This window comes from Corythoichthys intestinalis, chromosome 21, assembly GCF_030265065.1.
Source record: "Corythoichthys intestinalis isolate RoL2023-P3 chromosome 21, ASM3026506v1, whole genome shotgun sequence".
Lineage (NCBI taxonomy): Eukaryota > Metazoa > Chordata > Actinopteri > Syngnathiformes > Syngnathidae > Corythoichthys > Corythoichthys intestinalis.
In genome coordinates, this window is record NC_080415.1 from 31,400,131 (window position 1) to 31,542,678 (window position 142,548).

The 142,548-nt window shown below is 38.2% G+C and overlaps 9 protein-coding genes across 14 annotated transcripts; 3 read left to right on the plus strand and 6 right to left on the minus strand.

Annotated features, from left to right (window-relative positions):
• Window positions 1–1,263: 1,263 nt before the first annotated feature.
• Window positions 1,264–18,684, minus strand: LOC130909654 (serine/threonine-protein phosphatase alpha-2 isoform-like). The gene is made up of 7 exons (XM_057826386.1): window positions 18,257–18,684; window positions 15,526–15,657; window positions 9,963–10,193; window positions 9,763–9,867; window positions 6,736–6,959; window positions 6,507–6,641; window positions 1,264–1,912 (listed from the first exon to the last, which is right to left on the minus strand). Exons 1-7 carry the CDS (start codon window positions 18,309–18,311, stop codon window positions 1,817–1,819), a joined length of 978 nt encoding a protein of 325 aa, XP_057682369.1. The 5' UTR covers window positions 18,312–18,684; the 3' UTR covers window positions 1,264–1,816.
• Window positions 18,685–18,876: 192 nt separating this feature from the next.
• pelo (pelota mRNA surveillance and ribosome rescue factor) lies at window positions 18,877–28,348 on the plus strand. The gene is made up of 13 exons (XM_057826385.1): window positions 18,877–19,654; window positions 22,031–22,123; window positions 22,801–22,951; window positions 25,706–25,796; window positions 25,864–26,027; window positions 26,083–26,143; window positions 26,216–26,377; window positions 27,433–27,479; window positions 27,637–27,710; window positions 27,773–27,844; window positions 27,926–28,000; window positions 28,072–28,103; window positions 28,170–28,348. The coding sequence occupies exons 1-13, from the start codon at window positions 19,614–19,616 to the stop codon at window positions 28,262–28,264; spliced, it is 1,158 nt and encodes a 385-aa protein (XP_057682368.1). The 5' UTR covers window positions 18,877–19,613; the 3' UTR covers window positions 28,265–28,348.
• Window positions 28,349–30,571: 2,223 nt separating this feature from the next.
• On the minus strand, window positions 30,572–37,101 carry paqr4b (progestin and adipoQ receptor family member IVb). The gene is made up of 3 exons (XM_057825342.1): window positions 36,860–37,101; window positions 34,079–34,297; window positions 30,572–34,018 (listed from the first exon to the last, which is right to left on the minus strand). Exons 1-3 carry the CDS (start codon window positions 37,011–37,013, stop codon window positions 33,585–33,587), a joined length of 807 nt encoding a protein of 268 aa, XP_057681325.1. The 5' UTR covers window positions 37,014–37,101; the 3' UTR covers window positions 30,572–33,584.
• Window positions 37,102–40,085: 2,984 nt separating this feature from the next.
• Window positions 40,086–69,759, minus strand: cmn (calymmin). Its single transcript, XM_057826888.1, has 46 exons — window positions 69,653–69,759; window positions 68,106–68,228; window positions 67,918–67,969; window positions 66,031–66,252; window positions 65,102–65,155; window positions 59,961–60,011; window positions 59,874–59,895; window positions 59,718–59,771; window positions 59,591–59,641; window positions 59,455–59,505; window positions 59,321–59,356; window positions 57,776–57,820; window positions 57,649–57,702; window positions 57,520–57,582; window positions 55,878–55,916; window positions 55,721–55,801; window positions 55,593–55,646; window positions 55,424–55,468; window positions 55,301–55,342; window positions 55,210–55,230; window positions 55,080–55,127; window positions 54,960–55,010; window positions 54,848–54,895; window positions 54,700–54,777; window positions 54,598–54,642; window positions 52,126–52,182; window positions 51,999–52,049; window positions 51,864–51,905; window positions 50,617–50,664; window positions 48,533–48,571; window positions 48,414–48,473; window positions 48,157–48,195; window positions 48,035–48,082; window positions 46,336–46,404; window positions 46,198–46,263; window positions 42,015–42,062; window positions 41,906–41,953; window positions 41,791–41,826; window positions 41,651–41,725; window positions 41,510–41,587; window positions 41,390–41,449; window positions 41,240–41,314; window positions 40,671–40,715; window positions 40,508–40,549; window positions 40,238–40,414; window positions 40,086–40,171 (listed from the first exon to the last, which is right to left on the minus strand). The coding sequence occupies exons 1-46, from the start codon at window positions 69,757–69,759 to the stop codon at window positions 40,098–40,100; spliced, it is 2,814 nt and encodes a 937-aa protein (XP_057682871.1). The 3' UTR covers window positions 40,086–40,097.
• Window positions 69,760–74,077: 4,318 nt separating this feature from the next.
• Window positions 74,078–87,749, minus strand: patl2 (PAT1 homolog 2). 2 transcript variants are annotated; one of them, XM_057826682.1, is made up of 18 exons: window positions 87,595–87,749; window positions 86,819–86,978; window positions 83,929–84,167; window positions 83,810–83,869; window positions 83,699–83,752; window positions 82,752–82,985; window positions 82,547–82,680; window positions 82,401–82,475; window positions 82,213–82,336; window positions 82,026–82,143; window positions 78,942–79,048; window positions 78,820–78,879; window positions 78,617–78,759; window positions 78,390–78,546; window positions 78,179–78,319; window positions 78,016–78,113; window positions 74,466–74,606; window positions 74,078–74,404 (listed from the first exon to the last, which is right to left on the minus strand). In XM_057826682.1, the coding sequence occupies exons 1-18, from the start codon at window positions 87,616–87,618 to the stop codon at window positions 74,371–74,373; spliced, it is 2,103 nt and encodes a 700-aa protein (XP_057682665.1). In that variant the 5' UTR covers window positions 87,619–87,749; the 3' UTR covers window positions 74,078–74,370. The 2 variants fall into 2 exon arrangements, with proteins under 2 accessions (XP_057682665.1, XP_057682666.1); XM_057826683.1 differs by lacking the exon at window positions 83,699–83,752.
• A 145-nt stretch (window positions 87,750–87,894) lies between these two features.
• LOC130909814 (transforming growth factor beta-1-induced transcript 1 protein-like) lies at window positions 87,895–108,007 on the minus strand. Of its 2 annotated transcripts, XM_057826684.1 has the most exons (11): window positions 102,318–108,007; window positions 98,362–98,412; window positions 98,078–98,223; window positions 97,948–98,003; window positions 97,686–97,840; window positions 97,472–97,614; window positions 95,261–95,479; window positions 93,991–94,164; window positions 93,832–93,913; window positions 90,815–90,963; window positions 87,895–90,755 (listed from the first exon to the last, which is right to left on the minus strand). In XM_057826684.1, exons 1-11 carry the CDS (start codon window positions 102,328–102,330, stop codon window positions 90,489–90,491), a joined length of 1,455 nt encoding a protein of 484 aa, XP_057682667.1. In that variant the 5' UTR covers window positions 102,331–108,007; the 3' UTR covers window positions 87,895–90,488. The 2 variants fall into 2 exon arrangements, with proteins under 2 accessions (XP_057682667.1, XP_057682669.1); XM_057826686.1 differs by lacking the exon at window positions 98,362–98,412 and having other exon boundaries at window positions 102,318–108,005.
• Window positions 108,008–108,924: 917 nt separating this feature from the next.
• Window positions 108,925–117,717, minus strand: LOC130909918 (elongin-B-like). The gene is made up of 4 exons (XM_057826868.1): window positions 117,566–117,717; window positions 116,639–116,773; window positions 109,743–109,851; window positions 108,925–109,661 (listed from the first exon to the last, which is right to left on the minus strand). The coding sequence occupies exons 1-4, from the start codon at window positions 117,566–117,568 to the stop codon at window positions 109,549–109,551; spliced, it is 360 nt and encodes a 119-aa protein (XP_057682851.1). The 5' UTR covers window positions 117,569–117,717; the 3' UTR covers window positions 108,925–109,548.
• On the plus strand, window positions 117,717–131,757 carry pkmyt1 (protein kinase, membrane associated tyrosine/threonine 1). Of its 3 annotated transcripts, XM_057826866.1 has the most exons (10): window positions 117,717–117,995; window positions 118,421–118,500; window positions 118,585–118,649; window positions 120,503–120,898; window positions 122,909–123,146; window positions 123,782–124,049; window positions 124,145–124,248; window positions 125,556–125,728; window positions 125,798–125,970; window positions 130,500–131,757. In XM_057826866.1, the coding sequence occupies exons 4-10, from the start codon at window positions 120,551–120,553 to the stop codon at window positions 130,792–130,794; spliced, it is 1,599 nt and encodes a 532-aa protein (XP_057682849.1). In that variant the 5' UTR covers window positions 117,717–117,995; window positions 118,421–118,500; window positions 118,585–118,649; window positions 120,503–120,550; the 3' UTR covers window positions 130,795–131,757. The 3 variants fall into 3 exon arrangements, with proteins under 3 accessions (XP_057682849.1, XP_057682847.1, XP_057682850.1); XM_057826864.1 differs by lacking the exons at window positions 118,421–118,500; window positions 118,585–118,649 and having other exon boundaries at window positions 130,500–131,756; XM_057826867.1 differs by lacking the exons at window positions 117,717–117,995; window positions 118,421–118,500; window positions 118,585–118,649 and adding an exon at window positions 118,023–118,317.
• Window positions 131,758–132,434: 677 nt separating this feature from the next.
• LOC130909657 (zinc finger protein 492-like) lies at window positions 132,435–139,834 on the plus strand. 2 transcript variants are annotated; one of them, XM_057826393.1, is made up of 3 exons: window positions 132,435–132,533; window positions 132,931–133,115; window positions 136,880–139,834. In XM_057826393.1, the coding sequence occupies exons 2-3, from the start codon at window positions 132,932–132,934 to the stop codon at window positions 137,485–137,487; spliced, it is 792 nt and encodes a 263-aa protein (XP_057682376.1). In that variant the 5' UTR covers window positions 132,435–132,533; window position 132,931; the 3' UTR covers window positions 137,488–139,834. The 2 variants fall into 2 exon arrangements, with proteins under 2 accessions (XP_057682376.1, XP_057682377.1); XM_057826394.1 differs by having other exon boundaries at window positions 136,910–139,834.
• The last annotated feature ends 2,714 nt before the right edge of the window (window positions 139,835–142,548 follow it).

A 142,548-nucleotide genomic window follows, 5' to 3' on the forward strand; every position in this document is an offset into this window, starting at 1 on the left:
CATTTCCATTTCAATTTAGTTATGTAAATTTGATTTATTGACATCTTTATGGCCATTTCTATTTTAATGTATTATTTTAACATTTTTGAATTTTTATTACATTTGCAATATTCATTTTCATTTGAACACAAAGTCAAAACTTTAAATTCTAAAGCATTAGTGCCATTTCGAGATATTTTTATTATTTCAACATTTTTCACTTTATATTCATCCATTTTATCATATATTTCCATTTCAATGTTTTTTAACGCCAACCCATAACATTTGATATACTGTATTTCCATGTTTATTTAGCCATTTTTATCATATTTTTACTTCCATTATAATTAACACCAACCCTTAACGTTTAGAATATTTCCGTTTTTTATGTTTATATATTAATTATATTCATATTGTAATTGCTCATTTATTTAAACCAGTCTTTAACATGTATTAATTTCTTGTTTAATTTATTGTAATCCAATTTTTATCATACATTTTAACGTATTTATTTCAATTTTACAAGAAGACATAACATGAAATCTTTAAAAAATTCTGCTGTTGTAAGCAAATTTAGTAATTACAATGCTGCCACCTACTGGACCACATTGGAATTACAGCACGAAATTCATGTTTGTTTACTATTCAAGTTGGCCAATTGTTCTTTTGTTGTACTCAGAACTCATTTTTTCAGCTCCCTGTTAACACCAACAGAAGCTAATATGTATTTTGTTATGCATTAGTAATTTAGTTTATAGGTATATTTATCTGTTTTTTGTTGGAACATGTTAGTACAATTTGTTAAGAGTATTTTTTTTTTTTAAATGTTAGCATTTTATAGCATTTAAGCTAGCGGATTTTACAATGCAAACTAGCAAATTGTTCTTTTGTTGTACTAAGAACCTCATTTGTAATGTTTTTTGCTCCCTATTAAGACCAAAATAAGCTAATGTGTATTTTTTATGCATTTGTAAAAAATATAAATATATATATGAATAATATTTGTAAATGTTTTACAATGCTGCTTGCTACTGGACCACAGTGGAATTACAGCACCAAATTCATGTTTGTCAGAAAAATACTTGACCCAAAAAAAAAAAAAAAAATTGCTTCCTATTATGTGGTTTACTGAAATGAGTTTATTACGAGTAGACTTTCAATCCATCCCACTTCAAATGGATTGGACGTCCAGTGCCGTCAATGTCAGTCAATGAGTTAATATATAATGAAAATAAACTTGATTTCCCATCTTTATTCCGTGGTCAAACAAAAAAGCCGACACAATTTTAACTCTGTATCTCAGATTCTCGCTTTATTGGTCAACTTGATGAAAGACTACAAAACGAATTCACAAAAAAATCTTTCAAGTAATCAAATCTGTACAAACCTAAACTGTCCGGCTTTTTTTTTTTTTTCTTCATTTTTTCTTTTTTACAGCTCTGGCTCATATGAATCTGAAGAGTTGAACGCGTGAGATTTTACAGTACGCCGGAAACGGGGGGGGGAAACAAAATACTCGCCCGCACGCACAATTTCCCGACCTGCTTTTTCAGTCAAATTGCTTTCGACGCGCACGTTCCATGGTTTGGACATCGCCGCGGTAAATAGTGGCAGGAGACAAAGGGAAAAGTAGAAATCTGAAAATCCTCTCGCGCATTCGCTCTTGACAATTCATAAACATTGAACAAGTACAGATTTAAAAAAAAAAGGGGTGGAAAAAAAGCCCTGGGTAAAAGGTTGGATTTCTGGCTGTTTACTGAAAGAAAGGAGAAGAGAGGTAGACAGGAAAGGAAGGAGCGAAGGGGACCAAAGGTGGAGGTCGGCCGCCCTACTGGTGTCATTTCTTAGCTTTCCTTGGTGGGGTGACAGGGCGGCCCGACCCCATGCCGCCTCCGCCGGTGTAGAAGAGCTTCTTGTCGGCAGGTTTCAGGATCTAAAGAAACACAAAAATATAAGATACAGTAGAGCAGTGCTGTTTTTGTCAACGTTGACGACAACGAAAATATTTTGTCAACAAACACTTTTCATGACGCGACAATTAGCTAAAAATGTGTTATGGGAGATTTTATGTGTAGTTAGCAAGCATTGTAGCAGTGTCTGTTCTGTCACTCGTGATAGTCAACCTCTGCCGCCACCTGCTGTCAACACTGTTGTCGTCCCACATCAGGGTCCCCCCAGAATTGATAAATCTAAATTCAAGGCTTTTAAGACCTTTTTTAATGCCATTTCAACTGAAAATTAATACTTTTCTCGCCCCCATTATTTAGACAATATTGAATCATATTTAAAAAATAAAGCACTGAACATCAAATTTAACCTCAATTACTAAGTCTGTTTGACAAAAGAATGCACATTTATTGAAGATACAATTAAAACAAAAAGTTTCGTGCCACAGACTGGCCCTCTTTATGTCATGACCTACCTTATTAAAATGTTGTAATAATAATCGTACTGTCAAGCGATTAATTTTTTAAAATCGCGACTAATAGCATGCTGTCAACAGTAAACTTGCACTTTTTTGAAATGCATAAATTATGTATTTCAATTTTTAAATACACTTGTTAGCACAGGAGTTCATCAAATTTAAGCCTCATTAGAAACAAGAAAAGTTTTCCTTTACACTTGTAAAGATGAATCAAATATGAATTTTCCACAAATAACTTGTAAAAAGGGAGGCACAGAAGAAGAGCATGTCTACTGTCTGACAGTTCTGAGATCAAGGGCTCAAGCGCGGGTTCTGTGTGAAGTTACCATTTTATTTTTGGGGTACCAGCTATAATTTTATCTTACATTAGACTGACTTTTTAAAGAATGAGCAACCTTTTGCAGGTGTTTTGAATTACACATCTGGCAAGTGTGTACAAAACTGAAGCTTTTCATCATATTCATTTTTTTTGGGGGGGGGGGGGGGGGGGTACATGCAAATTGACATACTCAATTTTGTTGGTTTAATCTACCAAAATAAAACAACTTTTACTTGATATTCAGAATTTTGGGGGCATACTGTATATAGTTTAAATAAATAAAAAATTAATATATCATTACTTCTGAGTGTTTTCATATTATTCATGACATAAAATTACCGCAATTAAATGTGAAAGATTGAATGATTGATTGAAAGAATAATTGAACTCACCAAAACGGCTGTCTCCCAACGCACTTATACAGTTCAGACACCTGAGTATTTCAGGGTAGTTCACGCTCATCAATCCACCTCAGAGAGCAATGTTTTGGGTTAAAATGCCCAACTTATGTTTTGCCTGAGAACGTGGATTTCACCCCAATCCTCAGTCTTTGTGCCCAAAAATAGTGCCTGGAGCCTCCATGGTGGAAGTTTTAGTGGTGCTCTCATTAAAATTATTTCATTCTGCATGTTCATTTACGGTTTATCGCTGTACTTTTATCAAAACATGCTCAAAAACAACGATAATGGGTCGCGCCAACAGCCAGACGGGTTCACGCTCGTCATGCTGCCTCAACATGCCCCATTTCGGCCATTAAAACCCAAAATTAAGTTTTTCCAGAATCAAGTCAACAGGATGATATCATGATACTCTTTCCCAGAGCCAGAGCTGGCGGCATTTGAGAATGAGCGAGCCTCGAATTTCAAACTACGGAATGCTAGAAGGGCCACAATTTATCGCGCAAAGTGGGTGATGCCGTTAGTAAATAGTTTAATTGAAAAATTCGTTAGAAATGTGTTTTACGGCCGGCCCAAACATCAGGCCGGCCCACCGGGAACTGTCCCGTTTCTCCCGATTAATCACTCCGGGCCTGGTACTGTGCGATTGCCTGCTGTTATGACGTTGATGCTAATGATGCTAACGGCGCGCATGCACGAGGTGCAGTGCATCGTAAAAATTCTACGCGTCATCTTCGTTATAGGTTTAAAAAAAAAAAAAAAAACATTGTCACGGATATAATTTAGGTTGCACTGAGATGTTCTTGAAAATTAAAACCGCGGTGAAAAAATTCCAGACTTACGACAGCTAATTTAATACTTTTAATACCTTTATGATGGAAAACTAAATTCAATGCCTTTTTATTACTTTTAATAACCCGCGGGTACCCTGCACATGCCTCCTAACATGCATTGCAGCGCTACAGATGTAAATAACAATCTAAATTCATGTTCTGTGCTAATTATTTCTTCAGTTACTGTTCCAGTTATTTCATTTATTGCTAGTTATAGTATTTGGTAACACTTTATTTGACAGTGGCACCATAAGACTGTCTTAAGACCATCATAATTGGTCATAATCATAAAAAAAAAAAAAAAAGAAGTGCACTACGTTTCATCACCAATGACAATTTCTACACTCATCATTGTACCCTTTATCAAAACGTTGGTATGTCCTCATTACAGTCAAGAAGAAATATCCATATCATGTTATTCATCTATAAGGATTTACTGTGCAAACTTCCGAACTACCTCACATCTCTCCTGTCATTAAAATCCAGTAATTACAAAACACGATCATCCAACTACTTAACCGTAAACATTCCATCCACTCGCACTAATGTTGGCAGAACTGGCTTTAGCTACTATGCTCCTCTTAAATGGAAAGACTTGCAAACCACTCTCAAACTACAATCAATCATTCATCTTGGTGATTTTAAATCTCTTTTGTCTGATGTTTTTACTGATTATTGTAACTGTTTTCGTTAGTGTATTTTGTGTTGTTTGATATTTGGGAATGTTTCTTTGTGCTCAGGCCTCTCTTGTAAAAGAGATTAATCTCAACGAGACTGCCTGATAAAATAAAGATAAAAATATATATATATTATGACATGACACTGCAGTTGTTAATATTGCTATTTAGATTTCTTCATTATTTTTGTTAGGTCAAAGTAGGGCATGAACAAAAAATCTGCTTTTACTCTGGAAAACAACAATTCACATTTTTGCCAATTTTCAGACATCATACTGTCTTAACAGGCTACTTAACCCTTTAACTCCGAACGTGTCGGATGCGACACGTTTACGCATATCATCTTTGAAGCCTCGTAACGCTGTAATTACGTCACCCACCTGCCCCTGGTTGTTCTCGTTTGAAAGTACGGAAGTTGATGTCCGCACCAGTTTTTATTTTAAGTCAATCGACCAAGAAAAACGGGAGATAATGTCATTTGAGTTTTATAGTTTTATTGCACTCATAAATATGCATTAAGACGCTGCATGGACCATGTATCTATCTCCATATTTCCATCATTTCTTGTCCTTTTTCAAAACCGAAAGCAGCACAAAAGACTACATATCCCAAGAGCCGTTCTGATGTCAATAAGGGCGAACCGAATGTGATCATTTTTAATAAATTTCCGAACGAGGCGCCAACTAATGATGCCAACTAATCTTATTTTTTTCTACTGAATGTTTATCCTAGCAAGTTAAATAAATATTATCAAGCTTCAAAACGGTTGGTCGAGCACGTTTGGTTGTCAGTGGGACTTCAATATTACAAATTTTGAAAAACGATTTGGGGATTTTTTTGTCTTTTTGGGTCCAAAATGTGGATTAAAGTTGGTCAGTGAAAAAAACAGTTTGGACATGAAGTTCAAGGTATCCTGAAAAAAGGGACCCAACTTGGCCATTGTGAAGTTTTTTCTTAAATATAAAGGCAACATCAAAGGCATGCAGCAAATTCGGCCAAAATAGGCTTAGGTGTTAAAGGGTTAATGAGGCTGCAACGACTAATCGATTAATAGATTAGTTGTCAACGAATTTGATCATCGATACAGTTGAAGGAAATAGTCATCCATACTTACAGCATCCCGAAAACAACTTTCAAGGTAAATTGTGAAGGTAATTGAAAGAAGTGACATTTATCGGATTAATCATTTTAATCAATGGATTATGAAGATAATCCTAAATTGCTGCCCTAATAAGTATTACAGTCCAAAAGACTAGGACAAAAATTAAAAGAGCTGCCAAAAACAACACTGGTCTGACGAGACGAGAATGAGATGAAAATTTGCCATAGTTTCCATCATAAGTTCACAAAGTATAACATTTCCCTATCGTATGTGCAATTAGCACGCATCGTAGCAGTGTTTGGTTGTGTCACTTGTGTGACGTGCTACAGAGCAAAATTTGTCATCGAAGTAATGTTGTAAAACGTAAAATTCATATTTTGTGATCATTATTTCTTCAGTTACTGTACAAGTTGTTTCATTACCTGCTAGCTATACTACATTATGCCACAACAATGTCACATGCGTTTCACTAAGTAATATGTTCTCAGAAATCTGTCTCAATCTGGGTACTGTATATGCAATATTTACACAGTTATGTTGTAGATTAGTAATAAAAATTAAAAAAAAAAAATAAAACACCAATCAGCACGCAAAGGAAGGCGAGTAGTAGCTTGAAGGAAAGTTTCTAAATTGGACGCCGTGCCAATGACGGTGGCAAAAGTCCCATCCAATTGAACCTGGAAGGGCTGGCAGTGATCCAATCAGTTCAAATGGATGGAACGTTGACCGCTACCAATGGCAGCGAACGTGGCATACAGGAATTCTCGGCTCACCTGGAAGGAGCACATGAGGGTCTCGTCCACGCTCATCATGGCGCCGGCGTTATCGAACTCGCCACAATAGTTGGGGGCGGAGAAGAGCGTCACCAGCTGCCGCTTGGCGAAAAACTCATACCCGTCCTCCACCACCTGAAATAGAGACCATGCTCAGTATTGGACAAAGAGAAGGAGTTCTTTGCTGCCATCTGCTGACAGAAGCAATCCATCGTTGACTACGTCAAACCTGATGGGCTCGGCAGATGAGGTCCATGTCGTGCTTGTGGAGGAACTTGGTGACCACGTCGGCGCCGAAGGTGAAAGAGACACCGCGGTCGTTCTCACCCCAGCCCAGCACGTCCTTGTCGGGGTCGGCCCAGAGCAGGTCGCACAGCAAACCCTGATCCGGCACGTCGGTGGGCCGCATCACCCGCCGTACCTGCTCCATGGACTGCAGGTCCGGAGACAGCCCTGCCACAAACCCACGTGACGTCTTTGTTGATATATTCACTAATGCCAATGTTGATGGTTGAGACAGTTATGAAACACGTCAAACCAAACAATTACTGTTACTCATAGACAAAAATAGACTTTCATTCCATTTGGATCGTTTTTCTCTAGGTCGCGGTGAATCATTTCAAAATCATTCTATTTTTTTTTATTTAACAAATTATTTGACTTTTTACTAAACTTTCAGAGGATGTTTAAGGTCACCCTCTTCAAGGATTGATAAAAATTCACCAATTTTAATTCTACAATCAAAGTTTCAAGATTCTTGCCAATTTTTCTAGCCTGCCTGTTTGAAGATTCCCGCCAAATTTTAAAGCTAACAGTTTCAAGACTCCCACCAATTACTTGAGGTTAACAGTTTCAAGACTCCCACCTCTAATATAGCTGAATAAGCAGCTAAGCACTTTATGTACAGTAATTTTCGGACTATAAGCCACCACCCACCAAATATGACACAAAAATGGCATTTGTTCATAGATAAACCCCACTGGACAATAAGCCGCAGCTGTCCTCACAGCATTATGGGATATTTACACTAAAAGGTATAAACCGGTAACAGTTTATTTGACAGCGGTATCATAAGACTGTCATAAGACCAAATGAACCACCATGAAACTATGAACCAATTAGCAACAACGCTTCATTGCTTCAAGAAACTTTATTTGGCCATCACTGCTCCCTTGGGGGAGAGTCAACATCTTGCTGTCAACACTGTTATCGCCAATATGCCTCCTAGCATGCATTGCAGCGCTACAGATGTAAACAATCAGAGTTTATATTCTGTGCCAATTATTTCTTCAATTACTGTTCCAGCTGTTTAATTAATTACTAGTTAATGGTATTTGGTAACACTATTTGACAGTGGCGCCATAACACAATCATAATTATGACATGATGACACTGTCACGAGCATTAATGAATTCTTCTAACAGATGCCATTTCGTGTTATCTGGCAAATTATCTCACTTTTGAACGGATGTAAAAGATCCTACCTGGACATAAATGGAGGGACATAATTTGCTGATAACACTGAATGACATCTGTCATAAGCATTCACTAATGCCCATGAAAGTGTCATGTCATAATTATGACGGTCTTATGACAGTCTTATGACGCCTATTAACCCAAATAAATCAACAAATAAGCCGCATTTGACCATAAGGCGCAGGATGCAAAATGAGGGCAAAAAAGTAGGGGCTTATAGTATGAAAATTACGGTACATGCATCTTAGCTGGGAACTACCACAAAGCATTAGTATAAATCCTCTTATTGATTATAATTTGATGTATATGAGCCCAAAAGATTAAGGATTTCCTTATTTATGAAGCAGCTTCGAAAATATAGACTCAGGAGATGAACAATACTATTCCAATTCATTAATATGTCACCTATGTAAAACTATGCAAAGGTACTACGTAGCACAGAGCTAAGACAAAGGTATTACTATAAATCATTAGTGCTGCAACGATTAATCAACTCAAGTATTCGATTAGAAAACAACATTCGAATTCAATTTTGTTGCTTCGAGTATTCGTTTAATTATAGTGGCGTTGTAATTGTTTATTTTGAAAGTATGTGAATTTAATTTTATTGATTTCATACACAGCCCTCTGGTCTGCCTCTTTTCACATGGCTGAATCCAACTGCTCCCTGTTAAGACCAATGTAAGCTAAGTTTTTGTTTGTGCGCATGTCTTTTAATGCATTCATAATTTAGTTTATAGGTATATTTGGGGGGGAATATGTGTCTGAACTATTTGTTAAGAGCATTGTTAAAAAAATAAAATAAAAAAAAAACTTTAGCATTTTATAGCATTTAAGCTAGCGGATTTTTTCTATGTAAATTAGCCAATTGTTCTTTTGTTGTATTTAGATCATTTAAAAGACAAAAAAAATTATACCGTTTGAGGATCAGCTCAGGTATTTTAATTTTTCATGTTCCTTATCCGATTACTCGATTATTCGATCTAACTAGTCCATCGATTAATCGACTAAAATATTCGATAGCTGCAGCCCTATAAATCATTCTATTGATATCAATAATTTGATGTAGATGAGCCAAAATATGAAGTTTCTTATTTGTAAAACCAATTTCGATAACACAAAATGCTTATATAATAATGATAACTTTGATATTAACAGAGGTGGCAACGCGCTACGTAAAGTACGTAGCGGCTCATTTAGCAACATTAGCCCTACGTAATACTACGACTTTTATTCTCGTGGTAATAGTATGAGAAACAGACTTGTACAGTTACTTCGAGATACAAAGTTGCACCGTTACTACGAGATTAAAAAAAAAAAAGTTAATGAATAGTACAAGAATAAAAATCGTATTATTATGTAGGGGTAATGTAGCTTAATTACGTAGCTTCCAGTTACATAGTGGGTTATTCAGCTACATAACTCCTTGTAATAACACAACTTTTATTCTCGTAGTAATAGTGCGACTTTAATCTCGTCGTCCTATTTTTTTTCTTCTTATCTGGTTATACTCATATTTTCAAGCTCAAAATCTAATACTTCGATAAACCTACCACATAACTGCATATTTTGCATTCAAACTAACCGTGACATTTTTTTTGTAATGTTAATGATTAAAAAAATATATAATTAAAAACTCTTTCCAAATACTAAGTAAAACAAGTGTGACTTCACAACTCAACCAGAACCGAAGACGGTCTTAAAGTTGGCGAGACATGGCTGTTGACAGTCAACACCGAGCTAGCGACGACCCGCTGTTTGTTATTCTTATGTCACCAACCTCCGTGGCAGCAGAAAATCTTCTCGTCAACAATGGCGGCGACTGGCAAACAGTTGAAACAGTCGGTGAATGTCTTCCACAGCTTTATGTTGTACCGCCTCTTACCTGTTGACCCAAAAAAATATCATTGCTATCTTATCTGAATGCTAATAAAGCTCTTTAGCGGTAACGTGTTGCGTCACACTATGCACGAAACATACACTCGTCGTAGAAGCCGTATATCCTGTTTATGGAGGCACACTCGTGGTTTCCCCTCAGCAGGAAGAAGTTCTCTGGGTATTTGATCTTGTAGGCCAGCAAGAGGCAGATGGTCTCCAGTGACTGCTTGCCTCGGTCCACGTAGTCGCCCAGGAACAAGTAGTTGCTCTCCGGCGGGAAGCCCCCGTATTCGAACAGCCTCATTAGGTCGTAGTATTGTCCGTGAACATCCCCTGGTGACATGTTCAAAGAGTTTTTCAATTTAATGCTCAGAGCTGCAGTCTCCACCATTGACGGGGATAGACATCCGATCATGTGGCTCTTTTTTCAACCAAACTATTTGAACTGGGGCTCCCACTTCAAACGGATTGGACGTCTAGCGCAGTCAATGGCAGCCCAACGATTTCTGTGCCAATTGCTAACATGTAGAAGATCATATTCCATGACGGACTATCATTGTGAAATTAATCTCATAATGGTCTAAAAAAAATGTTTTAGCCTATTTGGCTAATAGTCTTATTAAGGGATGTCCCGATCCAGCCATTTTTCAAAGGATCAGAAGCAGATTAGTCATTAATGCTATGTGTAATTTTAAAAAAAAACGTATTGTGCTGGCTAGAGTCGCCAGTGTTTAGAGCCAGTTAACATTTTACAGTACATTACTGCCACCTTGTGTTCATAATAATTCACTGCATCCATCATGTGATGCAGTTTTGAACATGCTCATTCACTTTCACAGTACACAGTAGGGGTGGGAATCTCTTCCTACCTCACGATACAATACGATTTGTGATACAAAACTCACGATAAAGATGATCTCACGATATGACGATTAAGAGTGTGACAATATCTCGATACAGCGATATATCGCGATATTTTGCAACCTGATCGGTTATCGATATGCTCCCGCCAAGTATCGATACTTTTATTTGACATATTGGCCATACAATGCAGTATGGATGCTGTAAACTGCTGTTTGTTGAGCAATTCCTTGGCGGTCCACTAGGGGCGCTCAACAGTGGCGGTGAAGGTAAAGTGCGAACACGTCGCCTAGAGAAGAAGAGCGGCCCCAAGTGGGTTGAAAAAAATTAAAAAGCTTCGTGAGAACGGTGGAGGAAAAGTGAGAAAAATATTGCTGAAAATAACACATGTGGACACACTTTGGAATTTACACCAATAATAATGGAAGTAAGGTGAACAAGGACTTTGCTGTATGCAAGAAATGCCTCATAAAATAAGGTTCACTGGCAGCTGGTGACTAATTAGACACCGGATTTCAATGGAGCATCACTTGAGGTAAGAAAGTTTTGCAATGTACTAGTAATTGATTTTTTAATTTACATGTATTATTTTGATGACATTTGGTTTTGAATGATAAAAAAATGAACCAGGACCCTAAACTGGATGAAAATGAATAGCGAACAAGCCTACATGAATTTACTGATTTATTTGATATTACTTGACAACCACTTTCCATCTAGTTTACTACACAAACTGTTATCACTGCCATTTTGATACAATAAGCTATAAAAACGGTTTGAATAGCTTCCAAGATATATAAGGTGACGTGGATGATAATTAATGTAGCCTACATATTAAAGATAGGTAATTATTGATTTTTTAATTTCTATACATTCAATTAATATTTTTTTAATTCACTCAATACTTCAAATACACACAAAAACCAGGATTTCATTTTTTTAAAATTTATTTTGTTGTTTTTAAGGTGAGGAAGAATGTAACTGACTGAGTCTGACATCTCAAATGCTGAAGCAGATGGTGGAAGTGCTCAAACCAATGCTTTTGACAACAAAGGTCATATACAAAGAAAAGACCCACCAATTTTATCCTTGCCCCACTCCAAGCTCAACTGCTGACTGACACCTGCAGCACTGTTAAAAATTTTCAAAAGATTTAAAACTTAAGAAATTAAGGGTGTCATTCATCATGAGTTCTCCAAGAAATATCAGTGGTTGTGGTTTGTTTCCTCTATATGTTCAGGTACACAATTATCAGTAGATTTATATTTTACAGCAATGTTGCACTGAAAAGGTGTCACTGTTTAATAAATGACTTAAACAGTATTTTTTCTATTTTGAAATATATATTTTTTTTTCGTTTCAACAGTTGTAACATAGAAAATCATGTATCAAATTTCTGGCCAATGTATCGATATTTGCTGTATCGTGATATCGTGAGATAATCGTTATCGTGAGCCTTGTATCGCGAATCGTATCGTATCGTGAGGTGCCTTGAGGTTCCCACTCCTAATGGCGATACAACGATTATTGATACATTGGTCAGGAAATCATTCTAGGATATTCTAGAAAACAACTAATAAACAGAAAAATAAGCTATCTTCATCTTTCTGCAATTTGAACTGGGAGGGTGGCAGCAAATGAACCCCTCCCACTTCAAACGGGCCCCAGCCACTTTTATGGCCGTCAGTGGCAGCCAATGCCAGACAACGAGGACATTTTGGGCCATTTCAGGTCCTGTTGATTTTCTGTGGGGCATTTTATGGGTCACTTCCTGTTGATTTTGGGGCATATTATGGGTCACTTCCTGTTGATTTTGAGTTACAGAAAAGGCAGTTACCCAGGAATGAACAGGTAGTGACTCAAACTCAACAGGAATTGACCTGTAAATGCTCAAAAATGATAGGAAAGTGACATGTAAATGCCCCAAAAATCGGAAAGAGTGACTGTGAGTGCTCTGGTATCAAATATTCGCCCTTCCAGTCTTAATGGATTGGGCGTTGAGCGCCGTCAATGGCAGCCACCGAGTTAACTGAGACAACATTATAGTGGAATATTTTGGTAGCACCTTGTTGGTTTTTTTTCTTTATAAAACTTTTTAAAACAATATTTCAAATATTGGCATGAGCATATCGATAACCTTTTGGGATGAAAAGTATCACATCATCATTTCGATATTTTGTCACACCCCTAGTACACAGCCTGTCGGTCGCATTGACGCTGTTGAGTGCTTTCTGTTACGTTTCTGCCTTGGAAACTATATGCAAGTATTTTACAGCTATATAGTGCTGCAACGATTAATCGGTTAACTCGAGTAATTTGATTAGAAAAAAAGCTTAAAATTAAATTTTGCTGCTTCGAGTATTTGTTTAATTAAAATGCCGTCGAAATGGTATGTTTTGAAAGTATTTGCATTTATATTTATTGATTTGGGTGGATACACTGCCCTCTAGTGGCAACAATGAATATGACATACAGTGGGGAGAACAAGTATTTGATACACTGCCAATGGGTTTTCCCCATTGTGAGTGTATCAAATACTTGTTCCCCCCACTGTAACTCATTTTACATGGCTGAATCCAGCTGCTCCCTGTTAAAACCAACATAAGGTAAGTTTTTGTTTGAGCAAATATTTTCTTTAATGCATTCATAATTTAGATTGAGGACGTATTTCGCCGTTTGTTGTGGGAATATGTGTTTGAACGATTTGCTAAGCGCATTGTAAAAAAAAAAAAAAAAAAAAAAAAAAGGCATTTTATAGCATTTAAGCTAGCAGACGTTTGCTATGCAAGTAAGCCATTTGTTCTTTTGTTGTACTTAGAGCCTCATTTTTTATTTTTATTTTTATATACAATTTGAGGCTGGACACGGTATTTTAATTTGTTATATTACTAATCCGATTACTCGATTATTCACAGATTAATCGACTACTAAAATAATCGATAGCTGCAGCCCTACATCCACACCAACCTGTTAATATTCAGTATAAAGTGTATCACAAAAGAGTACACCCCTCTCATTTTCTGCAGATATTCTAATTATCTTTTCATGGGACAACACTGACAAAATGACAATGAAAAGTAGTCTGTGTGCAGCTTGTATAATAGAGTTCATTTATTTTCCCCTCAAAATAACTCAAAATATAGCCATTAATATCTAAACCCCTGGTAACAAAAGTGAGTACACCCCTTAGAAACTACGTACATCCGTAATTGTCCAAATTGAGTACTGCTTGTCATTTTCCCTCTAAAATGTTATGTGACTCGTTACAGGAGAGATTGAAGAGATGGGGGGGGGGGGTCAGCCTGTTAGTCCTCAGACCACACGGGGCACTCTACATCAGATTGGTGTGCATGGCTGTCACCCCAGGAGGAAGCCTCTTCTCATGACGGTACACAAGAAAGGTTTGCTGAAGACATGTCAAAAAAGCACATGGATTACAGGACCCATGTCCTATGGTCTGCTGAGACGGGCGGGCTTTCTGCGAGGGGTGCACTCACTTTTGTGATACACTGTATGTGTGTTTATGGGGAAAAGCTATATGAACAAAATTTGTTTACAAGTGCTGCTGTATGAAAGCTAACCTATACTTATAGCTTGTTGCTCAAGTTTAGTGTGGCGTCTACATGGTATTTGTATACCAGCGTGTATTGTGCAGTTGTGTTGAATGAATGCATGTTGCTTTGTTTCTTTTACTAACTTCAATTACTTCATATAAAAACAAGAAAAGACCAAGCCTAGTGTATTATTTGAGGGCGTACAATGTTAGCTGGCTGTTATTGCGCAAGGAAACGCACTGTTTTGGGCATGTTTAAGAGCTAAAATGTAACAAAATAATCCAGAAATACAATGGCGTTGCCAATAAAAATTTTTTTTTTTTAAAACCTCAACACTCCCAGAAAAAAAGAGGAGGCCCAAGTACCGTAAATAGTACAGTACTGTAACATGTTCAGAACTTTTGCTCAAATTAATAAAAAATTTTTTTTTTTTGTATTGGATCAGGACTCTGCATCGGCAGATTCTCAAAATCAGGTGACTCGGGACGCAAAAATAATATGCGATCGGGACATCCAAAGTCTTATTTATTTATAGTTTTTTTTTTTTTTTTTTAAAGTAAAAAAGGCTAAAAAAAAATAATAATAAGAGCGTATTTTTCCTTATTTTTTTAAACTCATTAGAATATCTAAAATTAAAGGGAAAGAACTGTAAATACTCTAAATTATTTCATTTGATTAAAAAACATTTTAAATATATATATACACACACACACACACACACACACACACAGTGTTTTTTACTTGTATTCATTCATATTATATTTTAAATAGAAAAAAACAGTAAATGTTCTATTTTTTTGTTTAAACTAAAAATGGCATTTTAAATACTGTATATAGAATATACAGTATGTTGTCTTATTTTGTTTTTTTTTTCCAACAAAAAAATTAAAAACGGTATCGACTTTATGAACTTATTTTTCGATAAAAAAATAATTTTAAAAAAATTATATATATACTGTATATATACAGTATATATATGATAAACATCCCCATTTCTGTAGTCTACAATGAAAGCTCTTAATTTCGTAATCAATAAAAATCAAAAACTTGCATCTGCTTTGCTTTGGAAAGCAATGATTCAGTTGCACAGTTACATAATCTTCACACATTTCTCAAAATTCTGACATATCAACAATGAAAATAATCATTTGCGGCAGCCGCTCTTTATATGACAATGTGGGTCTGCAGTGCAGTACGGCGACAATAAGCATTTTGGAAAAGTTCCCAAAATGCCCAAACGCAAGTCTCACCACAAATCTTAAGAGGCGCCTCCAGTTCCAGCAGGATTGGCTGGCTGAGGAAGATCTCCCTGGATTTCAGGCAAAGACCCCGGATCTCGTTTTCTGTCAACTGGACGTTCTTGCCAGGTCTGGAGCCTTTCACTGCAACCGGGCAAACAGAGCGGCAATGAGAAAACAACAAGAAACCACTCAGACATATCAACTCATAGAAATCCAGTTGGACTGGGAGTCAGTGGTGGAATGTAATGACTTAGAAGTACTTTATTACTCTACTTAAGTACACTTTTGTGTATCCGTACTTTACTTGAGTACAAATATGAAGTAGTACGTTTTCACTTTTAAAGCATGTATCTGTACTTTTTACTCCGCTAGTTTTCAAATTGTCGCCTGTGTTACACGTCACTTTTGTTTATTTTCCTTTTTTTCCCTCATTGTCAATTGATAGTTTTATTTTAATGCCTCCGTCGCAACCGCTAAGCCCCGTGCAACTATACCGTAACTGAGCACTAGAGGCAGCAACACGAGTAAAAGCAAGATTATGCAGGTGAACAAGATATTGATCAATGAAACCAACAGTGAGCGCAGCCCGCCTTTAGATGGGTGTTGCACATTCTTGTACAGTAGGTGGCGGTGTGCACCTTATAATTGCTTGCAATCTGCCATTAAGATAAATTTTTGAGTTTTTCAGCTTGTTAAGCTTCTATTTAAAGTGACGTCAATTTTATTGTTTTTCCATTATATAGTTTTCAATAAAACTGAGCAGTCAATGATTTTTATCGTTATTTCTTTGATTATTGACTTAGATCTCTATTAGTGCTGCAACGATTAATCGATTAACTCGAGTATTCGATTAGAAAAAAAGATTTAAATTAAAATTTGCTGCTTTGAGTATTCGTTAAATTAAAGTGGTATTGTAATGGGGCGTATGAAGAGGACGCTGTGATACATACACAGACAGTAGAGGTCCCTCTTAGCCAACTGGATGCCAGGAATGCAAGGCAATAGCCAATGCAGGAGCAGCTACAAGTATGTTACATTCAGTAAACTCTGGGAGCTGCGCGTACCAGCCATACTGTGTTTTTGCCTTTCTTATCCTGAAATTTCTTCCTTAACAAGAGGCAATGTTTTCCCGTTGAAGCATGTCTTAACCTGAAAATTCTGTATGTAGAGCATCTGTAAGTAAAGGTACCAATGTGTATACAGTGGTACATCTACATACAGAGTTCATTCGTTCCAGGACCTTGTTTTTAAGTCGAAATGGTTATATGTCGAGCGGGATTTTCCCATAGGAACACATTATAATTCCATTAATTCGTTCCACAGCCCAAAAACCTACACTAAATCCTTAATACTGCTGGTACTATTACAAATGGCAATTACACATAGCAAAACAAATAAATTATAAAATCGGAATGATAAAATAATAAAAATAATAATTCCTGTAATAATGTAACGAATCGGGTTCTAATTTGGCGGACGTTATTTGCTGTACCTGAACGCACCACCCCCGAGAGCGGTGAGCTTGAGTGTTTCACCTTCACTTTCAATGTTTTCTTGAGAACACAGTCAACTTTGGCGGTCAGGAGGTGTTTTGTGTTGAATAAGTTGTGAAATAAATGATAAAAACGTGACGAGGCTGGTGATTTCTTTGGCGATATTACCACTATTATAATTGTAAGCTTAACTTATCAAGACTGGCAAACGGTGGTCGGAGGAGGACCGTGGAGATGCATAGTTGAGCCAGTTCACAGATGCGCACCCCACGCTCATATTTTTCTATAATTTGCATCTTCATTTAGAAGTGTCAGCTTTTTCCTTGTTTCACCACCTGTACCAACCTTTTTGAAACCTGTGTTGATTTCTCGCACAAGAAAATCCGCCGTGCGTTCGTCTGCGGTGCTGTCATGTCGTCGTATTTCGTCGGATGTATAAACAAATGGCGAGTCAATTTTTACATTGGATGTCGAAAAGATCGTGTGTCAAAGCAATCGTATGTCGAGGTACCACTGTATAACATTTTTGCATCGAGAGAAAATACTTTTTTTTTTCTTGTAAATTTGAAAGAAAGTACTTATGTACTTTTACTTGTGTCTTTTTTTTTTTGTTTGTTAGATACCTGTACATTCACTTAATTTTTGCACCTGTACCTGTAACAGTCTACTCAGCAATTCAAATTTATAGCACCAGTTTATAACTTTACAACCTTTTATGATATTTGTCTGTGTTTTACAGCCAGACAAAAATGATTCAATTCACTTCTTTGCAAAAATTGTTTTTAATTATGTGGTACGTTGACCACAATTTAGTCATTTTATGCAGTTATTACTCTGAAATGTGTCTGGAGCATGCTAGCATGTGTGAGTTTAGTTATGAAAATGTTTTGAAATTACATTTTCTTAGTTAAATTATTGTTTTTAATCGTCTCCAAAGTGGGTTGCGACCAATTTTATAAATAAAAAAAACATTTGCGCGCGTATTTTATAACATTTTGGCGATACTATTTAAATCGAATAAAATATTTTCAATTCAAGGACACACAAACTAAGCGAAATTAATCCAAAAAACGCATTATGATATTTTCCCTTATTAAAAATGTATATTAAGTGACTTTTAATTCGTCAATGTGAATGCAAAAAGAGAAAAATTACGAAAATACATACATACAGCACCGATTAGTGGTCTAACAAACTTGGTTAAAATGGCTACCGCGGTAGAAGACCGAAATGATCGAAGTCTTTACCTTCCAGCAGACGCTGAATGATGGAATCAATGTTCAGTTTGTCGGCCTCCGCCATGTTTGCCGTCGAATCCGAATATTTTTCTTCAGAAACACCAACAAGCCAAAAGCGTAGTAGTGAGTGACAGAGGGCTCCTGAGTAATTTTTTTTTTTTTTTTTCCTCAACTAGTTCAGCGGTAATCGGCTATCGTTAGCCAGCGAGCTAGCTAACCTTGGGAAAGAATGAGCAAGCCAAACGGCAGTCTACCGGGCTCGCTCAATGCGAAATAGACGACATATACTTCCAAAACTTAAGCGAGTCAACTAGTTCCCCTGAGATATTCGAATTTAAAGGGGTTGGTCGATGGATTTCGTTGTTCTTGCCGTGGCAGCTTAGCACCATGCCATCGACAAAAAAAGAAGACTGAATGAGCGTTAGCGTGAAAGGTTGGGCGGAAGTGACGACAACGAATACAGAGCTCCCATTGGTCCGTTTACTGCAAAGGCGGGGTTAGCGGGATTCAATGTTCGTACGCATCGGTCGTTTCTTGTGTCTGTCAGCAATGCATTTACTCACGCGAAAGAAATCAATCATATAAATGGCAACCATTACCAGAACGAATGCAAATTTAGTCGTACACGAGTGCGGTGGTATTTAAAGCATTCATATTTGTCGTATTTATTCTAACCCGGTCATGTTTTAAGCGCTTTTTTGTTTGTTGTGCTGAGGAAGGACACTCGGGGGAGCGGCAAGAACGGAAGGAATTTACGACGTACGACTGTCAATGACGCACTGACCAAGCCTTTCTCACCGTGTGTGTATTGTACTTGTCCATACTTGTGGATGAGTGTGACGTCAGCCAGGAGCTGAGGCCGTGTAAAATATGCAAATGTCAATAAAGTAAATTGATGTTAAAAACAAATTAACCTCTTGGAAATGAAATATCTGAATGCTTTTTGGTTGCATCCATAGATTTACATACAACGCCAATTCGTTGTCGAGCAGTGCTGCACCTAAATGAACTGACTAAACTTCATTAAGCTTCTTTTTAAAAAGTCCTATATCTTAATAGGCTATGTATTGCCTCCGTTAATAAATTATTTATCCTTCCAAATTTCACATGATCGAGAAAAGGCGCACAGTTGCACCTTCGCCACATTCAAAATGGCATTTGACGTACGAAGTTCCCGGATGTAAAGTAGCCAACGCTATCTTATGACGTCACTTACGCGACCAATTTCATTTGTTTCTCTTTTCCCTGTCCCAACTTGATTCAGCATTCACGCTGACAGGTTAATATTAAGATCGCCATGAGGACAATCGCTAATACACATTCGTGAATCATTTACTTTTAACAACCCGGCGACCCAAAAGCGATCATGAAGCTGCTTCACAGAGACATTGAAAAAGACAACGCCGGGTGAGTGAGCTATCTATTGAGCTAACCATATTAGCCACCGAAGCTAACCTGCTTGCTCACCTAATTGTTGTCCACGTGCCACGTCGCTGCAATTTTGTTGACATTCTGTAACAACAATATATTTAATATTCATATGCATAAAATCAGGATGTCACACTTTTCACCGGCGTAGCTGAAGTGTATACAAGCCAAGTAATACTTAATTAATGCTTCGTAAGTGTTTCCCAAATCACATTAGTGCTGCAGCTACCAATTATTTTATTTGTCGATTAATCCATCAAGTAGTTAGTTCGAATAATCGAGTAATCGGACTAGGAACATTAATAAAATTCCCGAGCATTTCTTGAAACAATGCAGGATTGCACATTCATTTAAAAATAAAATACCTGAGTTTAGCCTTAAACGGTATTTAGGAATAAAATCAGGGCTGCAGCTATTGATTATTTTAGTAATTGATTTATCAATGAAATGGTTAGTTCGAATCATCAAGTAATCGGATGAGGATCATAAGTACAACAAAAGAACAATTGGCTAATTTACATTGCAAAAGTCCGCTAGCCTACATGCTATAAACGCTAACTTTTACAATGCAACAAATGGTTGAAACTAAATTTCGAATGCATTAAAAAAAACATTAGCTCAAACAAAATCTTGGCTTCTGTTGATCTTAACAGGGAGCAGTTGGATTCAGCTATGTTCAGTGAGTTATATCATATTCACTGTTGCCACGAGAGGGCAGTGTATGCACCAAAATGAATAAAACCAAATGCAAACACTTTCAAAACCAACAATTACAATGCCACTCATTTAAACGAATACTTGAAGTGGCAAAATTTAATTTGAATCTTTTTTCTAATTGAATTACTTGAATTAATTAATTAATCGTTGCAGCACTAAATAAAATAAATGGGGATCTAAGTACAACTCAAGGATTATTGGCTAACTGTATAGCAAAAGTCCGGTAGCTTAAATGCTATAAAATGCTAACGTTTATTTTTCTAAAATATGCATAACAAACCATTCAAACACATATTCCCACAAAAAACAGCTAAATATACCTATGAACTAAATTACGAATGCATAAAAAACATATTAGCTTATGTTGTTTTTAACAGGGAGCAGCTGGATTCCACTTTGTTAAATGAGTTATGTCATATTCACTGTTGATGAGGATTTATCTAAGTACAACAAAAGTACAATTGGCTAACTTACATAGTGAAAGTCAGTTAGCTTAAACACTATAAAATGCAATTTTTTTTACAATGCTGTTAACAAATTGTTCAAACACATATTCCCACAAAAAATGATTAAATATACATTTAAAATAATTACGAATGCATGAAAAAACATTAGCTCAAAAAAAAAACTTGGCTTATGTTGGTCTTAACAGGGAGCAGCAGGATTCAGCCATGTGAAATGAGTTATGTCATATTCACTGTTGCCACTAGAGGTCAATTTATCCACCTAAATCAATAAAACTAAATACAAACACTTAAAAAAAAAAACATTACAACGCCACTCTAATTAAATGAATAGTCGAAGCAGCAAAATTGATTCGAAGCTTTTTCTAATCAAATCACTCGAGTTAATCGATTAAACATTGCAGCACTAAAGCACATATCTTAACTGTGAACGTTATAACTAGGGCTGTCAAACGATTAAAATTTTTAACCGAGTTAATGACAGCTTTAAAAATTAATTAATCGTGATTAATCGCAATTCAAACTATAAAATATGCCATATTTTTCTGTAGATTATTGTTGGAATGGAAAGATAAAACACAAGACGGATATATACATTCAACATACTGTACATAAGTACTGTATTTGTTTATTATAACAATAAATCAACAAGATGGCATTAACATTATTAACTTTCTCTTAAAGCGACCCATGGATAGAAAGACTTGTAGTTCTTAAAAGATAAATGTTAGTACAAGTTATAGAAATGTTACATTAAAACCCCTCTTAATGTTTTCGTTTTATTAAAATTTGTAAAATTTTCAATCAAAAAATAAACTAATAGCTCGCCATTGTTGATGTCAACAATTACACCATGCTCACTCATGGTACTAACCAATAAAATCAGTTGGACCCAAACGCCAGCAGAGGGCGCCAAACACCAAAAAACAAGTAACAAGCGGACATTACTCTGTACTGTCATTTTAGTCTGTTTGAGCGGGGCATGTGCGTTAATTGCGTGAAATATTTTCACGTGATTAATTTAAAAAATTAATTACCGCCCGTTAATGCGATAATTTTGACAGCCCTAGTTATAACATGTAAAGTGACAAAAACATAACTTGCCATCTGTGGTTTTTTTTTTTGTTTTTTTTGTTTTGTTTTTTTTTTCATTTGTTTGGGGTGTTTTTCGCAGTCAGGTGACGCTCATTCCAGAGGAAGCAGAGGACATGTGGCACACCTACAACCTACTTCAACAGGGAGACAGTCTGAGAGCTTCTACCATAAGGTAATCATAATATTACTCAAGTAAAAGTAGTTGTCTAAAAATGTACTCAAGTACAAGTAAAAAAGTATTCGTTGAAAAGAATACTCAAGTAATGAGTGAAATTGTGAGTCACTGCTTACAATGTCTGATTTTTTAAAAATAATGGTATTTTTTTTCCTTCAGTACAACTTCATCTTTATGAACTGTTATTATTATACTGTACTCAAACCTATTACATGACCTTATTAGACCAAAAAGATGACACAAAAATAATCGAATTCAGACCACAACAAAACTATGAAAAATCACCGTCCAAAAAGCATGAGTGCTTTCTAGTGGAGAAAAAAACATTGTTACCTCTGATTGTTGTAATGGAGTTATGTGGTTATTGGTGCGACGTCTCATTGGTGAAACTGAGACCACTTTTGTCATTTTCTGGCAGAAATAAAGTCACTATGTAGAAAGAGGAAAACTGTAACGACTCTAGCTTAGTCCAAAGTAGCGGAGTAAGAGTAGTGTTTCTTCTTCACAAATCTACTCAAGTAAAAAGTATTGAGTGGTAAAACTACTCTAAGAAGTACATTTTTCTCAAAAAGTTACTCAAGTAAATGTAACTGAGGAAATGTAACGCACCTAAGTACCCACCTCAATTATTGGTACACGTTGGGCTTCAATAAACACTTTTTAAATCCCTTTAGAAAAGTACAGACAGAATCCACTACTGGGAGCGTGGGCAGCTCCAGAGTTCGGACCACCTTGACGTTATGCGTGGAGACCATTGACTTTGACACGCAGGCCTGCCAGCTGAGAGTAAAGGGCACCAATATCGAGGAGAACCAGTATGTGAAGGTTAGTCATTGACGGCGATAGATGTCTGGTGCATTTGAACTGGGAGGGGCTGGCAGCAATTGAATGAAAACATGAGTATTTACTGATTTAAAAAAAAAAATTCTAAAAAAATACATCACCCACCAAATTTCACACGAAAATGACATTTGTTCTTAGATAAGCCACACTAGACTCACTGTATTATGGGATATTTCCAAGATAAAAGATATTAAACAATAAAAATGTATTAGACAGTGGCATTATGAGACTGTCTAAGACCAAATCAACCACCATGAAGCTTTGAACCAACTGGCTGCGAAGCTTCATTGCTTCAAGAAGCTTCATTTGGCCATCACTGCTCCCTTGGGGGAGACAGTCAACCTCTGCTGCCACCTGCTGTCAACACTGTTGTTATTCAACATGCCTCTGAGCATGCATTGCAGCACTGCAGATGTAAATAACAATTTAAAATTCATGTTCTGATATTTCTTCAGTTACTGTTCCAGTTGTTTCATTATTTGCTAGTTATGGTATGGTCAAAATTTATGTTCTGTGCTAGTTATTTCTTATTCTTTTTTTTTCTGTTTTTAATTATTATTATTTTAATTTTCTGTTCTATAATTTAATTATTCTAATTAAAAATGTTTTCTTCTAAATCTTCAACAACAACAAAAAGTGATATTTTTAAATAATAAAATTCCAGTTCCGGTAGTTTAATTTAAAAAAAAAAAAATTCATTTCTAAATTTTGTGCTTATTTGCAAGATGGAATATTTACCTTTTTTTTTTTTTTTTAATTAAATCTTGAAAAAAAAACATTTTGCTTCCGCATTTTAAATCTATATTAAATATACTGTTCTACTTTATATATTTGTTTTTAAAAATTATATCATTTAATAATCTTGCTATTTTGTAAGATTTTTTTTTTTTTTTGCCATTTTGTGACCAAATCTTTTTACTAAAACGTTTTAAACAATATTAAATATCCTGTGCTATTTTCTAAGGTTGCATTTTTATCATTTTAATGACTCTAAAGCAAAAACCTTTGACAATTTTTAAAAATTTAAATCTATTAATAATGGAAATAAAATATTTTTTCCTGAAATGAAAATAAATATAACTAGAAATATTTTTAGTGCTGCGACGATTCATCGAATAACTCAAGTAATTTGGCTAGAGTATTGAGTATTTGTTTAGTAAGAGTGGTGTTAAAATGATTTGTTTTGAAAGTGTTTGCGTTTAATTTGAATGATTTGGGTGGATACACTGACCTCTAGTGGCAACAGTGAACAGGACAAAACTCATTTAACGTGGCTGAATCCAGCGGCTCCCTGTTAAGACCAACTTAAGTTAATGTTTTTTGTATGATTATAGTGTTGACAGATGGCAGCAGAGGTTGACTGTCTCCCCCAAGGGAGCAGTGATGGCCAAATGAAGCTTCTTGAAGCAATGGATGGATCAGTTCATGGTGGTTCACTTGGTCTTATGATGCCGCTGTCAAATAAAGTGTTACCGGTTAATATCTTTTAGTGGAAATACCCCATAATACAGTGAGGGCAGCTGCTGCTTATAGTCCAGTGCAGCTTTTCTATGAACAAATGTCGTTTTCGTGTCACATTTGGTGGGTAGCGGCTTATAGTCAGTTGCGCCTTATAGTGCGAAAATTACAGTAATCATTAAATATTAGAGCTGGAACGGGTACTCGAGCAACTCGAGTTTAAAAACTGATCCGTTTAATTTTGCCAGCTCTAAGCATCACGTTTTGCCCGGATTACTTTTAATGCGGGACGACGCGCTGACGTCACGTGCGTAGAGGAAGAAGCAATTACATTTTTTTTTAAAAACTTACCACAGCCGCTACAAAATACACCGACGTTGCTAAAAACTATGCCCGCAGGATGCTAGTGTGGTAGCAGGTAGTGTCTGATGAGTCTCATAGATATCGCATGCATTTAGGACTAGATGCGAAATGACAGACTCGGCCGCGTATGGGCAGCGTTAGTAAACAGCCGTCATCTTTAAGCAGCAGACTTCTCATCGCTAATAAATATAATGTTACTGTCACTCGCTAACGTAACGTTAGCCCTTCGGAGGGCTTGGTTTCTATTGATTATGACCACTGTCGATGCGTGGCTAACGTGTCTTACATACAGGCTCTATTTAATCTGTAAAAACACAGCGCTGTAGAGTGATGAGGGTGTAAAATTAATACATTGTAAAGCTAACTGTCAATTTTAGCTCAGTAGTCATTGTTGATTAAAACACCAAGTAGCACTGGTCCCTAATGTCCTCCAATACAGCAGGTGTCATACATTTATTTTGAACACTGCAAAAACTCAAAATCCTATCAGTACTTACAGTTTAGACTAACTTAAAATTAGCTTGACTCAAATGGAAATTCAATTGAAACACGTAGCTTTCAAGTGATGTGTGTTATCAAGCGTAATTACATTTTTAGTTAAGGAATATGTTGGGTTTTTTTTTATAAGATATGGACGTTTTTTGAGTGAAAGCAGTGAATTTTTTTTCTAGTCACATCTTAGATGCAATTGTTGGCTGTTTTCAACAATGTACATCGAAAATAAAGACATTGATTGACTGAAAATGGTTCAATATCGGATTAAATGTCTTTTTTTCTCAATTATATTCGTAGTTGCTCTTTACCTAAAAAAAAAAAAAGTTTTATCCGATTACTCGATAGAATTTTCAGTCGATTACTCGATTACTAAAATATTCGATAGCTGCAGCCCTATTAAATATATTCATTTAAAATCAGATGGGGGCTTACCACACCATCGAGCTGGAGCTCAACCGAAAATTCACCCTGGCCAAAAAGAGTTGGGACAGCGTGGTCTTGGCCCGAATCGGTAAACTCAACCGTCCGCCGAACCCTCGATGCCAGAAACGCAACTTTTTAACACCCTCCGTTCTCAGACGAGGCATGCGACGCCACGCAGAAGGCCGACGTGGCGGCGGTGGTGATGCAGGAGGGCCTGGCCAACCTGGTGCTGGTGACTCCCGCCATGACGCTTCTCCGCGCCAAAGTGGAGCTCACCATTCCCCGCAAGCGGAGGGGGAGCTGCACGCAACACGAAAAGGTTCGGCGCCGTCATTTTAGATAAATGGCGCGAGATTAATCCCGATCAATCGCAGGCTCTCGAGAGGTTCTACGAAGCCGTCATGCAGGCCATACTTCGCCACATTAATTTTGACGGTAATATTCGCAAACTGTTAAACGAAATTTGGTCAGATTTGTCATTCTGTGGCGTTTTTCGTCCTCCAACAGTGGTCAAGTGCATCCTGGTGGCCAGCCCGGGCTTCGTGAAGGATCAGTTCATGACGTATCTCTTCAAAGAGGCCGTGCGGCAAGACAACAAGCTGCTGCTGGAGAACAGACCCAAGTTTATGATGGTCCATTCGTCGTCGGGTCATAAGTACTCGCTTAAAGGTTGGCGAGAAAAGATTTGAAAATGTAAAAATTAGGGTTGTTCCGATCATGTTTTTTTGCTCCCGATCCGATCGTTTTAGTTTGAGTATCTGCCGATCCCGATATTTCCTAATCCGATTGTTTTGGGGGTTTTTTTCAAATCATTCCCGATCATTTTTCCCGATCATATACATTTTGGCAATGCATTAAGAAAAAAATGCATAAAACTCGGACGAATATATACATTCAACATACAGTACATGAGTACTGTATTTGTTTATTATGACAATAAATCCTCAAGATGGCATTTACATTATTAACATTCTTTCTGTGAGAGGGATCCACGAACAGAAAGACTTGTTATTCTTAAAGGATAAATGTGACTTTGTATATTGTGACTAAATATTGCCATCTAGTGTATTTGTTGAGCTTTCAGTAAATGATACTGTAGCCATTTAAATGTTCTGCCCAAATGCATGATGGGAAGTGCAACCATGACCGTGCGTAGTGGCACCAATTGATATATCTTCTCTGCGTTGGGAAGTAACATAGGGTGTTAAGGAAAAGATCAACCACTCATTCTCCCCACATTGCTTCCCACGATATTTCTAATTGTTGAGAGAGGGGGCTTTAGCCAATTAAATAGAGGCTCCAAAGACTGCCAAAATTCTCTCTACTCATTTTACACTGCTTGTTAGCTCTTTATATAGGTAAAACGGCACCATTATAGATTGAATGCGTGAGTGGGTCGTGCAGCGCATGCGTTAATTGCATTAAATATTTTAACATGATTAATTTTTAAAAAATTAATTACTGCCGTTTACGCAATAAATTTGATAGCCCTACTTTAAGCCAAAGTTAAAGACTGGATGAATGTAAGACATTTTGTCTGTAATGTTAAATACAATTAGAAAACGATTTAATTAAAAAAAATATATATATATTAAAAATAGGCATGTCCGATATTTTTTTGCTGATTCCGATACTTTGAAAATGACGTGATCGGACCCGATCAATCGGGACATCTTTAGTAAAAATCATATTTTACAATGTTTACTACTTGTTTTTTTGGTTAGAAATCCTCTCCGATCCTACTGTGACGAACAGGCTGTCCGATACGAAGGTGATGAACGATCATATTTCAGTGTTTGACAAGGATAGACGTCTAATCCATTTCGACTGGGAGGGCCGGCAGCGATTATCACTGCCGGCCCTCCTAGTCAAAATGGATTAGACGTCTATCACTGTCAATGGTAGCTAACAAAGTGTCGTCACTTCAGGCTGCAGGAGAAGTGAAAGCCTTAGAGGATTTCTACAAAATGCTGCAACACGAGCCCGATAGAGCTTTTTACGGGTGAGTCATTATTTTATTCCCGACAATAATTCCGGAATTGACGGATTTCCGATTCCCGGCAGACTGGCTCACGTGGAGAGAGCGGCAGAAGCCCTCGCCGTCGACACTTTGTTGGTCAGCGATAAGCTCTTCAGGTAAGAAATCATTCCCAATCTTTAAATATAAAATACTGAAAGTATGATCATTTTGATTTCAATGTTTTCACGTCCGCGCAGGCATCAAGACGTGCCCACAAGGGCGCGCTACGTTCGCTTGGTGGACAAAGTGAGAGACAGCGGTGGAAATGTCAGGTAAGCGGGGAAAGTCACTTTTCTATTTTCCATTTATTTTTTCACAAAACACGATTTTCTTCTTCACACAGAATATTTTCAAGTCTTCACGTATCAGGGGAACGTAAGTAACAACAAAAATGGACTTATGGTCACAATGTCGTCACTTTACCTGATTTTTTTCTTTTAGAACTGACTCAACTGAGCGGAGTGGCGGCCATCTTGAGGTTTCCAATTGCCGACGTTTCCGAAGGCGAAGATGACAGTAGCTCGGATGACGACTGAATAATGAAATATGGCGGATTAAAAAAAAAAGTTGTAAATATAACGTGTTTTACGCTTCGTTTTTCATGTTTTTGTCAGACGGATGAATATTCTATAGAGTTGTCTGATAATATCGATATCACTTTTTCATTTTTGGTTTTGGGCAAATATGCATATTGAAAGCTGGTCACAGCTTGGCACACCAGTTATGCTTACGGACCACTAGATGTTTTTAAACTAAGTCTGCTCACATAACATCCCAAGCATCATGGTGCAAAAATTGAACAGTAAATGATTGAAAAATGAGTTATGAACTCACTACATAGCACTACTGCGTCACCAGAAAGAAATAGTCACTAAGAAAACTAGAAAATAAAATACAATTCCTGGGAACTGTCATTGCATTGGCATGTTTGCCTGCCTGTATTTCTAATGCTTTGGTCAAAAAAAAAAAACAGACTAAAGTTACGGGTTTTTTTGTTTGTTGTTTTAACACTTTGGGGGATGATGGAACACTGCTCTGATGACTGGTTCTGCAACGGAGAAAACATTCACTGGGCAGGCTCTCTAGCAACACGTTACAGGCGGCGCCATACCGTAGTATTATGTGCAAAGCGTAAGTCAATTTCAACACACGCTAATTGGTCCCGTGAAATGATGAAAATCAGACATCTTCATGAATTTATAAAACCCCACCGGACACCCCGGACAGGATGTAAAAAGTGGACATGTCCGGGCAAAAGAGGACTTTTGGTCAACCTACCCTGGGGGCTCTTTGGGGGTAACTATTGTAAACATGATTTGTGAATTATTTAATTATGGACATTTATTTATATGGTACATTTATTCTCTATAACAGTTGAAATTCTATTTTTTTGCAGAACGTTTATTTGGAAATCGTTGAGGTTGTTACATTTATCATTATTAAAGCATCCAGTGGGGGCATCACAATACAATTAGCAATAACACGTTAAGTGCACGACCGCATATATCGGTATCGGTTTTTGGTGTTTGACAACATCAGGATATCTGTTAAAAAGTCAGTTATCGGACAACTAGTAAATATTTGGCTGCATTAAGTATAAAAAAACAACACAGGAATAAGATGCAAAAATATATACTTTATGCCCTTTTTAAAAATAAGTTTTGCTACTGTACAGATCAAGTAAGCAGGATTTTTGTGAATGAATTCCGCAGAGTATTCTTGCATGCACAATAGAAGTGAAACTAGTCTAGCGCCACCAGGGCTAAAGTGCAATAAAAGTACCCTTACATACTGTTCTGTTCACTTCTGACAAAGATTATAATCATAGTTGACTATCAAAATATGAATTACAGCACCCTGACATTAAATAAGCTCAGTTTTTGTATAAACTAGTGAAAAACTGATCTTGAAGTTTCAAACTCTCTTGTAATCCGTCCAACAAAAAAATACATATGCAAGACCTGGACTCAAAGGCCTTGTTCAGACTGGCAGCCAAAATCTGAATTTTATCCCACTCAGATTGAAACTTGATGCCTCTTTAGCAGTTTGAACAGCAGCAATGCATGGAAATCTGCTTTTTGTGAGACTGATTGAAACCACATACAGGAAATGGTTTCATATCAAGACGATTTTCAAGTCTGAACAGCCCAGATTTTGACTGTCCATAACATCCCTCTATGCAGCCTGACGCCTTCGTTGCCCCAGCAACATTTCAGGTGTGTCAAATATGTGGCCCAGTCTGAACAGGCCCAGATCAGATTTGGACCCTTGCTAAAAAATATGTCAACAATCAGCCCTGAAAATCAGACTTGAGGAATCAGATTGGAATCAGATACGCCTGCAGTCTGAACGCAGCCTAACAGTTTCAAAAAACCCTCTTTAATGTTGTCCTATGATAAAATACATCCATGACATTAAAAACCTTTAAGATTCCTTCCAATTCCCTTGATTTAACCATTTCAAGATTCCTGCAGTTTCTATGGTATAACAGTTAAGATTCCCACATTTAACTGATTAGCTGCCATTAATGGCGCTAGACGTCCAATCCATTTGAAGTGGGGGGCCGGGGCATGGTAGCGGACAGGCAAGTCAGGCAGTTGCTTGGGGCCCCGGCCAATAAAGGGGCCCCTTATGGCTGCCAAACAATGTACTCCAGGACATCTAAAATGACACTGCAGTAGCAAACCTCTCTTGTATTTATATTGTTTTTATTTTGTCTGAGGAGAAGTATTAGCACCCCTTGTGATTTTGCAAGTTCACCCACTTAGAAAATAGGTAGAGGTCTGAAATTTTCATCATAGATGCATTTCCACTTATAAAGACATAATGGGGGGGGGGGGGGGGGGGTTAATCCGGGAATCACATTGTATGATTTTTCAACAATTTATTTGTAATTTCCTGGAGTTCATAAGTATTTGTAACCCTGAGAAAATCAGTGCAGAAGCCTTTGTTTGCAATTACAAGGTCAGACGCTTTCTGTAGATCTTCACCAGGTTTTCACATATGGAAATGGCGATTTTGGCCCATTCCTCCACACTAATCTTCTCTAGATCTGTCGGCTTTCAGGGCTGTCTTTGAGAAACATGAAGTTTCAGCTCCATCCAAAGATTTTCTGTTGGATTGTGATCTGGAGACTAGCTAGGCCACTCCAGAACCTTGATATGCTTTTTACGCAGCCACTCCGTGGTCAGCTTGGCTGTGTGCTTCGGATCATTGTCATATTGGAAGATCCAGCCACAACTCATCTACAAGTTGTGGCTCAAAGTCTGACGATACATTTCACCATTCCTCCTCTGCCTTATACAGTACAGTCGTCCTGTTCCCTTTGCCGAAAAGCAGCCCCAAAGCATGAGGTTTCCACCCCCATACTTCACAGTTGGGATGGTGTTCCTGGAATTGTACTCATCCTTTTTTCTCCACGCACAACAAGTTTGCACCAAACTAGTTGTACTTTGGTCTCAGCCGACCTCATGACTTTCTCCCATGACCCCTTTGCATCATTCAGATGGTCCCTGGCAAACTTCACATGTCGTGTACTGGCTTCAACGGGGGAACCTTCTGAGGAATGCATGATTTCAAACCATTGCACCGTAGCGTTCTACTTACTGTAGCCTTTGAAACTGTGCATCCAGCTCTCTTCAGGTCATTGACCAGCTCCTGTCGTGTAGTTCTAGGCTGAGCCTTCACTTTTCTCCTCATGAGTGATGCCCCACGAGGGGAGATTTTACATGGAGCCCCAGACCGAGGTAGATTATCAGTCATGTTTAGCCTTTCATTTTCTAACAACTGCTGCAACTGTTGATTTATTGTCACCAAGCTGCTTTTCAATTGTCCCATAGATTTTTAAAGCTTTGTGGAGCTCAACAAGTTTTCTCTGGTGTCTTTTGAAAGCTCTCTAGTCTTGCCCATGGTAGCAGTTGGATCATGACTGACTGGGGTGCAGAGGTTAGGGGTAATGGTGGACTTTTACAGTGGGGCAAATAAGTATTTAGTCAACCACTAATTGTGCAAATTCTCCCACTTGAAAATATTAGAGAGGCCTGTAATTGTCAACATGGATGAACCTCAACCACGAGAGACAATGTGGAAAAAAACAGAAAATCACATTGTTTGATTTTTAAAGAATTTATTTGCAAATCATGGTGGAAAATAAGTATTTGGTCAATACCAAAAGTTCATCTCAATACTTTGTTATGTACCCTTTGTTGGCAATAACGGAGCCCAAACGTTTTCTGTAACTCTTCACAAACTTTTCACACACACAGTTGCTGGTGTTTTGGCCCATTCCTCCTTGCAGATCTCCTCTAGAGCAGTGATGTTTTGGGGCTGTCGTTGGGCAACACGGACTTTCAACTCCCTCCACAGATTTTCTATGGAGTTGAGATCTGGAGACTGGCTAGGCCACTCCAGGACCTTGAAATGCTTCTTACGAAGCCATTCCTTTGTTGCCCTGGCTGTGTGTGTCATGCTGAAAGACCCAGCCACGTCTCATCTTCAATGCCCTTGCTGATGGTAGATTTTCACTCAAAATCTCTCGATACATGGCCCTATTCATTCTTTCCTTTACACAAATGAGTCGTCCTGGTCCCTTTGCAGAAAAACAGCCCCAAATCATGATGTTTCCACACCCATGCTTCACAGTGGGTATGGTGTTCTTCGGATGCAATTCAGTATTCTTCCTCTCCAAACACGAGAACCTGTGTTTCTACCAAAGTTCTATTTTGGTTTCATCTGACCATAACACATTCTCCCAGTCATCTTCTGGATCATCCAAATGCTCTCTAGCGAACCGCAGGGGGACACATCTGGCAGTGCAGGATTTGAGTCATTGGCGGCGCATTGTGTTACTGATAGTAGCCTTTGTTACTGTGGTCCCAGCTCTCTGTAGGTCATTCTCTAGGTCCCCCCGTGTGGTTCTGGGATTTTTGTTCACCGTTCTTGTTATCATTTTGACGCCACGGGGTGAGATCTTGCATGGAGCCCCAGATCGAGGGAAATTATCAGTGGTCTTGTGGTCTTCCATTTTCTAATAATTGCTTCCACAGTTGATTTCTTTACACCAAGCGTTTTACCTATTGCAGATTCAGTCTTCCCAGCCTGGTGCAGGTCTACAATTTTGTCTCTGGTGTCCTTCGACAGCTCTTTGGTGTTGGCCATAGTGGAGATTGGAGTGTGACTGACTGAGATTGTGGACAGGTGTCTTTGATACAGATGATGAGTTAAAACATGTGCCATTAATACAGGTAACGAGTGGAGCCTCGTTAGAAGACCTTTGACAGCCAGAAATCTTGCTTTTTTTGTAGGTGACCAAATACTTATTTTCCACTCTAATTTGGAAATAAATTCTTTAAAAATCAAACAATGTGATTTTCTTTCTTTTTTTCCACATTCTCTCTCTCATGGCTGAGGTTTACCCATGTTGACAATTACAGGCCTCTCAAATCTTTTCAAGTAGGAAAACTTGCATAATTGGTGGTTGACTAAATACTTATTTGCCCCACTGTATACTTATGAACCCCAGTAAATTACAAATGAATTATTTTTAAAAATCATACAATGTGAGTTCCGGATTTTTTTTAAAGATTATGCCTCTAAGTGGAAATGCATCTATGCAGATCTTTACCTATTTTCTAAGTGGGTGAATTTGCACAAAAATCACAAGAGTTGCAAATACTTCTGCCCCTCACTGTATATTGTGTGCCAACTTTTGATGTGGCACAGGTGGGTTGGTAGGCCAAATGGACCACTTGCTTGGAGCCCCAAGAGACACCAGCAACGCCATTGAGTGGGAGGCTGGCAGCCCTTCCAGTTCAAATGACTTGGACGTCTACTCAGTTGCTACCATTGACATCAACTTCATTCTGCAGGACACTGATAATTCTTAACCCAAGTCAAATCCTCCAAGGTCCCCCAGTGAAGATAAATAATAGAGCAAACGACCATCACGTGCATAATCTGGTGACTGTTACCCCAATTGTCAAAGCGGCCCGGGCCGAATCGCTCGGGAATCTGGACCACGTTGACCAGCCCGCCTAGCACGGCCAGCGAGTCCATGATGACGAAATGGCGCAGCGAGTCGGGGCTACCCGCCCCGCGCCCATAGACGCGAAACAGGAATAGGCCGAAGCGGAACGCGGCCTGCCACACGAAGGCCCGCAGGCGCAGGACGTTGGTTCGCGCCGTGGTGGCCTGGTAGATACCGTACGCCGACAGGAAGACGTAAGCTAGCAACGCTGCCCGCCGCGCGCTCGGGAAGCAAAGCAGCGTGATGTGGATGATGGGTAGCGCACCTGAGCGGAAGAAACTTTGTGAGAATTGACATTTTTACGCGTTACCTGAGTAGAACTCACCTAGCGTGTTGACCAAGCACACGCCGAACATGTCAAGGGACAGCAACGTGTCGTAGACGTGCTCGCCGCCCACGTGGTTCATGAAGACGTGGTAGAGAACTGAGCCCACCGTGGGGCTGAGGCAAGCCAGGTAGTGGACCACGCCGATCCAGACGCTGTCCACTTCGTGCCAAGGGATGCTGAATGGAAGCAGGACCAGGAACACGAAGAAAGGGATGCCTGAGGAGACAACGGGAAGATGTTTTGTTGGAGGTCCGCCAGGCTTTTAAAACTTGAACCTCTAATTTTAGGAAAAAGCACTTGTTAAAACAAGAAATAAAAATTATATTTAAAAAATACAAATAAATCTTTTACAATTTTAATTATATGCATAATAATTGCTAAACGATTTTTTTGCTAATTTCTTAAATGACCCCAATTTTACTTAATAATTATTAATCATTTATCCATTAAATTATTGTACATTAATCTTAAATTTTTTTTTAAAAATGCACTCTGGTTATGGCCTCCAATAACTTAAAATATTAACGTACCGTAACTTTCGGACAACAAACCCCTACTTTTTCCCCCTCATTTTGAATCCTGTGGCTTATAGTGCAGTGCAGCTTATTTGTTGATTTATTTGGGCTAATAGGTAACACTTGCCAGCCTTTGATGGCGCCGTCATGAGAATCATAATTATGACATGACACTATCATCGGCGTTATTGAATGCTTTTGACGGACGTCATTAAGTGTCATCCAACAAATTATGTCACTAAATCCAATTATGTCCTGCTCGGGTCTTTTACATCCATTCAAAAGTGACGTAATTTGCCAAATCACACCAAATGACAACTGTCATAAGCATTCATTAAAGCTCATGGCAGTGTCATTTCATAATTATGATTGTCTTATGACAGTCTTATGGCGCCACTGTCAAATAAAGTGTTAACAAATACCATAACTAGCATTTAATGAAACAACTTCAATAGTATCAATAGATATAATAAGCACAGAACATGAATTTGCATCGTTATTTATCTGTAGCACTGCATTGCATGCTAGGAGGCATGTTGGACAACAACAGTGGTGGCAGCAGAGGTTAACTCTCTCTCCAAGGGGAGCAGTAATAGCCAAATGAAGCTTTGCAGCCAATTGGTTCAAAGCTTCATGGTGGTTCATTTGGTCTTATGACAGTCTTATGATGCAACTGTCAAATGTGTTTCTGCTTAGTATCTTTTGGTGTAAATATCCTATAATACAGTGAGGACAGCTGTGGCTCATAGTCTGGTGCAGTTTGCCATTGAACAAATGCAGTTTTCTTGTCAAAATTGGTGGGTGGCGTCTTACAGTCCAAAAATTACGGTATCATTCATAATTTTCTTTAAAAAATTGGCAATTTATTTTACTTTAAGCCAGTACTTCTCAAATAGTGGGGCGGGCGCCCCCGGGGGGGGGGGGGACGCGATGCTAGGGGTGGCGCAAGTGACCTTGGGGAACATACTTTTTTGTCGTACTAGAATAAAGTGTCATTTCACATCCACTGAGTGGGTGGCAGTGGCGCTCTCATTTTCAGCATGTGCGCAGTATTTTTGAACCAAACAAGAACACACAGCAAAGACCACTGGAGATATGAAAAGCTTAGACTAAGAAATATGACGAAGCGTTTGTAGCATTTTGCTTTTGGCTTTGACCTTTAGTACGGTGGAAAACGAGGAAAGACCAGTCTGTTTACTTTTTCTAAAAATGTTTGCAGCGGACTTCTTCAGCGGAATTGTTTTTTTTCCCCAGGAAGAAACGTGCCGAATATTGCCAACAATCGTCCCGCTTTGTCAGTATTACATCAGTAAACCAGCTAACACTGTCAGCATCACATTAGGAGGCATACTAGGTTGCTCAATGAAAAATAACCCAACACCACAGCAAAGGAGCTGATACTGCCTGCAGCAAAAAAAAAAAAAACTGTCTCTCTGTTCAATGACACTGTTGTTTTTGTTGTATTAATTCTTTTTTTCTTCAGTATAATAGTTTGACATTTTGTCCTCTCGAGTTCAAATTCATGATTATTTATTGATTTTATTTATTTTTTTCAGTGTCAAACGGCCCAAAAAAGTATTTTTACAGTATGGATGTTTTTTTTTTTTTTTTGCTTAATATTAAAAAGGACACAATGTTATGTCGAGGTGTACTTCTTATAATAAGAATTTTATAGACAAATGATACTACAGTATATTTACAGTGGCGGCAGAGAGTTTACGTCTTCATAGGGGGCATAACAGAAAATAATTGAGAGGCACTGCTTTAAGCCTTTTAAAAATATATATATTTCCCTTTTTTTATTTAAAAAAAAAAAAAGTTTTTTTTTTTTTTGTTAACTCACTTCCATCCATTGCCAATAATAGATATCAAATTCAATTAAACTGGGAGTATTGGCTGTGAGTAAGTAACAGTTCGTTATGGATCACGTTCTTTTCAACTATTAAGGGTTCAAACTGAAGACCTACCACACAAAAATCAGAACCTTTTCCCACTCCAACCTGAGTTTTTCTTACCACCTACGTGTGAATATCCACGCTCGTCTGAAAAACCCCCCACTCAGTTAGCCGCGGGATATTTCCAGTGCTGGGATTCTCAGGGCCGATTACAGCTAATCCCATATCCTCATTACACGCCCCTGTCAAGTGCGCTCGGAAAAACGGACACAAGTGAGAGTTTAGCGGACATCTGTCATCACCCTGCAAGAACTTGACATTTAAAGCATGGCCATTGTTAGTAGAAATTCGTGAAAAACAAGACTCACCATGACTGTAGATGTTCCCCAACTCGTTGTGCATGTAAAATAGACTCCGCACGCACTCGTGGGCGGTCGACACCGGCCGGTAACCGGTCAGCACGTATTTGTTAAACTGGAGGTGCGAAGGAGTTTTAGTGAAGTCCAACAGCCGCGGCCCCATGGTGACCAGCGCCGCTCCGGCATCCTACGGCAGGTCACCGAGGGCCGCCGCCATCGCGCCCCTCCGTTGACTGTATCGAATGCCGGCTTCTTATTCTTCTTAAGGATAAAGCTGCGCTAATCCGCACCTGAAAGGCCATGCGCGCGATCCAGGTTGCCTCTAGGCTTAGAAAATGAGTCCATCTCACCTTAAGTCATTGGAAAGAGAGATTATTTGCTTTGGGGAAAGGTTGCAAATGACAAGAATGGAATTTGGGCCAGTCCTATAGAGTAAAAAATCTCCTGCCATATTCATAGTTGAACAGTTTCAAAAGCCAGCGCTCTTCCCAGTTGAGCAGTTTTAAGATTCCCATTATTTCCTAGGTTATCAGAAGCAATATTCTCTCCCATTCAACAGGATTCCCGCCATTTTTCCCAAGTAAAGGGTTTCACGATTCCAATCATTTTCCTAGTTTAACAAATGAAATATTCCCCGCTAATTTCCTAGTAAACCTGATTCGATATTGTCGCCATTTTCCTTGATTTATCTGTTTCAAGATTCCAACCAGTTCCTAAATTGAGCAGTTTCAAGATTCCCACCATTTACCTAATTGGTTTCAAATTCCTGCCATTTTCCTTGCTTCCTGACATTTTTCTAATTGAACAGTGGCTAGATTCCCGCCAATTTTCCGAGTTGAACTTGATCAAGATTCCCTCCAATTTCCTTGAATTTTAAATTTCGATTTTCCTGACAATTTTTCAGGTTTAACAGTTTCAACATTCTCATCAATTTCCTAGCTTACCAGATGCAATATTTCCATTTTCCCAGGTAACATTCATTATTACCGCCATTTTCCTTTATTCGTTTCAAGATTCCCACCATTTTCCTAATTGAACAGTTTCAAATTCCTGCCATTTCCCTAAATTGAACAGTTTCAAGATTCCCACCATTTACCTAATTATAGTTTTAAATTCCTGCCATTTTCCCAGTTGAACATGATCAAGATGCCCTCCAATTTCCTTGAACTTTTAATATTCCGGACAATTTTTAAGGTTTAACAGTTTAAAGATTCCCTCCAATTTCCTTGAATTTTAAGTTTCACTATCCCTAACAATTTCCCCAATTGAAGAGTTTCAAGATTCCGTTTATTTCCCCAATTGAACAGTTGCAAGAGTCCTACCATTTTCCTATGCTCAAAATTCCCGCCATTTCCCCAATTGAAGTTTCCAGAGTCCTACCATTTTCCTAGCTTAAATGCTCAAAATTCCTGCAATTCCCCTCGTTAAACAGCTTTTAAATTCCCACCATTTTTCAAATTTAACAGTTTCAAGATTCCCACAATATTCATAATTTGAAGTTTCAAATTGCTCCCATGTCCCTAATTGAAGTTTTAAGATTCACACTTTTAAAAGATGCAATATTGCCACCATTTTAATTCATCAGTTTGAAGATTCCAAACATTTACCTAAATGATGTTTCAAGATTTCCACCATTTTCCCAATTGAACAGTTTCAAATTCCTGCCATTTTCCTAGGTTAACATTCATTCCTGCCATTTTTCTAATTGAACAATTTTCAGATTCCCACCAATTTTCTCAGCTAAACATGATCAAGATTCCCTCCAATTCGCTTTAATATTGAGTTTCAATATTCCTGACAATTTTTCATGTTTCAAGATTCTCATATTATTTTCCCATCTTAATAAATGCAATATTTCCATTTTCCTTGTTAACAGATTCATTATTGCCATCATTTTCCTTGATTTATCAGTTTCAAGATTCCCACCATTTTCCTAATTGAACAGTTTCAAATTCCTGCCATTTCCCTAATTGAACCGTTTAAAGAGTCCAATCATTTTCCAAACTTAACATTCTCAAAATTCCTGCCATTTCCCCTTGTCGAACAGTTTTAAAATTCCCACCATTTTCCCAATTGAACAGTTTCAACATTCCCACCATTTTCCCAATTGAAGTTTCAAATTGCTTCCATTTCCCTAATTGAAGTTTCAAGATTCTCACCATTTTCCTAGCTTAACAGATGCAAGATTGCCACCATTTTTAATTGATTTATCACTTAGAGGACTCCAAACATTTACCTAACTGAACAGTTTCAAGATTCCCACTGTTTCCCTAATTGAACAGTTTCAAGATTCCCATCATTTTCCTAGAGTTACATTCTCAATATTCCTGCCGTTCTGCTAACTGAACAAGATTCCCATCAATTTTCCCAGTTGAAAATTATCAATATTTCCTCAAATTTCCTTGAATTTTAAGTTAACATGCCCACAGTTTTCCTTGTTTTATCCACACAAAAAGTATCCCATTGAATTTAAAGTGGTACCTCTACTTACGAACATCTCAACATACAGAATTTTCAGGTTAAGACATGCCTCAATGGGAAAATATTGCCTCGTTTCATATCCTGAAATTTCTTTCGAAAGGCAAAAATACAGTATGGCTAGTACTCACAGTTACCAGAGTTTATTGAATGTAACATACTGCTCCGCCATTGGCTATTGCCTAGCATTCCTGCCATCCAATTGGCTAAGAGCGACCACTACTGTATGCATATCCCAGCGTCCTCTTCATTCACCCGTGTTCTGTTTTGATGCATTATACAAGATTTATGTCAATTTTGATATATTCAGTAAATTCTTAGCTTGCCAAGTGCACCCCCAAGCTTTTAGTTACAAAGTGTAGTCTTTCACACACAACGCTCAAGTGTGTCTTTGATTTTAATCGCTCAAATACTGTACAACAAGACCACATTCTTACCACAAATCATTAAAAACAAAAATCATGCAAAATAAATTAGAGCGCATTTGTTTTTTTATATAGAAATATCATTCAAAAACACTGACGACAACCAGAGGGTAAAACTGTTTGCCATGAACAAGTGCAGGACACAAGAGGTATATATTGGTATGATAAACAGTTACCATAGCAAATCAATGAACGTTTGACAAAAAGACTACACAAAAGAGTAAATAAAACTCAATTTACAATCAGGAATTGATGATAACTATCATACAATAACACAGGAAAGGATAACTGTGGTGTTAACCTGCGGGAGGAAACGTCCATTAAACATTTGTCCACTGTTTTCCTCAAAATGAGTCGTTACCTTGGTAGCCGCTGTTCCCAAAGAAGCCGTTCAAGTTATACTTTGAGTTCTTCGACCCTAAAGACCAGAAAAAAAGTTAAGCAGCTAGCAAAATTCGAGCTGAATCTGGTTTCGGCATCTTGCCTTGAGGGTTAAAATGCAGTTTGAGATGCTGCGGAAGGTGGAGCTGGCGCGCAGTCCGCTCCGGTGCAGGAGACGTGTCGGAATCTGAGGCCGCGTCGGACTGGAGTTGGTCTGCTCCTGGCGGCGTGAAGGCGGGATCCATTGGCGCGGGGGTGGGCGCCGAAGGGAGTGAAATCACTAACAGAAAATTATCGTGTTTGATGGCGATAAAAGTCCAATTTATTTGTCCGGGCAGTGAGTGTGGACCCTTTCAAAAATGAGAGATTTTACCTTCTGGCTGCAGTTTGCTTCCACTTATATAACCCACATTGTCTAAAAAAAAAAGGCACAAAAATGGTAAATAAGTGCATTGGAGTAGGATTGGACGTCTATTGTTGTCAAACACAGAATTGTGTTTAAAAAAGTTGTCTTTCTGGAGGCGGTCGTACAGTACCGTTAGCATTCTGAGCCACATCTGGTCGCGATTCATATGGCGAATCTGTTCAAAATGAACACAAATCCTGTTTAAAGTTCTCATGCAACAGCTAAACCCTAATCCTAAACCTCAAAAAATGCCCGACTTTGGTACCCCGCCCAGGTCAGGCCTGTGAATGAAAACTCACCATTTTGATAACATCTCATATATCTCAAAGAGTCTCACCAATTTTGAGGAGGATCCAACTAACTTCCTCAGCGCAATGGTCTCAAACGTGCACGTTGGTTTTTGACTAAAATGGCATGTTTTTCAACATTCAATCCAAAATACCCGATTTCCTGTTGGGTTTGGAATATGGGTGCAAGAGACTTTTTGAAGCAGTTTTGCACAACGTATCGACTACCCAAATTTCATCGCTCTGCTTTGAAAAAAACCTAAGTGGAGAGGCCTTTTTTTTTTTTTTTTATTCAAGGGGGCGCCACTGAGCCATTTTGTTGCAAGATTGCAAAATTATCGAAATTTACGAAAAGCCGCATGTATGTGCAAATTTTGGTGAGTGAATCACTATGATCAATTTTGCGCTCTACCTGCTCGACTTTCTGAAGAAGACTGAAGTTTCCCTTCATCTCCAGGGCTTTGTGGTCCATAGGAACCATCGGCACCTTAGAAACCACAAAGATAATCCACTAAAAAACCACCAAAAAGTGGTGCTACAGTCATAATTTTAACGTTCTCACCATAGTTCGCATTGGGTCCAAATCCAAGAGGACCTTGTTGGTATGGTAAAGCCACTGGACCTGAAAAGGTAGTCACCATTTCATCATTTGCTAACATAATTTGTTGCCAAAGATGTTTACCATATGGGCCTGCACCAGGAGACTTGAGTTGTGGGACAAATCCAACAGGTTGAACTTCATGGGGCATTCTACCGTAACCTGCAACATAAATAGCAAATTCAGGACATTAAGACCGAATCTTTTTTTAGAGGAGTGACTCACCATATTTGCCAGCCATGAGTCCATTGCTGCCAAGACCAAGAAGGTGGCCAATATTGGGGTAACCGCCACCATAACCTGACCGCAAGGATGAACTGTAGTTATGAGGTGACCAGTACTAGCTTCTCAACATCCATATTTACCGTATTGTCCAGGAACACCACCTGGATTAGCTCCACCTGCAATTGCATACATTTTTTTGTCTCAATGAAACAGAAAAAATTTTTTAAAAGACAAAATGGCCACTTCAGTGCCTACCATATTTTCCAGCTTTGCCATCAGCAGTTGGTCCATAAGCGCCGTAGCCTGCATTAGAAAAGAACTAAGGCTGATGTTTTCTTGTCATACAAGTTTAAATTCTATATACCATAATTTCCTGTTTGAGGGTTACCGCCAAACTGCAAGCCACCAATACCTGATGCAACACAAAAAAAGGTGAATAACCATTTATAAAGCATTCATTTAACTTATTGGCTATGGAATATTAACCCTTGAGAGTCGAAGGACGCGCCGGCGCGTCCTCAGCGCACGTCGTCTTTGAAGCGCCCTCGCGTTTTAATTACGTCACCCACATGCCGTTGGTTGGTCTCGTTTTAAAGTGCGGAAGTTGCGGTTTACTCTCGTTGTTATTTGAAGTCAATCGACCAACTAAAACGTGAGATATTGTCATTTAAGTTTTATAGTTTTATTGTCCTCTCAAAAAAACATTAAAACGCTGCATGGATAATTTGTTTATGTCTATATTTCCATCATTTCTTTTCCTTTTTCAAAACGGAAGCTCCATGAAAAAAACACAAATCAAACGAACCCTTTCGAAGTCACAGTGGAAGCACAACATGCGTTTTTTTTTTTTTTTAAATAAATATAACTGCCGTGCGAGGTTCCACCGAACGAGAGGGAGGAGTGTTCTGAAGCAGCGAGGTGGCGACCGACGGCCGTTTGAATCGAGCGAGCGAGCGACTTTGTGTGACTTTGAGAATGAACGGATAACTAAATTTAGCGCAAGCAATTGTGCTTTTTGATCAACGTGAGGAAGAGGATGGTCCAAATTCGTCATCATCGTCTTCTTCGGAAGAGTCCTCGAGTGAAGATAGTGACGGATTTGAACACGTGGGTGACGCCATCGACGAGCAGAGGTAAGCCAACCCATTTTTTTTTTTTTTTTATGCTGCTGAAAAAGTTTCTTTTGAAAGTTTCTTTTGATATTGCAAGACAAAGTTAATTTTCATGCAATATAAGTGTGTGTTTGTGTACATAATAATAAAATGTGCATATCGGATCAAAGTATAATTTGTGGTCTTCCTTCTATATGAAGATTAGGGATGTAGCACATATTCAGCTATGGTATTCTTTCTATTGTCATACATATAGATTTCCATTATTATTTATTTCTGTATATATTTTTATTTTATACTTTATTATTTTCATAAATACTGACTTTTTTTCATGTACATTTATAGTGACAATGAAAGTAAAGTGAAATGAAAATGGAAGGGTGGAAAGAGGACCGACACCCCATGGAAGTGTGAGCTGTGTGATGTAGCCGTGTCTAATTCCAGGACGAAACTGCTTTTCGGAGTGGCATGACTGAAAAAAATTTAACTTGTTTATTGTAAATATTTTTGAAAATGCTTTTCCCCCCCAATGTTATATATATATTTTTTTCCCACATCAATCTTCTCAATTTGTGTATATAAATGTGTGTTCAAGAAGCTTGATTGTGTGTACATAGTTTTCATCAGGCGATGGGCCGCAATACCTAAACTCATAAAGAGATGGCCTCTAAACACTTTTTGTGTTAGATGGTATATATTTTTTCACTGTTCTTCACTGTTAGGTCTGCTGTATATAACCTGTTTTGACTGGAGCATGTATAAAGGCAAAAAACGCCTATGGCTATACCTGTTGTTTATGTTGAATTGTCAAATATAAGACTATTTATTCTAAGTTTTTTTGGTTGAATGTTCATCCTAACATGTTGAATAAATATTATATAGTTTCAAAACGGTTCGTTACGCATGTTTGGTTGTCAATTGGACATCAATATTAAAAATTTTGACAAAACGATTTTGGAATTTTTGGTCTTTTTGGGCCCAAAATGATGATTTATAATTGGTCAGTGAAGGAAACAACAGTTTGGACATGAAGTTCAAGGTGTCACAAAAAAAGGGACCAAACCAGGCCATCGTAAACAATTCTTTCTTTGAAATATAAAGGCAACTTCAAAGGCATGCAAAATAAGACAAAATAGGCCCAGACCTTAAAGGGTTAATAGTAAATAGACAGTACTTATATAGCGTATTCATCTACATGGTTACCGTGCCCAAAGTGCTTTACATTAGCACACATTTACCCTTTCACACACACATTCAAACACCAAAGGTGCTGCTGCCAAATTAGGGTTCAGTGCCTTGCCCAAGGACACTTCGGCAGTGGGCAGTCTTAGCCGGGAATTGAACCACAGCTACCAACTGCGCCAAGGCCACCCCATTAAAAACATTAAAAGGGTCAAAATTAAAGAAAAACATTTGATAAATGATAAATTGTGTAATATGGCCCTTAAAATGTAAAATAAGGTAATGATATTTTGATAAAGATTTAACAAGATGAAAAGCATTTTTCACATAGTATTTTTTCTGTTTTTCCATAATGCCTTTTTCCACAATAGTCCTTATTTCATAATGTTGTTTTTCAGCACAATTAGATTTTACAAGATAAAAAGTGTTTTTTCACAAAGTAATTTTTTTCATAATGTATTTTTTAACAATGGCTTTTGTATTTTATAATGTCGTTTTTCAGCACAATAATTTGCCTTCTGTCAATGAAATACATAAGGTGGCGTCAGTTCAGTGACTGGCTGGATCGTGGAGTCTGGTCGTTAGCATTTGGTAGCGCGATGAACTGTTTGGTAAACTTCCAGAAAGCATCTCATCAAAAACACACCTGAACTTCCTCTTTAAAATAAAGACCCGGCCGCTCAAATGTTGTCTATAAAAGTTGCAAAGCAAATAAACAAAAATGAACGAAATGAACAACAATCCTTCAAAGTATTTCATAATCGGCCAAAAAATTATTTTTCGAACAGATCATGTGACTAGCACCTTAGAGGCGGTCCTTTGCTTTGCTTAGCTGAAACTACAACTGAGGAGGCAGTATGGATTTTTAGAATTTCTTTAAACCTAAGCTTCCAAAAGCTTCAACAACAACTGAGATTGAACCAACAATTAAAGACAAACAATGTCAAGATGTATATGGCGGAAAACACAGACGACTGAAAAAGCAGTTTCTGTTCTTGCACTCCTCTTTAAAATAAACTGCTGTATTTTAAGTCAAAAGAACTGTTGTGTTCGATAGAACAATATGTCTATATGCTGCCATAGCAGTTTCATGGCGCATTAAGCCCCTGAACTATTTTTAATTTGTCCGTTTTACCCTGGAGACCCCCGCTTACACACACCGCGCAACCGCTTTTGTTTCAACCCAGCCATGAAAAGGTAAGTAATTATATTTATTATTTGAAATGTCTATCATTTTTAATTTAGGATTATTAATTGAAGTCTAATATTTAGTTTAAAAAAGAAAAAACGACTTCAAAAAATTATTCCCTCGCATATTTTAAACTTTTAAACAAAATTACGTCACAATGAAAAAAATAGTGTCCAACATGGTCACAGATGTCTACCTCATAACTATCGCTTAATTGTATTTTTTTTTTTTTTTTACTGTCACATTTTCCCCCAATACATATTAGAAGATAGACAATTGAGCCGAACAAATAATAAAAAATAAATAAAAGTTTAAAAGGGTAAATATTTGAAAAACAAAATCTCGACCTCTCCTTGATTTCTGCAATTTCTACATCGTGACCCTTGTTATATTACCGTGTTTCACCCATAAAATTCCCAAAAAGTCCAGCTGTGGCTATTCACGGCTGTGTCTTGACACTCATTGATACATGTTACGCGGAGTTTTTGGATCGAAATAAGGTAAGTACGCGATAATATCTCGTTAAAATCATTGTGTGTTTAATTATGCTGTCTCATGCTATCACCTCAATTTAGGGTTTAGGGTTGCAGTCTCATACTCTCAACTTGATTTAGGGTTTAGGGGTTTATTATTATTATTATTTTTTTTTTTTTAAATGTCCTCCAGTTCATAATTTTTCTTACCCCAGAAAATAAAGATTTTAAGCTTTCCAATGATGTATCACACATGCATAGAGGACAATTTTGAAATTTGGCCAAATTGGGGTTCTCGGAGCGGAACTTCAAATCACCTGAGGGTTTTCCACCACACACACACACACATATATATACACATATAAAATTTTGATTAAAAAGTTATTTATATATAATGGAAACCTGTGCAGGCATCACAATTTGGGGTCATGTAAACCACAGCAAATTTTAATATTGTGTCCTACATGGCCCAAAATGTGATGTCCACATGTGTGGACGCCTAGTTCAAGTAGTTTTTAATTACAAAAAATAATCACTTGCCCTATACAGGGTGAACAAAATTCAATCATCTTTAAAAACGGCAAAACTCACCATATTTGGCGTTGGCTTTCTCAGGGCCCGGCCCGGCCGGACCACTGTAAGGTAAGCCCTCCATTCCTAATACAAAAAATTAGTTTGGTAAATATACGTAACAACACAGAAAAAATAACTAGGCAAGGAAAAACATACCGCCGTAAACCGGGCCTTGTTTTCCATTCGGAGAGAGTCCAGCTGGCTGCGGCTCAGGTTGACCAGCACCTGCAGAATCAAGAACTCAATGGCGCTGAAACAATGATCATTCACTTCCAACCCAGTTTAAAGAGTATGTCATGCCCTGTGAAAATGTTAATTAATATTCCATCATTTATCCATAAACGCATGCCTTTTGTATTCATATCACGCCACTTCGTGTAATTACACACAAGAAAATGAGAGAAATTTGGCTCGATTGTCAAGCTAAAACGACCGGCGCCCGAGATCTGGCAGATCGTGTGTGTGACGTCATTTCAAGTGAAGAGAGTGCCACCGGCCACTAGGGGGGCAGCACCTGTCTGCATCAATATAATCCCTTCTAGTGAGGGGAGAATTAGCGGTGTTTTGAGCTGTTTATGCTGTTGCATTGTGTTCGTCCTGCACATATTCCAGGTTCCCTCATGAAGAAACACCCCTCGTTGTCAATAAAAGAGAATTCAGAATTGACAGTGAGGGGTGTTTCTTCAAGAAAAAAAGGCTCAGTGCTTTAATACTGAATGGCGGCGATGATGGCAGACAATTTCGTTTCTAGTTTCAGCGACGAATCCAACGTAGAAGGACGTAACGAATGTTCATCTAATGGTGACGAGGAGAGTTACGAAGCTTTAATCGGTGTTTTAGGTTACCAATTTGAGCCCAAACGAACGCCAATGCAGCGTAATGATACGGTCGTTGAGAGGAGCAATGACACTGATGAAACATCGGCAGCAGATCGTGTGGGAAACAACGAATGATATTTTTTGCATTTCTTTTTGTGAAGCTGATACACCGTGACCGCAAAATAAAGTAATGTATAGAATAATTATCATTTATTGCGCTATCATAGTTTTTCGCTCTGCCAACAGACACAAATATGAATGGGATCAGAGGATTTGTTCTATATATTTTACGAGCGATAATTTATACATGTGTCCAGTCCTGTATCCAATGCGTGATATTTTTTTATTATAAAAGAGTACTCACTCTGGCCATTTCGAGCTTGGCTGCTCCCCTCCTTTGCTTAGCCTTAGCCTCCTTTGCCAGTCATCGTCCTCTTTCTTGATATCTCGGGACATTTAGGTGGCTGGTGTATGGTGGGCACCGCATCTGCTTTGAGCAGCAATCTTGCAGCAAAACCCGATTTCACTTGTCCATAGTTCGAGAAGCTTTCAGGTGGAAAATAACAGAAAACCGTGCCGGAGGCTGGGTCTAGAAAATTAGCCCTCTTTGCACGGACGAACTTTACCCATTGTCTGCGTAGTCCAGCTTTTTTTTTTCGCGTTCGGGAACTCATGGATACTATATTCCGGTAAATAGCTTTTTGTACACCACATAGCACAGCAGTTTTGAACCATTTTAGTGATGTTTTGGTCAAACAAACCCGAACGCTACTCTCTCGTCGATAAAAAACAATGGCACCTGGCTCCGCCTCGACTGTCAATCACTTGGTGTGACGTCGCCGCCCCATTCGGCTGTTTCCGGAACACTTTCGGAAATGTTCGTCATTTTCGATCTATTTTCGATAATTGCTCATTAATGTGATTGATTTTTTTGTTAACTTTATCAATATTTGTTATCTTGGCACATAACGGTTCTATTGATGTCTCACACCCTCTTTGCCGTTACATACCCTTTAAAAAAAGATTGTATGTCTTACCATCTATTCCAGTTGGAACACCATTGTAAGGAACCTTCATGCCACCTCCTGCCAACTCCGAAACATAAAATCAACGCAAAATTCTGAAAAGTGGCATCTGTTTAGGACCCGAATCGTCACACCTGATTTTGCATCTGGTGTTGGAACACCCTGGCCTGGATCTGGAAAAGGGGTTTAACAATGTAAGAATGGAAAATGAACATTTTGGAAAAAGCTTTTTTGAAATGTTGACCTGCAAATAAAAACACAACTTACAAAAACATTCATTTTCCGGATCTAATAATTCACTTATCCTCACGAGGGTCGCGGGGGTACTGGATATTACCAAAACAAAACAAAAAAACTACTTTTAAATTTAATAATCAACTTAAAAACGGACCTGTATTGGCGTTTCCCTTAACATAGCCATTTCCTCCGAGGTAGGCACCTTGTCTATAAACTAAGAGCGGAATAAGATTTATCATTTTTATTTAAATGCTTTTGTGGTAGATGACTCACTTGGCTGTTGGGTTTGGCCTGCATTTGGCTGTCCGGTGCCTATAGAACAAAGGTAAAATATAACTGAGCTGGCAAATTCGTTTGATAACACCATGTTACAGAAAAAAATACTGTCCCTGGCTTGTTGTCATTTTATTTGGGTCGTTTGAGTCCAAACCAGTGGTTCTTAACCTGGGTTCGGCGGAGTAAAAGAAACCAAGAGCCCTTTTTTCGTACGCTGATTAAATCTAGACAACGTGGCTTTTTAGATCGGTTTGCTCACATTATACAGGCTTAATCCATTTATTGTAACTGCTAGTTCTCGATACAATGGGAGGAGGACCTGGTTTGCTCAGTGGGTGACTCCTACTAAGTAAGAGGGAATACAACAGACCAATGGGCAACATGGTCTCAAACTTTAAACTGTTTATAAAATATGCTGTGAAAATGAGAAGAATTTTGAATGGGAATATGTTGAATTATTAGCTTACTTGCGTAGATATATTGGTTTTGAATTTGAAGAAAATTGCTTTATGATCCAATTACGAAGGGTTCGGTGAATCCACATTTGAAACTTGTGGGGTTCAGTGCCTTTAGTCAGGTGAAGAACCACTGGTCCAGACTAAATAAAAATACCACTAATAGGTACAAGTTTGGTTTTGCTAAAATTAGAGGCTACATTCAAAATTTACGTCCTAATTATGCAGAAAATATTTATGTTGAATGTCATTTCTTCGTGTTTCAGGTCAAACAATGGCCATGTCTACACGTAGCAGGTTATTTGGCAAAAAGACCTTTTTGGCCTATCATCCACACGCACATTTGAACGAAGGTCCTTAAAAACTACGTCCAAAGTGAAGATGTGTGAATTCTGCATTTGTGGACACTGATAATCCAAGGTTTAACTTTGGAAACATCACTGACGGCGACAAACTTTGTCCCTACGTCACACGAGACCAATGTTTACATTTGGAGTAAATTAGACAGGCGCTTTCTTGCTTCCATTTATTTACAAACTCTTGCATTGCTTCATATTGAAGAACATATGCGCAGGATAGGGGTATTATTATGGACAATTATTTTTCACACATTGTTATGTACTTAAAAATGAATGAATGCGGGAGGCTGTGGAAGCTTTTTTTTTTTTTTTTCCTACAAACGTGCAGGTGTGGTCGTAATTATTTTTTGCCCCTGACGTGTTAGGGCAGGAGCCTCGGTTTTAAAAAACCTTGCTAGGTGTAGACATGGCCTACGTCTAAGATGAGGAAAATACACACATATAAACACATAGAAGCATTGGAAAGTACAACAGTTAAGAAAAGGAATATAGAATTTCAAAGTAGTGACAACAAACCCAAACTTTATGAGAAACAAGTGTTTTGATTAGGGCTGTCAAAATTATCGCGTCAACGGGCGGTAATTAATTTTTTAAATTCATCACGTTAAAATATTTGACGCTATTAACGCACTAGCCCCGCTCAGACAGATTTAAATGTCAGTATAGTGAAAGGCCAACTTGTTAATTGTGTTTTATGGAGTTTTTCCGCCCTCTGCTGGCGCTCGGGTGCGACTGCTTTTATTGGTTTCAGCATCCATTACCATTGTGTAAGTAGTTATTGACATCAACAATGGCGGGCTACTAGTTTATTTTTGGATTGAAAATTTTACAAATTTTATTAAAACGAAAACATTAAGAGGGGTTTTAATATAAAATTTCTATAACTATACTATACTATACAAATATTCATCTTTAACAACTACAAGTCTTTCTATCCATGGATCACTTTAACAGAATGTTAATAATGTTATTGCCATCTTGTTGATTTATTGTAAACAAATACAGTACTTGTGTGCCGTATGTTGAATGTATATATCCATCTTGTGTCTTATCCTTCCATTCCAACAATAATATACAGAAAAATATGGCATATTTTATAGATGGTTTGAATTGCGATTAATTGCGATTAATTAATTTTTAAGCTGTAATTAACTCGATTAAAAATTTTAATCGCTTGACAGCCCTAGTTTTGATATGTCAATGCGATTAAACAAACTGGGAAATACCACTTAGAACAGAATATGTCACATGGTGTAATCAAGCTTACCGGCTCCATATCCGTTTAAAGGGCCAGCATAACCTCCAGCTCCATAACCTTCATATGTACACAGATAAACAATTTAATGCATGAGTAATGTAAAATATGGAGCATGACATGAAATATACCAGGTTTAGTAGCAAATCTGTTTGGAAAACCGGCTCCTGCTCCATAACCTGACATATTTGAATCAATTATTGACAGCTACATGAGTCAAATATCAATGTTAACCAAGAAAGTCACTCAAATGAATATACGAATATAAAATATGCCATTTAACTCATTTGCTGCCATTGATGGTGACAGACGTCCCATTTATTTGGACTGGCAGCAAAATGAAAAACATACAGTATATAAGAATATTAATACATTTCCAGAGCACTTTTCAAGACACGCAAAGATGCTCCACAAGAAAGAAGGGAACACAATAGCACAACAACAAAGGCCAGATAGAAATAAAATTCAAGAGGTCAAGATAAAACCCGAGATAAGGATCACAGTGGGTAAGAAAGAGTAAACAGGTGTGTTTTGAAACTGGATTTGAAAAGTGAGACTGTAGATAAATTGCGAATATCGAGGGGTAGGGAGTTCCAGAGCTGGGGGTCACAGTGACTAAAAGATCTGGAATCGAAGGTGGTGAAACAGCCACAGGGGACCGAAAGGTGGAGCGAAGTGAACGGGGTGGGGGTGGGGGGGGGGTGGCGGTTAATACAGAGGAGATAGCCAGTGTTGTCAGTAACGCGTTAGTTAGTAACGCGTTACTGTAATCTGATTACTTTTTTCAGTAACGAGTAATCTAACGCTTTCATTTTTCTACACCAGTAATCTGATTAAAGTTAGTTTCCTTAGTGTCTCTGCGTTACTATTTTTTCATTGAGTTTCAGTAATCGAGCCGGGAAGTGACTAGACTACAGACAAGAGTGGAAGCGGTATGGCGGGTGAGAGAAGGGAGGAGGCGAGAAAGGATTGTGTGATAAATGGTGTCGAAGGCCCATACACACACATATGGTACATACAGTATCGAGAATTACTGAAACTATACTAAAATGGATTGGACATAATGTATATGACCATCAATGGCAGCTAAAGCGTTATGAATAATATATTTTTCAATGTTCAAAATGTTGTATTTAAAAAGTTTTTCAAATTACAAAAAGCAAAAATATTTCCTTTTTTTTTAATTTAAAAAATAAGTTCAATTAAAAAAAAAATTGATTATTTACTGCCTTTTCCAAACCACATTAGTAAATTAATACCTTTGGTGTTGGCCCCTTCAGGTCCAGCTCCTGCATTATAGGCTGAAATGATCATTTTGAGGAGGAAAAAACATCAATTCTAATATTTAAAACATTTAAAACTACAAATGTAAGACACCGTAATTTTCATCTCACCTGGTCTTGGTACTTTCATCCACTGTCCATTTGGACCTCCTGGGACACAATCTACGAAAAAAAAAATGCTTTTTTTGGTTGTTTTTTTAGCAAAATAAATAAATAAATAAATAAAGTGAGGATTTACCAGGTTTGCCTGCTTTCCCTCCCTGTCCCTTGGGGATAGAAGCTCCGCCTCCGTTCTCTGAAATTGAAGACAGATTGAGTGTTTTCATCGTTTAAATAAACCTCAAAATTTTGTGGCACACCATGCAACAAACTAAAAGCACTGTCAGGCATTATATCAATAACAGTTGATGTTACACATTCAAGTTTAGTATAAAGACACAGCACACCATATTAAAAAAAAAAAAAGTCATGTGCTTGAGTTGAATTGAGAAAAACACATTCAAAACAAAATCAAAAAGTGTTGACATTCCAACATGCACTACAGCTAAACATGTCATCAAGGATTCCGTTAGTGGACCAAGAAGTTCCACTGATGCGACACCTTTGAGCATCTGCCTGTCAGGCGCTTCCACCATCTCCACTTGGTCCTCCAGTAGCGCTGGGGAAAGTGGCCTTTGCTCAGGATGGCCAAAGTTTTCAGAACTTGGTGCAGCGTAACCATCGGTCTTGTGGCCCACCCCAAAAACATCCTCTGGATTTTGTGTGGGCGGAGCGCCGCCAAAAACATAACCTAAAGGCCACATGTCAACTTTTTAATGACTACCTTCTAGCAAGCTGGAGTACACCTTTACGTCAGCCTGCACTTGAAAGTTACAAATAATTTTCAAGATGCTGACGGTTTGTTGGGAGGGGGGGTCATTTTGAAATCGCGGATTTGTTGGGTTTTCTTTTAAGTAATAAAGTGGGGGAAAAGGATATCAAGTTTGTTTTTTTTTTAATTAAAAGATAGAACTTTTTTATATTAGAAAATTTCTGTCAAAAATAAAAATGTTTACATTAAAGGATAAAAGTATTTTTTGTTTTCCATTTTTCATTTTTTTTTTTCAAATATTTTGCATTTCTGAGTTTATTCAAAAAATGAAAACGATTTAGTTAATAGTTCAACACATTTTTCTGATTTTTTTTCTTTAAATGGATCAAATGGAAAAAAATATATAATTTTTTCACAATGAATTTTTATTTAAATCTAATTGTTAAAAAATCATTTGATCACTGCCAACTCTACCCAGACCAGATGGATTTAACATCTATTGCCATCAATGGCAGCCAATGAGTTATGAGCATAAAAAGTGTTGGGACAATTTTTAGGTGAACATCGTCTCTTAATGATTAATCGTCTGTTAAAATAGTCTTAATATTGGCAGCTCTAGTTCATAACTTGGAACTTCTGAGAGTATTTAACTTGCCTTGAGGAACAGCTGGTATTTCTCCGATTGGTTTATTGTGAGCAGGTCCACCGTCATAAGGAAGGGGCTTTAAACTCTTGTTGATTGGTTTAATAAGTCCCGACCCAGGTGAGGATTCAGGCCCGAGTTTAGGCGCTTTGCCCTGAGGATAAACCGGCACATGTGCAGGTGTCGCCTGCGGCTGCATGTAGTTTTTGATTTGCGGTACGAGTAAGGGCAGCTTCTGGTGTTGGTCTTTGGTGACTAGCACCAAGCGACCGCTGGTGGGTTCCGGCGCCGGCACGGCGTCGCCTTCAACGATTGGTTGCTGAGGTTGGGCGACCTCCTGGAGCGGCGAGCTTGGTTGCTGAGGTGACACCAGGTTACCTTTCAGACCGTTTCCGTTGGGCCCACCTGGCATCTTTGGACCTTTTGCATACGGCGTATGGCCAAATCCTGAGACGTAAACCGCGATAAAACACTGCTATTGTTCAGGGTGGGGCAGAGCAGCTTGCTTACGGAAATTTGACGCCCTGAAGCGATGGTTGCTCAGAGGATGGTAGGGATGGACTTATTTGAGAGGGTGGGGCTTAAAGTTTGGTTCTTAACGTGCGTTATTTATTTTGTGTTTATTTTTCAGGAACCCCAGTGAGCATCATGGAGCGGACGAAGTTGCAATGCACATTCAATGTTGAGGGATTTGTTTTTCAAGCAGTCGCTCAATCGTCACAACGCAACACAACGTGCATTCCGTAGACATTTCAAGTATTGCCCGTGGTCGTGTTCCTGGCCAGCAGTCCTTCGTTTCATGGGTAATCAACTTCAGGGAAACGGGTGATGTAAAAGAAAAAGAAATTTGGCCTCCCACGAACAGCAAGGACACCTCAAAACATTGACACGGTGAGACAATCTGTTTTGAGATCTCCCTGACCATCTCCCACAAACACACATCTGCTGTTGGGTTTTCTGCTCATTCTGAGACGAATCCTCCATGAAGAATTGAAATTTTGGAACGGCATGCACGATGCGTTGCGACGATTGAGCGACCACTTGAAACTTCATCCACTTAATGATGCTTACTGGGATTCCTGAAAAATAAAATAAATAACGCATGTTAAGAAACAAACTTTAAGCCCCACCCTCTCAAATAAGTCCTTCTCTACCATCCTCAGAGCAACCATCGCTTCAGGGCGCCAAATTTGAATAAGCAAGTTGCTCTGCCCCACCCTGTAGATTGAAACAGCAACCTTTCAAATCACACTTACCAGAGTTTGGTGCTGGATTTGGTATGCCAGGAAAACCACCAATGCCTGTCAATATAAAAAAGGTTCAAAAGGTTTATTCTGGTTTGGAGTTCATAAACCTACCTTGGCCAGGGGGTGCAGGTCCAACTCCTTTGGTGTTCTGAGGAAGTGATCCGGGTCCAAGTCCTCCTGCTCCATATCCTGCATGCAGAATTCCATATTGATCCCTAGCAGATACAAAGGTTTTTCTTCAAGAATTCCTAAAGCTCACCACCATGTTTATTTCCCGACCCGCCGAGTGGCGCTCCATTTCCAGGTCCTGACAACAAATAAGACTTAAACAGTGTGCCGGTGCTTTATTAATTATGTTAAATGGATGTCACCATTAGGTGTAGCTCCATATCCTTTGGTGCCACCAGCTCCAGCCCCATAACCTTCAAAATCGGACAGTGAATGCACCATTTTCTCATATATAACAGATAAGGATAGGTGTTATCCAATACCAATAGGTTTGGCGCCATATCCATTGGGAAGAGGAGCAGGTCCATAACCTTGATTTAAAAGAGCCACAGATTATTCTGAGTGGTTCTTTCAGTACACAGTTTAATAAAATATTCTTGGTGACTATTGTACCTCCTCTATTGGCTCCATATCCTGTAGAATGAAATATTGTTACTGATGACGATATTAACAATCATTTTTGATTGTATAATGTTATCCTTACCATTGGGTTTGACACCAATGCCATTTGGAATATTGCCATACCCTTGAAGAGAATTACATTAGAAAACAATACGCACTTGGCAAACATCCTCAATTAAACAAGTCACAAATTGATCATATCTACCTGCTTTTACAGGATAGTTGGTGCCACCATTGGGGTAACCGTAACCTTAAGAATCAACAACAACAAATTAATCTTACTGATCATTTTGTTTACCCAATGTAACAGATGCCTCTACTTTCAAAGAAATTGCTAGCATATTGTTGCCGATACGTGGGTGTTGCTAACTCACCGTTGGGGACAGGACCTTGTCTGTTGGGTACACCTGCTCCAGCAACGTTATATGCTGAACATTTTAAACATCATGAACTTTAGTGCATTATGATGAGATTTTTTAGCTTAACATCAAGACGCTTCAACCTGGTTTGGGTCCTTTCATTCCTCCATTTCCATAACGTGGTCCCAGACCCATTCCAGCACTGCCATAACCACCATGAAAGCCTAAGAATAGGCCGGACTGGATTTTACAACTAGGCCAAGAGACTGACCTGATCTGAGAATGTTCCAGTCGACTTACCACCCATCGGTTGAGTACCGTAACCATTATTGCCGTATCCTGACAAACCAAATGCAAAGACCGTTAGAATCGATACAGAAAGTATAGATCTACAGTGGGGCAAATAAGTATTTAGTCAACCACTAATTGTGCAAGTTCTCCCACTTGAAAATATTAGCGAGGTCTGTAATTGTCAACGTGGGTAAACCTCAACCATGCAAGAATGTGGGGGGACATTGTTTGATTTTTAAAGAATTTATTTGCAAATCATGGTGGAAAAGAAGTTGTTGTATTGACCAAATACTTAATCTCACTACTTTGTTACGTACCCTTTGTTGGCAATAACGGAGGCCAAACGTTTTCTGTAACTCTTTACAAACTTTTCACGCACTGTTGCTGGTATTTTGGCCCATTCCTCCATGCAGATCTCCTTGAGAGTAGTGATGTTTTGGGGATGTTGTTGGGCAACACGGACTTTCAACTCCCTCCACAGATTTTCTATGGGGTTGAGATCTGGAGACTGGCTAGGCCACTCCAGGACCTTGAAATGCTTCTTACGAAGCCACTCTTTTGTTGCCCTGGCTGTGTTTTTGGGATCATTGTCATGCTGAAAGACCCAGCCACGTCTCATCTTCAATGCCCTTGCTGATGGAAGGAGAGTTTCACTCAAAATCTCTTGATACATGGCCCCATTCATTCTTTCCTTTACACAGATCAGTCATCCTGGTCCCTTTGCAGTAAAACAGCCCCAAAGCATGATGTTTCCACCCCCATGCTTCACAGTGGGTATGGTGTTTTTCGGATGCAATTCAGTATTCTTTCTCCTCCAAACACGAGAACCTGTGTTTCTACCAAAAAGTTCTATTTTAGTTTCATCTGACCATAACACATTCTCCCAGTCCTCTTCTGGATCAGCCAAATGCTCTCTAGCGAACCACAGACGGGCCTAGACGTGTACTGGCTTCAGCACGGGGACATGTCTGGCAGTGCAGGATTCAAGTCCCTTGTGGCGCATTGTGTTACTGTGGTTCCAGCTCTCTGTAGGTCATTCACTAGGTCCCCCCCGGGTGGTTCTGGGATTTTTGCTCACCGTTCTTGTTATCATTTTGATGCCACGGGGTGAGATCTTGCATGGAGCCCCAGATCGAGGGAGATTATCAGTGGTCTTGTATGTCTTCCATTTTCTAATAATTGCTCCCACAGTTGATTTCTTTACACCAAGCGTTTTACCTATTGCAGATTCAGTCTTCCCAGCCTGGTGCAGGTCTACAATTTTGTCTCTGGTGTTCTTCGACAGCTCTTTGGTCTTGGCCATAGTGGAGTTTAGAATGTGACTGACTGAGATTGTGGACAGGTGTCTTTTATACCGATAATGAGTTAAAACAGGTGCCATTAATACAGGTAACGAGTGGCGTAGACCTCGTTAGAAGAAGTCAGACCTCTTTAACAGTCAAATACTTATTTTCCACTCTAATTTGGAAATAAATTCTTTAAAAATCAATTAGATTTTCAGTTTTTTTTTCCATATTCTGTCTCTCATGGTTGAGGTTTACCCATGATGACAATTACAGGCCTCTCTAATCTGTTCAAGTAGTAGAACTTGCACAATTGGTGGTTGACTAAATACTTATTTGCCCGACTGTAGATATAGAAACAAGCATACCCTTTCCTTGGTTCCTGGCCAGCTGTGGCGCCCCCTGCCCCCGGAACGCAGACATACCCGGACCTTATCGGGAATCAAATTCAAGTTAACGCTGACTTTTCCAGGAAAACTAACGATGCGTTTAATCACCTGATCCGTAGTTGCCGTACGGTTTCATGGGTTTCCGCCCGGCACCACCCAAGCCTGTCAATTACAATATGTACTACCTTCAACTGATAATTTACCAACTGATAAGTTATGGTTTTCCATGCATTACCATTGTTTCCAGCTCCATTTGGTACACCAGCTTTTGCTCCATATCCTGGAAAAGAACAGCACGTTTTATATGTACCGTATATTTCAGATTATAAGTCATACCTGTGTATAAATTGCACCAGCTAGAAAATACGCAATGAAGAGAAAAAAAAAAAAAAAGGGGGGGGGGGGGGGGGGGGGAATTCAATAAAATTCAACATCAAGAACACACAATGTCATCTTGAAAGGCAATTTAAAATAAAAATACAATAAAGAACAACAGGCTGGAAAAACTGTACGGTATGCTAATGTTATTTGACATATGAACAACGAACTGACAAAGTGAACGATATATTAACATAACAGCTATTAAAGGGATCCACGGATGGAAGACTTGTAGTTCTTAAAATAAACATTATGAGTTAAAATAATTTGATATTGAAACCCCTCTTCATGTTTTCGTTTTTATACTATTTATAAAATTAGTTTAACTAGTAGGTCGTCATTGTTGACAACGTCGCAGAGTGGTGTAGCACGTGGTTATGCTGCCGGGCTTCCAGAGTATGACTCTAGCAACATAAACATGTCAGCAGTTCAACCCTTTCAATTTGAACCCGAGAGGAACATTAATTAGCATGACAGCACTGTCGATATTTCACAAAACCAGCAGCAAAAGCAAAATAAACAGGAAAGATTGGATGAGATGAGACGAGAGTAGGAAAAAAAACTTCTGCCAAAATGTGCTAGACCAGCAAAGCGTCCTAGAAGAGGCAAATTTGACACCCAAAGTACTACTATGTGCTTTCAGCTTGTTTTATTTAGATGCACAGACAGAACATACTAAAGATGCCTTAAGAAAATACTTTAACATAGTAATATCAGATAAGGATGGTTTAAATATGCTACATTTATAATGTGGTCAAGAGATCAACACTACTTTAAAGGTACCACAAGAAAACAATGGTTAAAAGTATGACAGGGAAATGCATTCAAAAAGTATATTTGAGGCAATGAGAGTTAATAAAAACACTCAATAAGAACACAAATACTAAGTACTCGCCGCTTTTAAGTTTTAACCGATGTGCGCATGTGTTGGACGTCTCGCCGCGTAGAAGGAATTACAGAAAACCGGTCTAGTGAGTGACAAACTACGTCATCACCCCCGAGCGCGCATAAAACATGGCGACCTCCGTAGGTCAAAACATGTACTTAAATATTATACATTTTCAAATCAATGGCAATATTTTACGTCTTTCTAATAACATATTTTAGTAAAAGAGGAAAAAATGTGGATTATTAGAGCCTACAAGTCTAAGTCCAAGGTTCCCTTTAAGAGTAATTCAGATAACAGCATAAAGAACATGCTAACAAGTTTACAATTCGAAAAATAACATGTGAAATGATATAAAAATGTTAATAATTTCCAACAAGTCGCTCCAGATTATAAGTCGCACACCAGCAAAACAACTTATGGTCCGAAAAATACGTTAATTCCAGCATTAATAGGAACATATTTTGATATTTGCTAATCGTTAAGTCAGTCCATCACACAGCAACTTTTCCTTACCATAACCTTTGTTCGCATGTCCATTGCGCCCGTAACCTACAAAGGGTAGATATTTTTGTTATAGTTGTTATAGTGACATGAAAAGTATAGTGAACACCAAATGAATCAGGTCAAGTTAAGGATATATTTATTACCAATTGGCTTAACTCCATTTCCACCAAGAGCTCCAGTTGCAGGACCATAACCTAACAGATTATATTTGTTATATTAAAATGGAAATGTACAGTGAGCGCTCAATAGATCAATAAAGTTCAGTATTGGGGAATTTACCTATTGGTTTAACTCCATTTCCACCAAGAGCTCCAGTTGCAGGACCATAACCTAACAGAATATTATTTTCATTATGATCTGAACCTAAGCGGTCTCGCATTAACTGTTGAAATCTGGAAAAACTCACCCTTCATTGGGCCTTTGTTGCCACTTTGAGGTCCGGCAGCAGGACCTCCATAACCTTAAGAAACCAATTTTAATTTCATTAAAGCAAAAAAGGTAACTGACAAAATTGCTCAATGGTTCAAAAGAAACTTTGCCTTTATTTCCTTGTCCACCATACGCGCCACCGTTAGGTCTGTAGCCTGCAATACGAATATTTGACATTAAAACTCTGAAGGAATAAATGACACTTTAAAAGGAAGCCCACCATTGCCTTTGATTGGATGTTGGTTGCTGGGAACAGCTTGATTACCATATCCTGAAACGGTGATAGTGACACTGCATTAACTCATTGGCTGCCTTTAATGACGATAGACGTCCAATCCATTTGAACTGTCCAGCTCAAATGGATTGGAAGTCTACTAGCAACAAACTCATTTGAATTCAAAATAGAAGGATGATTGGGCATCTATCATGTCAATGGAACAGAGTCAACAGTCATGAATCACCCGATTTGGATTAAGATATTGTTTAACATTTACAGTGTATCACAAAAGTGAGTACACCCCTCGCATTTCTGCAAATATTTAACTATATCTTTTCATGGGACAACACTGACAAAATGACGCTTTGACACAATGAAAAGTAGTCTGTGTGCAGCTTATATAACAGAGTTAACTTATTTTCCCCTCAAAATATAGCCATTAATATCTAAACCCCCGGCAACAAAAGTGAGTACACCGCATGGGAACTACGTACATCCCTAAATGTCCAAATTGAGTATTGCTTGTCATTTTCCCTCCAAATTGTCATGTGACTCGTTACAGGAGTGCAGTCAGCATTGCTGCAGAGATTGAAGAGGTGGGGGGTCAGCCTGTAAGTGCTCAGACCATATGCTGTACTCTACATCAAATTGGTGTGCATGGCTGTCACCACAGGAGGAACCCTGTTCTGAAGACTGTACACAAGAAAGCCCGAAACATTTTGCTGAAGACATGTCAACAAAGCACATGGATTACTGGAACCATGTCTACGGTCTGATGAGACCAAGATTTATTTGTTTGGTTCCGATGGTCTCAAGCATGTGTGGCGGCGACCAGGTGAGGAGTACAAAGTAGGGCTGCAGCTATAGATTACTTTAGTAGTCGATTCATCGATGAACTAGTTTGTTCGAATAATCGGGTAATCGGATAAGGAACCTGAAACATCAAAATACCTGAGCTGAGCCTCAAACTGTATTAAAAATAAATAAATAAGGATCTATGTACAACAAAAGTACAATTGGCTAACTTACGTGGCAAAAGTCCGCTAGCGTAAATGCTATAAAACACTAATGTTTTTTGTTTTTTTAACAATAGTCTTAAAAAATGGTTCAGACGCATAGTCCCACAAAAAACGGCTAAATATACCTATACTCTAAATTACGAATGCATAAAAAAAAAAAAAGATTAGCTCACACAAAAACTTAGCTTATGATGGTCTTAACAGGGAGCAGCAGGATTCAGCCATGTGAAATGAGGCAAACTAGAGGGCAGTGTATCCACCCAAATCAATAAAACCAAATGCAAACCCTTTTGAAATAAACCATTACAATGCTAATTAATTAAACAAATACTCGAAGCAGCATAATTCGAATCTTTTTTTCTAATCGAATACTCGAGTTAATCAATTAATCGTTACAGCACTAGTACAAAGATAAGTGTGTTATGCCTACAGTCAAGCATGGTGGTGGGAATGACCCCCCACCCCAACCTCTTTAATCTCTGAAGCAATGCTGACAGTACTCCTGTAACGAGCTACATGACATTTTGGAGGGAAAACGACAAGCAGTATTCAATTTGGACATTTAGGGATGTACGTTTTTTCATAGGGGTGTACTCACTTTTGTTGCCAGGGGTTTAGATATTAATGGCTATATTTTGAGGGGAAAATAAATCAACTATTATATAAGCTGCACACAGACTACTTTTCATTGTCTCAAAGTGTCATTTTGTCAGCGTAGTCCCATGAAAAGATATACTTAAACATCTGCAGAAATGCGACGGGTGTACTCATTTTTGTGATACACTGTACCATTAGATTTAGCATTATTTCCACTGGCAAAAAAAACTTTCCATCAAAAGCAGATTTAACCATTTGAAACTTCCAAATGTTTATGATAGTGTTTAACTACCTTGTGGCCACCCGCCTTGACCCCTTGGTGCTACTCCATAACCTTAAAAACAAGTACAATGCGACAATTAGTGTTCTGCGATATGGGATAAAATGAACAAATCAATAAAATAACCTTTTAAGGCTCCAGCCGACATCCCTGCAGTTCCCCCATAGCCTGGAAATTCATTTACTTGGAATGAAAACCAATCGCCAGTTTGCTCCACACCATCTGAAAACATGTTTACTCACCGACTGCTTTATTGGGGTAGCCACCATATCCATTCTGCGTACCCACACCTTACAAAAAAAAAAAAAAAAAAAAGCTCATTAGCTGCTACTGACGGCATTAAACATCAAGTCAATCCACTACAGTGACAAACCTTTAGGTATTCCTCCAGCAACTCCGTTGTGGTGTGGTTTCCTTCCTAAAACAAAATAGTTTTGAACTCGGCCCAGCAACAAACAATGAATCACCGATTTGAGCGGACTCAGATGAACGACGTGCAATTGGTTGATAAAATGAGCTTCACATTTTAGCTGGAAATGTGCTGAGAAAAGTTGGACTATGACAATTATGTAACTACAATATTTGCAAATACAGTGATCCCTCGTTTTTCGCAGTTAATAGGGACCAGAACCCGCCACGATAAGTGTAAAAACCACAAAGTAGCACCCCCCCAAATTTTTTGTTTTTGTGTGTTCAATTTATTCATTCAGATTTAGCATTGGAAAGAGAGTGATCCCTTGCTACTTCGCGCTTCAAACTTCGTGCTCTCAGTCCATCGCGGTTTTTCAATTAAAAAAAAAAAATAAATACAGATGAACTGTCCCGAGCTGATCGCATGGTCTCACTCTCGCTCCTTGCCTACCTACCTCCCTCTTTGTTCGTCAGGAAGTGCACATGCACTGGAGTTGCTTATTAAAGTTCACAATGATTGACAGATGTTATAGTTTGATCTTGCCAGAGTCACAAACTTCAAAAGTGCTGCATGCGTCAGTCATCGTTTAACGTGTTAAATAGTTGCTGTGGCAACTGTGTGTAACTGAGCGGCTTGAGCAGATTTTAGTAGACTCCCTCAATGAAGCATATAATAAAGCCAAGCATTTTTCTACTACTTTTTTCTTGTTTAATAATAATTCGGTGGTACAGTAACATGTTTAAAACTTATAATTATTACATTTGAAGTTCTCTTACAAAAAACTTTCTATATACATATTTTTAGAAAATTATACTTTTGGGGGGGGGGGGGGGGGGGGAGATGAAAAAACGTGTCTTATATGTATCTCTTTCCAATGCTAAATCTGGATACATTGAACACACACACAAAAAAAAAAAAAAAAAAAAAAAAAAATTGCGGGTGGGGTGCGCTACTTCGCGGTTATTCTCCCTATCGCTGCGGGTTCGGGTCCCAATTAACTGCGAAAAAAGAAAGATCACAGTACATATACCGTATTGGCCCGAATATAATAAGACGGCCTTGATTATAAGACGACCCCCTCTTTTTCAAGACTCAAGTCTGGGAAAAAAAGACTTTTGGAACACCAATTTTTATACAGAAAATAATTACAGTACAAATGATTATAACAATATATTTGAGAGACAAAGCATGTTATTTTGCCTCATTCAAATCTTAATATGTGAACATTTAAATATGTGAACTAAAGTGCAATCACATTCGTAAATGAATGGCTTCTGGTTTTTGAAATGTAGAGAAACCAATCTTTTGTGATAAAACAACAAAATTGCAATAACTCCATTAACCATCAAAGTGAAGTCTAACTGTAACCATAGTCTTGAAACAAATCTGAATAAGGAAAAACATTTTAATAAAATACAATGCAAACTGTTTAAACTTGAGAGTAGCTGAGATCTGTCATGAAAGAACATCGCTTCAATGATATCTGGCGCCATCTAGTGTCGTGAATGGGTATAATGTCTAGACCGCGAATATAAGACGACCCCCACTTATTCAGTCTTATTTCAATGCAAAAAAACACTTATATTCTGTCCAATACGGAAAGATGTTTTTTGACTTTTTTCCAAATTAAAAAAAATAAATAATCAAAAAAATTTTTAGTATACTAGTATATTTATATTTGAATGTTTTTAAGCACTTCAGATGTATTATGATAAGTTTTAAACATGTTACTGTTCCACCGAATTATTTTTAAATAAGAATAATGTAGAAAAATGCTAGTCTTTATTAAATGCTTCATTCAGTGAGTCAGCTCAAATCTGCACAGGCTGCTGAGAACACTTGAGAACACATTAATGTTTAACAAGCTCTACGATGATTGACGCATGCGGGGCTTTGAAATTTCGGCTGCCAAGCATCTCTGGCAAGATCAAACCTTAACGTCTGTCAATCATTGTTAACTTTAATAAGCAACTCCAGCTCACTGCCTGACCAAGAAAAGAAGATGGAAATTGAGACTACCTGATCGGATCGGGACAGCTCATCTGTATTTGTTTAATTAAAAAAAAAAAAATCCGCGATGGGTTTCGGGCGCGAAGTAGCGAGGGATCACTAGCTCATTTGGATTACAAAGATAAACATCTGCTTACATCAGAAAAAGCAAATATTCTGGGGTTTTTTTCGAATAAAAATTGTTTCACAAATTTTTTCAAATTAAAAATATATTTCTCCTAGGGATGGTCAATGTTATTTTATTGCGATTAACTGCGTAAAATTAATTACGATTAATTGCGTAAGAATAATTGTGATTAACTGAAATGAAATGATTAATCTGTATAGTCATGAATTCAAAGTGGTAACCAACACTTATTTTAAATGTGCTGCCATATTATGAAATAGTTCGTATTAATCCATTGGCTGCAATTGACGGTCCAATCCATTTGAAGTAGGAGAGGTTAGCAGTGAATCATTGCAGGGAGCCCTTCTAGTCCTAGGATTGGACATCTATTGGCGTCAATGCCAGGCAATGAGTTAGCATGCCGTTAAAATAATTGCAATTAAATGTATCATGTATTAAAATGAATAGTAGTATTTAGCATATCTATACTTTAAACACACAATCAGACAATAAATTATTACGCAGTTAAATTACCATAATTTTTGGACTATAACAAAAAATGTTTAAAAAATTACTATTGTACCAAGAAACCCCCCAAAAAATGACACTCCAAGTCTACAATGTCCAAATAAAAATTGGCAATCCAAACAGTTATCGATTAATTTGATAATCAACCAGTATTAGTGCTCTCAGTAATTTTTTTTCCATCCAGCGACTCACCGTTAAAGTGTGTTCCCTGGCCATTGGGGACTCCAGACACACCAGTACTGTATCCTTAAATCAAGGACATCAAATTTAGTCATGAAATAATAAACTTTAACCACCATGTCACCTGAATCCAATCACCACTAGACATGTGCCGATTACAGATTTCAAGGTATACCATGGTATGAAAACGTCAAGGTTTCAAACCCGCAATAGCAAAATCCCTCGCTTGCAGCTGTAAGGCTCAAACCTCCCCCACCAGTTGTTTCTCAGTGTCAGTGAGTCAGCTGTGCTACACGATTTGCTGGAGCAGGTGAAACTCCTGAACGCTGGTATGGAAATACTTTGGCTACAGAACAGTTAGACGGCCGCGGCTTAGAGGAGGGTGGGCCAACTGACATGTAAAACATGTTTGCGGAAGGTGCTGAGGAGGGAACACCTCCAATATGATTTTGCGTTTATACAAAATGAAAGGTTAGCAAACACTGTCATGAATGTTTCAGCTACGAGAGTTAACTACAGCGTGTTTAGTGTGTCTAACGGTGGTTAAAAAAAAAAAAATCTTTCTGGCAACTGTGTGTTGAGAGTGTGTAAATAATGTAAACATGATACGAGTCAGACACAGATGCTTTTTATGGAAAATTTAATTGTTTTTGTTCTGATGGTAATGTTGAGCTGTGGCTGTGGGTTTAGGGTCAACTAAACGACTGAATTTATTTTAATTTTATTTAGAATATTTTAGTTTTTTTTTTTTTTTATATTTATTTTAACTTAACATTATTACTTATGTTCCAATTTGTTAATATGTTTTCAAAAACATCCTGTTCAATGTTTTTTTTTTTTTTTATTTCAACCCAGATACCTCAAAGTAACATATTTAAGAGCTGTAATTGCAATACCATGATAACATGAAACCGTGATATTTCGGCTTAAGGTCATCATACCGTCATAATATCATACTGGCACATGCCTCCTTCCCCACCTTTGGAAGCGATTTCATCCGTCAATGCAGCGACTGTGCAGAGGCCGTAAAACCATTCTCTCACCAACTCGCAGGGGCGTGTCAAATTTAGACGGCTACCGCCAGCGAAGCTGGGCCGCCTTTGATCGGCCGCGGCAGCACAGAAAGCGGAATACGCGGCCGGAGGACAACACTGGCACGGTTGCTAAGATTTCCGCTTCGCACGCTCTTTAGAAATTTGACAGGTAAACCCCAGCGTTTGAAAAAGACATTTATTTCGAGCGGGAGCAGGTTCTCGGGACAAGGACAAAACAAGTGCGCTGGCAGAGTATCACAAAAATAAAAGATCCGTCCAAGATAACAATGTCAAATATATCATCGTCATCCAAAGAATCAATATTCGTGATTTATATACGTCAAATCTAGGGCTGTCAAATGATTAAAATTTTTAATCGAGTTAAACACAGCTTAAAAATTAATCGTAATTAATCGCAATTCAAACCATCTATAAAATATGCCATATTTTTCTGTAAATTATTGTTGGAATGGAAAGCTAAGACGGATATATACATTCAACATACTGTACATAAGTACTGTATTTGTTTATTATAACAATAAATCAAGATGATTAACATTCTGTTAAAGCGATCCATGGATAGAAAGACTTGTAGATCTTAAAAGATAAATGTTAGTACAAGTTATAGAATGTTATATTAAAACCCCTCTTAATGTTTTCGTTTTAATAAAATTTGTAAAATTTTCAATCAAAAAATAAACGAGTAGCTCGCCATTTGATGTCAATAATTACACAATGCTCATGGTGCTGAAACCCATAAAATCAGTCGCACCCAAGCGCCAGCAGAGGGCGACAAAACACCAAAAAACACAAGTAACAAGTGGAAATGACACTGTGCTGTCATTTTAATCTGTTTGAGCGGGGCATCTGCGTTAAATGCGTCAAATATTTTAACGTGATTAATTGAAAAAAAAAAAAAAATTACCGCCCATTAACATGATAATTTTGACAGCCCTAGTCAAATCTAAATCAATTTGTAAAATTTACTCAAACCGTGATTCGCATTTTTTTTTTTTAATCCGATTCCTTTTCGATTAATCGGATTGCACTTTTTTTTAATCCTCTCATTCAAATACAGGGCATTTTAACCCCGACTCTGACCTGAGTGTTTAAACAACTTGAAGTTTAGCGCTCCAAACAGTCAATCAAAAATATAGTTGTCGAGTAATTTGAAAATTGTTTTTTTTTATATTCGCTGATTAAAAAAAAAACTGTAAAAATAGGTATTGTTGGCCCAATATTACAAACACATTGGGATTAACTGAAGCGAATCAAGTTTCGGTGCCATTGAAGGATTGATAAGTACCAAAAATCTCCCCTAAATTGAAAAAAATTACTGTAAATGTTTTTATCTTGAAAATATTCATCATAAATTGATATTTAAACACTAAATCTTTTGTCTCAGAAAAATAGTATTTCAAATATTAGAAATATGCTCACTAAAACTGAAAAAAAAAAAAACTATCAATTCAGATATACAGTATATTCCTATCAGAAACCTAAATGATATTTTTTCAATATTGAAAAAAATAATAATAAACTGAAAAAACTAAATTGTGAAAATAAAGGTGAAAAACAGGTGAAATACATCAACTCAGTGTCTACCATTGACGACAACAGACTTGAAGTCTATTTGGACAATTGAGTGGATTTTGACTTGCGCACACTGTATGCGTGTACCTCTTTTTGTCATGGTTACGAAAAAAAATGGGAAACAAGAAGCTCTCACAAGATCTTAAAGTTGATCATTTTTTTTCACTATATGTACTCACCCCCAGTGTACACATTCTGCACCAGCCACAAGATCAGCACACTCTCCAAGACCAAGTGTCCCCCCATGTTGGATCTGGAAACCAAAAATAAAACCACAGCACATGTATGACTTAAAGTTACTGAAGATGGAGTGTGCAATATTGCCCGGCGGTTAGGGTGTGTTATACACTCTGGATGTATTTGCTCCTCCCATCAGCCCCCAAATCTACACCAGCACTGTAGGCACAGACATGTCAAGTGAGCAATTAAGCGCATTTACACTTAAGGGAAAGTTGGAGGAGCAAAGAGAGGACGTTTGGACAGTGACTGATGAACTCTGCATGGCATCCGTCCTGTTTGGACAAACAATTAAAAAGCATCTTTGAAGTTGTCTAGGAGGGCATTTTCTTGAAATTGAGATCGGCACTTTACAAGTTAGAATTAAACAATATCAAGCTATATACAAGTTAAAGGGGTCATTTCAGTTTGAGAGAAAGCTCATAACCTGCCCATTTTTATTTAAAAGTAAAATATGAAACTTCCCATTAAAAAATTAAATTTGACTTTAAAAAGCTCATTTTTTATTTTAAAAGTAAAGTTAAACGTGAATAGGCAGTTTAAAACGAAGATTAGAAAATGTGATCACTGTATTTTCCCCAACTATAAATCGCACCATTTTAGTTTGGCTGGGTCTGCAACTTCTACACAAGCGTGATCTATACATGTCTAATGTAGGGCTGCAGCTATCGATTATTTTAATAGTCGATTAATCGATGAACTAGTTAGTTTGAATAATCGGGTAATCGGATCAGGAACATGAAAAATTAAAATACCTAAGCTGAGCCTTAAATGGTAGGAAAAAAAATAAATGAGGATCTATATACAACAAAAGAACAATTGGCTAACTTACATAGCAAAAGTCCGCTAGCATAAATGCTATAAAATGATAGTTTTTTTTTTTTTACAATGCTCTTAACAAATGGTTCAGACACATATTCCCACAAAAAACAGCTAAATATATCTATAAACCAATTTACGAATGCATAAAAAAAAAACAAAAAAAAAAAGTTCAAACAAAAACTTACGTTGGTCTTAACAGGGAGCAGTTGGATTCAGCCCTGTGAAATGAGGCAGACCAGAGGGCAGTGTATCCACCCTAATCAATAAAACAATGCAAACACTTTCAAAATAAACCATTACAACGCCACTTTAAGTGAATACTCGAAGCAACAAAATTGAATTAGAATTTTTTTTTTTTTCCCCCAATCGAATACTCGAGTTAATCGATTAATCGTTGCGGCACTAGTCTAACGAGTTAAGAATGTTGACAAGGTAAAATTTTTAATAAAACATTTGATATAAAATTTACAGTATAAAAAAAAACTAGCTCATTAATTGTAATTTTAAAAGTTGTAAATATGTGTAGACTGTAGAGTATGCGTAACATTAAATTTTTAAAACTTCAAAACTTTTGAACTTGACAAAATGAAAAATTCCCCAAAAACCACCCCAATTATGAATTGACGCGACTGTGCCATTAACCATGAGCCGGCGAGTGCCTCCATGGCAACCATGAGGGGGCTCTTTGACTTTCCATGCCATCGCATCAGTCCGTACGCAATACATCACTCGCGCCAGGTGCCCCGTTCGCACCTTTTTCAAGTCAGCTATATGAAAGGGCACCTAAAAAGAGGAAGAGATCTCACCTTTAACTTAGATTCCTCACTGGACGTCCAAATCCTCTCCTTATGGAGTCACCGGGAGGTTAACGTATCACCTTTTGGTCACTTCGGACCTCTCACATACTTGGCCCCTGCACAGAACTCGCGCCTCACTTGCATTACAAACCACAACGTCAAGGCTTGAAACCACCAAGATTGTCATTTTGACAGGTTAACTCCGAACTTAACCGATTTTTGAATGACAGTTTAATTTTTTTGGGTGACAGTTGAATTTCTAAAACTAACAGAAAGGCCAGGAAAGAATAATTTAACATCTTAGGTCAGTGGTCCTAAACAATTTATCCACATGCGACATTCAATAGTCCACACACACAAAAAAGTTATTTTGATATGTACATATATCAATTATATAATTTTTGTAACATATTTGGTCATATGGATATTTAATATCAATTTTGACAATCTTGAGATTCAAGTTATAGAACTAAAACAATATAAACTGAAAAATATTTTTTATAACTCTGTAAAATGTTATTTTAAATAAATGCAATTTCTGTTGAATAAATTAGGACCCCCCTCTACATCAATCCCACTTAAAATAGCTATAATCACTAGGGTTGTTCCGATCATGTTTTTTTGCTCCCGATCGTTTGAGTATCTGCCGATCCCGATATTTCCCGATCCGATTGCTTTTTTTTTGCTCCCAATCCCAATCATTCCCGATAATTTTTCCCGATCATATACATTTTGGCAATGCATTAAGAAAAAAATGAATAAAACTCGAATATATACATTCAACATACAGTACATAAGTACTGTATTTGTTTATTATGACAATAAATCCTCAAGAAGGCATTTACATTATTAACACTCCTTCTGTGAGAGGGATCCACGGATAGAAAGACTTGTGACTTTGTATATTGTGACTAAATATTGCCATCTAGTGTATTTGTTGAGCTTTCAGTAAATGATACTGAAGGCCATGCCCAATGCATGATGGGAAGTGGAACCATGACTGTGCGTAGTGCTACCAATTCATATATCTTCTCTGTGTTATGTAACTTAAGGTGTTAAGAAAAAGAACAATTGCTACCTTGCTTCCCCACATTTCTTCTCATGATATTCCCGAATCGTAGGGAGAAGGATTGTAAGGCTTTAGCCAATTAAAATAAGGTTCCACAAGCTGCCAAAATTCACTCATTTTACGCTTTTAGCTCTCTATATAGGCAAAACGGCGCCATTACAGATGGAGCGCGACAACGCGTGAGCGGGTCGTGCAGCGCATGCATTAATTGCAATAAATTTAACGTGATACATTTTTTGAAAAATTAAATACCACCGTTATTGGGATAAATTTAATAACCCTACCTTAAGCCCAAACTAAAGACTGGATAAGTGTAAAATATTATGTCTGTAACAAATACAATTAGAAAACGATTTAATTTAAATATATATATATATATATATTTAAAAAAGGCATGGCCGATATTTTTTTGCCAATTCCGATTCTTTGAAAATGACGTGATCGGACCCGATCACATCTCTAACAATCACACAGGTTTATCACAACAGGTGCACATGATTAGAACGTAATTACCCAGTGTTTTGGAGGCAAGGAGGCTTGCCTTAAACCTCACATTTAGTTTGGTGTGCCCCTGACAGTTGAAGTGAGAGAAAACATTGCAAGATCAAAGGAGCTGTCTGAGGCCTTCGGAATGATTGTAGATGCTTAGGAGTCTGGTAAGGAATTTCAAAAGATCTCAAGAATAAAAATCAACCATTCCACTGTCCGTAAAATAGTCTACAAGTGGAGGACATTCAAAACAACTGCCAACATGCCCAGGTCTGGCTGTCCAAGCAAGTTCACCCCGAGAACAGACCGCAAGATGCTAAGTCTCCAAAACCCTAAAATATCATCACAGGACTTACCGCAGGCTCATGCTACTATTGATGTGAGAGCGCATGCCTCTACAATCAGAAAGACTTCACAAGTTTAACCTTCATGGAAGTGTGCAAGGAAGAGACCTTTGCTCTCCAAGAAGAACATGAAGGCCAGACTGAGGTTTGCCAGAGTGAATGTAGACAAAGACCAGGACTCCTGGAATAATGTTCTTTGGATAGATGAACCTAAAATTGATTTATTTGGACAGCAGAACATGTTTAGGGTAAACCCAATACAGTATTCCAGGAAAACCTCATAGCAACTGTGAAGCACGGAGGTGGAAGTGTCATGGGGATGTTTTGTTGCAGCATGATCTGGCCAGCTCACCATCATAGAGTCAACCCTGAATTCTATCATGTACAGTGGGGCAAATAAGTATTTAGTCAACCACTAATTGTGCAAGTTCTCCCACTTGAAAATATTAGCGGGGCCTGTATGAGAGAATGTGGAAAAACAGAAAATCACATTGATTTTTAAAGAATTTGCAAATCATGGTGGAAAATAAGTATTTGGTCAATACCAACACTTCATCTCAATAACAGGCTTTTCACACACTGTTGTTGGTATTTTGGCCCATTCCTCCAAGCAGATCTCCTCCAGAGCAGCGATGTTTTGGGGCTGTTGTTGGGTAACACGGGCTTTCAACTCCTCACCCCGTGGCCTCAAAATGATAAGAACGGTGAGCAAAAATCCCAGAACCACATGGGGGGACCTAGTGAATGACCTACAGAGAGCTGGGACCACAGTAACAAAGGCTACTATCAGTAACAATGCACTGCCAGGGACTCAAATCCTGCACTGCCAGACGTGTCCCCCTGCTGAAGAAAGTACACGTCTAGGCCCGTCTGCAGTTCGCTAGAAGAGAGCATTTGGATGATCCAGAAGAGGACTGGGAGGTTTCATCTGACCATAATACAAAAATAGAACTTTTTGGTAGAAACAGAGGTTCTCCTGTTTGGAGAAAGAATACTGAATTGCACCATACACACTGTGAAGCATGGGGGTGGAAACACCATGCTTTGGGGGTGTTTTTCTGCAAAGGGACCCGAACGACTGATCTGTGTAAAGGAAAGAATGAATGGGGCCATGTATCAAGAGATTTTGAGTGAATCTCCATCAGAAAGGGCATTGAAGATGAGACGTAGCTGGGTCTTTCAGCATGACAATGATAGCAAACACACAGCCAGGGCTACAAAGGAGTGCCTTTGTAAGAAGCATTTCAGGGTCCTGGAGTGGCCTAGCCAGTCAACCAACTCAATCCCATAGAAAATCTGTAGAGGGAGTTGAAAGTGTGTTGCCCAACGACAGCCCCAAAACATCTGCTCTAGAGGAGATCTGCATGGAGGAATGGGCCTAAATACCAGCAACAGTGTGTAAAAGCCTTGTGAAGAGTTACAGAAAACGTTTGGCCTCCATTATTGCCAACAAAGGGCACATAAAGTATTGAGATTAACTTTTGGTATTGACCAAATACGTATTTTCCACAATGATTTGCAAAATCAAACATTGGGATTTCCTGTTTTTTTCCCCACATTCTGTCCGTCATGGTTGAAGTTTACCCATGTTGATTACAGGCCTCTAATATTTTCAAGTGGGAGAACTTGCACAATTAGTGGTTGACAATACTTATTTGCCCCACTGTATAAATATATAGAAGTCAATCTCTTAAATTACTGGCGTCCAACTTGCAGCCCAGCTGCATTGGTCATTCCGCCAAATAATTTTGCTTAGCCCTAAAAAGTGAAACAGGTGCATCGACTTCAAGTTTCTTACTTCATTTTTTTTTTTTTTTTTTAAATTTCAATCAAATCAGGAAAAATATGGAAAATGTTCCCTTTAAAATCAACATGTTTGAAAACAAAGATCATTTACAGTCACCCCACTCCTTATCAACTCAATGGATAACATTGACGCCGCTAGATGTACAATCGATTTTGCCTGGGAAGGTTCGCAGCAAGTCACTGGCAGCCCTTCCATTTAAAATGGATTGGACAGCTCATGACATCAGTGGCACTGAAAGGTGAGCGTTCACAGCAAGTTGAAATGGATTGTTGATCCTTGTCAATTTATTTATTTTTTTACTCCAATCAAGAGGCTCCAAAAAGAGTGACCATTTTTAAATGTTTTGACTTCGGCTTACGAATACACCTCGACTAAAAGACAAACATCGCTCAACTCCGACATTAGCTTGAGCTGCGCTAGCTTGTTCTGTAGCGATTCATTAAAAAAAAACTTGGCAATCAAATAAGACACGAAATACTGTCATACGACCCACAATTGGCCCCAAGTCCAGAAGTTTGAGACCCATTCTAGGTACTAATAAAGGCATCTTGGCTTTTTGCTTCTCACGAGTAAACTGCACTACCTCTAGTGCCTCATTAAAAGTCCAGCGTCGTCTCCCATCCCGCCGTCTTTCGAGGAATGTCGCACGTCGGCGTCTCAGTAAAGAACACCAACTTGTTTGGCTCAAAGTCAACACGCTGTAGCAGCACAGCGTCTCCAATTGAAAAAGCATTCCCTCAAAATCGTTTGTAATTTTTTTTTTTTATTTATACTGCAAGTGCTCTAGAAGGGTGAGATTATAATCATTCCTGTTTCCAAATGAATGAACAGGTCATTAAATTATGCCTTTTTTACAACAAAAAAAAACAGGTTTGACCATACAATCAAATATTACTACACAATTTGTTCAAATATACAATACTATACATTTAGATTTGTAACAGTCATTTAAACAGATCGAAGGAAAAAAATTTAAGAAAATATCAACGGAAAAAGTTTGAATGTGCGCAAGTGTGAGGTAGAAATAATAAGAATCAAAAGCATATTTACAATACTGTACAATACTGTATGCAAGTTCCACTTTACGACTCAGGACGGGAGCGCCAGACCTCCAGTGGCCGACCTAAACACAAAATCACGTTTCAATGTTTTACGGTGATAGACGCCAAAGGCGGTCCACTTACTCCATGTTGCTTTTGAGCTGGTGCAATGTGCGCTTGTCCAGGTAGCGACAAAAAAGCGGCAGAAGGTTGGAGGGCAGGAGGAGCGGTTCTACGAGGGAACACTGCGAAAGCTGAAATGCCACTTGGAAGATTGTGTCCGTCCTGACGGGGAGAATTAAATAGCGGTCAATATTTGAAACTGTAGGCAAAATGGCAAACGTGAAGACCAAACCAAAAAAAAGCAACAACAAAAAAAAACTAAGGACTGTATGAAAATAGGGTATTTTAGGCTACGACGGATAATTTTTTTGCCGTGTAATTTGGACAATATATAATACCTGTCTGCACTACGTTTAAGGTCTGTTCATAATTGTCACACTCCTGCAAAGGACAACTGCATTTGCACAGAATAGGCCAGCGCAAAAAGGAGAACAGCCTCGTGTGTCACCTCCAGAGGTGGTTAGAGTAGCCCAAAAAAATTTATTCAAGTAGCATTAGTTTGAATATTACGCAAGTAAAAGTCCTCCAAAAAATGTACTCAAGTAAAAAAGTATCCAGCGAAAATACTCAATAAGTAGCTGCTTATTTTTCATTTTATTTTTGAAACAATGTTTTTTTTCCTCTTAGTACAATCTATATGAACTGTTACAATACTGAACATTAACCCATTACATAACCACATCAAGCCGAAGAAATACAAAATGTCCGGCGAGAGAAAAAAAAAAAAAAGAAATGAAGCATTATTTGTCAAAAGAGCATGAGTGCCCTCTAGTGGAGTAAATGGTTTCTCACTACTTTGAGCTTCGAATTTTGCGGTTTCAGTTGATCGCGGATTTTTTTTCGCCAGTCAAAAAACACATATATACACATGCACAAAAAATTAAAATAATGGAGAAAATATGGTGTAAAATCTGCCCGTTCCTTAACAGAAGGCAAGGAGAGCCCGCCCAACTCATATTCCACCGCTCTGATTCGCTGGCCAGCATCACTCTGGAATATCGTAAGCAGATTGGCAGAGATGTTTAACCTTGCTGCTATCGAAGGAAAATGGCTCCAAAGCGTCCTCCGCCTGCTCAATCCTCTAGCGAACCCAAGAAGAAAAGAAAAATGATGACCGTGCACGAGAAAGTTCAATTACTGGACATGCTTAAAGTTAGCCACAGCTATGTGTGTTGCACGCCTTTACGGACTAAACCAGGGGTGTCCAAACTTTTTGCAAAGGGGGCCAGATTTGGTGTGGTAAAAATGTGGGGGGCCGACCTTGGCTGACGTCCTTTAAGTATTTAAGCAAATTTTAGCAAACCATTTGGTGTGTCACATTTGCTTTATTATTTTTTTAATTAATAATTTAAACAATCTCGCGACTAGCCTTTGTGGCGTTCTCTTTCATCTCTCGGGCTCTTGCGAAATACAGCTGCTGTAAAATTAAACTAGCTTCAAGTTGCTTCAATTTCTCGCTACATATCTTCCCTGTAATCTTGTTGTACATGTCAGCGTGTCTTGTTTGGTAATATTACCTCACATTAAACTCTTTAAAAAATAGCGTCAGCCGTCGCAGTCAACTTATTTTTTGTTGATTGTCGCCATTTTAGAAAATTGGGAGTAACGGGTCATAGGGTTAATGTTGCTTAGAGTGCTGCTGCCTTTTAGTGGGTAAATGAGGAGTAGCATTTAGTGTGTAAGCTACTTCATATGCTGGTAGGAGTACTGCTGACTAATTTATTAAGTCTGTATGGGGGCCAGACGTTATTGATTTTATTACAGATGCTCGGGGCCGGATGAAATTTGACCATGGGCCGCATTTGGCCCCCGGGCTGGACTTTGGACATGTCTGGACTAAACGAATCAACCATTCGTTACATAAAAAAATAAATAATTAAATAAAATTTTTAAAAAACTAGGCGAAAATCCAACAGACAGCCTCAATGTAGTTTTCCAGGGACAGTAAGAGTCGTGACTCCTCGCAACAAGACGATTGTAAAAAGGGAAAATGCACGAACAGTGTGGATATCAGACTGTTGGGAAAAGGTGATTCTCGACACAAACATAATTCGGGCAACAGCCAAAGCGCTGTATGATAGCCTCATTCCTGAAGGAGAGTTGAATGAAGGTAGCAGTGATGCCGACTGTGACGAAGATGAACCACAGCCTCGTACCAGTGCTTCAAGTGAAGAAAATTGTGGTTTTGTTGCCAGCAAGGGCTGGTTCGAAAATTAAATTCTTCGCTGTTTTTCACTTATCGTGGTGGGTTCTGGTCCCCATTAACCGCGGAAAACGAAGGATCACTGTAGTTCCTTCATAGATATTATGAAATTTAAAGGATCTTATCTCCGATTTCCGTGGTCATCGATGCCAAATAAAAACAGGAAGGTTTAAATCCGCGCTTTCATGTTGAGGGCAGCGCTCTATGTCAAATACATAATTTTTTTTTCTTAACAGTGTTTTAAAGACGCCAAGTGATTGAACAGGCTGGCGTGATCATAGAGCGGAAAACTTGCGTCAGATCGGTGTAATGAGTCATTTCATTATTGTTGTGACGTCACATCTTATTAGCAAAATTGGTAGTTACGCTTGGCATCACTGGCAAAAAATAAATAAATTGTAGAATAAATTAGCGGAGTAAGAGTAGTGTTTTTTTCGTCACAAACCTAGTCAAGTGAAAGTATGGCTCCGTAAAACTACTCTTAGGAGTACAATTTTTCTGCGTTGTTCGATGTCTTCTCCGGACAGATTCATGCATCAAATTTACAAGGTCTTTAATTTGTAAAAAGAACAGGAAAGCTGCGTCTGTAACATTCGCCTCCATGGTTTACGATGCCATAATGGCGATTGCACGCTCTGTGATGTCACTTCCTTTGTACCCAATTATTATACGGATAGCCTGGTTTTACTAGGCGGTTTAGGAGCCTTTCATAAAATGATTCACCCCCTTAAGCCAGGAGGTACATTAGTGTAGCCGACATGCCGTATAGTCCAACTAATTACACTTTTAAGGCCATTATCCGTACTAGTGTAGCCGTACCCCTAAGACCCATCCCCCCAAATGCAAAAGGATTAAAGGGCTATTAATTTAAAAATTCAATAATACGATATTGAATATAAATTAAAAGACAAGGTATGTGTAAAGACAAAAATTTAAATTCCCCTTCTCAGATAAGACTTCACATTTTTCATTTTCCTAACACTACTTACGGTAGTTTTTGCCATAGGCCTGATTTTGTACACCTTGGCCACTAGGAGGCAGTGGTATATCAGAGCTCTGACAGTAAGAATAGTAGAACACTTGATACAACTCATTTTGTCAGCGTAGATGCCTAGTGTTCATCAAGTTAAATAATGCAACAATGCTAATTTTCATTAGCATTTCATAGTTTAATGCACAGTACATCTCATTTTCTTATATATTCTTTTACCTAATGTGTAGTTTAATAAACGGCAGTAAGGTTGCATTTCAGCCACCTTTAAATCGATTGTATAGTTCACAGCTAAATCGATGTGAAATATTTCCCCAATCATATTGACCCAGGCTTATCGGAACGAATCTTTCAGGGAGAGAAACTGAAAATGGTACCATGTCTCAAAGTCACCGATGCCGGGCTCCAGCGGAACACCAGAGGACAACAACTTTTCTCCATGTGACAGCAAAGCGTACAGTAACGAGAGACCGAACTGAAAGAAGAAAAGCTGTGAATAGTCTCGCACCGCACATAACAGTAAGCGATAAGTCCCTAGACCTTATTCTGGCACACCAGCGCCAGACACTCGTTGGTGGACAGGATGTCCGATGAGGTCAGAACTCGTAGGATTCCGATCAGCTGACTGAAGGTCAAGCCTTCGATCACATTTCGAAGTGGAGGGTAGAGAACCGAAAGGTCCTAAAACACAAACGAGGGTCAAGGTAAACTTGGAAAAATGCTCAAAATACGATTCTGTGAACTACCTGACCTCGTCCGCGTCTCTGCTCATCAGTGTGGGAAGGTTGGAGGTGATGATCCGCAGGATGTTTAAGGCTGGATCGCGCTTCACAAACGGCATAATGCGGGCGAGGAGTTTTTTGCCTTTGGAGACCACCAGAAAAGGCAGAAAATCCTCTTCTGAATCGCTAAATTTGGAACAAAAATTACAAATAGATGACAAAAGATTTATCCATTTCGAGCACATGGCCAACTCACAGGACGTCGTAGTGCTGCATTTTGCTGTAGATGTGCTCCACTTTCCTCTGTCTCGTTTCCATCAACCTCCTCTCTTCAGACTCCGACAAACCTGAGGTTTTGGTCCTATTCATCTCTTCTACATCTAACAAGACTATATACAGCTGCGTGGACAAAGAATTCAAAATGAAAACTAGGGAGAAGAAACGACAACACTGCCGCACCTTTTCAATCTCACTAAGAAGCTCCAGTCGCTGCCGTCTGGTGTCTTTCTGCTCCAGCGGCTGTCGCAGAAAGTGGTTATCAGGGAGGGAAAGAGTTTTAAAAAGGTGCAAGCCAAAGTCACCTCGGGGGGACCCTGCGCTTGGACCGCATGAACCGCGCTGATGGCGTGACGAGGAGAGTAGCAAGTGGACACCGCCACTTGACCCAGGGAGCCTTCAATGTGCACAACTGCAAAAGGCAAAATGTCATTTCAGTCAACGCTATTGACAGTCATCGACATCAAACTGGGAGGTTAGACTCGAGTTTGAGTCATATCTTTAGTTCTACGCGCTGAAGTGCCCCCCCCCCCCCCCCACCCCCCACAATTGGTAGCCATCTTCCCTTTTCCACCTAAAGAATTGAAGTACCGAATGATGACGTGTCTGGAATTTGTTATTTTCCCATTTCCACTTTAGGAACCAGAGCGCAGAATGATGGGGTGGCCTGATTTTTTGTTTATCCTTTTCAGGTTTTTTACAGGCGTCTCATTTAATGCAATTTTAAACTAATTTAATGCTCATCATGCCCAATTGCAGATAGTTTCACAAACACACAAATTGTGTGTTGTCCGCAGGGGTCGCGTAAACCGAATATTTTCCGTCGTTGACCGTTTTTTTTAAAACGGTGACGGAAAAAACTGAAGTCCTTCCGTCATTTTGACAGGTTGCAATTCACACCCCAGACCACAGGGTGGCGAGTGAGCATATTAATTAGCTATTGTCTCTCTTAATGCATGACGTCGTTGGCTATTCTGTCAGAATATTGTAGCGTCACCGGGGTCTGGCGGCGGCACCGTGATTGACACATCAACGCGAGGTTCTTATTGGTGCACCCGGTGTGCCAGCGCGTCATCCAATTGGTGGATTAGATTGCCGCCTGTGTATAGACCCCAATCACATGACGTCACAACTCCGCCCCCCTGACTGGAGCCGCCATATTGATGTGTCAGCTCGTCATGTTTACACATTACCGCTACGTACATGCCTCCTATTACGGCGTGTTTTTCTGCTCGTTAACATTAATAATCAAAATGGTGAAGGCGTGTGTGGCGGTTGGTTGCAGTAACAGAAAAGATAGACCGAGAAACTTGAAGTTCTACCGTATTCTGAGAGACCCGAGGATGAGAGCGAGATGGACTGCTGTAATTCGACAAGAAATCTGGGCACCAAACGATCACCACAGACTATGTAGTAGTCATTTTATATCTGGTAAGTTAATATATATTTAGAAGATTTTGGGCTGACAACCACAATCAAGATCATTGTGTGACGTTGGTGATTGGGGTCTATATAGTTGCCTCTTTTTCTTTGGGGGCGGAGTTGTTTTGTTGGTGTTGTTGGCGGTAAGCAGAGTAAAGAGGGAGAAAAATACGACTTCCGTGTCTAATTTTTCGCCGCCAAGCAAGCATTACAATATTAAAAATGAATGAAAACTAAATACTATTGAATATGTCATCATTATCATTTTAAAAATTTAAGTGACGGGTAAAAATAGATTATGACCGAATTTTTATGACCATGTCAGTCAAAATGACAGACAACGAAAATGTCTAGCGCAACCTCTGGTGGTGCGATAATAAGTTTTTAACATAACCCGATACGGTCCAACTCCAAAATTACGATAACGATATCAGATACACAGTCGTTGACTTAACATATTATGGCCAATTGTATTGTGATGCCCCACTGGATACTTTAATGGTAAATGTTTGGCTGGTACACCAGACTCACCGCTGTTCCAGCTACTGAGTCTGGCCACCATTCAGCGGATACAATCTCCAGGGCGGAGCAAGCCAAAGCAAACAGACAGCGGAGTGGACCAATCAGCGACGGGCAGACGTGACGTTAGTAAAACGACGAGGGCAGGATGAGGGACTTGCGCGCGAAAGGAAACATACGAGGAGAGCGGAGTTTATTCGACATGGCTAGCGCGAGAGACTTAATGACTCGTGTCGATGTGTTTTTGGTAATTTAAAACTGATTTTACCGTGGATTGGAACATTCTCGGCTCTCCTGTTCACCTTCTGTGTTGTTGTGAAGACGACTTCCGACGCGCAAGAGTGACATTGCTCGTTAAGAACACGTCACGCAAACAAATGAATGATTTGTCGATTGATTTTGTACCTGCTCAAGAGGCCGTTAATGGGATGGTTCCCAGACTTTTCTCTCAGTGTTTGAAAAATACAGGGAGAACAGTCTGGCCGTGCCAGGCAAGGTAAATGTAACAACTTCAAGGTTTTCCAATTAACATGCTGTGGAAAATAAGAACTTCAACTGAAGTTATAGAAAAACTGCCTATATTGCATTACTATTTGTTGAAATCGAAATAGTGCCAACATCAGTTTTTGGACCAAGTGCAAGTGTCAAGTTTGCACGGTCATATCACACAAGGCTGGCAGTGCTTTTGGCTCAAAACAAAGGCACACAGCTTCAGTACAGGGAATAAGTCCTGAGTTTATAATTATTTATTTTTTTCCATTTATTGTTCATTTAATTTTTGCACCATGAATGCAAATGGTCTGCTCACATAACAAGTATTGTAGTTTGGAGACTTCTAATGGACAATTGGCATCACTGCTGTGCTACGCTGTGACCAGCTCTTACACAAAGGCAGAATGCTTCTACATTCACTTTAAAGACAACTTTACCTAAGTGTTATGGCCAATTAATAATTTGAAGACAAAAAAAAAACAACAACTCCTAATTCAATGTGCAATACCTACTCTACCATGTTTTGATTGTGTCCTTGGCTGCAGGGACGGGACTTGATAATCATATCACATCTTGTAACTGTCAATGATACCGATGAAGATAATAAAGGCAACATGCATATTGGCCCAAAACCAATAATGACAAACCGATGTCGATATCATCAGATATATTTTTTTAGTTTATCGGCCAATATTATCTGGCAGTTAATAGTAGAAAAAGGGCCAACTAATGGCATTCATGAAATAATTTTTACTCCCATCCACCCTCGTTTTCCCATTTCCACCTACAGAACCAGTGACAACTGATGGCATGGCTAAAGCCCCCCCAACCTCTCCCCCTTATTTTCCCTTTTCAGGAAACCAAAATGGCATATCCCGGAAGACTTCATGCCCCGTCTCCCTCCCTCACGTGAGAAATTACACTAATCAAAAGCACTGTAAATAGTGTTGGCTGACCTGGTGTGTACGCGTCTGTTTTTGTGATGTAAGGGGTTGTCAGTTTGGGGGTCTCCCTCTTACTCCTGATGCCCAGCTCCTCTTCTGCCAGCTTGGCTTCCAGTCGTCTGTAGTACTCCTATGCCATCAAATAACATGAGTAAAAAAAAAAAAAACAAAGGACAAAGACCAAAATGAAGTTCACTACCTGGTAGTAGTAATCGTCAAGGAACGGATTGTCGCTTTGCAGCTGGATCATCTGCAGCCGGATGATCCATTCCTTCTCCTTGGCAGTCATTAGATTGCAGTAAGGATCTTGACCATCTGTTTTTCTACAAATTCCCCATTAGAACCAATTACAACCACCATTAGACTCAAGGAAGCAAGACGACCCACCTCTGGAACGTACGGGGTTTCTGGTTAAGTAAACGTTTATGTTGCGGATGGAGCTGCGTGACTGGGCCGGGGTATCTGAAAATTGGACCGTCGTCATTTAAAAGACTGGATTTTTAAAAATCCAAACAGATCTTAGATTACGCAACCTGAAGTGTTGCACCGGATTGGACGAGGGGCTGTAGAAGTGGGACGGCCTAGGCGAGTTGGGGCCGAATTGAAGGTGCATCATTTTGGGGGCGGCCGGGCACGGTCGGATGGAGGGATAACCGAATCCTCCTATCTGATTGATGAAAAGTCATTTGTAAATTTGGACCATTCATGTGAAATTGTCTGAAACAGACCCGAGCAGACCTGATTGAAGTGCTGCCTTGGCGTTAGCGGTTGCCGTGAGAAAGCGGGACCCGGCATCCAAAAAGAGTTCTCTGCCGGTGACGGGCCTCTGGGGCCAAAGTGCTGCCTCGAGTAGGGACCCCTGGGCTCCGCTCCTCTCCGCCCCCTGAAGCAGGAAGCAGGCTCTAGGAAGTCAGCGGTCAGGTGCTGCCCTCTGTCTGCGTGGCCCTCAATCACACACACTATAGCGCTATCCTAAGACAAAACCAGATAGGACAAGTTTTGAAAACCTTGAGACTTATAATGAGGGATATAAAAACAACGAAGCAACGAAGTCATAGGCGGAGTTTGACTTTTGGGGCGGGGGGAGGGGGGGCACAACACGATGTTCCCGAAACGCAGTGTCAGCAATAGAATTACAAGAATATTTACAATAATAAGTTGACAATGCGTGTTTTTTGTTTCCTATTATTCTTGAGGGGAATATTAAATCAGGCCGCTTAGGCAATACTTTTCACCAAGATCGTCATCCATTGAATATGGTACGCCCGCCGGTGATGTGCCAATGTAGTTACACCAGTCAAAAATTGTTAAAAAAAAAAAAAAAAAAAAAAAAAAAAAAAAAAATTGATTTACATTTCAAAAACCAGAAGCCATTCGTTTACGAATGTGATTGCACTTCAGTTTACAATACATATTTAAATGTTCAGATATTAAGATTTGAATGAGGCAAAATAACATGCTTTTTCTCTCAAATATATTGTTATAATCATTTGTTTCAGATGCACTGTAATTATTTTCTGTATAAAAATTGTGTTCAAAAAGTCTTTCCAAACTTGAGTCTTGGAAAAAGAGGGGGTCGTCTTATAATCAGGGCCGTCTCATACGTATTTGGGCCAATACGGTATTTAAAACCTTGCCCATGATGAATTGAGTTTTATACCCCTGCTTATAATCTAAAATAATACCTGGAGTATGGATCCAGAGAGCCTTCTGGTTTTTCTGTAAGACGGCGCCACCCACTGAGGGAACAAAAAAATGAAAACCTCGAAAAATAAAAACTACAAAAAGACACTTACGTCGTCAAATGTAGGGTGAAACATGATCTTCCCGCAATCCACGATGGCACTATCCTGACTCTGAAGAAACATAAAATATTAATTAGCCAGCAAAAAGGACAAAATCCAAAAAAAGCCACCTTTAGACTTGGGCGCCCCTCCACAATCCTCATCACGGCGGGGTCTTCAAAAATCTGACCCCTGCCTGGCACTCTCCTTTGCCCTCGTCGCATGTACTGGGGTATCCGTCGAGGAGGCGAGGGTGAGCCCGGAGGCGACGATGGTTGGAGTTCCGGCGGTGGCGTCTGAGGACGCGGCGGTAGGTCCTGGAACTGGAGGAGACTATTGGGGCTATCCGCAGTCTCCTGTTCATTGACGTCTAATGGAAACAAATAGGAGCGCTTTCATAAATGTTTACTTTGATAGAGGACACAAAAACATGAAAATCATTTGTGCATCATGTTTTCAAGACTTAGGGGGGGTTAAATCTTTTCTGCAGTGCTCAGCATATATGCTGTGGAAGTTGGCATAGGCGGAGTTTGACTTTTGGGGCGGGGGGGCGCACAACGTGTTGATGACCCCGAAACGCAGTGTCAGCAATAAAATTAACTTATAAGAATATTTATAATAAGTTGAAAATGAGTGTTTCCCATCATTCTTGAGATTTCCAAATCAGGCTGCTTAGGCTATACTTTTCGCCAAGATATCCATTCAATATGGTACGCATGACGCTGTCGTGCCAACGTAGTTACCTCAGTCAAAAATTGTATCCCCTGGGCGGAGCCACTGCGCTGCCCTGATTTGCTTGATTTCCATGTTTTGGTGATGTAGCTGACTACGAGGTTTTAAAAAATGGCACATCCATAAAAAATAAAAATAAAAAAATAAAAACTTTCTTCCGTTGTATAACACACTGAATGTAAAAAAGTCCATGTTTCACAGTTTTATAACTAATTACTGTAATTCAAGTCCTGTATGGAATTTCTCCAGTTTAATGAATGTTGATGTCCAAAATATATAACTGCTTCTTTTTTGGCTTCAATTATTGTTTTAAGTCAACATAACTCATAACTAATATGGGTGTGCTGCACTTCCGCGGCCAGGGGACACAACTTGTGACGGGGGTAAATACTTTGGCAAGACACCGGTGGTAGCTCTGTTATACAATTAGCGCCTTTGGCGGGGCAAATTTAAACTCTGCTCACCATTTTGGCGGGGGTCTCTAGCATTTCATGGTCCACATTTTCAATCCTTGCTCAGTAGTTGTTCTTTTGAAAGCTTAGGTATGAAAAAAAATGACGCATATACATTTTGCCTCTTCGGTGCTTTTGGCCAAGCAAAGCAAATGACCATCTAAGGTGCAAGTCACACGATCTTTTTGAAAAATAATTTTGACCCATTATAAAAAAAAAAAATTTTAATTGTTCATTTCATTCATTCATTTTTGTTATTTTATTGCTTTACAAGTTTTATAGACACTATTTTACCGGATTTTTAAAAATTTTATAATATACTGTATAGGGAAGTGAAATACATTCAATGACACTATTCGGCCACCAGGGGGACCTGGCCCTCATGCCCCCCCCCCTGAAAATCTGCTTATGGAAGTTGGTAGGAAAAAAAAAAAAAAAAAAAAAAAGATTTTTACTCTACTCAAACACGAGAACAAAGTGCAGTTTTTGTCGTCAGGGATATTTCATGCTTTCAGTGGTCATTTTTAATGTTCGTGTGTTTTTAATGACAAATGAGCATGTTACGTTATCCTTTTTGAAGTCGTGTTTGGTCAGCCATTTTCAAAGTGCCAAAAATAGCAAAGAGGGCGTGCCAACCTCATTATTTGATTTCGACTGGTAAAATTTCATCCAATCATCTCCCAGAAGTGGCAATAGCTACCAAGTTCTGTGTATTTATTGGTTTAGAGACGCGAATATCTAATGTCCTTCAGCAGCACGCTTAGGTCTGAAGGGGTTAAAGTCCCATCGGGAAGTCTCAGCTGTCACGCAATTTTTGAGGATTTCCCACCACCGGAGCCAACTTTTTTTTTTTTTTTTTGCCTGATAACTTGATCAGAATTGACCTGGGGTGTGTACAAAGTCATATTTTAAAACTGCCATTGACGGCACTGCCATTTTTTTTTCTTTTTTACAAAATATACTGATCTCATTTCAGTCAAAACATAGCTACATTTGGTAGCTTTTCAGTTTTGGTCGATTTTAGCGACAAACACATAGTGTTTTGCCTTCAGACTGCGTTTCCCGTGAGGACCAGCGCTGCTTTTCCCATGAGGACCTGTACACACCCGCACAGTGTCGCAAAGTCATCAATCAATCAAAAATCAATCGCCAGCAGATGGATGAAACAACATTTCTGTTTCCAGCGGCTGTGTGAAGGATGAAAAGTAATAAGGTAATGAATCCAGTTGTGGCTAAACAGCATATGACGGTTAGCAACCGTGTGGCTTAGTGTGGCTAACCCCCCAACCCAACGTCACACCAGCAAGTGAAAGCCGGGCCAATTTTTATTTTGTATATCCTGGTTCAGAGATTTGCCATTGACACAATCTCTCACAGTAGCCACCCCCCCTCTTCTCAAACAAAACTTGTATTTTGTTGCTCTGCCATCTTTGCATAATTCGCGTGAAAGCGTTCACATAGACTTCCCTCTTTATAATGAATGGGGAAAAGGGCAAGTGAGGAATGTCATAAAGCAGTCAGCACATTTGTAGATTTTTTATGTGGCAGGGTTCCTGCCACCCTCCTCAAATTAGCGCCGGTGAAAGAGATACAGACTCCACGAAGATATAAAAGGTGTCATTCAACTAGTCATCGGTAAACATCACAAATGTTATGAAAATTTTTTATAAAGGTTGAAAAGTTACCTAGTGCAAGCCACTTTTAATTTAATCAAGTATTTCCTCGTAATTTAATCAAATTTCTATTTGGATTACAGCAAACATACTTTTTAGGAAAGAAACCTCTCTGTTGAGATTAACATTTGATCGTTGTATCCCAAAATAAAGCCTCAACAGACCCATGCCGAAAGTCTCCTCGTTGTGGACATTGATGTCCTCGTCGTCCTCCGCCATGGCCTGCAAGAGGCCACAGTCCATGCTGCTCTCGCCCTCCTCTTCACTCCACTCGCCTCCATTTTCAGGCCACTCTGGCTGCTGGCAAGCTTCGGATTCAACCACCTGTTGACAACACAGCGGGATGGTGTAGCCACATTATTGAAACCTAACCTTCAGGACATGTATTGTGAAACCAAGTCCACGCTTTGCCAGCACCAACATGGACGTAACAGACATTATTGCCGCCATACTTTATAATTTATTAATTTTTTTCCATTAACAGACAAAGGTGAACAATCAACGATACATACCAAAAAATAATATACATATATACAAATATTCGAAAAAATATAAATCAAAAAAGGAAAAAACTCCCGCCACATTTCAAACTCGCAGGCCCAGTCATGACGTCCCACTTTTATTGGTTGGTCAGGGCAAAACTACAAGCTAGCAACACATTTCGTCGGCCAAACAAATCAGTACTATGACTTATCGTTATATTATTAGTTTTAATTTAAATTCTAAACTTCTACATGACAGTTATATGGTCGTTCCTAATACTGCAATGTGATATTTAGGGCCCAGAAGAAAAAAAAAATTACGTTCACCACATTATGTAATAAGTTCTACTGCATTAAACTGCTAGCAAACACAACATTAAGTAGAAAGCTAAGTAGGCTACGTCCTTGCCATTTTGACTGAACTAAAAACTGTCATTATATCAACATTCCTTACTTACTTTCATGTGTTCGGAATCACTCATGGTGCAATTTGAAGATCACTTTTGCAGTCACTTTACAACTATTAGATGTTATCCAGGGGTACTTGCTCCTCGAGAATCATTTTATCTCAATTATGGTTTAATTGAATTCACCTGGGCGCCAGAGAACGTCATAGCGTCATCACGTACAAGGCTACAAGCGTAGAAAGAGTTCATGATTTCTGTGGGCAACTAGTGACATCTGATGGTCAGGAATAGCACTACAAGAGTCGATTTCCACTCTCGCGTTCAAATAAAATAAAAACTACAAAAAAGAATAGAAACATTGTGAAAGCGTGTTTTTATTCTTTGGAAGTATTTTCAGCAAAGTGCATCAAGTATTTGTGAAAGAATAATGTCACCTGTAATTACCGTGACAGCTTCATTGGTCCGACTGATTGTACACGTAGCAGAAAAAAGGAAATATTTTCTTGAGGAAAAAAAATATCTGCAGAATATTAAAACTGCAGAGCCCAGGGTAGAAAAATCATTTTCTCAAAGGTAATTTGCACCCACAATTGAGTAATCTATAACACAGATTATTAAACTGTATCAACAGTTTAATTATCTGTACCCACAAATTATTTTTCTGCGGGTAGTTGACAAATTTGTACTCACAGATTTCTAAATTGTGGGTACAGATTACCTATAAAAAAAATACTTTTTTCTACTTTGGTACCAGCAATTTAAATATAATCCTATTATTTCTTCGCCTCTTTGGTATCAAAAAAGGTAAACATGTAAAATACTGAACGTAAAAAAAGTTCATTTGAATATTTTTGAGTTTACTTTTGAGTTGGAAAAAAATACTGCTTTGGGGTTATCTTGTAACAGTTTAAAACCAGGAAATCACATTAAATTGACATGATCTTAATTTATCTTGAAAATAACATTGTCTAATACTGTACTATATATGTAAATATAAAAAAAGTGCTTTGCTCCCATATTTTGGCACCTATGGGTAATATATTTTGTTTGCGTGTCAATTACCGTAATTTCTCATGCATAATACATATCTTCAACGAGTACGAGCAAAATTTAAGAAGTTTATCACATTGTATTGCTTAGTACATTCTCCAGATTGTGGAAAAAGTTGCCCTTTAATCAAATTTAACTTAGTTTGTCACTACTAGCGCCATCACAGGCAGCTAGACATGTGGCGATTACTGGTTTCAAGATATACAGTGGTATGAAAACATCAAGGTTTCAAAACCACAAAAATTTTCCGTCACACCGTCCCTACGGTATTAACTATCTTTTATGTCCCAAACATGCCGGGGTAAATCCCTCGCTTGCAGCTGCAAGGCTCAACCCTCCCCCACCGGTTGTTGGTCAGTGTCAGTAAGTCAGCTGTGCTACAAGATGGCTGGAGGAGGTGAAACTCCTGAACTTCTTTCCCCTTTGAAGAAAACGAAATCGCTGGTATGGGAATACTTTGGCGACAGAAAAGTTACTGATGACCGCGTCTTAGAGGAGGAGGGCCAACCAACATGTAAAATATGTTTGCGGAGGGTGGCTACCGATGAGGCAATAGCTCCAATATGATTTCACAGTTATACAAAATTAAAGATTTGGAAATCCTGTCATGAACATTTCCCACCAGCTACGGGAGATAACTCCAGCGTGTTTAGTATGTCTAGCAGTGGTAAAACATGTGGTGTTTTTTTTCTCTCTGGTAACTGTCTGTGTTGAGAAAGAGAGTGTGTGTATAATGTAAACATGATACAAGTCATGCGCATGTAGTTTTTATGGAAAATAATTATTTTTGTTCCGATGGTAATAATGTTGGATAAAAACAAAGGACTGCGATTATTTTAATCTTATTTAGAATATTGGTTTTTTATTTATTTATTTATTTTAACTTAACATTATAGTCATTTTTCAATATGCTTTGAAAAATAAAAATCCCGTTGAATGGAAAGTTTTTTTTTTTTTTTAAACCAAGATATCTCAAAGTAACACATTTTAGAGTTGTAATTACAATACCGTGATACTGTGAAACCATGATATTTCGGCTTATACCGGCACATGCCTACCAGTGGCAGCTAGAATGTAAAAGACCATAGTCCAAGGGCGTAGCTTAGGAGGGTGCTGGGGGTGCGGCGGCACCTGAGCCCGGGCCTTGTGGGCGTAAAGGGGACGTTAGTGGGGAAGGGGAGGGTTAAAATGAAAGGTAATATGATGCTAGGAGCTGTAATATAGTGTATAAGTGTTGAAATATACCTACATACACACACACGGGGGCCCAGTTTGTGGGTGTAAAGGGGGCGCGGTAAAGCGAGGTCAAACAGAATGGTACGTTTAATTTGAAGGTAAACTTCAGGTAAGTTTAGTTGTTTAAGTGTTGAAATATCTTTAAATTCCCCCTGCGCTTAGCTGGTTGTCTGAAGGGCCCTGCAGAAAATTTTCATTTACCACCGCCACCGCCCCACACATTGGATGATCGTCTTGAAAGGCCTGCGAAAGTTTGGAGCGGCCCACGAATAATTATCCCCTAAGACCCCGCCGGACGTTCACCTTGTGGGGGCCCGTTTATACTCATCGCTCCCGTGGCTTGTTCACATTTGTTGCGCCACTGCCATAGCCCATAACAGACTGTTAATTCCAGTTAAAACAGATTGGACGACTATCGCTGTCAATGGCACCCGTTGGGTTAAAATCCAATGTTACAAATTCATAGTCAAGTCAATCAAATATATTTACGGCCAGACAGTATGAAGTATTTCCCTTTGCATTTCATTTTCACCACTCGACACATGAGAAATTACGATACTTAAAAATTTTTGGTATTTTGTTTGTGTTCGCTGTACCCTTCAACACAGTAAAAAATATGTAAAAACAACAGCAAGAGAAGGAAGAGGTCGTCCGGTTCCTCAACCGAAGAGCTTGATAAAGCAAGGATGGCAGTACGGCTTGTTCTCCTGCTCCTTGAAGCACCCTTTGCTCAATGGTTTGAGGCAGAAGTGGCACACAAGGTGGTGTGGGTGGAACTTGGCCCCCATGGCGGTGACGCAACGGCCCAGGATGGGCTGCTGACATGCCTGGCACACGCTGCCCCGCGACTGGTGGTAGTGGGCCTCGCACAGAGGCTGCCCCTCGTGCTCGAAGAAGCTGCCGTTCACGAAGGGGCTGTAACACTCCTGCGGGCGGAAGTGCTTGTTAAATTCCTTGTGTAAGAGCGTATATATTTTCGACTCACCCTACATACGAAGCACTGCGGGTGCCACAGAGAGTTAAGGGCTGAGATGTAGTTTTCCAGGATGGGTTGAGTGCAGCCTTGACAGCGGGAAGCAAACAAAGTCAGGAAGCACTGCTGGCAGTACTGCTGGCCCTCACGGTCATGGAAGCCTGGAAACAAGAACGTCGCTACATTTGGATGGAGATCAAGTGTTGAAAATGACATCCGAGTGTGCGGATGGATGTGGAACTGCTGTCTGCCATGGTATTTTATGCGCAGCACCGCTTTTACTAAAAAGTTGTATTGAGGTATGTGATTACAGTGATCCCTCGCTAGTACTTCGCGCTTCAAACTTCATGTCCTCAGTTGATCGTGGATTTTTTTGGTTTTTTTTTTTTTTCAATTAAAAAAATGAATAAATGCAGTATTTAAAGCTGTCCTAATCCGATCACATCGGGATCAGGCAGTGCACTGGAGTTGCTTATTAAAGTTAACAATGATTGACAGACGTTAAGATTTGATCTTGCCAGAGAAGCATGGAAGCCAAAACTTCAAAGCGCTGCATGCGTCAATCATCGTTTAACTTGTTAAAACGTTGCTGTGGCAACTCATTGTGTGTAAGTGAGTAGCTTGAGCTGATTGGAGTGGCCTCACTCAATGAAGCATTTAATAAAGACAAGCATTTTTCTACTTCATTCTTGTTTAAAAATAATTCGGTGGGACAGTAACATGTTTAAAACTTATCATAATTATTAAATTTGAAGTGCTAAAAAACATTTATTAAAATACTGTAATTTTCGGATTATAGGGCACACCTTACTATATGCCGCCACCCACCAAGTTTGACACAAAAACGGCATTTATTCAGTGATAAGCCGCACTGGACTATAAGCCGCAGCTGTCCTCACTGTATTATGGGATATTTACCCCAAAAGATTTTAACCGGTAATACTTTATTTGACAGCGTCATAAGCTTTGAACCAACTGACTGCAAGGTTTCGTTGCTTCGAGAAGCTTCATTTGGCCATCACTGCTCCCTTGGGTGAGACAGTGAACCTCTGCTGCCACCTGCTGTCAACACTGTTGTCGTCCAACATGCCTCCTAGCATGCATTGGTGCGCTACAGATGTAAATAACAATCAAAATTCATGTTCTGTGCTAATTATTTCTTCAGTTACTGTAACAGTTGTTTCATTAATTGCTAGTTATGATATTTGGTAAAACTGACATGACACTATCATGAGCATTAATGAATGCTTATAACAGATGTCATTAGATATCATCCGGCAAATTATGTTACTAACTCTATGTCCACCTCGGATATTTTACATCCATTCAAAAGTGAGATAATTTGCTGGATGTATCATCTATCATAAACATTCATTAATGTTCATGGCAGTGTCATGTCATGTACATGATGGTCTCATTCAGGGGTCGCGTTAACCGAATATTTTCAGTCGTTGACCGGTTTTTTGTCTCTCTTAATGCATGACGTCGTTGGCTATTCTGTCAGAATATTGTAGCGTCACCGGGGTCTGGCGGCGGCACCGTGATTGACACATCAACGCGAGGTTCTTATTGGTGCACCCGGTGTGCCAGCGCGTCATCCAATTGGTGGACTAGATTGCCGCCTGTGCATAGACCCCAATCACATGACGTCAAAACTCCGCCCCCCTGACTGGAGCCGCCATATTATCCGTCAGCTCGTCATGTTAACACATTACCGCTACATACATGCCTCCAATTACGGCGTGTTTTTCTGCTCATTAACATTAATAATCAAAATGGCGAAGGCGTGTGTGGCGGTTGGTTGCAGTAACAGAGAAGATAGACGGAGAGACTTGAAGTTCTACCATATTCTGAGAGACCCGAAGTGGAGAGCGAGATGGACTGCTGTAATTCGACAAGAAATCTGGGCACCAAACGATCACCACAGACTATGTAGTAGTCATTTTATATCTGGTACAATGCATTTAATATATATTTAGAAGATTTTGGGCTGACAACCACAATTAAGATCATTGTGTGACGTTGGTGATTGGGGTCTATATAGTTGCCTCTTTTTCTTTGGGGGTGGAGTTGTTGTTTTGTTGGTGTTGTTGGCGGTAAGCAGAGTAAAAAGAGGGAGAAAAATACCACGACTCCCGTGTCTAATTTTTCGCCGCCAAGCAAGCGTTATAATATTAATTAAAAATGAATGAAAACTAAATACTATTGAATATGTCATCATTATCACTTTAAAAAATTAAGTGACAGGTAAAAATAGATTATGACCGGATTTTTATGACCCTGTCAGTCAAAATGACAGACAACGAAAATGTCTAGCGCAACCTCTAGTCTCATTACAGATTTATGGCACCACTGTCAAATAAAGTGTTACCAAATATCATAGCTAGCAATTAATAAACCAATTGGAACATTAACTGATAAAATAATTAGTACAGAACATAAGTTTTGATTTTTATTTACATCTGTAGCGCTGCAATGCATGCTAGGACGCATGTTGGATGACAACAGTGTTGACAGCAGGTAGCAGCAGAGGTTGACTGTCTCCCCCAAGGGAGCAGTGAGGCCAAATGAAGCTTCTTGAAGCAATTAAGCTTTGCAGCCAATTGGTTCAAAGCTTCAAGGTGGTAGAAATGCAGTCTTATGATGCCACTGTCAAATACAGTGTAACCGATTAATATCTTTCGGTGTAAATATCCCATCATACAGTGAGGACAGCTGTGGTTTATATTCCGGTGCGGCTTATCTATGAACAAACGCCATTTTCGTGTCAAATTTGGTGGGTGGCGGCTTATAGTCAGGTGTGTATTGTAGTCTGAAAATTACAATAATTATTGTACCGGCAGGCAATGAGTTATTACCAAAATGCCAAATTTATTGTTTTTACATGCTAACAAGCACCATCTTTCCTTGATCCATTCATTCGTTTTGCTTTGTGTCATAGTGACGTGACTTCTCTGCTAGCTTCTCTACCTGAAATCGCGACTGTTCTATTATCCAACAACACTCTGAGTACCGATCCGCTGTTTTACCTTCTTCGCCAAACGTGCCGCTGCACTTGACGCAACAGAAACACTCCGGGTGCCAGTTCTTTTCCAGGGCTGTCACCATTTTCTGTGTGAAAGAATAAATACGCCGTGAACCACGTGTGGCAAATTTTTCTCATGTGTGGTAAAGATGAGGTAAATTACATTGAGTATGGGCTTGTTGCATTGGGCGCAGTGAGGGGAAAAGAGTGTGAAGTAGTCAGACTCGCAGTACGGCCGCCCATCCTTCTCGAAAAAGTTGCGGCTGCCCAACTCCGTCTCGCATTCCGTGCACACAAAGTGCTCCGGGTGCCACACTTTGCCCAATGCTGTTACCACCTGCGTGAAAGGAACGGGTCATGCTAATGCAAGTGCATAGGTTTGCATAAGGACAGTAGGGACAAAACACTACCAACTTTTCAGGGTGGTCAAATTGTCCCCACCAACTTTATTTGCGTTATATAATGACTTCAATTTTATTGGTCAGTTACATTGTCTTCCCATATGTTTCAATGGTTGTAATTATGAAGTAAATTATTTTCATTATGTTCAGATTTACATGTACGTCTTTTCACTTGCTGAATGTGCCGGTCTTTTTTGTTCCCTCCTGAACGCACATTTGTTTGGCTAATGATGTGCCCTGCACACACACACACACACATTAGATATTAGGGATATTAGAAATTTTTTTTCAGCCAGTAGCAGCCACTGTAAAAAATGTAAAAAGACGTCAATGTTGTGGAAGTGGGGAACACACCACTAACTTTGCTACTCACAGTCCGACCGGCATCAGAGTTACCACAACATTAAACTGTGTGAACTTGCTAACCTGCAAAACTTAAGAAGGAAGCTGCTTAGAGAGTGTCCTCCTGTATGTGTTTTCTACTGTTCACGTTAAATTAACTGTGAGAAATGTAGTGAACCGAGGTTTACTCCCTTCTCCCCAATTTTACTTTTTATTTTATTTATGTGGTCTTAAAGCAGCCCAGAGGAGCTTTGATTTTTTTGTGGAGTTTGGCTGTGCTTGTGGACAAAAGCAGTAGTGTTTTACCTGAAGGACAGCTCAATTTTTTAAATCAATTTTTGTTATTCACTGACCAAGAAGTTTTTTCAGTTATATTTAATTTCTTTATTTAGACAATGTATTAGACTGCTATTAAGACACATGTTTATTTATTTATCTATTTATTTTTGAATTCCTGGATAGTTAAGATATGATTAACAAGCTTGTAGGTTTGAATTGAACGGTGTAGGCTGAAACAATACACATAAAAGTTAATACAGATTTGTTTTGCATTGGTCAATTTGGATGTCCTGTTCCCACAAAAAGTGTACATGCCAGTTATGCCATATCGTCCCTACCAATGTTGCGACCAAACCTACACCCTTGCGCTAATGTTGTTCATAACCGTGGAAAAGGACCATGAGGGCTCACCTGACCCACAACCGGCTTCTGACAAGCGGAGCAGTTTCCTTTGGAAGATGTTTGGACCCCTTGCCGGCTCAGGTCCGATTGTAGGAGCCCTAGCATGCTGTCCAATGAGCCTTCAGACGAAGGTTGTGGATGTTGTGTCGGTTTTTGCTGCTGTTGTGGTGTTGCTACCGCTGCGGTGGGTGTCGTTGTCGTGATCACCGGACTGGCGGGCACAGCTGGCTGAAACCAGAAAATAACTTTTTTTGCAGTTTCATGAAACGGAAGGAGTTGCTTCATTTTGGTTTGTTGAGTATCAAAGTTGCCATATTACAACTGAAATGTTCAGTTTTGAAAAAATTGAAAATTGTTATTTCATGTGAGAAAATGGAACTTTACATTAACACCTGAATCTTATGTTGAAACATGACCTTTTAATGTGAATTGTTGCCTGTTTTAACCCTTTCATGCACAAATTATGATTTTTTTTCAGGGGTGTCAAACTTGTGGCCCAGTGGAAAATATTTTGCTGACTCCATTTGACATCCATGAGTAGTAATAGTGTTGCACACATGCGTTTTGCGATGGGCGGTAAAATAATTTATGATTGAATGAATGAATAATCAGTTGACATGACAACTCCCACAGACTTTGCGCCACACCTTCCCGTAGGGGGCCGACCCGTAGAGCGTTGAGGTGGCTTTCACTATTCACTGTGATAAACTCCAACACACGCTGCGTTGTAACGCCGGATTTAGGTGGAAATAAGACGAAGGTTTTACTGCAGTTAAGCAAGCAGGAGTGTCTCGAGAGTGATTTGGTTGAGGATTCAAGGTAATTATTATATAAAATAGCCCCATGCATGCACTTTGAAACATTGTGAATACAATGAAATGAATGGAAAAACTTTAGCTTGAATATTTATGTAAAAACAATGGTAACTGCCCGTTTTTTTTGGGTTTGTTTTTTGTTTTTTGCCTTTAACCAAGAGTCTAGACTGTTTTACATTCATATGTAAAGAAATTCTGTGATTTAAGCATTTATTTAAATTAAAAAGCTCTTTGTTTCGTGACGGCCGCCATGTTGGATTAAACAATACCGTAACTTTGGTTTGAAATATTTACGTAAAATGAATGATAACTGCCCGTTTTTTGCTTTTAACCAAGAATCTAGACTGTTTTACGTTCAAATCTACAGAAATTCCAATATTTAAGCATTCATTTACAAGAATTTTCAACTTAAAAAGCTCTTTGTTTTGTGACGGCCGCCATGTTGGATTATACAATAATGTAACTTTTGCTTGAAATATTTACATAAAGTGAATGATAACTTCCCGGTTTTTGCTTTTAACCAAGAATCTAGACTGTTTTACGTTCATATTTATAGAAATTCCACGATTTAAGCATTTATTTACAAGAATTTTCAACTTAAAAAGCTCTTTGTTTTGTGACGGCCGCCATGTTGGATTTTATATCTCAACACAATAGTGGAATTCAACCAAAATAAGTTGTGATGTACGGTATATAGAAAAATGCTAATTTTGATTTTGTTGAGTAAAATTAACATGACTATGCATATTCTCCTCAAGTATTAGCGTAAAATTTGAGAATCTTACAGCCACTTTACGTTTTGTTATACTTGTATAAAAAAAAAATAATAATCGGGATTTCATTAGGGAACGACTTTGAATTTTTTGATGTCGCTGTTCATGGGACTCATATATGCCTAAGGGAGGGGCCTGTTTTGGTTTTAGGTCACTAGCGGCTTTGGTTTTGAAAATATTTGAATTTTAAGTTTTTGCAAATAGGCCCCCTACGGCTCGGCCCCGTGTCCCATCATCCATTTAAAAAAAAAAAAGATTTTCCTCATAATAAGTAATAATGATTTTTTTTTTTTTTAAATAAAGCCATGAGGAATCAAAAATATGAATAATTCCAAATATTTTTTTCAAAATGAAAACTTAAATAAATAAAATAAATTCAAACAAATTGTAATAAAGTGGGAGAAAAACTAGAAAAAGAAATAACATAAGTTCAAATAAGTGTGGCCATGTGTATTTTTTTTGTGTGTCGTCTTAGAAATCTCTTGTGAGATCACAAAGCTTAACTCTTTCGCTGCCATTGATGGGAATAGACCTCCAATCCATTTTAACTGGGAGGCGCTGGAAGCGAAAATCCAATCGAATTTTACAGAATTATTTACTGCGTATGCAGTATTTTTCATGACATAACTTACAGTGCTTTGGACGCGGAAGTCGGAAAGCGACGCCATCAGTTTATCCAACTCCAATGTAGCTGATGTCGCTGAAGGTTTCGCGCCGGATTCCTTATCTTTCATCTTCTCATCTTTAGAAGTAGGAAACTGAGCCAGGATCTCATCTGGAAGGCGTAACATGTGAAAAGAATGATCAGAATTGTCTACTCTTGAGGAAATAGAGCGTGACAGCGACCTGTGATGTTAAACTGGGTGGCGTTCAACTCCTGAAGCAGATGGTCCAGTTCACTCAGACCCCCTCCGAGCAGCGATGAGGAGGAAAATGCCGGAGGGGGAGGGAGAGGAGGAGGAGTATCAGCTGAGCGGGGAGAGCGGGATTTACACACTGTGCTGGAAGACAAATACAAGAAGTTTGATAGTAATCCCTTAATTCGTTTTCGAGTTATCTTAAATCTGCCAACCTAAATTAAAAAAAAATAAATAAATAACTTGGTCACCTGTATAGTTTGTCAGGAGTGGAATTTTGGGATGTCTTCATTGCTGCTGAAACCGTCTAAGACATACAAAGGAGACTTAAGTGGTAGTATTCCTGGATGGCTATTATGTGAATCTAAGGCTTGGTACTACCTGCTGCGGGGTGTAGGCAGGCGGAGGCGGCCGGACCTCGCCCGGATTCTGCTTAACTGGATCGTGACTCGGCGGATCCGATGTCAGGAGGACCGGACATCGAGCGAGAGGGGAGCCCGTGTTCTCCAAATCGGCCAGGAGGGCGTCTGCGATTAAGAAGGACACGTTAAAAACCCCTGTCCTAGATGGAATCTCAACTGAATTTTCCAGATTTTAAAGACATGTAGTATGCGAGAAGACAGGAAGTAGTAAAAGAAGAAGCACGTGCGCAGACAGTTACGTACCAAAGACAACAATGCGAGGACTGAGAGGGTAGTTAAGTGGCTCAGGCACTCCTGAGGAAAAACGAGACAGCTTCACAACAAGGAGGACTTACAAATATATTGAATAGTTCACGCAAGCCAGCATGGAAAGGATGCAGAGGTAGAACTTAAGCACACCATTTCTTTTTCCAGTCCACAACCTCCCACCTCAATTTTAGCTCTACAGCTGCATGACATCATCCGATTCTATAAAAACCTGGGTTAGTTGAACTCAAATGACTGAGAAAACCAAGTTATTTGACGATAAATACTTAATTTAGCCTTGTGGGTAAGCAGATGCTACATGTGGTTAAGGCTACAGCAGCAAGTGAATGATGTCATGCAGCTGTAAAGCGATTACTCATTGATTGCCATTGACAGTGGCAGATGTCAGATCCATTGGAACTGAGATGGCTTGCATTGACAGTGAAGGAGTTAACAGTAATATTCTATTTATTCATAGATGTTTACTTATTTATTAATTTCTTTTACATTTTTATTTGGAAGAAAATATTTTTAATTTGGCAAAAACAGCAAATTCATTCATTCATTCATTTTCCATGCCGCTTTTTCCTCACGAGGGTCGCCGAGGTGCTGGAGCTTATCCCATATTATGATTTATTTATTTAACGTACCGCTTCATTTATTAGCAGTCGGTCACGTGCAGCGATCTAATGGCAGATTTAGGTTGAAAGAGTATGAAAGCTGTACTGCACACAAACAGGAACGATTGTCTCAGGAGTGATTTGTTCGAGGATTCAAGGTAGTTATTATAGTTTTCGTACCATGCATGCATTTGAAACGTTGTGAAAAAAAATCAATGGGAGAAATTAGCCGCTACACCATTGGCATTATTCTTTGCAATATTTATGTAAAATAACTGCTAACTAACTTATTTGCTTTTAACCAAGAATCGAGACTGTTTTATGTCCATATCTATAATGAATTCAGATATTTAAACATTTATTCACAAGAATTTCCAACGCAAAAAGCTCTTTGTTGTCCTAAGGGGGGGCCGCCACAGTGACTTAAAGACTAGCAGCACATTTGACATGTTTACGTAAAATAAATGCTAACTGCATGTTTTTTTTGCTTTTAACCAAGAATTGAGACTTTGTTTTACGTCCATATCAATAGAGAATTCTTGAATTTAAGCGTTTATTCACAATAATTTTCAATGGAAAAAGTTCTTTGTTTACATATGGGGGATGCTAATTTGCTTACTAACTAGCATCATAGTTCGAAATAATTACGTAAAATAAATGCTAACTGCATGTTTTTTTGGTTTTAACCAAGGATCGAGACTGTTTTATGTCCATATCTATAAAGAATTCAGGGATTTAAGCATTTATTCTGAAGAATTTTCAACGAAAAAAGCTCTTTGTGTTTCCACTCGGTCAGCTTTGAGGGATTGCTGCCTTTTTTTTTTTTTTTCAATATTTAAAAATTTATAGGGAAACAAATAAATGAACCATTTGCAGAATTTCTTATACAGTATTTACAAACAATTTTAATCATTTTGTAGAAAAAAAAATGAAAACAAAAGCAAAAAAAAAAACTTTAATAATTATTCTGAAAGAATGAAAATATTTGTTGCATATTTTGCAATATATATTATGATTTTAATATTAAAATATATATCTACATATATTATTTCAATGGCAAGCAATGAATTAATGAAAATGAACATGCATAGCCATTACTACAAAACTGATAAAACACATAACTATTAATAACTTTTCGTTGTCTCCTTTTTTCATCAAATAATTTGCTAAATAAACTAACTAAATCATATTGTTATTGTTTTTTCTCCGCAACGCAGAGCACTATATCAAAAAGTCACAATTATATACAGAGTATACCGTAGCTAGCTAGTTAGCTAGCTAGATTGGTAGATAGAAAGGTAGCTAGCTAGCTTAGATAGATAGAAAAATAGCTAGCTATTTATAGATAGATAGATAGATAGATAGATAGATAGATAGATAGATAGATAGATAGATAGATAGATAGATAGATAGATAGATAGATAGATAGATAGATAGATAGATAGATAGATAGATAGATAGATAGATAGATAGATAGATAGATAGATAGATAGATAGATAGATAGATACAGACAGGAAAAATAGCTAGCCAGCTTAGATAGATAGATTTTCTTCACACACTCAAGGACCAAATTTCAACAACACAATACAAGGAAAAGATTAAAAAAAAGAAAAAAAAAAAACAAATATATATATATTTCAATTAATAATAAAAAAAAAAATAATAAAGTGAACTACATGGGTAAGGCGTCTCCTAGCAACCCACTTTAAAAAGTACTATGACAAGCAGCGTGTACGACTGCACAAAACAGTTATTTATATGTATATTATAGTAGTAAATGCATAGTATCTACAAAGTACGATATGTCATTATATCGTCGTAAATGTCAGCCAATGAGTCAAGTCAGTCAACGCAAACAAAGTTCCTTCCGTCATCATGATTCACAGTGGCGGTACGAGTGTGTGGCCAGGATCATGTGCACAATCTCCATTCCCCGCCTCCCCCCTTCACCACACATTCAGTGTGCTCATATAAGGAGGTGAAAGTCTCCCAAAGGGAATGATGCCCATATTTAGAGCGAACCCGTCTAAATTGTTTGTCTTGGCCGTTCCAACAAGCTTCCTTTCTCAACACATTAATTCCAACTCTCATGGTTTTGTCTCAGTCTGGAGTTAGTTGCGCGTTTATCAAAGAAACAATTGCGCTAACATTATAAGCCTGAGCGCCACGGGATAAAGACTGTCATCTATGGACACATTTCTCTCAATGCATTAAGTCATTGACTGCGATTGATGGCTAAAGACATTCAATACATTTGAACTGGAAGGATGGCAGCGAATGAACAACCCAGTTCAAATGGATTGAATGTGTACAAGTAACTAACTCATTTCAATACACAGCAGAAGGATGAAAAGAGCCACATGATAGAGTTCTATCATTGTCAATGGCATTGAAAGAGTGAGTCCCTACAGAACAAGCTAGCATAGCTCAGGCTAATGTCAGTTTTCAGCGTTTTTTCCAATCTGTTACCCAAAGTCGAATTGTTCATACACTTAAAAACTGTCTTAACTCATTGACAGCCATTGACGTCCAATCCATTTAAAGTGGGAGAGTTGACAGCCAATGAATCCTCCCAGTTCAAATGGATTAGATGTCTACAAGTGACAAACATTTCAATTCACAGCACAATGATGAAAAGAGCCACATGATTGGATGTCTAATACCGTCAAGGACATTAAAATAATGAATCGGTACAGAACAAGCCAGCGTACCTTAGGCTAAAATCAGTTTTCAGCAATGTCATTCTATCAGCCAAATGTGAATTGTTCGGAGACCTAAAAACTGTCCGATTCTCATTTTTGAGCCTCATAACTCATTGACGTCCAATCCTTTTCAAGTGGGGAGAGTTGACAGCAAATGAATCCTCCCAGTTTAAATGGATTATACGTCTACAAGGGACAAAACTCATTCCAATACACAGCAAAAGGATGAAAAGAGCCGCATGACTAGATGTCTATCATTGTCAATGGCATTGAAAGAGTTAGTTCTGACTCTCAAGACCAACTCGGTCTTGGTTGAATCGCTGAAAACTCTTGGTCTCGATGGCATCTGGTCTCTAGCAAGTCTTGTAGTCTTAAAGTCTAACCTTAACCCAATGCTACTTGACTAAATCCAGATGTTTTGTTAACCTTTCCTGGAACAAGATTCAGTAGAGGGTTTACCAAAGAATCCATTGCTCTAACATACAGTCTTGAGCACTACAGGACAAAGACTGCCATCTATGGGTACATTTCTCTTACACATAAGGAGGAAAAAAACAGGCAATCAGCATCAATGCAGGACTGATTTCCCACTAGGGTGCTCCAAAAACAGAACATGCAGGCATTACTTACCCAAATCCTCCATAGTTTGGATTATGTGACTGTGTAAGCTATTGTCTGTCTACTAGAACTTCTCATGCACCGTTATTCGCCCACACAGGAGGAAGAGGAGGAGGTTGTCCCGTCTCTTTTTTTTTGCGCCTCTTCTTACTCCTTCCCTCTTCCTGTTCCTCGGAGTCAGGAAAGGAGGGAGGGGAAAAGAATGCGGTTCAGAACCAGCATTCCCTAGGCACATGACGTCACTACGACTGGCTGGAAGGAGAGGGACAAATTGGAGTTTAAGTGGTGAGGGCTGTCAGGAAAGACGGGCATTTTTGTCTCCTCGTGATGTAATTGAAGGGTTCGTGTTGGAGGTCACGCCCTGAAATGTTGAGGAAAAAAAAGAGGGAAAATAGAATTGGTGTTGTGATGCCTAGATTTCATTGAAAGCGTTTTTTTGTGTTGATGCTACATAATATTTATGGCCAAACAAAGAAAGAGAAAAAAAATTGGACTTCGGGAATAAAGTTAGAATGTTATGAGATTAAAGTCGTAATACCATGAGAATAAAGTCAAAAATTGTACTGCTATGAGAAAATAGTTGTAATCTATAAGATTAAACCATAGTAAAAAATGTATCAAAATGTATGACTGGTCCTACTAAAAAAGCATATTGTGATAAAGTTCATTATTTTCTGTAATGTACTGATAAACATTAGACTTTCGTATATTTTAGATTAGTGATGCACGAAAATGGCATTTTTCAACCAATACCGATAACTAATAATTTCCTCCTCCTCCCAGCCGATAACCGATACTGTCAAGACAATAATTCTATTAAAAGATATACTATATACAATTTTAAATCATACACAAGAGCAAATGTTACTGTGCAAAAATAGAATGTGTGGCTACTTTTTCCACACCAAATGGGAACAAGTAATAAATTCTAAAATGAATTAATATTCATATTTACAAAGTAAATACTTAATTGCACAAAAATGCTTTTAGGTATTGGTTGAGACAAAACGTCGAATGCACGCATTTGGAGGCTAAACCGAGTATATATTTATCGGATTGCATTATTGGTTGAATTTTGTTTTTAATCTGGATTATCGGTGTGACCTCATAATTGCCATTATCGGCCAATAATTATCGGTAACCGATATTATTGTGCATCTTTATTTTAGATTCATTACACACAACTGAAGTAGTTCAAGCCTTTTATTGTTTTAATATTGATGATTTTAGCAAAAAAGTCCTGAAAAACCAAAAATCCCTATTTTAAAAAATTAGCATATCATGAAAAGGTACTCTAAAGAAGCTACTGACCTAATCATCTGAATCAACAAATTAAATCAAAACCCCAGCGAAAGATTCCTGAGGCTTTTAAAAACTCCCAGCCCGGTTCATGACTCAAAACCACAATCATGGGCAAGACTGCCGACCTGACTGTTGTCCAGAAGGCCATCATTGACACCCTCAACAAGAGGCGAAGACACAGAAAGAAATTGCTGAGCAAATAGACTGTTCCATGAGTGCTGTATCAAGGCACCTCAGTGGGAAATCTGTGGGAAGGAAAAAGTGTGGCAGGAAACGTTGCACAATCAGAAGAGGGGACCGCACCCTGAGAAAGATTGTGGAGAAGGGCCAATTCCAGACCTTGGGGTACCTACAGAAACAGTGGACTGAGTCTGGAGTAAAAACATCCAGAGCCACCGTGCACAGGGATGTGCTGGAAATGGCAGAAGCGCCTGACCTGGGCTACAGAGAAGCAGCACTGGACTGTTGCTCAGTGGTTCAAAGTACTTTTTTCAGATGAAAGCAAATTTTGCATGTCATTCGGAAATCAAGGTGCCAGAGTTTGGAGGAAGACTGGGGAGAAGTGGGGAGAAATGCCAAAATGCCTGAAGTCCAGTGTCGAGTACACACAGTCACTGATGGTCTGGGGTGCCATGTCAGCTGCTGGTATTGGTCTACTGTGTTTTATCAAGGGCCAAGGGTCAATGCAGCTAGCTATCAGGAGATTTTGGAGCACTTCATGCTTCCATCTGCTGAAAAGCTTTATGGAGATGAAGATTTTTATTTTCCAGCACGACCTGGCACCTGCTCACAGTTCCAAAACTAAATGATTTACTGACCATGGCAATACTGTGCTCAATTGGCCTGCCAACTCTCCTGACCTTAACCTCATAGAGAATCTGTGGGATATTGTGAAGAGGAAGTTGAGAGACACCAGACCCAACACTGTGGATGAGCTTAAGGCCACTATCGAAGCATCATGGGCCTCCATAACACCTCAGCAGTGCCACAGGCTGATTGCCTCCATGCCACGCCGGACTGAAGCAGTCATTTCTGCAAAAGGATTCCCGACCAAGTATTGAGTGCAAAGCTGATATAATTAGTGCTGCAGCTATCGAATATTTTAGAAGTCGATTAATCGATGGACTACTTAGTTCGAATAATCGAGTAATCGGATAAGAAACATGAAAAATTAAAATACCTCAGCTGAGCCTCAAACGGTATAATTAAAAAAAAAAAATTTTAAATGAAGATCTATGTACAACAAAAACAATTGGCTAACTTACATAAAAAAGTCCGCTAGCTTAAATGCTATAAAATGCAAAAGTTTTTTTGGTCTTTTTTTTTTTTTTTACAATGCTCTTAACAAATGGTTCAAAAAACGGCTAAATATACCTATAAACTAAATTAAGAATGCATTAAAAAACATTAGCTCTAACAAAAACTTAGCTTACGTTGGTCTTAACAGGGAGCATTTGGATTCAGCCATGTGAAAAGAGGCAGACCAGAGGGCAGTGTATCCACCCTCAATAATAAAACTAATTGCAAACACTTTCCAAATAAACCATTAAAACGCCACGTTAATTAAACGAATACTCGAAGCAACAAAGTTTAATTCGAATATTTTTTTCTAATCGAATACTCGAGTTAATCGATTAATCGTTGCAGCACTAGATACAATTAATTGTGGGTTGACTTTTTTGTATTAAAAAACACTTTTTGTATTGGTCGGATGAAATATGCTAATTTTTTTAGATAGGAATTTTTGTTTTTTCTTGACTTTTTTGCCAAAATCATCAATATTAAAACAATAAAAGGCTTGAACTACTTCAGTTGTGTAATGAATCTAAAATGTATGAAATTCTGTTTATCAGTACATTACAGAAAATAATTAACTTTATCACAATATGCTAATTTTTTGAGAAGGACTAGTACATACATCTATTTTTTTTTTTTTTTTAAATTGTAAGAGGGTAATTTTCATTTTTAAGAATATCAAAGGGGGGAGGAAAAATAGCAAAAAATGCTTTAGCACCACCTAGTGGGAAAAAGTACATATGCCTGCCCACAGACTAAAGTGGTATTTTTTTGAAATATGATACGACTTCATGAACTTTGTTTAAATCAACCACATAGTTAAAGCATTCAGCAATATTTTGAAATGTATTTCAAAATCCTGCGTGGTAGTTGCAGGTTGCGCCAAAACGCGAACATAAAAAAAAAGCTAATATGATTTAGTACCCGTTATGCTTTGAAAGGATAACAAAAATAGCCAATGATTTTTTTCCCCAAATATGTTAATGGGGCCTCAATAACTTGAACGTACCATATATGGTCACATTTTTAAACTTGCCGGATGTGTGAAACATAGCTCAGTCTCGCACTGCTGTAAAACACTCAATACTTCATATTTCTTGTCAAGATCAGCAAGGCTCTGAGCTTTATAGAAACTCTATTGATTATAACCAATATCTGAATTCATTGACTGCCATCGACCGTAACAGACGGCCAATCCATTTGAGCTGGGAGGAATAACAGTGCAAAATTTCTTCCCAATACCTGAAAACACAGTAATATGTGGGGGGCATTTGTTTTCAAAATAGTGCCTAGTAACCATTGTTAGCTTTGATAGGCTCCAGCACCCTCCGTGAACTTTGTGAAGTGGGGAAGATGATTTATGAATATTCCTCCAAGCAATTGGAAAAAAATATTTTCAAACATTAAATCTTAAATTTATACACAAGAATCACCGAGAAGACTTATTGTCTCATTGGCTACCATTGACGGCGACGTACATCCAATCCGTTTTGACTGGAAGTGTTGGCAGTAGGGGTGTGACAAAATATCGAAATGGTGATATATCGTGATACTTTGTATCACAAAAGGTTATAGATATGCTCCTGCCAAGAATCGAGATATCGATTTAAAAAGGTGTCAATGTCTTAAAAAAAAAAAAAAAAAAATGAAAAGGAACACACAAGTTGCTACCGAAATCTTCCACTATAATAGTGTCTCAGTTAACTCTAAGGCTGCATTGATGGTGCACGACGTCGAATCCATTTAGACTGGGAACGTTCGTTCATCCGAAGCCAGTGCATTCACAGTCATTCCGTTCGATTTTCAGAGCATTTACAGGTAATTTCCTATTGAGTTTGAGTCACTGCCTATTCATTTGGGTGATTCCCAGGTCACTTCCTGTTCTGTAACTCAAAATAAACAGGAAGTGACCCGTAAAATCACCCAAAATCAACAGGAACTAACTGAAAATCAACAGGTAAATGACCTTAAATACATAAGCGGATTTTAAGGGGGGGAATGCCCCCCTGGTGACAGTAAAGTGTCATTGCATGAAATTGACTTTCCTATATATATAAAAGTTGTAAAGCAATAAAACTGCAACAAAAATGAATGAATAAAAAAATATTTAAATGGGTCAAAATTATTTTTCGAATAGATCGTGTGACTAGCAGCTTAGACGATCATTTGCTTTGCATATAATTTTCAAAAAAAGTTAGGCGACGGCAATTTTATTTTCCAAAATGATTTTTTTTCTTTGATTGAAAATATTTTTTTTAGGGCTGTCAAACGATTAACATTTTTAATCGAGTTAATCACAGCTTAAAAATTAATTAATTGTAATTAATCGCAATTCAAACCATCTATAAAATATGCCATATTTTTCTGTAAATTACTGGTGCAATGAAAAGACAAGACGGATATATATATTCAACATACTGTACATAAGTACTGTATGTTTATTATAACAATAAATCAACAAGATGGCATTTGCATTAACATTGTTAAAGCGATCCATTGACAGAAAGACTTGTAGTTCTTAAAAGATAGATGTTAATACAAGTTTTTGTATTAATTTTGTATTGAAACCCCTCTTAATGTTTTCGTTTTAATAAAAATTTCAGTCAAAAAATAAACTAGTAGCTCGCCATTGTTGATGTCAATAATTACAAAATCAGTCACACCAAAGCGCCAGCAGAGGGAGACAAAAAACACAAGTAACAAGTGGACATGACTGTGCTGTCATTTTAATATGTTTGAGCGCGGCATGTGCGTTAATTGCGTCAAATATTTGAACGTGATTTATTTAAAAAAATTAATTACCGCCCGTTAACGCGATAATTTTGACAGCCCTATTTTTTTTTTTGATTGAAGCAACTTTTTTGGGGATTGAATGATTTAGACACAAATGTCCTACCCATAAATGGCCCAAGTACAAATAGGACTGCTTCAATCAAAGAAAACTTTTTCAATGAAAAATTAAGTGTTCAAATGCAATTTTTTTTCAATCCCAAATATTTTTTCGCATTCAAAAACATTTTCTGGGATTCAAATTTTTCTTTTTTTGATGGAAGTGATTTTTCTTTTTTTAAATAGATTTTTTCAGAAACAACTTATTTTTTTATTGAATAATAAAGACAAAAACATCCTAGCCAAATTGTGGCCCAAACACAAATCAACATTACTTCAATCAAAAAAAAAAAAAAAAAAAAAAAAAAAAAAAAGCTTTAATATGCTTTTTTTTTGTTTAAAATTTATGTTTTGCATTCAAACACATTTTTTTGATTGAAAATATGCATTTTGATTGAAGCTTTTTTTTTTCCTAGTTGAAGTAACATTTTTTTGATTGACTAATAAAAAACCTACCTCAATACATTGACGAGTAACTACATTGGCACGACAATTTTGGCGAAATGTATTGTCTAAGCAGCCAGAAAAAAAAAAAAAAAAAAGAAAAAAAAAGTCACAAAAAAAACGCTCATTGTATATGTACAATATTCTTGTAAGTTAATTTTATTGCTGACACTGCGTTTCGGGGTCATCAACGTGTTGTGCCCCCCTGCCCCAAAAGTCAAACTCGCCTATGCTTAAATAGCCTAAAATTACCTCATTGTCTGGCATTGACTGCCACTGACGGCCATAGATGTTCAATCCGTTTGAAGTGGGAGGGATGGCAGCGAATGAACATTCGTTCATTCGCTGCCATCCCTCCCACTTCAAATGGATTGGACGTCTACTAGTGATAAACTCATTCCAATTCACAGCAGAAGCTTATTTTTCGTTTATTAGTTGTTTGTAGAATATTCTAGAATGATTTCCTGACCAATGTATCGATAATCGTTGTTTCGCCATATCGTCAGATCATCGTTTTCGTGAGCTTTGTACTGCAAATCGTATCGTATCGTGAGATACCAAGAGGTTCCCACTCATAGTTGGCAGCTGCGATCATTCCAAGTCAACTAAAAAACCCTTTATAAAATGTGTAAAATCTCTCCTCTCTTTGCGTGGACTTTTAAATATTCTAAAAAATGAGACAAAAATGTTAAAAAACAAAACAAAAATGGAAAACCTTTAATTAAGCAAGCTCACAGTTACAGGATTTTTTTTTTTTTTGGTGGGGAAAGGTGCCGATGACATGAAAAGTTTGTGGCACAAATCCCGCAAAAGAACATTTCTCTGGTGTCCTTTGGTCTCAGGAAATGAAACGGGTACAAAGAAGCGACACAGTGATGACCCCCCCCCCCCCCCCCCCCCCAAAACAATAACTTTCAAGAAAAATAATTTCCGACAAAACCGGAAGACACGACGCTAGCTAACTAAACCGGGTCATTCGTTTGTGTGCGGATCAAGCCCTCTGTCATGCAGTTGCGCATTTACTCACCATGCAGGTTGCTTCTAAAAATAATAATAATAAAGGACTACACCTTCACTTTTCCCCTGAATATTCATCAAATTAGACTCAGACACACATTCACACTTTCGAAAGTGAGGAAACTACCTAAAAACCTGACAGGTGAATTCGAACAAGAGGGAGAGGCGATGATAGCATGAAGCTAACGTGGACGGGTGCGGTTTCCCGTCGTGCCCACGTCGAACAAACTGAAATGACACTACATATCCTCCACCCTACTACTTCTTGACGGCCGTTCGTCCATTTGCACGCGTGTCACTGCACGGCCTGCTCGTTGGCGGTGCTGCCCGAGTCCTGAGGTTTCATCACATCGGGGAGTTCCGGGGGGCTGGAGAAGGCCTCGATGTGCAGCTGCTCAAACATCTCGTCTTTTTTTCATGAGGGACAAAGGAACGGAACGGTTAGCGAACGTTTGAAGCCGCGTCCCGTTTCGGCAGCTCTGCACCTACCGCCGACTCGGATGGCTAGACCGACGGTAGCCGGCGCTTGAGGTCTGGCGGTCTGGTTGGTGAAGCCGCTGTCCCCGAGAGTTTTGCAGTCTTCTAGCAACTGGTCGTCCTGTCAAATCAGAGCAGAGATGGTTAAGCTTGACGCGGTTAATTGACATTTTGATTAGAGCTGAAACGAGTACTCGAGCAACTCGAGTTTAAAAACTGATCCGAGTAATTTTATTCACCTCGAGTAATCGTTTATTTTGACAGCTCTAAGCATCACGTTTTGCTCGGACTACTTTTAATGCGGGACAACGCGCTGTCACGTGCGGAGAGGAAGAAGGAAAAAAAAAAAAAAAAACTTACTGCAGCCGACAGCCGCCACAAACGACGCCGACGTTGCTAAATACAGGCCCGCACGATGCTACGTTGGTACAGGTAGCGTCTGATGCGTCGCATAGAGATCACATGTATGTTGAACTAGATGCGACATGAAAGACTCGGCCGCGTCTGGGCAGCGTTAGTAAACAGCCGCCATCTTAAAGCAGTAGAGCGCTAAGCGCTAATAAAGAGCGCTAAGCGCTAATAAATAAGATTAACGTTACTGTCGCTACTAGCTCACGTAACGTTAGCCCTGCGGAGGGCTAGGTTTCAATTAGAGCTGAAACGAGTACTCGAGCAACTCGAGTAACTCGAGTTTAAAAACTGATCCGAGTAATTTTATTCACCTCGAGTAATCGTTTATTTTGACAGCTCTAAGCATCACGTTTTGCTCGGACTACTTTTAATGCGGGACAATGCGCTGTCACGTGCGGAGAGGAAGAAGGGGAAAAAAAAAAAACTTGCTGCAGCTGACAGCCGCCACAAACGACGCCGACGTTGCCAAATACTAGCCCGCACGATGCTACGTTGGTAATAGCTAGCGTCTGATGCGTCTCATAAAGATCACATGTATGTTGAACTAGATGCGCAATGACAGACTCAGCCGCATCTGGGCAGCGTTATTAAACAGCCGCCATCTTAAAGCAGTACATAAATAAGATAATAACAAATGAGATTAACGTTACTGTCGCTACTAGCTCACGTAAAGTTAGCCCTGCGGAGGACTAGGTTTCAATTAATTATGACCACTGTCGTTGCGTGGCTAACGTGTCTTACATACAGGCTTTAACATAACATAGCATTGTGGAGTGATGAGGGTGTAAAATAAAAACTTAATTATGCTAACTGTCAATTTTAGCTCAGTAGTCATTGCTGGATAAAACACCAAGTAGCACTGGTCCCTAATGTGCTCCAGTACAGCCTGTATCATACATTTATTTTGAACTAGAGCTGGGCGGTAAACCGAAAATTTACCGTCACCGAAATTCTTCACGGTGACCGACGTAATTTTGACCATGTCGGTAAATTCGGTAAATTAATAAAACAAGAAAATAGTCTTTTCATCCCGCTTTGACTCTGTGTTGTTCGCCTATGTTCATTCCCCTTTAAGAAAGCAGTGAATGTACTCACGTAGGGAGTCACGTGATCATCAGGAAGCCAATCAAACAGAAGCCCGGCAAGCTAACGCTAGCAGCTAATGCTACAAGCAAAACGTGATGGAGTGTGGCTTAAGGGAGGTTCGCCAAACTTTCACCCGACATTTAATAGACTCTTGGTGGCATCCAGACGGGCTTTCACCCGCTGTACTCCCTTGTTCTCACGATTTCCGGAGATGGTGCTTTCATTGCTTTCTACTGGTAGCCAGGCCACAGGCTAACGCTAGCGCCTAACGCTAGCGGCCGCTAGCGGCTAACGCTACAAATGAACGTGATGGAGTCGGATAGCGGCTCTAACCTTGTCAAAACGGCTGAACTTAATCAGTGGATTGTGCACGGACTGCATCTAGCAATTACTATGTCGCGTTATTTTGTATCTGACTGTGTGTGATTTCTCTGATAGCTTTTGTGATGGTAAAGCATTCAGCATTAAGCACAATCCAACGGTGAAACTTGTAATATGACCGAGAAATGGCCCCAGCTATTTTTCTGTATGTGCTTAATTCTGTGTCATTATTGCTATCATAAAATCTTAAGTGTTTCATTTGCAGAAGATCAATATAGCTTTAATGTGTGTCTGTCTGTCTGTTTGGGGGTTCATGTATGCCTGCATTTATTGAAAAATGCACTTGGGGGGGGGGGGGGGGGGGGGGGGCTGAAACCATAAAGTAAACACTTGTATTGAATAATCATGTCACAGCAGCCATTAACAATAAATTGTCTTTTTGAAGTGTACTGTTCAAGCTGCAAGTCATTTGTGTTACAATGACATGTTTGCACAGGCATATTGATTTTGACAATGTAGATTGTTCAAGCCATACACGCTGTTATAAATGCTCATACTTGAATTCTTATTGTTTACAATACATTTTTATAAACCTAATGTCTAGACTGCATGTACAATTGTTAAATATATCAAATTGAATGATGGTAACTAAATCAACAAGAAACTGTTAATCTGTATTTCATGCATTGATTCAGATTTTCAAATTATACAACAGTCCGCTTGGGCGACTTTATCGTCATTTATCGTTATCGAGGTAAATCTGCTCCATTTATCGTGATACGTATTTAAGGCCATATCGCCCACCCCTATTTTGAACACTGCAAAAACTCAAAATCCTATCAGGACTTACAGTTTAGACTAACTTAAAACTTAACTAGAACTTAAAAATGGCTTGACACAAAGAGAAATTCAATTAAAACACGTGGGAAAAAATCCTAACTTTTAAGTTATGTGTGTTATCAAGCGTAACGGGATTTTTAGGTAATATATATATATATATATATATATTTTTTTTTTTTTTTAATTAAGATCTAAAAGTTTTTTGAGTGAAAGCAGTGAATTAGTCTTTTTTTTTTTATCCTAGCTACAATATACATCGAAAATAAAGACATTGATTGACTGAAAATGGTTCAAGATTAGATGAAATGTCTTGTTTTCTCATGTATATTTATAATTGCTCTTCACCTAAAAATATATTAGTTTTATCCGATTACTCGATTAATAGATAGAATTTTCAGTCGATTACTCGATTACTAAAATATTCGATAGCTGCAGCCCTAGTTTCAATTAATTATGACCACTGTCGATGCGTGGCTAACGTGTCTTACATACAGGCTTTAACATAACATAGCACTGTGGAGTGATGAGAGTGTAAAATAAAAACTCAATAATGCTAACTATCAATTTTAGCTCAGTAGTCATTGCTGGATAAAACACCAAGTAGCACTGGTCCCTAATGTGCTCCAATACAGCCTGTATCATAGATTTATTTTGAACACTGCAAAAACTCAAAATCCTATCAGGACTTACAGTTTAGACTAACTTAAAACTTAACTAGAACTTAAAAATGGCTTGACACAAAGAGAAATTCAATTGAAACACGTGGGAAAAAATCCTAACTTTTAAGTGATGTGTGTTATCAAGCGTAATGGCATTTTTAGGTAAGATATATATATTTTAATAAGATCTAAAAGTTTTTTTGAGTGAAAGCAGTGAATTAGTCTTCTTTTTTTTTTTTTTTTTTTTAATTCTAGTTACATCTGAGATGCAATTGCTGGCTGTTTTCAACAATATACATAAAAAATAAAGACATTGATTGACTGAAAATGGTTCAAGATTAGATGAAATGTCTTGTTTTCTCATATATATTTATAATTGCTCTTCACCTAAAAATATATTTGTTTTATCCGATTACTCGATTAATCGATTGAATTTTCAGTCGATTACTCGATTACTAAAATATTCAATAGCTGCAGCCCTAATTTTGATCATCATTTAGTAGTGCTGTGCGATATGGAAGAAAAATCTTCACTAGGGGCCATTACATAAGCTACGATATAATACATTTCTATTTTTGGGGTGGAAAAATTACACAATTATCACTAGAGTTGTCCGATAATATCGACCACCCAATATTATCAGCCGATAAAAGAATTTAAATTAATATCAACTAGGGCTGCAGCTATCGAATATTTTAGTAATCGAGTAATCGACTGAAAATTCTATCGATTAATCAGATAAAACAAATATAATTCTAGGTGAAGAGCAATTATAAATATACATGAGAAAACAAGACATTTCATCTAATTTTGAACCATTTTCAGTCAATCAATGTCTTTATTTTCGATGTACATTGTTGAAAATAGCCAACAATTGCATCTCAGATGTAACTAGAATAAAAAAAAAAGACTAATTCACTGCTTTCACTCCAAAAACTTTTAGATCTTATAAAAAATATACATATATATTTCTTATCTAAAAATGCCATTACGCTTCATAACACACATCACTTAAAAGTTAGGATTTTTTCCCACGTGTTTCAATTGAATTTCTATTTGTGTCAAGCTATTTTTAAGTTCTAGTTAAGTTTTAAGTTAGTCTAAACTGTAAGTCCTGATAGGATTTTGAGTTTTTGCAGTGTTCAAAATAAATGTATGATACAGGCTGTATTGGAGCACATTAGGGACCAGTGCTATTTGGTGTTTTATCTAGCAATGACTACTGAGCTAAAACTGATAGTTAGCATTATTAAGTTTTTATTTTACACCCTCATCACTCCACAGCGCAATATTTTGTTAAAGCCTGTATGTAAGACACATTTGCCACGCATCGACAGTGGTCATAATTAATAGAAACCTAGCCCTCGAGTGTCAGTATTTATTAGCGCTTAGCGCTCTTTATTAGCGCTTAGCGCTGTACTGCTTGAAGATGGCAGCTGTTTACTAATGCCGATCACTCTCATTTCGCATCTAGTTCAACATACATGTGATTTAAGCTAGCAGACTTTTTCTATCTAGGTTAGCCAATTGTTCTTTTGTTGTACACAGATCCTCATTTAAAAAAAAAAAAAAAAATCATATCGTTTGAGGCTCAGCTCAGGTGTTTTAATTTTTCATGTTCCTTATCCGATTACTCGATTATTCGAACTAACCAGTCCATCGATTAATCGACGACTAAAATATTCGATAGCTGCAGCCCAAATATAGATCTTTCTATATTTTGTATGTCTGAACTTTAATTCTGGCATGTTGACCAATAAACATATGTGAAAAGGAACTGGAGTCTTATATGCAATCAACACGCACGCAGCGATAAATTGCAGCCAGGAAAATTACCGCCCTCATTTTTATTTACCGTGCGATAAATTGACTTATTGCAAATTGCGACAGGTTTGTTGAAGTTGTACGCTGATTTTTCATGGACTGTTTTTTTATTTGGAAAACCTAAAAGTTGTTACATTTATCATTATTAATGCGTTCAGTAGGGCATCACAGAACAATTAGCAATAATACCAAGTCCACGATGGCACATATCGTTATCGGTTTGATATCGGTATCAGATTTTAGAGTTGCACGCCATCGGGATATTGGTTATAGGTTAAAATGCCATGTTTGGACAACACTAATTAGGACATTTCATTTTGCTGTAACGGTAACGCGGGGATTCTGGGGTTGACAAACTCAAATCCAGCGTCATTGTTGACATTTGATGATACTTGTTTGCTCTTGTGGGATTGTAATCAATAAATCTCATTTATTCTGCATTTTCTAATCAATAAACATTTTCTATTTTGCAAAAGTGTGCCTGTTACTGATTCACCGCGAACCTGGAAATTTCGGAAAACAGATGCCCAAGTCATGTTTGTTAACGGGAATCAGGCGTTTTTTCCCCATGGGTGAAACGCCCTATATCGTGGGGCTAGGGAGAGTCAATTGGCTAACTATATGGATGTCTTGAGGCTGCTTGGTGATACTACTATCCGTATATGCCCAAATTGGGGACCATCTTCTGGCCAAAAAAAGCACTTTGGTTCCAATACACATTTTCCAGGTAAACGGTTGAAACTTAATACTAGTATAATAGTGAATACCGTGATCCATTCATGAGCTGATTAGTCAACTCATTGCTAGACATGTGCCGATTACCGGTTTCAAGGTATAATGTGGTAGGAAAACGTCACAGTTTCAATACTGCAAAAATTTTCCTTCATACCATCCCGAAGGTATTAGCTATTTTCTATGTCCCAAAAATGCAAGGAGAAATCCTTCTCTTGCAGCTGCAATATTCAACCCTCCTCCACCGGTTGTTGCTCAGTGTCAGTGAGTCAGCTGTGCTATACATTGGCTGGCTCCTGAACTTTTCCTCCCATCGAAGAAAATGAAATTGCTGGAATGGCACAACGTGGGCTACAGAAAAGTTACAGACGGCCGCGGCTTAGAGGAGGAGGGCCACTGACTTGTAAAACATGTTTGCGGAGGCTGGCTGCCAAGGAGGCAATACCTCCAATATGATTTTGCATTTATACAAAATTAAAGGTTTGTAAACACTATCATGAATGTTTCCCACCAGCTACGAAAGTTATCTCCAGCATGTTTAGTGTGTCTAGCAGTCGTAAAACGTGTTTTTTTTTTTCTCTCTGGCAACCGTCTATGCTGGGAAAGACTGTGTGTATAATAAAAAATGATACGAGTCATACACACATGCTTTTTATGGAAAATAATTTGATTATTTTTTCTGATGGTAATAATGTTGAGCTGTGGTTGTGAGTTAACACTCACCTAAAGGACAGCATTTATATTAATTTTATTTAGAATATTTCAGCTAATTTTTTTTTACTTAACATTATACTTATGTTCCAATTTGCTACTATGTTTTGAAAAAAATAAAAATCCTGTTAAATGGAAGTTTTTCAGATATCTCAAAGTAACACATTTTATTGCTGTAATTGACATACCGTGATATTTTGGCTTAAGGTTATCATACCGTCAGAATCTCATACCGGCACATGTCTACTCATGGCAAAAATAATCGGTGCTTAACTGACAAGCCAACTTATCGTCTACTCGTGAAATGTGTTTAAATCAAATCACTTTGTATAGCCGCTGGTCTTCAGGTGGTCTCTTTAGAATCCCCTCTACTATACGCTTGAGTTCGTAGACTGTGGTGGACTCCTTAGCATCTGTGAAGATGGTGGTCTTGTTACGCCGGATCATTAAGAACACATCCTGGAATGACGACAAATCACATTCAAAAGGGTTTGACTGGGGGAGAATGATGGTAATCTTAAAACACAATTCAAGGTAAGATGCTGTAATAGCTTGCCTAAACGATAAACTATGCATCATAATAGATCTCGGACCTAATACTGTACCAGCAAACTTAGGGCGCGATAAATCACCACAAAACACAATCATACGGTGCAGGATTAAAACGATGAAAACCAGTAAATTATTAACTGTGAACACAATACGACATCGTGAAAGATTCAGCCAATAAAAGACAATAAAAATTTGTTAATGACGTGCTAAACGTGTCAGTATAGCCCCTCCCAGTCTAAATGGATTGGACGTCTATCGCCGTCAAGTAGGTCAAATACATTCGATTTGTTTTAAAATTAGAAGTCGAGTAGGAAATTCATCCCACTTCCGGGAAGCAAGCACCACTTTCTGGCATAAATCCAAACGCGAGTTTAATAGTGAAAAAGCAGCTCACGTTTATGTACAAATATGTTTAGTTATTAATATTTACGAATTCCAAACCGAATCTATGAGAACGGCAGGTAATTCATTTGTCTCTATTTCCGTCTGCTAAGTAGATAACGCGACTCAAATGACATCACCCCCAAGGTTAGCCGGGGCTAAGTTGCCTAAATCAAGCTAAGGTAGCGAATTTAGCCACTTAACACTACCTTTTTTAATCAACAACAACATATTTTTAATGTACGTCACTAAAAGTAAATTCACATCATCCAATTACACGCTCACGTTCCAAATAAATAGTAAAAATAAGCCATTTACCATCTTAAATGATCAGCTAGCTAGCCAGATGCGCCAGCCCAGTAGTGCAGCAGAAAGAAGCCCCGGACTCACTGCGCATGTGTAAGATTACGTCAACGGCGTAAATAAATGAGGAAGTTTTATTCACGACACATCCGGTCTGCGTCACGACGTAGGTTTTGCTTGAGAATTTGGCGCGAGAGAGCTATGTCTGTGTTGACCACGTCGCTTTATTTTTAATCCCACTAGAGTTTTAGGCAAGGTACGCCAGTCTTGTAACGGGATTGGTTGATTCTTGTTTCTGATGGACATTGCAGCCAATCAGATTCCGGCTTCTTGCCTAGAACATTAGTGGGAATCACGTGACGACGCATTTACTTCACAACTAATCGATTTAGTGGGCGCTTCATGTTTTTGGAAGACGTTCTGTTCATATTCATGCTGGATTATGGTAAGTATGAAATTCATTCAACTCTTGAACATATTGAAAATAGCGTAAAATGTCATTTACGTGAGGTTAGCTAGCGAGGAGAAACGGCATTGTTGCATTGTATGTTCACTGGCGTTAGTTTTGGCATTATTTTTCAAGCTAGTTCGACAGCAGAAGTGTGAAGTTCCACGTTGTGTTGAAATGCTAGTATCGATACCAACAGATACAACTATCAATACCAATGATACTACTTGCATTACCTGTTGAAGTACAGCTCAATTTACAGCAGTTGTCGTCCTGTAGCTCAGAGGTGTCAAATGTACGGTTTCGATGTGCCTGATTGGTACGTTGTAGCTCATTCATACTGTACTTACAAAATTATTTATTTTGACATTGATGCCGTAAAACCGTAGATTTGTGTACTTGGCTCACATTTGTGTCCGCAGTTAAATTCGTTCATTCGCCCCCTCCCTGTCAAAATGGATTGGACGTCCAGTACCGTCAATGACAGTCAATGAGTTAGCAGGTAAGTGGACCAAAAATGCCCCAAAACCAACAGGAGAACACCAAATCAACAGTAAGTAACCTGGAAATGCCCCAAAATCAACAGGAAGCGGCAGGGGAAATGCCTGAAAAATCAACATGAAATGAACCAAAATTTACAGGAAGTGACTGGTAAGTAGGGCTGCAGCTATCAATTATTCAAGTTATCGATTAATCTATCAACTAGTTTGTTCAAATAATCGAGTACAATTGGCTAACTTGCATAGCAAACGTCTGCTAGCTTAAATGCTATAAAATGCAATTTTTTTTTTCTTAACAATGCTCTTAATAAATCGTTCAAACTCATTCCAACAAAAAAACTGCTAAATGTTCCTCCAAATTAAATTACAAACGCATAAACAAATATATTAGCTCAAACAAAAACTTATGTTGGTCTTAACGAGGAGCAGCTGGATCCCACCTTTTTTCCAGAATTGCACATTCATACCACAAGAGCGATAAATGCTTTGAAAAATAAATTAAAATACCTGTGCTCAAACAGAATAAAAATAAATAAATAAATAAATGAGGATCAAAGTACAACAAAGAGCAATTGGCTAACTTGCATAAAAAGTCTGCTCGCTTAAATGCTATAAAATGCTAATGTTTTTTTTTTAACAATGCTCTTAATAAATCGTTCAAACTTAATCCCACAAAAAACTGCTGAATATACCTCTAAATTAAATTACAAACACATAAACAAACATATTAGCTAGAACAAAAACTTATGTTGGTCTTAACAAGGAGCAGCTGATCCCGCCATTTTTCCAGAATTGCACACTTATTCCACAAGAGCGATAAATGCATTGAAAAATACATTAAAATACCTGTGGTCTAACAGAATAATAATAAATTAAAACAAAACATAGTAAATGAGGATCAAAGTACAACAAAGAACAATTGGCTAACTTGCATAAAAAGTCTTCTAGCTTGAATGCTATAAAATGCCATTTTTTTTTCTTAACAATGCTCTTAATAAATAGTTCAAACTCAGTCCCACAAAAAAACTGCTAAATATACCTCTAAACTAAATTAACAAATGCATAAACAAACATATTAGCTCAAACAAAAACTTATGTTGGTCTTAACAAGGAGCAGCTGGATCCCGCCTTTTTTCCAGAATTGCACATTCATTCCACAAAAGCGATAAATGCATTGAAAAATAAATTAGAATACATGTGCTCAAACAGAATTAAAATAATAAATAAATAAATATGGATCAAAGTACAAGAGCAATTGGCTAACTTGCATATAAAGTCCGCTAGCTTAAATGCTATAAAATGCTAAAGTTTTTTTTTCTTTTTTTTCTTAACAATGCTCTTAATAAATCGTTCAAACTCATTCCCACAAAAAACTGCTAAATATACCTCTAAATTAAATTACAAACGCATAAATAAATATATTAGCTCAAAGAAAAACTTATGTTGGTCTTAACAGGGAGCAGCTGGACCCCATCAGATGAGTTATGTCACTGTTGCCGCTAGAGGGCAGTGTATCCACCCAAATCATTAAAACTAAATGCAAACACTTTCAAAACAAAGCATTAAAACGCCTCTCCAATTAAACGAAAGTGACACAACATTAATCAATGCCTGCCATTAACAATGATAGACGTCTAATTCACTTATAGTTGAAGGGCAGGCTGTGAATGCTCATCTTCCAGTCCCGTTGACGGCGCTCGACGTCCAAACCAATTTGGGTGAATGAACGCCAGTGAGTTAACTTATTTGGCCAAAAATAAATTATTCTGGCCTACATGAAATGTGACCCATGAACCAAAATGAGTTTGATACCCCTGCTGTACCTAACCTGTCTGTCAGGCTACTTCATTAGCATGTCAAAACACACATGGCAGTCAATCACTTTTGTGCTATTTGATTTGATTGTGCTTAGCACATTTCACAGTTGTGCGGTCGCTCAACCTGTTGTGTTGTTTAAAAATGCTCTTCCAGGATGTTTCTGTAATTTACTATTCACCGTTACAGGTTATTCACCACGAAGTAGCTGAAGACTCACTAAGTTTGGACACCGCAATGCCCGGCATCCTCCCTCTTCCCGCTCACTTCGCCCTGGCCGAGCAGTCCTTCTCTCTGAAAAAGCGCCGCCGTCCTTTCTCCTCTTCATCCACGTCCAACTCCTCCTTCTCATCCCCCGACTTCTTGTCGCACTCTCTGCCCCCGCTACCGCCGTCCAAGGAGTTCCCGTCGGTTAGCCGCGTCTTTGCCGAGAAAACGGCCCCATGGACGCCTCTGTCTTGTTCTCTCAGAAAGTCGCCCCTTGCGGAATCTGCTTACGACCCCAAAAAGCAGCAGTCGTATTTTAGCCAGTGCTTCACAACGCTAGGCTTGCTGGGAAGGGGCTCTTTTGGTGAAGTCTACAAGGTGAGAGACATAGCCGCCGGTGCACTTTCAGGGTCTTTCTGCAGCCACAAATGGTAGTTTTGGTAGTTGACTGATCATACCAAATCGCATGTTACGGTATTTACTGTCCCATTCTGGGCTTTGCATTTTAGATAGAAATTTGCATTGGAAACAAAAACTGCTGACATAAGTTGGACAATAAATGTAAATATGGAACTTGTTTTCCAAAGCAAAAACATATGATTGTTCAATACAAAGATAATCATCTGCTTATTGAGGACTACAGAATTCACACAATACTGTTTTTATTCCTTTTTTTAAATGAAAAATAAAATATTTAAATTTGAAAATAATACATTAAAAGATCATTTTAACCAGTTTTTTTATCCAAAATATTTTTTAAATTAAAATATAATTATTTACTCATTAATTCTATTAAATATATATTTATATACAATTCATATGAAAGGCATTTTTTTTCACTCTTTTTAAGTGAATTAAAAAACAATAGAGAACATTAACCTGCTCTTTTTCCCCAGAATATTTTTTTTAATTAAAATATAATTAATTACTCAGTAATTCAATTAAGTATATTTTATATACATATGAAAGGCAATTTACAATTTTTTTCACTTTTTAAAATGAATTTAAAAATGGAGAATATTAACCTGTTTTTTCTCTCACAATATTTTTTTTCATTATTATTAAAATGTAGTTGATTACGCTGTAATTAAATTAAATATATACATAGGGTTAGGGTTTATTTTATTCATTTTTATAAGTGAATTAAAAACAAAATGAAGAAAATTAACCTGTTTTTTCCCCAGAATATGTGTTTTTTTTTTATTCAAATATAATTATTCACTCAGTAATTCAATTAAATATGTATTTATATAAATATGAAAGGAATTTTTTTTCACTCTTTTAGTGAATTAAAAAGAAAAACAAAAATATTTTAAATAATATTTGAGATATTTTTGTCTTTTTTAAATGAAAAATACTTTTTCTTTTTAAAATTAAAACCAATTTAAAATAAAGATTAAATCTTCAGTTTTTTCCCGTTTTTTGTTTTTTGTTTTTACAATATTTTTTTAAGAAATTTAAAACCTCAACTCAACTCATTTTGAGTTCCTTTTTGTCTTGTAACAACAAAATCAATTTCAAAATTTGTACATAAAACAAATTATAAAAATTAAACAGCATTTAAAACAACACTAACTTTTCAACCTTTATAAAGTGTTTTCATAACATTTGTGATGATATGTCGACTGACAACTAGTTGAATGACACCTCTTTTATGTATTGAGGGGGTCTGTAATGTATCACTTTCACAGGCTCTAATTAACTTTGAGGAAGGTGGCAGGAACCATGCCACACAAAAAAACTACAAATGTGCTGACTGCTTTACGACATATGTCACTTTTCCCTCTCCCCATTCATTATAAAGACAGAAGTCGATGGAAGTTAGCCACACTAAGCCACAGGTTGCTAACCGTTATATGCTATTGTTTAGCCACAACTGGATTCATTACCTTATTACTATCCATCCTTCAAACAGCCGCTGGACACAGAAATATTGTTTAATCCATCTGCAGGCGACCGGGAGATCATTATTTTACGACACTGTGCGGGTGTGCGCTGGTCCTCGTGGGAAACGCAGTCTTCCTTAAGGCATAACACTACCGCTTTTGTCCACCAGGGTTGCTAAAATAATCCAAAACTGAAAAGTTACATTGTGTTGCTTTAAAAAGAAACATCTGTTACTGTTAACTGTTTGAGTGCCATTAACAATGGTAGACAATTAGACATCCAACCACGTGGCACTTTTCATCCTGCTGTGCATTTAAATAAGTGTCACTAGTAGATGTCCAATCCATTAGACCTGGGAGGTTTGGCAGCGAAAGAACTTTGTTCGTTTGCGTTCACCCTCCCAGTTCAAATGGATTGGATGTCTATTGCAGTCAACTAATGAGTTGAAAAGCTCCAAAAAGAGCATTTTAATCATGAAATTCATTGTCTTTTCTATCTTAGGTTCAAAATAACCAAGATGGCCGCCTGTACGCAGTCAAACGCTCGCTCAACCGCTTCAGGGGCGACCGCGACCGGGACTGCAAGATCAGGGAGGCTCGCAACCACGAGCGAGTCTGCCCGCACCCTCACATCCTCAACTTGGTGTCTGCATGGGAGGAGGCCGGTCGCTTGTACATCCAGACAGAACTTTGTCACACCAGTTTGCTCCTCCACGCCGAGAGTCAAACTCCGGGGAATGGTAAAAAAACAAATAGTGCAGCAACGATTAATCGATCAACTCGAGTATTCCATTAGAAAAAAAGATTTGAATTAAATTTTGCTTCTTCGAGTATTCGTTTAATTAAAGTGGCGTTGTAATGGTTTGTTTTGAAAGTGTTTGCATTTAGTTTTATTGATTTGGGTGGATACACAGCTCTCTATTCTGCCTCATTTCATATGGCTGAATCCAACTGCTCCCTGTTAAGACCAACATAAGCTAAGTTTTTGTTTGAGCTAATGTTTTTTGAATGCATTCGTAAAGTAGTTTATATATATATTAAGCCGTTTTTTGTGGGAATATGTGTCTGAACCATTTTTAAAAAGTTGGCGTTTTATAGCATTTAAGCTAGTGGATTTTTGCTATGTAAGTTAGCCAATTGTTCTTTTGTTGTACATAGGTCCTCTTTTTTTTTTTTTTTTTTTTTTTTTTTTTTTTTTTTTTTTTAAATACCGTTTGAGGCTCAGCTTATCCAATTACTCGATTATTCGAATAAACTAGTTCATCGATTAATCGACTACTAAAATATTCGATAGTTGCAGCTCTAATACAAAACAAAAAAAATAGATTCTCGGGCATTCTGACCACTCAAATAACATCACCTGTCGCCGCGACAGACGAGCACGCAGCGTGGTCTTACTTGTGCGACCTCCTGTCGGCACTGGACCACCTGCACTCTCGCCGTTTCGTTCACCTGGACGTGAAGCCCGCCAACGTGCTGGTCACCGACTCGGGGCGCCTCAAACTGGGTGACTTCGGGCTCCTGCTGGAGTTCGGAGAAAGCGAGTCAAAGAAGGTAAGAGAAGATGACCTCGGGGGAGATCCCAGGTACATGGCTCCCGAGCTTTTTCGGGGCGAGTACGGACCCACCGCGGATGTTTTCAGGTACTGATACAGTCGATAACTTCAAAAAAGGAAGAAAAAAACTACTTTGAGTCCATTTTGGAAGACTGAACAACACCTTGTTGTCGACTTTTTAGTTTGGGTGTTTCCATTTTGGAGCTCGCGTGCAATATTGAGGTCCCCAACGGTGGAGAAGGCTGGCAGCAACTCAGACACGGGCGCCTCCCTGAGGTCGCCAAGGGTAAGTTCATGTTTGTATGAGGGGTGCCTCAAAGGCCTTGTTCAGACTGGCAGGCAAAATCTGATTTCTATCCCATCCAGATTGAAACTGCATGGGTTTTTTTGTACCGTAATTTTCAGACTATAAATCGCTACTTTTTTTTTTTCGTTTTGAATCCTGCGGCATATAATCCAGTGCGGCCTATTTGTTGATTTATTTTGATTAATAGGTACCACTTTATTTGACAGCGGTGTCATAAGACTGTCATAAGACCGTCATAATAATATCAGTACCACTTTATTTGACAGTGGTGTCATAAGACTGTCATAAGACCATCATAATAATGACATGACACTGTCATGGGCATTACTGAATGCTTATGACAGATGTCATTAAGTGTCATCTGGCAAATGATGTCTCTGAATGATACAATTTAAAGTGATAAAATATTAGCATTTTTAGTTTGCTGATTAAAAAATAAAACAGAATTTAATACTTTTTTTAGTCAAAATATTTTAATAAATACAAATTAAAATAAATACATAAATAAATAATATAGTCAACTAAGTATCAAAAAGAAAAATTTACAGGTTTTTTTTACTTTTTTAAAAATAAACTTTAAAATAAATGCAATCATAGTATTTAAAATATATTCGGAATGATTAGAAATAATTTAAAATGATAAACAAAATATTTCCTTTTTTTTTAAATTTCTGGTTAAAAAGTATAACCTAATATAACTATTAGTTATTAGATCAAAAAGAAAACGTATATATATTTTTTTCGTAATACTTAAAAAAAATAAAAAAAAATGTAGTTGATTAAGCACCGATTATTTTGTCTTTTTTTTTTTTTTTTTCCAAAATAGAAAATACAGCCTGAAAAAATGTTTTTCTTTTTATTCAGTAATACAATTTAAGATGAATAATAAAATAAATTAGTAATCATTTCAAATATTAAATAAAATAAGAATATTAGGTATTTTTTAAAACTTTTTTTTTAAATAACAAATATTTCTTTTTAGTGTTTTTTTTTTTTTATTAAAAAAATTTAACCAAAAACTCTTTCAGTGCCATTGATGATGATGATGATGAAGATCCAATTATGTGGCGTCCAATCATCCGTCTGCTGCGAATTGAAATGAATTTATCACTAGCAGATGTCCAATTCATTTGAAGAGGGAGGGTTGGCAGCAAATGAACGAACGTTCATTCGCTGCCAACCCTCCCACTTCAAATGGATTGGACATCTCTCACTGTCAAAAGCAACTCAAAAACACCTTTAAGTGCTTCATTAACTATCAATTAATAACCGGTCAATCAAATCAGGGCTTTCAGCAGACCTTCAGAAAGTTCTTCAGATGATGCTGACTCCGGAGCCTCGCAAAAGGCCGACAGTACCGGAACTTCTCGCGCTTCCGTCAGTGCGCAAACGCAGGTGGAAGAGACGTGCTTACCTTTTGTTGGCGGAAACAATTCTTACATTGACCTTCTACTGCAAGGTAATTCTTCATTTGTTTCCTTTTACTCGGAATATTTAAGATGCTACCGTGTTTGTTTTTCATATTCAGATGGTATTCGGCTTCAGTCGGCGCCTTTTCTCTTCACTTTACCTGCCAGTCTTCCGGACCGAGCAGGCACCCTGCACGCCTCACAAAGACTGCTGGGAACGGGAGGCCACGCTGTCTCTCCGCGACACCTCAGAGGCGCTCGCCATGGAGGACTCGCCGAGATTCTCGCAAAGGTCAGCGGGTTTCAATTAGGGGTGTATATCGAAATGGTGATATATCGTGATACTTTGTATCCCAAAAGGTTATCGATATGCTCCTGCCAAGAATCGAGATATCATTTTTAAAAGGTGTCAATGTTACAAATAAATAAATAAAAAAGGAACCAACAAGTTGTTATCAAAATCTTCCACCATAATACAACCCCTAGCAAAAAGTATGGAGTCACCAGTCTCGGACGAGCACTCACTCAGACATTTTATCATGTAGAACAAACTCAGATAAAAAGCTTGAAAAAATACTGAATTAGTTCAAAAGTGTATCTCTTTAGCATACATAAACACTAAAAGAAATGAATAAAAAACATTGTGGTGGTCAGTAAATGTTAATTTTATTGAGCAAGTGCAGGGAAATATATATGGAATCACTCCATTCTGGGGGAAAAAATATGGAATCATGAGAAACAAACAAAGAAATAACAATCAAAACACATCTCTAGTAGGCCTGAACGATATTGGAAAAAACTATTGTTGTGATTTTTTTGAGGTGTGCAATATATTGCGATATTATATTGCGATAGTAAAAAAAAAAAAAATATATATATATATATATATATATATATATATATATACAATTTTTTTTTTTTTAAAGAAATTTTCACTAGATGACTTGAATAGCTGTTTGGAAATACTTTGCATGACACACAGTGTATTCATATAATACCGTTTCATTTGTGAATGATTAAGATTGCTGTATTATTATGAAGGGATCCAGGAAGCAATGTCTGCACAAAATAGATAATTTATTGAACACAATATTTGACACTTCAACAGCAGCAAATACATTAAATGACAAATAAAAGAGCAGGTGCATTCGTCCCCTAAGTTTTTGACAAAATATAACAATAAATAAAAACTTCTGTAAAATAACAACAAAGTTGTAAACATAGTTGAACAAAAATATTAAATATGACAAATAAGAGTTGTTCACAAACTATAACAATAAATAAAAACCTCAGTAAAACAATAAAGTTGTCAACATATTTGAACTTAAATATTAAATCTGTCAAATAAAAGTGCAAGTGCATTAGTCCCCTGAGTTGTTTACACAAAATATAACAATATAAAACTGCAAAACTGCAACGAAGTTGTAAAAATATTTAAAAAATATTAAGTATCAAAACTTTATGTGCAGCTGTACTATAGTTATTTGAAAAATACGATTTACAATTAATTTAAATATAAAAGAAACAGAAACTCAATTGAACTTGTAAATAATTGAACTGAATAACAGCAAATAACTGATGAATAACAGAACCATTTTAACTCCCAAATTTCCTGCCTTCCTGATAGCTGTCACATGAATAAAAAGAAAAGACATTCCTGCAGCTGTGTTATGTATTTGTCTGCATATCGTCCACCTTCCTTGCTCAGCAATTCTCAACTGGGTCTCATAGGTTTTTGGCCAAGACTACTAGTTTATCCACCATTGCAGGCTTGAGACAACAACGTTGGCACGTAACTGTTCCCACCTGTACTAAAAAGCCTCTGATGGGAAGCTCGTAGCAGGAATGCATAGATACCTGCGTTTTAAATGGTCCCACATGTTCGACGGATTACTTCTTGTTGAGGCAACCATGGCGAGGCACTGTCAACAGGGCTGTTTTTTGTTCCTTATATTCTTGTCGATAGCCAAAATACTTCCAAAACTCCTTTTGGAGACAGTCTTCCCTATTCAACGTGTTGCTTGCTTTCACTTTGAAAACGGCCCCTCCTCCCTCCGCTCTGCTGTTCGGCCCCTCCTCCCTCCACTCCGCTGTAGCAGGGGAGGGGGAGGAGCCGATGACTGCGAGTTGGAGGGAATGAGATGAGAGGCTGTGCGCTCTCCTTCGCGCTCCTTCCTCAAAACAAACGATTGTGGATTTAAAAAAATGAAATGAAAAAACTATCGCACGTCCTTGCGATGGGACTATTGCGCATGCGCACATCGCGATGGCGATGTTTAAACGATATATCGTTCAGGCCTAATCTCTAGTATTTAATACCTGTTGCCTTAACAGTTTTAGCTCTGTGGCATGATGCATTGTCATCTTGGAAAATGACAAACATATTTTCAATTGAAGGGATAAGAAAACTGTCTAAAATTTCAATGTAAACTTGTGCATTTATTGAAGATTTAACCACAGCCATCTCCCCAGTGCCTTTGCTTGACATGCAGCCCCGTATCATCAAGGACTGAGGGAATTTTGATGTCTTCTTTAGGCAATCATCTTTGTAAATCTCACTGGAACTGCACCAAACAAAAGTTCAAGCATCATCACCTTGTCAAGAGTCAAGAATCTGCATTGGACAAGGTGATGATGATGGAACTTTTGTTTGGCGCCGTTCCAGTGAGACCTTAAATGGCCCAAAATTACCTAATGGCCTGCCATTGACTGCCACTGACAGCCATAGACATTCAATCCGTTTGAAGTGGGAGGGTCGGCACCCTCCCAGTTCAAACGGATTGGACGTCTACTAGTGATAAACTCATTCTAATTCACACTAGAAGCTTGTTTTTCTGTTAATTAGCTGTTTGTAGAATATCCTAGAATGATTTCCTGACCAATGTATCGATAATCGTTGTATCGCCATATCGTCAGATCATCGTTATCGTGAGCTTTGTATCGCAAATCGTATCGTATCGTGAGGTACCAAGAGGTTCCCACTCCTAGTTTCAAGTAGGGCTGCTACAAACGATTGTTTTTTAAAAAGTCGCTTTATTGTAATTTTTGCATTGAGTGGACTAATAGGCTCATATATAAATTAAGTAGTTTACTGTTTATTACTCTGGGATTGCCATTTTAGCTGGATATGTGGATCACAACCAGAAAAGTCTGACTTAATAATAATGTAACTATTAAATTTTGTTATTGTTTTCCAAAGCAAAAGGAGATGTTTGCAAATTCTCATTAAAATATATTTTTTATTATTGAATAGTAATTTAAATGAATATTTTTTATTTAAAATGTTTCTTTTTTATTAGTTTTTTTTACCAAATAATTAGAAATGCCAAACCACATAAAAATACTTTTACAATATTTACTTTTATTTTACGTTTTAAATAAAAATAGATGTGTGTAATACAGTATATGTATACATTTTTTTTTTAATTCTGATGATTACTGTTAAAAATTAAATCAAAAATACATATAAAAGGCAAAGTTTGCGTATTTTCCAATTTTACTTAAAATATTTTAAGATATGATTAGTATAAAAGATAAGATACAGTGGCACCTCTACTTACGAACATCTCTACACACCGACGGCTGGGGCCGCCCGGACGAGTGGTGGGCATGATTCTTGCTTCTTCAAGCTTTTCTGAAATACGCCATTGGTGTAGCCACTTGTCACTCACACATGTCTGACCAATAGCGAAGTGCAACATTTGTCTCAAAATGATTCAGTCCAAAAAACAAAAAAAAAGAAGGTACGTAATCCAAAACTATTTCCACTTCAATCAAAAAATAATAATTTCAAATAAAAATAATATTTGTAAAACAATATATATATATACGGTATATTATTTTTTGCAGAGGCCAATTTTATTTTCGCAAATGAATTTTTTCTTTTATTGAAAATTTTTTTTTTTGATTGAAGCTACCCATAATATGGCCCAAACACAAAAAGGATTGCTTCAATCTAAGAAAATATTTTCAATGAAAAGTAAGCGTTCAAATGCTAATTTTTGAGTGTCAAATATTTTTTCTCATTCAAAAACTTTTGGATTGATTAAAGTGATTTTTCTTTTCAAAATATTTTTTTGTTTGAAGCAACCTATTTTTTGATTGAAAAAGAAAACAAAAATATCCAAGCCAAAATGTGGCCCAAACGCAAAACATTACTTTAATTAAAAAAGTTGTTTCAATCAAAAAAAAAAAAACTTCACTTCAATCAAAAAAAAAATTCAAAGAAAAAGTTTTCAAATGCTTTTTTTGAGTCTCAAATTTATTTTTGCAATCAAACACTTTTTTTTATTCCAGTGCCTTTTTTTTTTTTTTTTTTTTTTGATTGAATAATGACACAAATCTACTTCCATACTCTACTTACAGAATTTTCAATTTAAGAAACTACTTCCAGAACCAATTAATTTCCCAAGTATAGGTACCACTGTATATAAAAAATATAAAAATATTTACAGTTGTATTTGTAGTTGGCTTATAAATAAATATGATCTGGTATTTGCATTGAGACGATATTTACGTCTATATTTAAAAAAAATAAAATAAAAATACATAATGTAAGACAATATTCAGTGTTATTTTTAATTAAAAATATCTTTTTAAAAAATACAAAATTATGAAAGGATCTTTACAGTTGTATGAACAGTTATGTTATTAATTTTAAATATCGAAAGTAAGAATATTTTACTATGAAACGGCTTAAAAAAAAAAAAAAAAAGACAGCTTGACTATTAAAATATTTAATCACTTAATTTGATCAACATTTTTTTTTCCCCAATTACTAACCTTTCGTTCTTTTTTTTCCTCCTTGTTCTTGTCCAACAGGATAAACTCCGCAGTAAGTTTGAAAATCACGTCCACTCCTCTCCAAATTTCCCCGCCGTGCGGCAACCGGAGTCCCCACCTGGATCCATTTGACTGGTCGCCGTCTTACGAAGCCCGCGGACCCTCAAACGTCCACTCCAGTGACTCCTCGACACACAGCACCCCTACTCACACTGGACGCATTAGACGTTCGTCGCGCCAAAAGCGCTCAGATGACAGCTTGAACCAGTCCGGCTTCGGGCCTAAAAATCTGCTGTGTCTGTTTGAGGACAGCGTCGGGGAGGGACAGTCGTGACTTGGAAAATGACCGTTTCTTTCAAAATATATTGACTTCCTGCATGAACGCACTGTTATTCACAAAGTTGTATATGAAAACCAGCCAATGAGTTGATGTCACTTTAATGCATGTTTTTTGTGTTGTTGTGAGCAATTAGTTCTGAGATTGTTCTTGTTGAAAGATTTGCTTGTAAATACATGTTTGATGATGCCTGTTGAGAAACAGTTGAGTGCAGAATTTTTGCCAGGATTTTTGGGATGGTTGTAAAATTGAATTAGGTGATGTCCCCTAAATTTCTTGCATTCTGGCCCGCCCCTACCACTAGGTGGATAACCAAATATTGCCAACGTGATACTTTGTAGCCCAAAAGGTTATAAATACAGTGCCCTCCATAATTATTGGCACCCCTGAAAAAGATGTGTTTTTTAGCATCTAATAATTTTTTTTTAAATTTAAATAATATGGGACCTTCATGGAAAAAAAGAAAAATCCAACCTTCAATACAATTGCATTCATTCAGTGGGGAAAAAATCCCACATAAAGAAAAAATTATTTGACATCAAATAATGTGTGTCACAATTATTAGCACCCCTGGAGTTAATACTTTGTACAACCCCCTTTTGCCAACAAAACAAGGTCTGGGGACTGAGATGGCCATGGGAGGAGCTTGATTTTGTGTCTGGTGAACCATTTCTGTGTAGATTTGGCCATGTGTTTAGGGTCATTGTCTTGCTGAAAGACCCAGTGACGACCCATCTTCAGCTTTCGGGCAGAGGGCAACAGATTTTGATTTAAAATGTCCTGGTATTTCAAAGCATTCATGATGCCATGCACCCTAACAAGGTTCCCAGGGCCTTTGGAAGCGAAACAGCCCCACAGCATCACTGACCCACCCCCATACTTCACAGTGGGTATGAGGTGCTTTTTAGCATGAAATAGCGCGGGTTGCAGACCCCCGATCTAAAAGAAAGGTCATTTCTAGGTTCAAGTTAAGGTGAATAGAATAGATCTTTACTGTCATTGTCAGCAACGAAATAAACATTGTGAACAACGAAAGTGTAAACATATGCGTTTAATTAAAATAAAATAATAAAATAAATACATAGGAAAATATATACTCCAGGGCTATGAGTGAGTAGAAGTAATATTAATATGAGTACATAACAACACGTCTTAAAATGAACAACTAACAAACAGCAGTTCGTTTTGCTAATTTAAAAAAATGCCAGCGTTATAAAATAGCGTCTTAAGCTTATAAATTTTTCAAACGTGTCAAATCATAATTTAAAATTTAATATATTGATGTATTTCACCGAAAAAAGCATGTTTCAATTGCAAAGTACAGATTTAAATGAGCACACATTTTAGATTTTAGTCCTGAAATTACCCCCTTGCCATTTTACTTTTATTAAAATAACTTCTTTCATGTGCCCTGCAATTGGCTGGCAACCAATTCAGGGTGTCCCCTGCCTACTGCCCGAAGTTAGCTGGGATAGGCTCCAGCACATCCGCGACCCTCGTGAGGAATAAGCGGCATGGAAAGTGAATGAATGAATGAACTTCTTTCATGCTCTCTAATGTGCGTAATAATGTTTGACATCACTTAACGTTCACGAGAAAAAAGGCTTTTAATCTGAAAGAGGGACCTTTATTCTGAAAAGCACGACAACAAAATTGTGTTCCGGCGTTCAGTCCGATTGGAAGCGTAAACTTGTTTCGATTAATTCATAAAGGAGAGAAATAATAGCTGTAAAAAAGTAAGTTAAGCTTTGCTGCAAGTTAACTACGAGTGTGCTTAATGACTAACTACGTCTTTTATTAACACGCGAACTCCAAACTGGGAAAAAACTAGCTTAAGCTATTACTGAAAGTTAGCACATGTTGCTACGTGTGTTGTTGCTTCCTGTTTGGACTAGTAACTAGAAATGTGCTAAATTATTTAGTACACGCTTTACTAACACGCGAATTAAGAACGTAAAAAGAAAAAAACGAACACAAGTAACTAACAGTTAGCTTAAGTTGCTATGTGTAGTAATACAGTAATTCTTCCTGTTTGTACTCGTGCTACTCCGGTTTAAAAGCAACCACGTGACGAATTCACAAGTTGAATACAACATAACTGTCATTCTGAATTGCTTTTTTTCCCCTTTGCAGTATGGAGGACCCCAAACTGGACTGTTTGAATGCCCGTGTGACCCAGCTGCTGAATAAAGTGGTCCTGGAAGTTGTAGAGATGGTGAAGGAGACTCTAATTGAGACCGTGTCGGAGTATCGTGAGAAAACTGCCAGTGCGCTGAAAGAAAATGAGAAACTGAGAAGAAGTTTGCAAGAAATACAAAGTAAGATGCCTAAAATTAAAGACCCATAGACTTTACTATCAGTTGATTGGGCTCGGAGCTGATCCGTAGAGGCCTATTATTAAAAAAAAAAAAAAAAAAGCCAAAGTCACGGCTTTTTAAGTTGAAATTCTTGCAAATAGATGCATAAATTGCAGAATTTCTATACATTAGTATGAAAAAGTATCTCAAACTTTTGGATTTTCTCAAATATCTGCATAAAAACACCATCAAATGCAATCTTTGTCAAAATCACACAGATGAAAAAACATTGTCTGCTTTAATTGAAACCACCCAAACGTTTATAGGTTTTCATATTTTAATGAGGATAGTGTGCAAACAATGACAGAAAGGGGGAAATAAGTAAGTGAACCATCACATTTGATATTTTGTATGCCCCCCCCTTGGCAACAATAACTTCAACCAAACGCTTCCTGTAGCTGCAAATCAGTCTGGCACATCAATCAGGACTAATCTTGGCCCATCCGTCTCTACACAACTGTTATATTTCAATCAGATACCTGGGATGTCTGGCATGAATCGCTGTCTTTAGTCCATGTATTTTGTTCTTCTGAAACCAATCTGAAGTTGATTTACTTCCGTTTTTTGGATCATTGTCTTGTTGGAGCATCAATCCTGTTTTTAGCTTCAACTGTCTGACAGACAGCCTCACATTTTCTTGCAAAACATCTTGAACTTTTGAATTCATTCTTCCTTTAATGATTCAAAGTTTTACAGGCTCTGAGGAAGCAAAACAGCCCCAAATCATGATGCTCCCTCCACCATGCTTCACGGTGGGGATAAGGTTTTTCCTTCCTTCCTTTCCGTTTTTCCTCCACACATGACGTTGTGTGTTACTCCCTAAAAATTCAACTTTGGTTTCATCAGTCCACAAAATATTTTGCCAGAACTTATGTGGAGTGTCCAAGTGCCAAGTACAAAGTTTTTTTAGACAGCAGTGGCTTCCTCCGTGGAGTCCGCCCATGAACACCATTCTTTGCCATAGTTTTAGATACAGTTGATGGTTGCACAGAGATATTAGACTGTGCCAGTGATTTCCGTAAGTCTTTAGCAGACACTCTAGGGTTCTCGTTTTACCTCTCTGAGTATTCTGCGCTGAACCCTTGGCGTTATCTTTGGTGGACCGCCACTCCTTGGGAAAGAAGCAACGGCGCCAAACTCTGTAGACTTCTCTGACTGTCGATTGATGAGCATCCAGACTTTTACAGATGGTTTTGTATCCTTTCCCAGCTTTATACAAATTGACAGTCCTTGATCGCAGGTCTTCAGACAGCTATTTTGACCGAGCCATGATGCACATCAGACAGTGCTTCTCAAGACATTTCTTACTAGTTGTGCGTTTTATAGTGGGCAGGGCAGCTTTAAACCACTCATCAGTGATCGTGCACACACACCTGACTGACTGAAAAATTGGTTTCAATTTCTCTTCAAGTGTCTTTAGCTAGAGGGTTCAATTACTTATTTTACCCTGTTCTGTTATTGTTTTCATACTATCCTCATTAAAATATGAAAACGTATAAATGTTTGGGTTGTTTTAGTTAAAGCAGACACTGTATTTTCATCTGTGTGATTTTGACAAAGATCAGATCACATTTGATAGTGATTTTATGCAGAAATGTGAGAAATTCCAAAAGGTTCAGATACTTTTTCATACCACTGTGTTTCAAGCCAAAGTTACGCTATTGTTTAATCCAACATGGCGGCCGTCACGAAACAAAGAGCTTTTTAGGTTGAAAATTCTTGCAAATAAATGCTTTAATCGCAGAATTTCATAAACATGAATGTAAAACGGTCTAGATTCTCGGTTAAAAGCAAAAAAACGGGCAGTTATCATTCATGTTACGTAAATATTTCAAGCTAAAGTTAGACTAATTTTTTCCATTCATTTCATTGTATTCACAACGTTTCAAAGTGCATTCATGGGGCTATTTTATATAATAATTGCCTTGAATCCTCGACCAAATCACTCGAGACACTCTTGCCTGCTTGTATGCACACCTTCATCCTATTTTCACCTACAGTGGGGCAAATAAGTATTTAGTCAACCACTAATTGTGCAAGTTCTCCCACTTGAAAATGTTAGAGAGGCCTGTAATTGTCAACATTGGTAAACCTCAACCATGAGAGACAGAATGTGGAAAAAAAAACAGAAAATCACATTGTTTGATTTTTAAAGAATTTATTTGCAAATCATGGTGGAAAAAAAGTATTTGGTCAATACCAAAAGTTCATCTCAATACTTTGTTATGTACCCTTTGTTGTCAATAACGGAGGCCAAACGTTTTCTGTAACTCTTCACAAGCTTTTCACACACTGTTGCTGGTATTTTGGCCCATTCCTCCATGCAAATCTCCTCTAGAGCAGTGATGTTTTGGGGCTGTCGTTGGGGAACACGGACTTTCATCTCCTTCCACAGATTTTCTATGGGGTTGGGATCTGGAGACTGGCTAGGCCACTGCAGGACCTTGAAATGCTTCTTACAAAGCCATTCCTTTGTTGCCCTGGCTGTGTGTTTGGGATCATTTTCATGCTGAAAGACCCAGCCACGTCTCATCTTCAATGCCCTTGCTGATAGAAGGGGATTTTCACTCAAAATCTCTCGATACATGGCCCCATTCATTCTTTCCTTTACACAGATCAGTCGTCCTGGTCCCTTTGCAGAAAAACAGCCCCAAAGCATGATGTTTCCATCCCCATGCTTCACAGTAGGTATGGTGTTCTTCGGATGCAATTCAGTATTCTTTCTCCTCCAAACACGAGAACCTCTGCTTCTACCAAAAAGTTCTATTTTGGTTTCATCTGACCATAACACATTCTCCCAGTCCTCTTCTGGATCATCCAAATGCTCTCTAGCGAACCGCAGACGGGCCTGGACGTGTACTTTCTTCAGCAGGGGGACACGTCTGGCAGTGCAGGATTTGAGTCCCTGGCAGCGCATTGTGTTACTGATAGTAGCCTTTGTTACTGTGGTCCCAGCTCTCTGTAGGTCATTCACTAGGTCCCCCCGTGTGGATCTGGGATTTTTGTTCACCGTTCTTGTTGTCATTTTGACGCCACGGGGTGAGATCTTGCATGGAGCCCCAGATGGAGGGAGATTATCAGTGGTCTTGTATGTCTTCCATTTTCTAATAATTGCTCCCACAGTTGATTTCTTTAAACCAAGCGTTTTACCTATTGCAGATTCAGTCTTCCCAACCTGGTGCAGGTCTACAATTTTGTCTCTGGTGTCCTTTGACCGCTCTTTGGTCTTGGCCATAGTGGAGTTTGGAGTGGAGCCTCGTTAGACCTCGTTAGAAGAAGTTAGACCTCTTTGACAGCCAGAAATCTTGCTTGTTTGTAGGTGACCAAATACTTATTTTCCTCTTTAATTTGGAAATAAATTCTTTAAAAATCAAACAATGTGATTTTCTGTTTTTTTTGTCCACATTCTGTCTCTCATGGTTGAGGTTTACCCATGTTGACAATTCCAGGCCTCTCTAATCTTTTCAAGTAGGAGAACTTGCACACTTGGTGGTTGACTAATACTTATTTGCCCCACTGTAAATCCGGCATTTCAACGCAGCGTGTGTTTGAGTTTATCACAGTGAATAGTCAAAGCCACCTCAACGCTCTCTGGGTCGGCCCCCTACGGTAAAGCGTGGCACAAAGTCTGCGGGAGTTGTCTTGTCAACTGATGGTGAAGTCTATGCCTTTACTGAAATTATACTCAGGAAATCAGACTTCTTGATTCTGTTTTTTATTCACAGACATTTTGCACCTCAACGGTCTGTTTCCAGCTCAGGAAGACGTCTTGTTGCTTCAAAATCCAAATCCTGAACCCATCGCGTGGCCAAACGACGCTTCCTTATCACAAGCGGAACACACTCCGGACCAAACGTCGGTAGAACAATGCGACGAGCAACCAGAATACAAACATGTGGAGGTTCTGACAGTCCAAAGCACTCCAGAAAATGCACAAGATTTTAAAATCGAACCAAGTTGCTCACTATCTGCTCCAGCAATACAAGAACATTACGATTCAAGTCCTTCAACTTACCCCGACGGCGACATCAACGGAGAAACGACCTCGACGCGAGCCACCAGGAAAGACTACAGCCACCCGTGCGTGGTGTGCGGGAAGACGTTCACCCGGGTGGGCTACCTGAAAATCCACCTGCGCTGTCACACGGGAGAAAAGCCGTACGGCTGCTCGCAATGCGGAAGGCGCTTCCGTCAGGGCAGCGATTTGAAGAAACACAAATTGGTGCACACGGGGGAGAAACCGTACTACTGCGACCAGTGCGGGAAGAGTTTTAACCGGGCGGAGAATCTGAAAAGACACCGTAAAGTCCACGATGGAAAGACTTGGCGGTGATTTGTTGCTTCTTTTTTACATGCGCAATAGTTCCTTTTCCACCATTTAGTGGTCAAAAGTGGAATTACTCAAAAATAACGCAACTATAGACAAAAGTACAGAGGAACCCTTGGTTTTGGGAAAGGGAAAGTACTGTAAATCCATTTTTGATGTCCATTAGTTCATTGACTGCCACTGATGGCGATAGACTTCCAATTGATTTTCAGTGCACTGTGTAAGCTGCAAGTCAGTTAATAGTTCATATTTCTTTACGGATTCACTCAGGATTCAAGTGAACTGTATGGAAATTTTGCTGTTTAATCAGTGTTTGAACACATTGGCTACCATTGACGGCATTAGATGTCCAATTGATTTGAGTTGGGATCGAATGATCAGTGATTAGGTCCCAAGAATTCTCCCCAAAAGTGAAAATAATATATACCGTAATTTTCGGACTGTAAGCCGCTACTTTATTCCTTCATTTCGAATCCTGCGGTTTATAATCCAGTGCGGCTTATTTGGTTGATTTATTTGTGTTAATGAGTAAGACTGTGTCATAAGACTGTCATAATTATGACATTACTGAATGCTTAAGTGTCACCTAGCAAATTATATCACTAACTCCATTTATGTCCAGCTCGGTCTTTTACATCCATTCAAAAGTGAGATAATTTGCTGGATAACAGTAAATGACATCTGTTATAGATATTCATTAAGACTCATGCAGTGTCATATCATAATCATGATTGTCTAATGACAGTTTTATGACGCCACTGTCAAATAATTTGTTAACAAATACCATAGTTTTCATTTAATGAAACAACTGGAACAGGAACTGAAGAAATAATTTGCACAGAACATGAATTTTGATTGTTATTTACATCTGTAGCGCTGCAATGCATGGTAGGAGGCATGTTGGACAACAACTGTTGACAGCAGGTGGCAGCAGAGGTTGGCCGTCTCCTACCAGAGAGCAGTGATGACCAAAGCTTTGCAGCCAATTAGTTCAAAGCTTCATGGTGGTTCATTTTGTCTTATGACGGTCGTATGATGCAGCTGTCAAATAAAGTGTTAACGGTTAATATATTTCGGTGTAATTATCCCATAATACAGTGAGGACAGCTACGGCTTATAGTCAGGTGTGGCTTATCTATGAACAAATGCCGTTTTCGTGTCAAATTTGGTGGGTTGAGGATTATAGTCAGATGCGCCTTATAGTGCGAAAATTACGGGATATTTTAGGGATGTCCCGATCGCATATTTTTGCACCCAAGTCCGTGTCACCTGATTTTGAGAATCTACTGATACCGAGTCCCAATCCGATGCCTAAAAAAAAAAAAACTTTTTTTATTAACAAAATTTCCATGTTACATGTTACTGTCCCACCGTGCCGCCTTCATAATGTGAATTATTAAAAAAAAAAAAAAATGTAGAAAAATGCTTCTTCTTTTTTTAGATGCTTCATTGAGTGAGTCCACTTACAGTAGTGTATGAAAAAGTATCTGAACCTTTTGGAATTTCTCACATTTCTGCATAAAATCACCATCAAATGTGATCTGATCTTTGTCAAAATCTTACAGATGAAAAAACTGCTTTAACTAAAACCAAAAATATTTGAGTAGTTTTAGTTAAAGCAGACATTAGCTAAACTTTATCTAAAACCACCCAAACATTTGTGGTTTTAGTTAAAGCAGACACTGTTTTTTCATCTGTGTGATTTTGACAAAGATCACATTTGATGGTGATTTTATGCAGAAATGCGAGAAATTCCTAAAGGTTCAGATATTTTTTCATACCACTGTATGCTTTGACTCTCGCGTTGGAGAGAACAGCCTCTCACTTACACAATGAGTTGCCACATCACACTTATGGAAGTTTTATGATGATTGACAGATTTGTGCCTTTGAATGTAGACCTACCTATCTTCTCTGGGAAGACTAAAGCTACAAACTGGCCGCACTGCTTAGTTGGAGGGAGGGTGAGAGCCAGTGTCGCTATACGAGCATGAAACAAACATTACGGTAATATATTTTTAAAAATTAAAAACCCGATTACAGTCCTCTCAAAAATGGCGCAATCGGCCCGATTTTCAATCATTCGATCGGATCTGGACATCCCTAATATGTATATTTGTTTGAATCTTGAAAAAATGTTCAACAAAATTGTTTTTCTATAATACTTATTAAAATGCTGGACCTGTAAAAACAGATTTTTAAAAAATGTCTTTAAATTTGGGGGGGAAATTATGCCAAAAATTGGAGAAAAGCGTGTAAATAGAAGGGAAATTCAACCAAAAATTGGAGAAAAGTGTTGTTTTGTTGTTGTTTTTTTTTTTTTGGTTAAAAATACAATTATTAAAGTCATTAGTGTCCCCAACATGTGGATATACAGTGGGGAGAACAAGTATTTGATACACTGCCAATGGGTTTTCCCATTGTCAGCGTATCAAATACTTGTTCTCCCCACTGTACATCTTAACTGCCATTGACAGTGATAGACGTCTATCGCTGCCACCCCTCCCACTCCAAATAGTTTGAAAATCCTATCACCTACAATAAGCCAAGAACCTCAAACTATTTCACATTAAAAAAACATCCCTAGCCGTACTTTACAAGTTTGTGCACATCCCACTTCGGTTTGTCTTGTCTTCGGTTACATTCTAATATCAGAATAAAAACAGACAAGCCTGTGCTAACGCCTCAGTGGAAGCTGGGCGGCTTTGCCTCAAGGGTTAATACAAGAATAACGTGCGATAAATTAACACTTGTACCATAGAGACTCCCGGCTTGGCAGAAATATTCACAGCCAGCAGCACTAAGACGTACAAATGCCTGATGATGACGTAGTTTCTTCTGGCGCAAAGTGCCACTGCTGAAGTGAGATTTGCAACTAACAACTCCTGATTAATAAAACCAGTGCTCTGACCACTGAGCTACAAGGCCATTCATTTGCTGTAATTCTGCAAAACAATTCCAAAAAGAAAAACAACAAAAAAATGTCCTGTCACAGGGAAAAAAGTTCCACTGGTGGAAATGGACTTCTTGTTGTTGAGAAAAAAGCTTTCATACTTGATAGCGTTTTTTTAGTGGCGGGAATGGGCTTCTATAACCGGAGATGGGTAGAGTAGCCAAAAACTTTACTCAAGTAAGAGCACCGTTACTTATAAATGATATTCCTCAAGTAAAAGTACAAGTAGTCATCCAAAAACTTACGCAAGTACAAGTAAAAAAAGCATTCGTTGAATGGAATACTCAAGTAATGAGTAACATTGTGAGTAACTGCTTGCAATGTCAGATATAAAAAAAAATGGTATTTTTTTTCGCAGCACAACTTCATCTACATTAACTGTTAATTAGTGCTGCAACGATTGTTCGATTAACTCGAGTATACGATTAGAAAAAAATAATCGAATTAAATTTTGCTGCTTCGAGTATTCGTTAAAGGAGCGATGTAATGGTTTGTTTTGAAAGTGTTTGCATTTAGTTTTATTGATTTGGGTGGATACACTGCCCTCTAGTCTGCCTCATTTCACATGGCTGAATCCAGCTGTTCCCTGTTAAGACCAACATAAGTTTTTGTTTGAGGTATATTTAGCCGTTTTTTTTTGTGGGAATATGTGTTTGAACTATTTGTGATGAGCATTGTCAAACAAAAAACGTCGGCATTTTATAGCATTTAAGGTAGCGGACTTTTGTTATGTGGGTTAGCCAATTGTTCTTTTGTTGAACATATATACTCATTTATTTATTTATTTATACCGTTTGAGGCTCAAGTCAGGTATTTTAATTTTCTATCTTCCTTATCCGATTACTCGATTATTCGAACTAACTAGTTCATCGATTAATCGACTACTAAAATAATCGATAGATGCAGCCCCACTATTAATATTATACTGTACATTAGCCCAGTGGTCCCCAACCTTTTTTTGCACTGCAGACCGGTGTGAAATGGGCTTTTTTTTCACAGACCGGCAATGCGTGGCAGAAAATGACAGTAAATATTAAATAATACGACGGGGCTAAAAACTAACATTTAAGTGCAGGGAAAATGTAACTCACCATACGCTGAATCAACCTTTTTTAAAAGCGGCCTATTCTAAAACTTGACTGCAAGTATCCTTGTTCGCAGGCATAATGCGTTCTCAAATCGAGAAAGGCTTTTTGTTTTTAGCAATATCAGTCCCCATGAGGTTGATTCTCTCAGTGCATTAGTCACATATTATGCAGAATGGACTTGGTTGTAGTCTCTTCTCCTGGCTCAGCTGGTGGCCACGTCCCTGTAAAAAAGCTGTCCAAAGACATCGCCACTGCAGCACACAACCAACAGCAGCTAAAGTTACTGTTTACATTGACTGACGTTGGGCTAATATAGGTGTGCGAACACCCCAGTAATGTCGGCCAACCACGAGAGGGCGACATATGCAAATCTCTACTCGGATTAGCCAAGAGGCACATGCATGATTGCGGTCGTTAACAAATTATTATTTCTCTGTGGCCTGGTAGCAAGTTATGCCACAGACTGGTACCAGTCACAGACCTGATGGTTGGGGATCCCCGCTGAGTTGCTGAGCGTAAAACATGACCATATTATGCCATAAAGATGACACAAAAATCATCAAATTTAGACAGCAACATTATGAACCTTTACCGGTCCAAATAGCATGAGTGCCCTCTAGTGGAGAAAATCATTGCTACCTCTGGATGGTATAATGGAGTCATGTGTTGCAACATCTCATTGGTGAAACTGGTAGCGCTACTGTCGGCATCACTAGCAAAAATAAAGTCAAAATGTAGAATAAAGAGGAAAAATGTAGCGACTCTAGTGTAGCCCAAAGTAGCGGGGAAGAGTATTGTTTCTTCTTCACAAATCTACTCATGTAAAAGTAAAAATTATTGTCTGGTATACTACTCTAAGAAGTACATTTTTCTCAAAAAGTTACTCAAGTAAATGTAACTGAGTAAATGTAACGCTTTGCTGTCTGTCCACAACTGCTCCCCGGTCAAATTGGCTGTGAAAAATTGACAAATTTTGGTCAATGGTGTCTCTAAAATGTTCATTAAAAATCCAAATAGTTGTCGGTTC

What these genes read in the sequence shown, in the direction of transcription:
- LOC130909654 (XM_057826386.1), bottom strand. Translation starts at nt 18,311, where the DNA reads ATGGCGGAGGCCGACAAACTGAACATTGATTCCATCATTCAGCGTCTG. An exon ending in CATTCAGCGTCTGCTGGAAG is followed by an intron (nt 15,658 to 18,256) that starts GTAAAGACTTCG and finishes GCCCGGTTGCAG; the next exon opens with TGAAAGGCTCCAGACCTGGC. An exon ending in CCCTCATGTGCTCCTTCCAG is followed by an intron (nt 1,913 to 6,506) that starts GTGAGCCGAGAA and finishes GTGTTTCTTTAG; the next exon opens with ATCCTGAAACCTGCCGACAA.
- pelo (XM_057826385.1), top strand. Translation starts at nt 19,614, where the DNA reads ATGAAGCTGCTTCACAGAGACATTGAAAAAGACAACGCCGG. An exon ending in CCCGATAGAGCTTTTTACGG is followed by an intron (nt 27,711 to 27,772) that starts GTGAGTCATTAT and finishes GATTCCCGGCAG; the next exon opens with ACTGGCTCACGTGGAGAGAG. An exon ending in GTCAGCGATAAGCTCTTCAG is followed by an intron (nt 27,845 to 27,925) that starts GTAAGAAATCAT and finishes ACGTCCGCGCAG; the next exon opens with GCATCAAGACGTGCCCACAA.
- paqr4b (XM_057825342.1), bottom strand. Translation starts at nt 37,013, where the DNA reads ATGGGGCCGCGGCTGTTGGACTTCACTAAAACTCCTTCGCACCTCCAG. An exon ending in GGGGAACATCTACAGTCATG is followed by an intron (nt 34,298 to 36,859) that starts GTGAGTCTTGTT and finishes TTGTCTCCTCAG; the next exon opens with GCATCCCTTTCTTCGTGTTC. An exon ending in GTGCTTGGTCAACACGCTAG is followed by an intron (nt 34,019 to 34,078) that starts GTGAGTTCTACT and finishes TCTTCCGCTCAG; the next exon opens with GTGCGCTACCCATCATCCAC.
- cmn (XM_057826888.1), bottom strand. Translation starts at nt 69,759, where the DNA reads ATGACAATCTTGGTGGTTTCAAGCCTTGACGTTGTGGTTTGTAATGCA. An exon ending in AGGTCCGAAGTGACCAAAAG is followed by an intron (nt 68,229 to 69,652) that starts GTGATACGTTAA and finishes TTGTCCAAACAG; the next exon opens with GACGGATGCCATGCAGAGTT. An exon ending in ACATGCGAACAAAGGTTATG is followed by an intron (nt 57,821 to 59,320) that starts GTAAGGAAAAGT and finishes GTTCTTTTCCAG; the next exon opens with GATATGGAGCAAAAGCTGGT.
- patl2 (XM_057826682.1), bottom strand. Translation starts at nt 87,618, where the DNA reads ATGAGTGATTCCGAACACATGAAA. An exon ending in ATGCAGCACTACGACGTCCT is followed by an intron (nt 78,547 to 78,616) that starts GTGAGTTGGCCA and finishes TTCCAAATTTAG; the next exon opens with CGATTCAGAAGAGGATTTTC. An exon ending in CAGCTCAAAAGCAACATGGA is followed by an intron (nt 74,405 to 74,465) that starts GTAAGTGGACCG and finishes TTTTGTGTTTAG; the next exon opens with GTCGGCCACTGGAGGTCTGG.
- LOC130909814 (XM_057826684.1), bottom strand. An exon ending in GCAACAAGCCCATACTCAAT is followed by an intron (nt 93,914 to 93,990) that starts GTAATTTACCTC and finishes TCTTTCACACAG; the next exon opens with AAAATGGTGACAGCCCTGGA. An exon ending in CGCAGTGCTTCGTATGTAGG is followed by an intron (nt 90,756 to 90,814) that starts GTGAGTCGAAAA and finishes TTCCGCCCGCAG; the next exon opens with GAGTGTTACAGCCCCTTCGT.
- LOC130909918 (XM_057826868.1), bottom strand. An exon ending in AAGACCAGCGGCTATACAAA is followed by an intron (nt 109,852 to 116,638) that starts GTGATTTGATTT and finishes CTGATTTGACAG; the next exon opens with GACGACCAGTTGCTAGAAGA. An exon ending in TCTAGCCATCCGAGTCGGCG is followed by an intron (nt 109,662 to 109,742) that starts GTAGGTGCAGAG and finishes CATGAAAAAAAG; the next exon opens with ACGAGATGTTTGAGCAGCTG.
- pkmyt1 (XM_057826864.1), top strand. An exon ending in GAGTCAAACTCCGGGGAATG is followed by an intron (nt 123,147 to 123,781) that starts GTAAAAAAACAA and finishes TCGCCGCGACAG; the next exon opens with ACGAGCACGCAGCGTGGTCT. An exon ending in CCCACCGCGGATGTTTTCAG is followed by an intron (nt 124,050 to 124,144) that starts GTACTGATACAG and finishes TCGACTTTTTAG; the next exon opens with TTTGGGTGTTTCCATTTTGG.
- LOC130909657 (XM_057826393.1), top strand. Translation starts at nt 132,932, where the DNA reads ATGGAGGACCCCAAACTGGACTGTTTGAATGCCCGTGTGACCCAGCTG. An exon ending in AAGTTTGCAAGAAATACAAA is followed by an intron (nt 133,116 to 136,879) that starts GTAAGATGCCTA and finishes TTTTATTCACAG; the next exon opens with ACATTTTGCACCTCAACGGT.